This window comes from Balaenoptera acutorostrata, chromosome 2 (genome assembly GCF_949987535.1).
Source record: "Balaenoptera acutorostrata chromosome 2, mBalAcu1.1, whole genome shotgun sequence".
NCBI classification, from domain to species: domain Eukaryota; kingdom Metazoa; phylum Chordata; class Mammalia; order Artiodactyla; family Balaenopteridae; genus Balaenoptera; species Balaenoptera acutorostrata.
In genome coordinates this window covers 7,293,107-7,434,765 of record NC_080065.1, presented here as the reverse complement: position 1 = coordinate 7,434,765, position 141,659 = coordinate 7,293,107, and the positions used below count along the sequence as shown (strand labels likewise).

At 45.3% G+C, this 141,659-nt stretch overlaps 1 protein-coding gene across 2 annotated transcripts; it reads right to left on the bottom strand.

The window, feature by feature from the left end:
• Positions 1 to 64,480: 64,480 nt before the first annotated feature.
• Positions 64,481 to 123,432, bottom strand: ICE1 (interactor of little elongation complex ELL subunit 1). 2 transcript variants are annotated; one of them, XM_057540553.1, is made up of 19 exons: positions 122,916 to 123,432; positions 109,642 to 109,700; positions 108,714 to 108,748; positions 106,399 to 106,417; positions 105,525 to 105,636; positions 103,947 to 104,023; positions 102,934 to 102,971; positions 100,654 to 100,736; positions 100,397 to 100,436; positions 100,260 to 100,316; positions 93,620 to 93,706; positions 91,299 to 91,708; positions 84,321 to 89,030; positions 82,922 to 83,090; positions 80,167 to 80,327; positions 77,129 to 77,319; positions 75,153 to 75,259; positions 68,807 to 68,905; positions 64,481 to 65,507 (listed from the first exon to the last, which is right to left on the bottom strand). In XM_057540553.1, the coding sequence occupies exons 1-19, from the start codon at positions 122,997 to 122,999 to the stop codon at positions 65,326 to 65,328; spliced, it is 6,720 nt and encodes a 2,239-aa protein (XP_057396536.1). In that variant the 5' UTR covers positions 123,000 to 123,432; the 3' UTR covers positions 64,481 to 65,325. The 2 variants fall into 2 exon arrangements, with proteins under 2 accessions (XP_057396536.1, XP_057396537.1); XM_057540554.1 differs by lacking the exons at positions 100,260 to 100,316; positions 100,397 to 100,436; positions 100,654 to 100,736; ... (5 more) ...; positions 109,642 to 109,700; positions 122,916 to 123,432 and adding an exon at positions 95,029 to 95,118.
• Positions 123,433 to 141,659: the final 18,227 nt, after the last annotated feature.

Genomic DNA, 141,659 nt, shown 5'->3' with positions numbered 1-141,659 from the left:
ACTCCTCGTTTTTGTTGTGACTGTTTTTAATTATAAGCACTTCCACCAAAATGAATCACCTTTCAGAATTCCAGGCAGGGAAGCAATTTTTCCCTACTTAGCTAAACTGGACCAAAGCACATTCGGCCAAGAAATCAGGAGGCTCAGAACAAACCCATTTCCAGAGCAGTCCGTGTCCGCTGCTGTCAGTTTATGCGCTCACATCAGGGAGGGCTGGGCCCGTTCTGGGATTCTGACCAGCGTTGCCAAAATTTTCACAGAAAAAGGCTGTCAAAAGTCGAGGTGCATGTCAGTTTCAGGGATCCAAACGCCCCCTAACCTTACACAGAGTCACATGTTTACATAGAGGTCACCTCTTTGCTCCATACTTTTCCCTGTATTGTTCTGCAATTAGTTAGATCAAGGAGTAAGTGTTCTTAAGAAGCAAGGCTGTGGGTTCAAACTGGGTAGCTTGGCTTGTTCCTGAGGCCCCTGTTCCAGCCCAGACAAACCTCAGTTGGTGTGACGCTACTTGGCTAATGCCCATCGGGAGAGAAAAAGGATATGTGATTCTGGGGACTTTATAATGGCTGGGGGTCCCAAGGCAGATGCTCCAGGGAAAATCCAGGTGGAGGTGACATTCAAGAAGAGGATGAAAATGGGAGTGGGCAAGGGAGAGGTTGACACAGTGATGAGAAAAATCGTGGGATCAAGTTGTCTTTGATATTAGAACTCTGCTGTAAAAAGCCGTCCACACAGCCGTTTCATTCACCTGACAACAGTCAGGGTTGCTCATGGACACAGGCAAAACAGGTCTCGGCCAAGACACAGAAGGACTTGGTGCAGCTCCTGCCCAGGAGCTGAGCGTGTATTTCCGTGTCCTGGACAGACTGCATGGGTTGACTTTTTCTCCTACGTGCTGGTCAAAAGCACGTAGAATAACCCTGTGTATCACGTGTGTGGACTTCAATCCTCCTCGTGACCTTGGGAGGTAGGAACCATGAATATTCTCTGGGGCCAGACGAGGAGCCTCAGCTCCCAGAGGGCTTTGTCACCCAGTGACCCCACCTGTGACCCCACCAGTGACAAAACCCTTCCCACATCCCGGTCCGGGATCTTGGGCTCTCTGAACATCAGCGTACGGAGTCTGCGAGCCTGCCTCATGCCCCAGGTGCTGTTCTGAGCATCCGCATTTAGGGGCCTCTGAGGGTTTCCCAGGAACTTTCCTAGGTCCCAGGGCTAGGATTTGGCCCTGGACCCTGACTCCATCCAGGCTCTTAGCCACCCGTCTCCCCTTGTCACAGCAGCGAGATTGCTCTTTTTGAACCACACGGACCCAGACAGACACGGCTCAGAGGCAGCTCAAGCATCACATCCCAAACACAAGACAAGAAAGTAGGTCTCTCACCACTGGCTGCATTGCCACCACCTCTCTGGCCTCCCGAGTGTGCCCAGGGCAGAGCAATGGGCGTCCACACCTGCCCTGGAGGGACACTCAGCTACACCCTTGGTGGCTCCTGGTGACTCCAGCCCCCTGGCCCAGTGTCAGAGAGTCCAGGATGTGGCATGCGGCCCAGTCTAAGCTGTAGGAGCCCCTGGAAGCACCAGCCAGGGCGGCGGGAGTGAGCAGGCAGGACACCACGGCCACAGGGAAGGGCTAGAGCAGCAGCTGCCCGTGCGGCCCCAGTCAGCATGCCTCGCAAGGCACATGCCTCCACAGCACAGGTCCTGGGCATGGACGCTGCACTGTAGTTCTTTGTCTTGGGCTGAGACACTGGCCAGTGTGTCTTTGTGGGGAGAAGCAGGGCCGTTTCTCAGTAGAAAGGGGCTCTTTCCTCTCCCACATGGTGGGGGTCCTGGGGTCCTCCCGTTTGCCTGGTGTTTCTCCTTATGTTGTCTCCAGATCAGGCTGGCTGGCTTTAGCAGCAGGAGGACAAGTCCTCCAGGCCCTGTACTCGGCGGGGCTCCACGAGGGCCTCCTATGGCCACGTACTCTTAGCAGAATGAGGAGGCCATGGGGCCAAGGGGATGGGCCCACCAGGAGCCTGTGTACGTCCTTCTAGAATATCCTGCAGAGCCCAGAGCCCAGAGTTCCTCTCCCAAATGGCCCCACGTCCCTTTCCCCCAAGGCGTTCTCCTAGCTCTGTGTCCCCAGTCCAGCTCACGCCCAGTGTGAATCCCCGGCAGTGGATGCAGGAAGGGATGCATGGACAGAGCACAGACCCTGGACTAGGTGGCCCCGGGCATGAGCAAGGCCCCAGGGACTGTGAGGACCGAGGTGGGCTCGGAGCCGGGCTGCGAGCCTAGAGCCATGCTCCCCATCCTGGAGCATCTGAGAATCCTGTATTCAGACCAGCCTTCCATCCAGGTCCCTGGAAAGGCACAGTTGCCCGCGGGAGTTAAAATCTTCACTGACATCCAGCCTGGGCAAAGGGCGCTCCTCAGCAGTGCCCAGGGCCCTGAGCGCTGGCCTGTCCTGCCCACGTCCAGTAAGTCCCCCACCATGTCCTGTGAGGTTTGTAAAGCAGCCAGAGCCCCAGGTTCCCTGCCAGAATGGACATTTTCCTGTAGTTCTGTCAGAAGGAAGCTCACTCCGGAACTCCTGTTCAGGTGCCTGAGGGGACCCCGGTGTTTTGTATGGTGCAAGGGGGTGATTTTTTTTCTCTCAGAACCCAACTTCGAGGGTTAGGAAAGAGAAAGGTGCTTTTAGAGGAGAGTTTGATGCTCCCACAGAGCCAGAATCCTGACAGAAAGCAGCAGCCCAGCTCCACCTCCATCTCCCTTTACATTTACAATCCTTCATTCATGCTTCCTGCCCTGCAGGGCCCCTGGGAGCTCATGGAGAGGTGGTGAGACCACAGGGGCAGCAGCAGCGCTGGTTGGCTGTAGGGGCCATGAGGCCTCTGGCAGAGGAAAGACTGGGGGTGGGTTTTAGGGGTGTGGGGTTTGGCCGTGTACATGGATGGAAGGTGAGAAGGCCTTCCAGAGGCAGCTCTGGGTAATAAAGGGCTGAGTGCATGGAACAGGCAGGAAGTGATTGAAGACAGAGAACTTCTGATCCAGGCTGTTATGGGTAAACGTGGGATATGACTGGAAGCGTTCATGGAGGCAGATGGGGTGGGCTCTGGAGACCCCTGAAGGTTCTGGGCTCTCCAAGGCCATGGAGTGAGGGCACTGCCTGATGGGAGCGGTATTTCCTATGTAAGATGCCCTTGTCCCCATCACCTTTACAGGGTGTGGACCAGGAGGCGGGTGCTGAGATGTGAGGAGCAAGGGGGGGCCGGTGCGCACGGGGGCTGGGGACCACGGCAGCACACCCTTCACACGTGGCATTTATCGCCTCCTCACAGAAACTCCACAGCGTGTGCTTGACTCCCACACAGAGACGAGGACGCAGATGCATATAAAGGTCAAGTAATTTGCCAGGAAAAGTACAGGTAACACGCCAGGATTTGTGCTTGGGTCTGAGTCCAAAGACCATGTCCTATCCATTACTTCATAGTGAGGTATTAGAAATTCAAAACAAAACAAAACACATAAATCCATACAGCTTGGTGATGGATTAACATAGGAGGCAAAAAAAAGAGAAAAAAGAAAAGAAAAATGTCTTAAGTTTGAATAATCATTCCATGTATAAAGCCAGGGAAGTTCAGGGTGGGGATTTATTTGGGGAAAAGATCGTAAGCTGGGTATTAAGCGTGTGGGCTTCTTGACGAAACAGGAGCATCTGAGGTGGAGTGGCCAGGATGGAGTTCAGGGCTCGTCTCTACCCCTTAGGAAGGAAACCACATCGGGGCCGGGGGCTGCATGCTGGAGAGGTTAAGGGTGCAGATCTCTGCAGAGAAGCGCTGCCAAGGGCAACGACATAAGGAAAGATAAAGTTTCCGGAAAGAGGAACGGGTCCGTTGTATCGAGTGCCTCAGAGTTCAGGAAAATTTTAAAAGAATGCTCTCAATTGGTGATTTTCCTTTTCTTTGAGTAGAAAGAATCCTTGACCACCAAAAAAAAAAAAAAAAAAAAAGGTTCATTTAAAAAGGATTTGTATATCACGGAGAAAATCAACAAAGCCAAAGTTGGTTCCCAATATTATATTTGTAAATACTCCCCCTCCACGAGCGGGGCTTAGCCCCCGCCCTAACTGCCCTTCTTGAGTGTGGGCTGCACTTGGTGACTCACCTCCAAAGACAGAGGATGGACAGGGAGAAAACAGGTGTGAAGGGTCTCCTCCGTGCCCTTATCTTTGGGGAGGTCCCCATTCCACAGATGAGTCAGCAGTGGCCAAGTTTGGTGGGTGGGCTGAGGCCATGTGTGTCTTCAGGCGGGACCCCTTTACAGGAACTCACTCCTTCCCTCAGCCCTAGGTCTCTGGAGCACGTCCTCGGGCCGGGTGCCTCCAGGGACTGATGGACAGGCAGACCAACCTCACTTTCACTGAACTAAGACCAACCCAATGCATACATTCCAATAAAAACACAGATGACCAGAAAGTGACGCCTGGCTGCTGGCGGAGTTCTGACCCCTGAGAGAGTGAAACCAAATAAGTCTTGGCAGCATTCGCAGCGTGTGAAGAAATTTCACCTCTTAATGGATCTCACTACGTTTCCTCCTGTCGTGGTCCACTGCAGTGATGATAGGAAATAATAAGCGGCCCCATCACCTCCACTTGCCATCCTGTCACCAGCTTTTTTTTTTTTTTTTTTACCGATACTGGGTTCAACTCTACAAATTCCAGGGACCCTTGTACAAATGGCTTTAAAATGCCTTATCCACAACTGAGCCGCAGCCTTCCTTTCTGAGTGTCCCACATCATCTGTTCATCCTACATGTGGAGTCATAAAAAGTGCTGCCAGCCTGATTTCTCAGACCTCTGTCTCTCTGCCCAGGAAAGAGGACTTGCGGATGGATAGGTTTCCATCAGGTCCAGTAAGCTGAAGAGGAATCAGCAAACTTATCAGGGCAGAGGTCTCAAGTGGGCACGTTTGCCTGTGTCTGTGTCAAGGAAATGACACCCAGAGGACACCCCTTTCAGATGCCGTTTCTTCAGCAAGGAAGAGATCACAGCAAATGATGTTTTGAGTTCTTCCAGCTTCTCCACTTCTTTGAGGTGCGGCAGAGTCCACAAGAGACATGGCTAGAGCCCAAATCTTTAGTCCAGGGGGTCCCAGGAAGGAAGGATCTTGAGAAAGCTGAGACAGAAGATGAAGATGTTTCAATAGCCTCCATACCCACTGCAGGATTCCTCTGGAAGCAACAACTTCTAAGGTTCTAAAATAGCTCACTAGTTACACTATTCATGTAAGCAAACTTTTCCTAGACTTGTCTGATCATGAAAATCTCCTGGAAAAGTTTTTAAATTCAGAATCCGAGGCCCTCACATGAAAGATTCTGATTCAGTCTTTAATCATCACATGGAATCACATGATCACACGAGTTTGGAAATTTAAGTCTTGGTCTTTGTATTTGGAGCGATGGCTCTTATGCTGAAGACTTTGCTGAGGATTATTTTCCATATTCCGATCAATATCGAGTAGTACAAAGAGCAATAGAGGACAACACAGAATCACATCCCTTCCTATCGCCCACCGTTTGTAAAGGATGCTGCCTGACCCTAGATGCCGTGCACAGGCATCCCGGAGAACATGGGTCGAGGGGAATGCAGTGATGTAGGAATGGCCAGAGTGGAAAGGAGAGGCAGACAAAAGCATAGAAGCATCAGAAAAGGGGTTCACGGTCCCCCCAAAGGGCTGCAGGATCCCCCGCCTGCTCACCCACAGCACCAACTCTAACCCATCATCCTGCTTAATCTTCTCAGGAGATGGTCTTCTTTGTGAGGGATGGTCTAATGGGATCAGTGATTTGGAAGCCTCTTGTCTAGTAATAATTACCTGTCTCTATCTTATCCTGATTCATTCAGATATGTTTATCACACTGCTCCTCTGTGCTGAGCCAAAAACTGGGAAAAAATGGTGAACAAAACGTCCTTTGAGCTTGAGCTCATGGATCTTCTATTCCAACAGGGGAGTGTTCATTGAGCAAACCTCGATGTATAACTAAGACCATAATGAAAGCTGGGAGGGTCAGTGTACCAGAGGCCCTAACTAAGGAGGCTCCAAAATCCCAGTATGAACCTGAGGGGATGGGGTGGAGCCTTCCAGGCAAGGAAACCCCACTGGAAAGTTTTTAAGCAATAGCCATTACTTTTCAAGATTCAACACTGCACATTAGCACTAGCATTTGTGTTTGGGGTGGAGGGTCGGGTCAGGGATGGGTATGAGCCCTGTTTTACAATTCTCTTCCTTACATCACACCAACTTTGAAGCCCTCTCCCTCACCTAAGGGCATCCCAGTCTCTGGCTTCGCAGGGCTGAGGGCTCCCCAGAGACTATTCTTTCCACAATTGAATGGCCTTGGCACCCTTGTTGAAAATCAATTGGCCATAAATGTATGTGTTTATTTCTAGATTCTCAATTCTATTCCATTGGTCTGTCTATCTATCTATCTATCTATCTATCCCTTTATATATATATATGCCAGTACTTTATGCCAGTACCATGGCATTTTGATTACTGTAGCTGCATATATTGTTTTTTTAACCCTTTGGTTTTACTTAATAAACAGAATAATTTCTGAAATACTATATATTTTTCTATAACATCATGATAAGTCAACCTTGTCATGTTCAGGTTTTCCATATTTCTTTATTATCAAGAGCACCATAATAAATACACTTGTAGTTTAATGAATGAAATAACCTACAGTTATTTCTCAGAATTACTTTCTAGAAGTAGAATCACTGAGTGCAAGGGTATGCAAAATTCCCAGACTTTGAGTTGCTATTACCAAATTCCATTCCAGAAATCTCTGCCAGTTTATCCTCTTTCTAAACTAGAAGAGCCAGCTTTATTCCTATACTCCACTATCTTTTCACCCCAATCAGACTCCAAAGATAGGTATCTCTTTTCTTCCATCTTCAACTTTGTTGAATACCAACTCTCCTTCTTTTCACAGTCTTAAAATTAATTTCAAATTGGAAAGTATAACACTCCTTTTTTCCTTCTTTGGCCCAGAGATTAAAAAGGCCAGCTCCCTTTAAAAAGCCTGAAAACCCCATTCCTCATGTGATGATCCAGCAAGGACTGAACTGCATCACGATTGACTCTTGGCTATTGATTACACTGATCACAACTGAAATGATGGTTGGCATCCTGCATCCCAACTGAGCAATATCATCGGTCAGTAATAGCCTGTAGAATAGAGATTATGGATTAGTAATGAGTGGTCAAAACTATTTGGCATAAATAAAATGACCAATCTCAACTGAATTATTCTGGTACACAAGCCCTCTCAAGCCCATGGGTCAGGAATGGCACAACAGAGAGGAAGAATGTCTCATTTGACGCAGTAGACGGCCCTGCCTCTCTGCACCCCTGAGAAAAAACAGTTCTGGAAATTCCTCCTCTGTGGCTGCACATCATCAAAGCCGCGTGGGCTGCGAAGATTTACTGAGATGGAAACAGCTTCCTTTGTCAAAGAACTCAGAGCAATGATTCTGAACAGCACGCGGAGAAAAAGAAAATCAGGGCTGGGGCAGCTGCTATGCAGAACGTGAAAAACAACAAAAAGTCTTAGCTTGAAATATCTCTGATTCTGGGATGCATGTTGCAGCTCAGAGGAGGCCAACAAATTTTCCTCACCAAGGTCTTTTCACTGACTAGAAACACTTTAAAATATTCCTTTTTTTAAGCATTAAGGTACAAAATAGTAAAAGTGCCAGGAAACTTCTTATGTACTTGAGTCATGAACAACTCCAAAGAAGAAATTAACCAAGGTTGGACTGAGCATGGAGACTACACTTCTAGCAAGGCTGCCACCACTCCCCAGCCCAACATCTGCACAGACATCACCAATCAATAAGCGAGCACCTTCTGAGAGAACCAGTCCTTCTCCACAGAGCTCCAGGAAGCCAGAGCCGCCGTTCTGAGTGGACACATGAGAAGAATCCAGTTGGCCATGTCAAGGCTAGATGTTGCCCTCTCCAGGTCACACAGGATTGAATCTCTCCTTTTCTCCTTGTCCTTGTCTCTCTCTCCTCATATCCATTCCTTACAAAAGAATACATGAGAATGAGAGAGAAGATGAAGGCAGAGCTGGATATCTTAGTATATCTTCTTGTCATGATTATCCTGCTGGGTCTCCAGGTGGGGATACACTCCGTAGGTATATCTGAAGGGAAACTTTCCATCCAGAAGAAGGACCATCCATTTGAGTCACGTGGGCACTTTCACTTGAGAGGCGTTGGTTCAAGCCACCAGTACCAAGGTACCAGGGGCATCATTCAGTACCAGGGACATTTTAGAGTGCAGAGTTTCTGGAGTTTACATTTATTTCCATGCACTTTAAAGAATATCACACAAAATAGATGAGAGACTGGAAATAAGCAGAAAGTTAAAAGATGCTAGAAGCAAGTAAGATAATGAAAAGGTGCTAGACAGAGTAATAGGAGAAGTGGTCTCTGATGAGCTCAGGAAACAAGGTAGGTACAGAGAAATAGAGACACGACTTTCCATTTGTACTTTCATCTTACAAAGCACTTTAAAAATTGTCTCACACTCTCGTATCAATGCCTCAGGGGCAGGTAACATCAGCCCTCCTTGTCAGGTGAAGCAATGAGGAGAGACCCAACCTGAGGTCTGAACAAGGTCACAGAGCTCATTAGTGGCAGGTCTCTGACTCCTGTTGGCTCATCAGCTAAAAAGATAAAAGTACAAGAAAGCACCCAAATTGGAAGCAGAGCGGAAGGGAGTAGGTAGAACGGCTTGGAGCAGAGACAATATTTAAACATGGAAGGAAACAAATTGGGAAGAATCTCTGAACAGAGGGAAAAAAGACACGTTGGGATAGGAACAGGTCTTCATTCTGTAAGTTAACGACACAGCTCTGTGGATGTTAGGAAAATGACAGCTGGTGGAGGGAAACAGTTTAGAGTAAGCTGGTTGAAGACACAGAAGGCAAAGTTCAGCAGGATCACTGCGAACATGACCGGTGATGGGGAAACTTCTAACGGAACACATGGAAAACATAGCTTTACAGAGGACGACAGTGCTTTTTCAACATGGAAAACACCACCAGAGGGAAACGAAGGCAGCGGTGACTCACACATCCAGGACTTCTTTGATGAAACTTTTTAATAGTTTGTGTTAAAAGAGTCACTAGTACGTCTTATTTACCTATTTGACATTTATCCTCCAAGAACATTTTGAGCCAAGGACATGAAAGTTAATCCAAGGGCTTCCATATAGAACTATCTGACTGGCCATGACCAGCTACTTCTAGTATTTTTATTATAGGGGTTTGCATTCACAAAACATGGTGATTCATTTTCCTTGGAGAAATATCAGAAGAGGGTAGCTTTTAGTAGCCATTAATCCTTGTGACCTCATTCACTATCTCTTCAAAGCGGGCAAAAAACAGAAACAGATTTCAAATGGAAGCTCTTGTAATGAGCAGTGACAGACAGGCAATTTGGGTGTAATGATCCCTGAGTCTGTAATCAGCCACTTGGTTAAAAAGTGTCCCCTAATAAGACAGCCCTCAGAACCTAAACAAACACGTCTCACCTGGTATGGCTTTCTCTGTCCAGAAAACCCTTCTCTACCTGTAATTTCCTGGTGCTTTATCTGTCCCCTCCTTCCCACCAAGAAAAAGGCTTAGAGGTCTTGGGAATAATGAGTCTATTTATTTTCTCTGCCGCAGTGGTCCTCAAGCACAGTGATTCTGCCCCCCTGGGGACATTTAGCAAAGTCTAGAGACACTTGATTATCATGATGGAAAAGGCAGAGTGGTGCTATTTTCATCTAATGGACAGAGGCCAGGGATGCAGCTCACCATCTTACAATGCATGGCCCCTAGGACAATAATCTGGGCCACAAAGTCAATAGAGCAGAGGCTGAGAAATCATGACTAACTGAAAGATATGAATAAATCAGAGCCATCCTCTGTCACCTCTGAAACAGGAACTGGTTCACACTCAAATCCTGGGGTCTGTCTTCCTTCTCGCAGATACAGGATTCCAATACGCATGTGTGTAAACATGGGTATGTGTAGGTGCTGCCCTGTTGCTGTCTCATCTACTGATGAAGCACTGTCTTCATGTTCAAGGGGGTAACTACACAGAGATGTGAAGCATGGGTGGCTCCAGAATGTGTGAATGCAGGGGGGTGGGGGGGAGAGGGGCATGCTGCTGCAGAGAGTTAACATCATCAGAGTCACGCGTGTCAATTTTTCAGCATGAATTCCAAAGGCTGACATTCCTATCTACATCTTACATTCCAAAGTCCCAAAGTCTTGCATGACTTTATAGAAGTCAGTTACCTTCTGGATGCCTTACCCTGTCCTGACTGTCAAAGGGGAAAGTGAAGGTCATTCTTTAATTCTAGACAAGAGGCTACAGAGAAAAAAGAGTCTAGTATGAATCTAGAATAAGAATGAGTTGTGTAATTTTTTAAATTTGTGGCAAAAGCAACAAAGAAAAAAAAGCCTTTAAAAAACCTGCCTATCGCAATAGCCAAAAGGTGGAAACAACACAAGTATTCATCAAATAACTGATGGATGGATAAACAAACTCAGTAAATCCATTTAATTTGGCCATAAAAGGAATGAAGTACTAAAATATGCTACAACATGGATGAGTTTTGAAAATATTATGCTAAGTGAAAGAAACCAGACACAAAGGGTCACATGTTATGTAATTTCACTTATACAAGATGTCCAGAATAAGCAAATCTATTGAGATAGAAATATGTTAGTGATTGCCAGGGGTACAGGGTCTCCACTGAGGTTAGGCAAATGTTCTGGAACTGGATAGAGGTGATGATTGCACAACATTGTGAATGTACTAAAAGCCACTAAAATGTATACTTTCAAGTTGCTTACATTGTGAATTTCATATTATATGAATTTTATCACAATTTCAAAAAAAAATATTTTGGGGACCTTCACTGGGGAAATCTGATGCAATGAGTTTCTTTGAATGGAAAGGAAGTTAGGTATGAAAAAACATGCAGGATCTATTGACTTACGAAAAATAAAACCAAACAAACAGCAAAAATTATCAATACGCCAGGTGTTTGTGGATGGTAAATTAAATAGCTCATTCCCCTTGGCGCTGGGCTGCACGATTCTAGGACAGGATAAATGAATACACGACATTGAACATAAGTCATTCCCTGCTCATTAGTCAGGTGTATTGTTCTGCCATTCCCATGCTTAATTGTTCTATGCAGCTTCATTTCATTGTGACTCAGAGAGAGTTGAGCTTCATCAAGGTCAATGCCAGCCTTTGGCACAGGCTGCCTGTCCCTCAGGACTCTGAGCTCTTCCTCCCAAAGCATATCTCCACCACTGGCATCTATGGGTCCCCAACCCTGGAGACAAAACCTTGTCTTTAGATGGTCTCAGGGAGGAGACAGAGTGTCATGAGATGTCATCTGTGAAGTCTGCATGACACTTAGCAAAGTGAACAAGATCTGGGACGAGTGACCAGCAGCTGAGTTACCCAAACCACAGTGTGCTTCCTACAAAGGCTGGGGTCAAGCTGGGGAGCCCTGAGGCCTTGCACAGACTGAGGACAAGAAGGAAAAGACACAACCATTCTAAAGTAGGTGGTTTTAAACAAAAGAAGGTAGGGGTGGGCTAGGAAGGATTTCCGACGAGGGGTGGTGGAGCTCTGACCATCGACTTCATTGGTTCCCCCTGTGCGCAGGCTGCACCCCGACCTCAGCCCCATCCTCCTGTGGTTGGCCCTTGACCTTTGCCCACGCACTCCAACACCTCCTTTCTTTTCCATTGCCGCCAGGAAGGGCAGACTTGAGGCTTCCAGAATGTTCCAGCTACTTGTCAATCCCATGATCAAATTCATAGGGTCAGAGGCACTGCAGAGATGGAAACATCCCACCCAAGGCGTTCTTTGCAAAGGACGACAGGCGTGTCCAGACAGTCAGACTTTGAACCCAGTCGCTCCTACTCATTTCTATCCCTTAACTGCACGCAGATATATTCTTGGCATTTGGCAGTGTTAGAAGATAAACTGAAGCATCTTAAAAAACGTGACAGTTTGAGCAAAAAAGGATTCGAATCAGGCAGCATCCAATCCAGAAGAAAGAAAGGAGCTCAGAGGAGCTGTACAAAATGAAACACTTTTATAGGCACAAGGAATGGGGACAAGGAAGTTATTCTAGGCCAAAAAAAAGCAGTTTGGTTATTGCCAGGTTACTTTCCTTGAGGGGATGGCAGGGTCCATCAGGCAGAGTACTAACTAGCGCTGATCAGGGGATTCCTGATTGACTGGTTTAAGATACGTTTTCTGGGAGAGACAGAACTGTCATTAAATTGTCTTGGTTGGGGGCTTAGCATAAACAACTCCCTTTGGGGCCTGTTGTCTTGTTTTTAACAGCTGACTGGGGTATTTTCTTCCATGATTTGGAGCAGGGTTTAAAAATCACCATGGCCAATTTGAAGCTTTCTAACCATGAAGAAAAAAACAATTTCCCTTTTAAAATTGTTTTAGATACTAAAATGGGTTTTGTTTTCAATGTTCAAACAACAGCAGGAGGCTTTAATGAAACTGAAAAGAAACCGACTGATATATAAAGTTCTGAAAACTGTAAATTTCTTTCTAGGCGCCCAAGGTGTGCCCCCCATGCTTGTCTGGAGGTACATGGAGGGGATACGGAGGGCCACCCACTCCTCTGGGCTGTTCGGTGATCACACTATCACATAAACAAAGCCAAAGGCCTTCGTTTTATGAAATGCCTGGGCCTCTGTGCTCGAGAGAACACAGCGGCGGGCACTCACCTTACACACACCCTCCGCTGTCTGTTCACACCCACACGCCCATGGGAAATCCCTCCCCATGTCGTGTTATTTCCTCCTTAGGAACCTGATCTATTTGCTTTTTTTTTTTTTTAATTGTTATTTTATATTGAGGTATAGTTGATTAACAATGTTGTGTTAGTTTCAGGTGTACAGCAAAGTGGTTCAGTTATACATATACGTATACCCATTCTTTTTCAGATTCTTTTCCCATATAGGTTATTACAGAATATTGAGTAGATTTACCTGTGTTATATAGTAGGTCCTTGTTGGTTGTCTATTTTATATATAGTATACATATCTGTTAATCCCATTCTCCTAATTTATCCCTCCCTCTTTTCCCTTTGGTAACCATAAGTTTGTTTTCTACATCTATGGGTCTATTTCTGTTTTGTATATAAGTCCGTTTGTTTCATTTTTTTTAGATTCCACATATAAATGATATCATATGATATTTGTCTTTCTCTGTCTGGCTTACTTCACTTAGTATGATCATCTCTAGGTCTATCCATGTTGCTGCAAGTGGCATTATTTCATTCTTTTCTATGGCTGAGTAGTATTCCATCGTATATATACACCACATCTTCTTTATCCATTCCTCTGGACATTTAAGTTGCTTCCATATCCTGGTATTGTGAATAGTGCTGCTACGAACATTCAATTCTCTCCTGGTAGAGCCAGGGTCAAAGGAGTTCCCCCCGGTTGAGGATGGGACCATGTCAGTGCCCACAAGCAGGCCCTAGCGGGGGGCGGGGGGGGGCACAGTCACCCCCCACCAGGGCTCTCATCTCACTCGGATCTGATGGGAGGACGCATGCCGGGCAGACACGGGAAGAGAGAGGGAGGGGTTGGTGTGGAGACCAGGGTTGCTTACGGATCCCAGGCTGCTCCTCGGCCTCCAGGGAGGGAGACAGGAGGCCTGCAAGGACTTGGGGTGCGGGGGGATATTGTGGGACATTTACACATTGGAAGACTCACTCGATATGTGTGCCTGTGTGTGTGGTATGTGTGCGTGCACATATTCATATACATATAAACACAAAGATGAATATATAAAATACACAGCATGCCCGTACCAGTCAGCGAGGACTGTCATACAAAGCACCACACACGGGGAGGCTTAAACAACAGAAATGTATTCTCTCACAGTCTGGAGGCTAGAACTCCAAGATCAAGGTGTCAGCGGGGCTGAGGCTGTGAAGAAGGACCTGCCCCAGGCCTCTCCCCTGGCTTCTGGGTGTTTGCTGGCAATCTTTGCTCTTTCCTGGCTTCTAGAAGCATCACCCTGATCTCTGCCTTCATCTTCACATGGCCTTCTCCTTGTGTGCATGTCTGTGTTCAAATAAGGACACCAATCATAGGGGCACACCTGCTCCAGGGTGACCTTCTCTTAACTAAATACATCTGCAAGGTCCCTATTTGCAAATAAGGGCACATTCTGAGTTCTGGAGGTTAGGACCACAGCATATGAATTTGGAAGGAATGTAATTCAGCTCCTGACTATAAACACATATGTGAGTGCAACACGTACTCAGACATATTCAGCCCACATCCTGTCTGACTTCTTTCTAAAAAGCATATATTAATTTCCACTATGGGCACACACCTCTTCTGGGCCCTGTGCCATGTGGTGACAGGTACAAATGTCACAGGGAATGAAAAACCTGGATTAATCCAGAACACACAGCTAACTCCTGGCTTTCTTCTTCATTGTCTTATGTCTGTGAGTAAAACTGCCCACCGATCCAACCACCCATCAAGGGGTTTCTGCAACCCCAATAATTCTTTGACTCCATGGAGACAGGGGTTAGGAGAGACAACTTCTGGCATCAGAGATCCGGAACACGCACCCCAACTCTACCATTAATTAATGTAAACAGAACCACTTTCCAACTTTGTGCCTTGATTTCTTCATCTAATACGATTTATGCATTGAATGGAATTCATTCATTCCATTACACATTCAGAAAGCTCTAATACACTCACTGTGTCAGTTACTGTGCAAAACCCTGGACAGCAGAGAGAAACGAGAGGCAGCCCGGGGGCCCCAATCCTCCACTCCCCTCCGTCTCCCAGGTCCAGTCATTCTGAGCTGGCAAAGCGGGAGCAACGGGTTTCTAACAATCTTGTCCTGCAGTGAACACGGCCACAGGCATCCTGCAAACTTTGCTGCTTTAAAGGCTGCAGATATTTCTTTCTATGCAGGAATTGACAAATACAGCCCACCCCCTTCCAGGGACCTTGCAAAGAGACCAGATTCGTGGGCTGCAGAGAGGAAGGACACAAAAACCTCCAGCCCGTTGGAATCTAACGGCCACGCCTATGCTGGTTGTTCTCCCTTTGCTCCCCCATCACAAGGCCCTATGGGCTGTTTGGACAGGGCCCCCTTGTGCGCTGGCTTCCTTCTGGGTGTGGCCAGCAGGAGGCAGCAGCAGGGGATTGGAGGGAAGGAGAGAGGACAGGCTCTCTCTCCTCCACTTCCTGTTCTAGATCACATTTTCCAGCAGTGACTGGGGTCCCTTCTTCACAGCTCCTGCTCAGCTCGGATAAAACCCTTTCCTCCCTTTTATTAAAGAAAAAATTCTTCATGACACTCGTTAGAGATGGCGAGGCAGATTCACTCAGAGGGACTATGGCAATAGCTGTAGAAACTACACAACAGGGTTTTGCAGTAGCAGGGAGAGAGCTTGGGCTCAACTCTGAATATGATGAGGAAAAGTAGGAAGTTACAGCCAAGGAGGGATTCTGGCTAAACGGATCTAACAGTATTCCTGAGGAAGGCAGGCTGGGGGATCCCCCATCACCTTGGGGATGGAAAGCGGGGAGAGCCTGATCAGATAGACACCATGTTCAGACACAGAGGGTAGGGGATTCTGGATAAACCAACCTAGCAGGATTGCTACTAAAATTGGGTGATGTGAAGGTGGACACAAAAGTCCAAAGGTCACGGTGCAGTTGGGAAGAGGGCTCCTAAGTAGAATTTAGTCAAAGAGAGACACTCTGCCACCTTGGCCCTCTGGATCTGGGAAAGGAACAGTAACCTTCCATTGCTGTTTCCTTCAAACAAGGCTGCACTTCTGAGACCAGGCCTTTCCTTAAGTTCTCTTGAACCATCTGAGACCGATTCTATCTTCTGCTGAGACCCTGACGGACACAAGCCTTGAGTCCGGTCCAGAGCTGTGTGCATCACCGAGTCCTGGCAGTACCCAACACGATTTACAGTTTTGTTTCTGATGTTACCCTTCAACAGAAATCTCCCAAAGATCTCCTAACAACAGACAGAGCCCTCCTTCAAATTGGAGCCTGTGAAAGGTAGACAGACATTCCCCCTGATCTACAATGTGCTTGCAAACCTCTCAAATTAGTGGCTTGTGAATAGGAAGGATGTATCACTGTCAGTTCTGCTATAGACACAAGTCTGCCCCTCACATCAGAGAACCCCAGCTGTAGAGAACAAAGTCAGATGAAATCAGACCATGAAGACAGCTGGAAATGTGGTTCCCAGCCAGAGTGAAGGTTCTGTGCATTCTTCCTCTGATGCACGTTGATTGCTTTCAAAGGCGGCTCCTCTGTTGCACACAGCGGTGCCCACACTTCCATTCTGAGCCTCTTTTTGTCACTGAGAACAATGCAAGCACCTGAGCTCACTACAAGGAGTGACCCATCTTTTCTTGCTGAAAGGGCCCATCAGGAGACTCAGGTTAGGTAAACCAGAATTGGGGAAAATGTGAATTTAGATGCTTGCTGGTTTTCTCACACCCAAAAAGTAAAATAACATCTTTCTTCTATTAATCTCTTTCTTTACTGATTCCAGAGACCAACAGCAGTAGAACCAGAGTAAATACTTTGACTGTAGTTGTTCAAAAGCCACCTAATGGGGGCGCCTGAAGCCTGTGTTTCATAGTCTGATGGCCTGGTGCTGAACCTTGAAGTATACATTCTTAAGAGGAGCTGCCCAGGATCCAGTGTTTTTTCTTGTCTGTGTGGTCATCCCAACGCCCCTTCCATCCCTGTCACTCATGTTCCCTGGGTGGCCTGTCTCATTTTGCTGTATTTTCTGTAACTCAAAGTCAGGCATCTCCTCCTCCTGGTGACAGCTGCAGTGGTTGCCAGAACGAAACAGCACTTAGCCCCCAGCCTCCTGCAATACTGAGTGAGAACTGAGCCTGGAGAATTTATGCTGAGCATCTGAAAGACAAATCACCTTGAAAATAAAAACACGTAGAACTGTACTGAGGTTACTTCATGTTCTAGGAGTCAAATATGCAAGGCTGAACGATGAGTCTACTAAAGGAAAAAACTGTTTGTTCAAAGGAAGGCTTAAGTGAATAAAAGCCTCATGTTCTCAAGTCTAAGCACCCTGTTGGCTGGATACTATCTATCTATCCACGTGCTGGAGTTTACCCTGCATTCATGTGTATATAATGTGTATTCATACAGTCAGGAGATGAAAGCATACCAGCTAATGTTGACCATCCTCAAGGATAAGGTGATAGATCAGGGGTCAGCAAACCATGGCCCATGAACCATATCCATCCCACCTCCTGTTTTTGATTTGATTTGATTTGATTTTTAAATATTTTGGGGGTGGCTTGTATTATTAACCTATTTATTTATTTATTTATTTATTTATTTATTTACTTACTTACTTACTTACTTACTTACTTATGGCCTCACCACATGGCATGCAGGATCCTAGTTCCCCGACCAGGGATTGAGCCTGCATCCCCACAATGGAGGCACAGAGCCCTAACCACTGGACCAACTTGAAGTCCTCACCTCCTGTTTTTGTAAATAAAGTTTTATTGGAACACAGCTACTCGCCTGCGTTTATATATTGTCTATGCTGCTTTCCCACTACAGCAGTGGTATTGAGTGGTTGTAACAGTCATATCTGAGCTTCAAGGAAGAAGGGGGTGTGCAATGGGGACCAAGACTCTGCAGAGTTTCTAGGGCAGCTGGGGACATGGGAGGAGAAGCCAGGTGGTCCCATGCAGTGTTTGAGGGGGTGACCATCTCCACGCTAACTTCACAGACCATTAACAGAAAACACAATTAAGTTGGCAGGACATCCAAGGGCCATGAACATTTTAGAGCAAAGGGATTGCAGCACTGAGTAAAAGCTGTCATTTTGAACATGACCACAGTGGTGGAGAAGGAGATTGGTGAGAAAGGACCTCAGCTTGGTGGGTAGATTTAATTACTTTCTCACACGTTATGTGCAAAATTCCTGTGAAACAGATTTCTCTAATATATGGTGAAGATATCCCTATACAGATGAGTTCCAGCTCCACTGATACCAGCTGAATCCTTCCCAAAGAAAACAACCAGGAGATCTGAGAAAATATTGTTGAAATGTATTTAAAGATGTCAGAAAACTAATACAGCAATAAAAAATTTACAGAACCAAAGTTTGAGAGAAAAATCAAAAAGTTAGCCTGGCATTTGGGACCATATTACCCTAGATGCTTTTCTTCAAGCTGAAATGAGCTGCAGAACATGTAGAGATGGGCAGAGCCTTTGACAGATGCCCGGGGTGAGGGCAGGACCTAGAATTCAGGACATCCCAGGCATGGAGAGCAGCTCTGCTAAATACCTCAGCATTGAGTCGGGATGTCAAAGGGGGTAAACCTAGGAATAAGGGTGAACCAGAAGTAGATGGGATGGGGACAGGACCTGGAATTGAGGACATCCCAGGCATGGAGGGCAGCTCTGCTAAATACCTCAGCATTGAGTCGGGATGTCAAAGGGGGTAAACCTAGGAATAAGGGTGAACCAGAAGTAGGTGGAACCTTGGAAACAAACTGCAGTCAAGCTCTGAACTATGCTCATCCCTGAGAGAGACAAGGTAATCCCAGCTTTCTAACTCCCCTGGTCTAGTTACCTTCCAGAAGTAGACAAACTCCCAGTGTAGGAAGAGAGGTCATCCAGAGCCTCAAATTATCGCTATGACTTTTCAAATACAACGCCTGCACCCAGTGAAAAATTACCATTTATAGGGAGTCAAGAAAACATTATTTAAAACAAAGAGAAACAGTCGACTCATAAAGGATTCAGACACAGGCTTTAAAATGTCTTAATAGGTTTAAGGAAATAAAGGCTAGACAGAGAATTTTTGTAAAGAGCTGGAAAATATTTTGGTATAGAATTTTATAGAGAACCAGAAACTGTTTTTAAAACCCAACTGGGCATTCTAGAGCTGAAAAACTACAATGACACCATGTTAATGTATTTAACACAAAGTTATAAAAAGCTGAAGATGAAATTAGTAATCTGAAAGGTAAGTCAGAAAGAATTGTCCAGACAATGTAATAAAAACAATAGAAAGAACATAAGAGATACAGGGATGTGGTGAAATAGTCTAAACTACCTATAATTGAAGTCCCAGAAACACAAGAAAAATATAAAGAGGCAGAAGAAATAATGGCAATATGGTAATTTTACCATGGTAATAATGGTAATTTTCCAAAACTAATGAAATACACAAAGCAATATATTCAATAAGCTTTACAAACCCCAAACAGGATAAATGCAAAAACACTAAACCTAGACCCAACATAGAAAAAATATTAAAAACAAAAGAGAAAGCAGGCAGAGAAAAAAGACAAATTACTTTCAAAGTGTTATCATAAGAGTTAAAGCTGACTGTTTGCTAGAAGTGATGGAATCCTGGAGAAAATAAAATCATATCTTCAAATAACAACAACAAAAACAAGAATTTATATTCATGTTAATCCTAGAAAAATATATCTCAAAAATGAAAGTGAAATGAAAACATCTTGAGACCAAAAAGGAGAGAATTTTCAACATGAGAACCACACTAATGGAAATGCTAAGGGCAGTTCTTCAAGTAGAAGAAAAAAGACTCCAGATGAAAACTGAAAGAAGAAACAAGAGTACAAACTTAAACATGTGAATAAATCTAAGCAGAATCATCTGTACAAACTAATAATAATGTAGAATTCAAATCAAGGGCAACAGTAACACATGTGGTAGGAGGACGTTAAGTAGAGTGAAGGCATCCTAAATTTCCTGCATTGGGTGGAAATAAGTAAAAGGATTGATTTCTATTAGACTTTGTAAATCAAGGCTGCCTGTAGCATTCCCGAGGGTAATCACCGGTTTAAAAAGAGTACTCTCCTATGAAGCTAATACGGGTGGGGAATGTAATTGATTAATAAAAACTTAACCAGTCCAATAAAAAAAGCAATCTTGGGACTTTCCTGGTGGTCCAGTGGTTAAGAATCCAGCTTCCAATGCAGGGAATGCAGGTTGGATCCCTGGTCGGGGAACTAAAATCCCACATGCCACGGGCCAACTAAGCCTGCGTGCTGCAATGAAAGATCCCGCATGCTGCAGCTAAGACCAAACGCAGCCAAATAAATAAATAAATATTTTTAAAAAGGAAAATAAAAAAGGCAATCTTAAGAAGAAAAACAAGAAAGAAAATCTTCTCTTCCAGATGTCAAGACTTACTATAAAGTTATAATTAAGACACACTGGTAGTGACAGAAGGTTAAACAAAATGTTTACAAAATGGAATAACATCTTTGGGAAAACGTTTTGCACTGGCAGATAATAGAGTCACTTGCTGGATAACAAAGTGGCACTGAGAGCAAGGGAGACACGATGGACTTTTCAATAAATGAGCCCATTGGACAGCCATATGGAAAAGGTGAATTTTAACCCCTACTTCTCACAATACAATAAAATTAATTCCAGATGGTTATAGATACGCCTGTGAAATACAAAACAATAAAGATTCTGGAAAATAACATCGAAGAATATCTTCCTGACTGAGGAGTAGGAAAAGATAAAAATGAAAAGAGTGATAAAATGACATATGTTAAACTTAAGAAAGTGTATTCATCAAAGAGACATGACTAAGGAAGTAATATTATTGTATGAGCTTATTAGTGTATTATATTAGGTATGTTATTTATATCCTATCTAACTGCTGAAGACCTTGCCTCCAGCATCCCTAGAGAACAACAAGAAAAAGACAGACAATCCTATGGAAAAAAAACAGGCAAGAGATTTAAACAGGCAATTTCACAAAAGAACGTATCTAAATGGTTCATAAACACATGAAAATGCATCTAGTCTTATTAGTCATCTACAGAAATGCATATGAAATACACTACACAGAAATACACTACAGTGGAACACCATGACACACCCTCCAAAATAGGTGTGTCATGGATTGACAGTAACAAGCATGTTGCCTGGAAATGTTTGGCATCTTTTGAACAAATGCCTGCCCTATGTCTCAACCATGGTACTCTTTGGTTTGTACCCAAAGACATGTATGAGAATACTTGTGGCAGCCTTGTTCGTAATAGTCCCAAACTGGAAGCAACTCTAATATCCATCAATAGTGAATGTATAAATAAATGGTAGAATACTAATACTGATGAAACATCACAAAGCAACAAAAATGAACAAACTACAGCCACATACGACAACACGGCTGAATCTCACAAATATAAGTTGAATGAAAAACGAACAATAACAAAATAATTATACTATTGTATACGATCCCAAGCAGATAAACTCAAAACCAGGCAAAACTGATTTAAGATGTTAAAGTCACATGGTGGTTAGTTGTGATTGGGAGGCAGCATGAATGGTACTTTTGGGTGCCTGGCAATGTTGCTATATCTTGACCTAGACGTCAGTACACAGGGGTGTTCAACTGGTAACAATTCGTTGGCTGCACATTTATGATTTGTACCTTTTATGGACATGTGCTATATTTTATTTAAAAAGAGGAAATGTGTGCTTTCAAACGTCAGGCTTGAAAGCACAAGAACTTTAAAATTTGATAGCTGAAGTTGGAAATAAGTTCCTTGGGAGTCTCTAACTTACCCTTTTGACCAGATTTTGATACGTAATTCAAAATAGGTTCTGTTTACAGTACCAGTATTTGGTACTCTAAAAGACACAAAAGTTTATGGAATAAATAAATAAATGGAACTCTGAACATTTAACAACAACAAAAAAAGAATATAGCTATTCTTTGGGAGCAGAGGGCAGATCGACTCTGAAAAAACACGTCCTTTATTAAGTCATCCCCTGAGGACTGATACCGAGCAGGACCTTGCGGGGCTCTTGGGCACAAAAGCCTTTCTGTGTCCCCCCATATCTTGGTTATAGGAAATGGGCTTCATTTAGCCTCCTTGACCTTCCCTGAGTTCCAAAGAGCAGGTTCAAACAGTTGCTAATCAGAGAAGGGAGGGGATGCAGAGACAAGGGAGGAACAGTCAAAAGAAACAATAGTGTAGCCTTGGGGAAGGGTCCTGGTTCCCCCTCAAGGGATACACACAACAATATCTTTGGGCTGTTCTGCAGGTACTGAAACCCCACCAGGTGAGAGAAGTTAACTGTCTGCTGCCCACAAGCACGGAGCCCCCAGACTAGTTGGAACCAGAAGGTTGATGATGTTGACTCCCAATTACCTCACCACCAACCAATCAGAAGAATGTCCATGAGCTGATCACGCTCTGTTTGAACCATTACTATAAAACTCCTCACTATCCCCTCCAGGTCGGGACACACAGTCTTGGGGGCATTAGCCCACTGTGGCCCCCTTTGCCTGGCAAAGCAACAAAGCTATTCTTTTCTGCTTAACCCAAAACTCTGTCTCTGAGATTTAATTCAGTGTCGAGGTACAGAGGTCAGATTCGGCTTCAGAACCTTGTAGATTGCAGAGCAGGTGTGTCTTTTGGCCCAGAGACCAGGGCCTGGTAAGAGGATCCCAGGTCCCTCATAAAGTTGGACTCTTTCTCTTGACCTCTGCCAGAGAAAGGTCATCTTGAACTATGATATGGATATATGTGAGACAAAAGTACATGGAATTTGAAATCAAAACACCTACAGTTTAGACTTGATGCAGCCATTAAACTAGGTCATTTTTGTGGCATTTTAACAAAGAAGATCTAGAAGATAAAATATAGATTATTTTATTATTCTGTGAAGTAAGCATGAAACATTACAATTCCATGGCCTTTTTCATATAGATTTTAAATAAAATGTAGATGATTGTATAGTCATAACTCCCATTGGGGTTGGGAGTGAATGAACCACAGAAAACAAAGATCTGGTAAAGAATCAGGAGGGTCAAACTCTCCCTGGGAAGTTGCCCCAGACTAGGCATTTCTGAGATCTTGAGTGATTGAGGGGTCTTCAGAGAGAAAGCATAAGGAATCCCAGTACATCTTACAGCTCCAGGCTTCTCAGAACAAGTATGTAAAGCTGGTTCTGCTGGTATCTTCTGGAGAGTCAGTACTCTGAGCTTGGATATCTCTCTGTGGTCTGTCAGGAGAAGCTCTGTCCAGTTCTGTTAACATTAAAATCATCAGCAGCAGTGACTCCTGCATCAGTCCACATCCTCACCATTAACTCTGAGAGAGCCCATCTAATCTTGGATGGCATGAAACACTGTGATATTCCTGGCAAAGGCTGGTATATTAAGCCCTTTTCATCTGCTCTCACCCACCTCTAAACATTTTTGTCTTCAATCTCAACCTCTACACCTCATAGGGTCATGTGATGGATGACACCCTGACTTCAATATCACACGTGTGAGGATAGGTCCATGTGAAGGTCCTTCCAAGAATCCATAGCATAGCTTTTCCAAAAGAATTACCCCAAACAAGAGAAGTAAGGCTCCATTAAGGAGAGTTTCCAAGTTGACCAAATCAGACTAATAATAGGAACTACATCCTAGGGCTTTAGGCTTAAGTTAGATTAAATTAGAGGTAGGCAATTGAAATAGAGTATTCTCTATAAATGATAGGTATCACCACCATAATCATTGTCCTCATCACCATCAACACTGTCATCACCACCATCATCATTATTATCATCATCATCACCATCACCATCACCATCCCCATTATTGTCATCACCACCACCATCAACACCATCATCACCACCATCATCATCCTTGTTATTACCATCATCACCAGTACCACCATAATTATCATTATCATTGTCAACATCATTGTCACTACTATCACCATCACCATCATCATCTCCATTACTGTCATCACCACCACCACCATCATCACCATCATCATCATCCTTGTTATTATCATCATCACCAACCCCCACCATCATCATCACTATCATTGTCACTGCTGTCATCACCATCAACACCATCATCAACACCATCACCATCATCAACATCATTCAGGAGCTAGTAGACTGCTTCTGTCTTCTTTTTTTCCCACCTCCCACACTCCTGAATGCTCCGCTCCAGACCTGTGGATCTAAATGCACCTAACTGTGCCCCTCAGAAAGGCACTGGTAAAATGGTGTGTTCTCTCCCCCTGACCATATGAAAATGGCAGGGATACATGTCAACATCCAACTGAGCACTGCGTGAGCCAGATACACCACAGACAAGCCAGGACGCATGTCTTTGAGCTCAATGGACACAGAGCAGGAGGACTCCAGTACCAGGAGATGGTGTGACCAGATGGCTGAAAATAAAGATATTAAGAAACTGGCTGCCTGTGATCTTGAAAGTGCAATGACTCGTGGCCTCAGGGAACATTTTTGAGACGCTTTTGCCTTGCTGTTTTGAGTGAAGCTCATTGTGATGCTTGCCTGTTCCACTTATTTATAGTGAGATGAAACCCAGGTGACTTATTTGGCAGCAGGGAATGCTGCTGTTTTTAATCAAAGCAAATAAAAAGACAATCTCTTTATTGAAAAGATGTATCCTCAAGGCCTTTCAGAGATGGCAGATGTGTGCACCTTAATCTTGCATTCCTTTGAAAAAAGAACTCTCTTGAAAAGCAATCTATATGTTCTTAATTTCACAATAAAACACTTGAATAGGTCGGTCTTTCTGAATCAGGAAAAAAAATAAAAAGCTTAAGAAGTCCACTGTGACTCAGAAACCATCACACAACACAAGCCCCTGAAAGGTGGCGATGCTGGAGTAGTGTAGTACTGAGTTCAAGACCACCGAGCCTTAGGCTGCTAAGAGGCAAATTTGATTTTATAACATAAACATGAGAAGTCAAGACAATGAATAAAATGTGAGGACACAAAATGTTGCATAGAATAGCAGAGCCCAATGTGTCTGAGGAGGCTGTAAGCGTAGATTTACCTAATGTCTGAAAAGACTTCACACCCACAATTAAAGGAGAAGTGGCATGCCACCTGGTACTATCTTCCACACAGCAACAATGGAGAGTCGAAACAAGTGGATAATAATGCTTAAAAAACAATCGGAAACACATCAACCTCTATGGTTGCCCAGGGAGAAACCTGAGAAGGCAAATGTCCAGGGAATAACTCCTTCCCAGGCTGGAGCAGACAGGAGCGGCATGATTCTTCATACCAAGCAGTGGAGAGAGATGACTTGTATGGTGATGTTGTTAAGGAAAAACATTTGAGTTCTTAAAATTTTTGGGTCTCATGACTTTATAGAAGACAATGTATAGAAAACATACATTACCTCTGGATTTCTAATATGATTTTTTCAGCCAACTAGATGAGGGAAAAAAATCATCTTTCCAAGTTACTCTTTATTTTTTTTAAAACTGGTTTGTATGAGGGCAGACATAACTTTGCCCTCTCTTTAGTTGTTCTACTATTCTCAAATGACTTGTACCATAAAACCCATTAATAGCTCAAGGAAGTCTTCATTATAAAAAGAATAAGTCAGTCAAGTGAGATGAACACAGCTGAGGGGCATCAGAGCTTGGGACCTGAGCTTGAGAAGATAAGTATTTACAAGGTCTGGACTGGCTAAGAAAGTGTCTCCCCAAGACTCGAGTCTACCTTGAATCTCTTAATATGACTTTATATGAAAAAAAGGGCCTCTGCAGATGTAATTAGTTAAGATGAAGTCATTGTGGATTAGGCTGGGTTCTAACCCAATGACTGTTGTCCTAATAAAAAGAAAATAGAGACACACCCGGACAAAAGCCATGTGACGACAGGGGCAGAGACTAGAGTGATGTGTCTGCAAGCCAAGGACCGCCATGGACCCATGGCAACCGCCACAAGAGGAAGAGGCAAAGAAGGGTCCTTCCTTGGAGTCTTCAGAGGGAGGGCGGCCCTGCTGACACCTTGATCTCAGACTTCTGGCTCCCACAGCTGTGAGGGAATAAATCTCTGTTGTTCTAAGCCATCCAGTTTGTGGTGCTTTGTTGCAGCAGTCCTGGGAATCCAAGACCAGGTTCCTTAGTCTGGAGAACGGAGCCCACAGACCCAGAACCTTGCCAGGAATCCATAAATGCCAAGCATTTTAAACCAAGCATGACCCTGTGGGACTCCTGGGCACAAAAGTCTCTCTGTGTCTTCCCATTTCTTGATTACAGGAAATAAGCTTCATCCAGCCTCCATGACCTTCCCTGAGTTCCAAAGGGCAGGTCCAAACAGTTGCTAATTAGGGAAGGGAGAGGATTCTGAGACAAGGGAGGAACAATCGAAAGAAACAATAGTACAGCTTTGGGGTCCCAAGGTTGTGTGTTGGAGTTCAGGGGTCGGATTTGGCATCACACTCAAGTGTCCTCTGAAATCTGTGAAGGGCAGAAACTCCTGGAGTAGATTAAACAGTGCTGGCCTCAGGTTACCCCACTAACTGACAGACACCGTTTCCTTCCATGAGTTCTGTTCATCCTTTGAGTAGGATGTATTCCTTTAATTCTTGATCAGGCTTAGAGAAAACTCTCTTTTATCATCTAACCTGCATTTTCAAAGGCCTGGGATGTCTTTCGGTCGATAGTCAAAGGTTTTTAGCTGAGACTGTGGAATTTCTGCCTGGTGTATGTATCAGGCTGCCCCGGCCGTCCCTCCCCTTCGCTGCATCCCCTCCCTCCCCTGCCCCTTCCTGCTCTGCCTGAGCTGCACCAAGGCTCCTCCCACTGTACGTAAGTCTTCCCTGTTCTGCGCCCCTTCTATCTTGTATGCGTCTCCTTTGCCTCTTCAGAGCGTGGTGTGTCAGTTCCCTAGGGCTGCAGTAACACAGGGCCACAAACGTGGTGGCTTAAATCAGCAGAATTGTCTTCTCTCACAGCTCTGGAGGCCAGAAGTCTGAAACCAAGGAATCAGCAGGTGCCCGGAGGCTCCAGGGAAGAATGTGATTCCTCCCCCTAGTCTCTGGGGTTGCCGACCGTGCCTGGCATTCCTTGGCTTGCAGCTGCATCCTGGTGACCTCTGCCTGTCACCACATGGAGACCTCCCAGCGTGCCTCTCTGTCCCTGCCTCTCTCTCCTCATCAGGCAATGCATTAGGGCCGATCCTGTACCTATTTCTGGACCTCGCTCTCTCCTTCACAGGTTCTGGGTCCCTGGCCTCCTCTCTTTCTGGTCCATCATTTATCTCTGCGTCTCCACCAGAGGGATCTCTCCAGACAGAGATCCACTCACTGCCTCCACCTGCTGGGCCTCCACCGACTCAACAGACACGGCAGAAAGCCCGAGCCTCTGAGCCTGGTTTGTACAGTTCTCCCAGACCTGGGCCCTTCCTGCCAGCCCTCTCCCCTGTCTTACTCAACACCCAAAACTTACGTCAGCAAAGCAGGACGGCTTGGAGACCGTGGCCCCGAGTGGCATGTTTCATTTGGGACATTTACTTTTCTTTTTTCTTCCCTTTGCGCTGGGGGTAGGACACTAGCACTCTTTTCTGCTTTCTTTCCTGGTTAATTGTCACCAGTCAAGACCAAGTTCAAGGCCAATCTGCAGGAAGGCCTCTCTCCCCTCCACCCCACCCTGACCCAGGCTGGCAGGGCAGCTGCCTCTGGGCCTCCAGAGCCCAGCACACCCTGCACGGTCAGCTCTCAATGTTTGTCCTTCTGTCTGTCCCCTCCCCTCCTCGCCTTTCCCGGGAGGGCAGATGCAGCTTCTCACAGGGACTGAGCACCGGGCCTAAGGTGAGCTGAAGGACAGCCTGTTTCTCTCCGGCCCCTCCGCCCGCACGCTGGCCCCAGGGCCTGTGCACGGCCTCCTCCTTTCGACGCTGTGAGTCTCACCAAAGAGTGTTCAGCTGTTCCTGGTGGCGTCTGTTTTTTTCTTTCCAAATGAGGATTTTGATTATTGGTTACTTCCTCGCCGCACTCGGCTCTCAGCCCCTCTTCCCCTTAGAAGACACAGGTGTCCATCTCCACCCGAGGACCCACCTCTCAGGAGGTCAGAGTTCACCAGAGCCCTCGGCTTAAGGAGAAAGCAGTGGGCACAAGTGGGGCTTTAACGGGCGGATCAGGCCACAGGCTAAACAGACCCAGCTTTAGACCTCAGGGGAGCAACCATCTATATCCTGAAATGAAATAGTCATCTAGAAGGCTGACAGCTGCCGCGGTCTCTCTGGGTGACAGCTGTCCCAGACCCCCTGTGTCCCCAGCCTGAGCCAGTGTGGCCAGGGCTGCTCAGGCCCGAACAGGGCCCGGCCAGTGCGGGGCTGGGTCAGCAGCCTGAGTGGGGGTCAAACTGTTGAGACCCTTGCACACGCTCCATGAGGAGGGCGCCTCTGCCCTTGGTCGTCCCTGGGTCTGTGTCTTCCAGAGTGCTTCCCATGTGCAGGGAATTCCCTGAAGAACAGAAAAGAGAAAGAAGCCCTGGCATGTACTAATAAAAGGTAAAAGTAGCTCCCGTTATTCAAGACTCATGATGGCAGGGCAATATCATAATGGCCCGAGCGCAGGCCTGGGCTACGTTGTTAAAACCTCACAACAGAGGACTTCCCTGGTGGTCCAGTGGTTAAGAATCTGCCTTCCAGTGCAGGGGACGAGGGTTTGACCCCTGGTCAGGGAGCTAAGATCCCACATGCCGCTGGGCAACTAAGCCCTCGTGCCGCAAACTACAGAGCCCGTGCACTCGAGCCTGCATGCCACAACTAGAGAAAAGCCCACGTGCCACAGCGAAGAGCCCACGTGCCGCAGTGAAGACCTAACGCAGCCAAAAATAAACATTTTTTTTTTAATTTTATTAAAAAAAAAAAAATTCACAGCAGCCTCGCTGGGCTTGTCGGTGCCGATGAGGGAGCTGGGCCTGAGGAGGCGACGTGACCCAGGTGAGGATGCGGCGGAGCTGGGGTCGGAAGCCCAGTCTGCTGACAGCCACGCGGCTGCACCTGCGCCGCAGGTCACGGCCAGCTCCGGGGACTTCTACGTCTGCCTCATCTCCAACTTCTCTAAAAGAGCTTCCATTTCAGGGGCCAACCCCTTGCCTCTCCCCCTGCTTGGAGCATGTGCTGCACGCTTCCTCCCAGGCAAAGAGGCTGCAGCCAGAGCCATGACAGTGGATGGAGTGGATGCAGGTGACGGCCTGAGTTCCGGAGCTGCAGATCGAGGCTCCAGAACAAAGCTGGGAGCTTCCGGCTGACTGCTGACCCGGGTGCCAGTGGCCGCATCTCTCAAACTCTAAGACTCCAAACACCCGCTGGTTCAAGTGCAGGTGGCCAGGGGCAGCACATCAAGAACATGGCCGGGCAACCAGCCAACTGGACAGCTCAGCTGGTTTTGCTCCTCACAGTGGAAGCAAAGCTTCACGCTTCCCCATCGCCCCTTGGGGGACGGGGCTCCAGGCACCTCTCTGGGCCTCCGCCTCCTTGTGTGTGAAATGGAGGGACTGGATTGTGCAGCATTGAGGGAGCCTGTGGCTGTATTTGTCTCTTGACTATAAAATTTCCATCAAGACTAAAGCTGGCTTTGCCTCAAACAGCAGCAAACAAATGCAAATCGTGTGCAACGGGCCAAGCTCAGCGCCAGGCACAGCGTGAAGGACCCCATGCCTTGATCCTAACATGAGGATGGCCCTCTCCAGCGGGGGCTCAGGCTAATGCCCACGGCCCGTCAGGCCGGCTCCACTGGCTGACCACCGGACATCACAGACCCGGCCAGGCCTGGGGCAGCAAGTGACCACCGCACCGGGAATCAGGTCCCAAGCGCAACGGCCCAGGGAATATGTCTCCCTTCTCAGTTTGTCAGCTTGACCGTTAGAGGGCCACCTCGGCCCCTGACCTCGGGGAAAGCCACTTCTGATAGAAAGTCCGGCTGGATGCTGGCGCTCCGGACACTTCCCATGAGGGTCAGTTGCAGAAGGCCCTAAGAATCAGGACCAGCCAATCCCCTTGGCCCATGGCTCACCTCCTGCAGAAATGCTCTGAAGAGGAAGTGAAGGGACATGAAATTCATAGATGCCTTCTTCTCCGCAGGACCTTTATAATCATCCTTCGTTCACTCAACCAGCCTTCCTGGGCACCTACTCATGCCACACACAGAAGACCGCTGGAGAGCCAGCCCCGAGCCAGCCAGATAAAGCATCCCCCGTCGTGGACTTTCTCTTCTAGGGAGAGAGGGAAGACAGTAAGAACAGAAAGAAGTATATCGTGTGCTGGGTGGTGAAGATGGTCAGGGGAAAAGCAAAGCCAAGGAAGTTAACCTGAGGTCCAGAGAAGCATCCCACAGGAGGGGAGGGCCTGGCAGAGCAGAGGGGCAGAGTCAGCCCATGCTGCTGTCTGGGGGGAGGTGGTAGAACAGCGGAAGCAGGGGCCCAGGTGCAGGGGGAGACAGCAGGTCTGGAGGCCAGTGCGGGCAGAGTGCGGTGCAGGAGGCCCGTGTGCAGGAGGCCGGTGTGCAGGAACTGAGCCACGCGGGGGATAGTGGTGGTGGTGAAGTTGGGGAGGACACAGGCCCAAATGCTACAGAGCACTGCTGCTCAATGTAAGAACTTTTGCTTTCTCTGCAAGGAATACAGGAACCCCTGAGCCGTATTAGGGCCAGCAGGAACACGGCAAGGCTCGGCTTTAATAGACTTGCTCTGGGATGAAAACAGTGGGAGCAAGGGGAGTGGCAGGCAAGCAGGCAGGAGGTGTCTGCAAAAATCCAGGCAAGGATGACCTTGATCTGGCGGGGGAGGTGGAAGAGTGGCCAGAGTCAGGAGCCCCATGACAGGCCCAGCTCTCAAGATTTGCTGGGGGACTAGGAGGTGGAAGGGAGAAAAAGCAGCGGGAAGGATGGAGCTGCCGTACATGCGATCAGGAGAGCAGAGGGCAGGGAGCAAGGACACACACAGGCGCTCTACCTGGACGTGTCATGTCTCATATGCCCGTTAGTCTCACAAGACACTGCGTAGCTAGTTTGATGTGAAAGTCTGCAGTTCAGGATGTTGGTCTTGGCTGGAGATATAAATTGGGAACCAAGAGTGAATGTATATTTACCACCAAGAGACCCAAGTGTAGCTAGAGAGGGAAGAAGTCGAGGATAGAACCTGAGGCATACCAAGTCTTAGAGGTCGGAAGGAAAAGTAAGTTCTGCAAGGTCCGCTTCCTGGATTCAGGAGGAGAGCCAGCTGTGTGTTCCGGAAGCTGAGTGAAGGCAGCCTCGCAGAAGGAGGCAGTGGTCAGCTGGGAGCACCTGCAGCGGGAGGGCCAGGTGAGAGGGATGCCCAGAATTAACCCCTGCATGTAGCCCTGGGGTCGTCACCCGTGACCTTAACCAGAGACCACTGGAGAGGTGGGGACAAAAGCCTGATTGAGTCATTTCAAGAGCAAACACTGGGGCAGCTCCTGGAGGGAATGGTGGACTAAAAGGAAGGTCGTTTCTTAACTGTTGGAAAGAATAGCACGTTCACTTGCTGGTGGAAGGACCCAGCAGGGGAGACATTGATCACGAAGGAGAAAGGGGCTGAGAGGAGATGGGATTTAGGGCACACGTCCATGCCAAACACAGGAGGGAGACAGAGGCGTAGGCACAGCTGCTGGAAGGCAGTAGAAGAGACAGCTGGAGCTTGGAGCAGTTCTTTTCTGATCATCCCTGTTTTCTCCATGAAACTAAAGAAGCAAAGACATCAGTTAATGTCGAGGATGGAGGAAAAGGCGGTGTGTATTCAAGAGACAGGAGAAGGTATAAATGGTGATCAGGGAGCGTAGTATGAAGGCCAGGCAGCTTTCAGAGCCACTAGAGGTCAGTGCTCATGGGTTTAAGGATAGAAGCATTTGGGCAATTGTGTTTTTGTCCAAACTCAATCTGCTGCCCAGGTGAAGGGGGACTAGGGCGTCACCAAGCACATAAGATGCAGAAATAAAGGAGCAAGGCAGCCACTGTGTTAGTGACACCACCTGTGAAGTGTAACTCCTTCTTTAAGAAAAGGAATTGAGTAACTTGCCCAAGATCACTGAGCTAGTGAGGCGATGATTTGGGATTGAAATCCAGGTCTAGCTAACTTGGAAAACATTGATCTTTCCACCACTGTATTCACTCAGTACTTAATAAAGAATTTAGCATTATTTATACCTATGTCTGCTCTGAGTTTTCTGTGCCATTATACCATTAATGCCACGTTGAATTGCACTGTTTTTATTATTCAGCATTAGTTCTTTGTTTTTCCAAGTGTTTTAAATGTAATTAAGGTGTGACCTAAACACAGGAAAATCAGAATTCAGACATGTATGGCTTGATGAATATCACAAAGTAATAATTACCAATGAGTTTCTTATATCTGTGAATTGACATCTTCCATTGGTTTTGGAAAATTCTCAGCCATTATCTCTTTCAGGATTGCCCCTGGTTCATTCTTGTTTTCTCACCAATTCTAGAAATGTCACTCAGTCTCTTCTTTCTTTGCCATGTTTTTCATCATTGATTCTTTCTATGATTCAGTCTGGATGTTTTCTTTCAACTGTTCCTTAGTTCTTTGGTGGAATTCCTAACTTGGCTTTTAATTCTTGAACATATTAAGCACAGTTATTTTAAAGTCTGTGTCTGATCATTCCAATATCTGCATCTTCTGTGGTTTAGTTCCTAGTTTTTTCTATTTGTCTTTGGTCTGTCCTTATTTGTTTTCACCCCTGTTGTTTTAATCTGCATTTAGAACTTTAGGCATGAGAAATTAGAGCTCCCGTGAGGTGCTGGTTTGTGCTATCATTCTTTAGGGAAAGATTATTCTCCCTTCAGACAAGCAGTCAGGGGGCGAGGGGGCTCTAGGCTTCATTCTTTGTGAGACCTCATCTATTTCTGTTTCACCCTTATTCTTAAGTGTGACCCTGCAGGATTCCCAGCTGAAGGCCTTCTCCCTTGTGTTGGGCTCTGAGATCCAATTTTTGCTGAAAGCTCTGCAGATACTCAGACTTTTAGCCGGTACAAGGGCCTTGAGGAAAGTGGCACCTCCCTCAGGGTTTCTTCAGTGCCTCTCCTTCCATCCGGGATCCTGGACCTCAAATCCTTGCTGTCTTGGGAGCTCTGCAATGGCTATAAACAGATGGGCCTTTTCTCTTTACAGTGTGTTCAGTTTTTCCTGTTATGCTTGGTGGAAAAGTTGGTCTGCATTATCTCATCTTCCAATACTAGAAATGCAAGTCTCTTCTTAACTGCTTAAAGCATTTCACATGGATTCTTTTATATCCTCCATAGCCCATCAGTAGGGCAGATGCCTAGAAAGACACATTTCACTGGGCAGTACCCACAGATATGAAGTCAAATGGTGCAGTGCATTCATTACATTCTTTAAAGTCATCTCCTTAACAAAGTTTTCTTTTTTTTTTTTTCTTTTCCTGCCTCCTTTGGTTTCAGGAAGGGCCTAAAGAGTTAATTTTTAGGACACTGGGAAATCTCTCTCAGGATTCATCATACTGTGTTCTTAGAAATTGTCCACCTCTCATTAAAGCATTCCAAGTTATTTAATTATAAGTTTCAAGTAGTGATTGGAGCAGAATAAGGTATTTGGAACATGTACAATCTAACCTTAAACTTAATAATGTGTTCTCAGGAAAAAAAAAAAAACAAAACTTTAATTAAGAAAGCCAGATGACAGAGCAGAGAAATGTAATCAAGCAAGTCAGTCTTCGGTGGAAAGAAATGGGAGATTTATTAAGCATTTCCTCTTGAGATCCAGCCTGGAGAGTGAGGGTCAGTGATGCGTTTGAATGGAGGAGATGCTCAGGGTTGACCAGTGCACAGCCCCAGCCCTGGTCACTCTTAGGACCCCATCAAGCAGGCTGCTGGGGAGGGCAAAGAGGTGAAGAAGTGGGGTGGGGAACCACCTCTGTAGGAATGAGCAGAGATGTGCACACAGACATGGGAAAGCTGCAAGCCCTGTGCCCAGTGAATATTTCTGCTCACTCAGAAACCACACTCCCTAACACAGATTTATCTCAGGTGCCAAATTTAATCTGTCAGCACTGTGTTGAGAAAGATCCTGACGCTGAATCAAGGTCAATGACAAAGGGTCCTACTACAATGAATGGTACCAACCAGAGGCTTGGGGTGGGGAGAGCAGCAGTGCCGGTGTTGTGTATTTGCCACTTCTCTCGTTGAAGTATGTGTACAATGACAATTATCCTATACGTTCATTATTTTTTCACTTGTTCTTAAACAACCTCATGATGTAGGTAAGACAGGTATCATAAATCCCATTTTTCAGGGAAGAAAACAGCACTTTAGAATGTAACCGGATTTGACCACATAATCCACAGCTTTCTACTGAGCTTCTGTTCCTATTCAATTTTCCCATAGCTGTTAGGAAGACAGTCAGCACCTGGTGACCAGGACATCAGGTAAAAACGTGGACGATGCAGTAATATTCATAGCATTGCTCTCAGAGAACACAATAAATACTCCCTAAAGAACAGCAAACTATTCTGTCCATTCATGTTAAAAAATTTTTAAAAACATAATTAAAAGATAAAAGTTATGAATGATCATGAATTTAGACATTTTATATTGCAAATGGAATAACATAAGTATAGAACAACACGTATTTGAATTTATACACAGATTTTTTTCAGTAAATACATACTACAGTACTAAACAATCCATGGTTGGTTGAATCTGCAGGTGCAGAACTGCATATACAAAGGGCCAACTGCAAAGTTACACATGAATTTTCTATTGCAGTGGGGGTCAATGCCCCTAACCCCCTCGTTGTTCAAAGGTCAAGTGTAGTTGATGCCCCACATGTATAAGGAAATACAAAAGGGGTTGAAAACTTTCACTGCTAATTTTTGTGCATACCCAAAAATAAGGCAGGAAAAGAGCCATTTAACTAAATTAAAAATATATATTTGTGCCACATGCTAAATGCATAAAATATACTAGAATATAATCTAGTATGGGTTAGATTAATGTATAAGTAACTATAATCCAAGACAGGATATGATAGTACTTGCCATTGGAGAGACACAAGAAAACAGAATGGGAGATTATTGAGTCAGAAGATTTGGATATAATCATTCAGCGTGATTATTGAATGAATTACATTTTTATAACTATATAAAATTTACTGTCAAATTTAAGAAAGCAAAAAGAGAGAGAGGGAGAGAAAGAGGGGAGTATTTCTTTCAATCTTATAGATTGACTCTGATCCTGTGTGTTCTTTTTCCTGGACTCCTCAGGTGGGTATGAACAAACCCAGTCTATAATGTATTCACATCTACTTCCAGGAAACTTTCTAGAATTGTATATAATGAGCATCTGATAATAAATGCATCCATGCCATCTCAGGACTCATGGCATGAATTTTAATTTCTGCTTACAAATTTTCAGAGGTTAATAAAAGAGAAAATAGAGTTTCGACAAGTGAACATAGAAATCAAGAATTTGTTATAATTCCTTCCACCTTTAAATAGAAATGTTTTTAGACTATCCAACATGGACTACTACCCCTCTTATTACTTAGCTCTCCTGGAAACTAGATCTGAAAGCCCCTCTGCATCAAGTGTTCTGGCTTCTCTGGAGGCTGAACAAGTCTGCTTTAGGCAGAGGGAGGGTCTTTAGCTGCATTATCAATTTCTAAAGTATCTGACCATGGACACTCTTAGCAGTGACATCTCCTCCATCCACTTATGCCTTGGTGCTTAGGTCCTTGTAGGCAAAAGAAAAAAAGGTCACAACTTCTTTGACACTCCTCCAGTTAAGGGGCTGAGTCTGTGTCCCCTCCCCTTAAGTCAGGGCAGGCTTGTGATTGCTTCAGTCAAGCAGAATGGTGGAAGTGACCCTGTGTCTTCTGAAGCAAGGTCATAAAAGCTGTGCTGCCTCCACGTGGTCTCCTGAACCCAGCCCCATGCAGTGAGAAGCCCAAGCTTGGGGGGGAGAGGCCACGTGTGGGTGCCCCGCTCAACAGTCCCAGGTGAGCCCAGCCTTCAAGCCATCCCAGCCCAGGCAACAGATGTCTGAGTGAGGAAGCATCCAGATGGTTCCAGTCTCCAGCCTCTGGTCTGCCCAGTCATTCAAGTCTTTCCAAATGAGACCTCGGACCTCCCTCTTGTGCTCTATACAATTTTCTGACCAACAGGATTTGTGAACATAATAAAATGATTGCTGTCTTACCCCACGAAGCTTGGGGTCATTTGTTACGCAGCACTCAACCAGAACGCCCACCATTGCATCTGCCCATGTCACTCAAACTTGTCTTGAGTCCCACCTCTCAATCTATTTCTATCCTGACCTCAAATTCTCTGCCAGTCCTTATGCAAATTTTCTATCTTAACACTCACCCAGCTTTACACTAATATTCTTCTCATTGCACAATAATTTGTTGTATTTACTTCCATTTTTAAAGCCATTTTACTATCATGGGATGTTTCCATTCTTTTCCACTCGGGGTAATTAAGGATGATGCCATCATAAATATCTTTGTATGTGATTTTATGCTTGAGTTTCAGATTAGTTTTAAAGGGTACATTTTCAGAAGTTCAATTACCAGGTTAAAGAGGATTAATGACTTTAGGCTCTGGAGGCATATTGGCAAATTTATTTTCAGAGTTATAACAATTTAGAGTGACACAAATAATCTATGAGTGTGCCTGTGCCTCTGTGCCCTCTCCAGCTAAATTAAGTTTTATAATTAAGAAAAATACTAATTTGAAGCATAAAATTCACAGTTTTGTTTATCTCACAAATTTATGTAGAGGTGGAATGACAAGGGCAACTAGAATCATAAGCACATTAAAGCACGAGATACAAAAACAAACGGAATATGATTTAGAAGAAGAGAGAGAAAGCAAAAAGAATGATTGTCAAGCCTAAGTGGGAGAGAGAGAGAAAGACAGAGCAAAAAAGAGATGGAAGAAGGTAGCAGAAGGGACCCTCAGATCATGGCAAGGCCAGATACATAAAGAGAGAGAGATTAATTCCAAGCAGCTGCATGGCTCACTGTATTGAGTAGGGCTCTGAGGCTCCATCAAAGCTCATGGCGGGGGCGGGGAGGGGGGGGGGCGAGGCTTCCCTGGTGGCACAGTGGTTACGAACCCGCCTGCCAATGCAGGGGACACAGGGTCAAGCCCTGGTCTGGGAAGATCCCACATGCCGTGGAGCAACTAAGCCCGTACGCCACAACTACTGAGCCTGTGCTCTAGAGCCCACGAGCCACAACTACTGAGCCCATGAGCCACAACTACTGAAACCTGCTCACCTAGAGCCTGTGCTCCACAACAGAAGAAGCCACCGCAATGAGTACTCCCCGCTCGCCACAACTAGAGAAAGCTGCACATGGCAACAAAGAACCAAAGCAGCCAAAAATAAATAAATAAAATAAATAACTTTATTAAAAAAAAAAAAGCTCATGAGGGGTTGTTCTCTATGGGGTCTTCAGGACAGCTGTGTCCAAGAATCAGACTAAGGTATTGGAGAGACCCAGACCCAGAGTCATTAAGAGAATGAGAAAAAAAATAATCTTGATCAGTGGTGTCACTATGATAGAATGTCCACCTTGTTTATCATCCCACAGTTTCCTCAGAGAGTAACAGGAGGATAGAGCACAAGCTTTAGATAAATAGCATTAGGGGAAAAAAAATTACAAAAAATATTTGGAATGGCCAAACAGAGTCAAATACCCTTACTGTTATTTTCCGAAACAACTAACAATTCATCTTCTCTCAGGTAAATGTAGCTCCTTGAACAAAGAAATGTATAAGAATATTCAAAACATCCTTTTCAAGAGTGTGCTCCTTGAAATCCCGCTGTTTAATGGTCAGCTCGCTGTGCTGTTTTATTTTTTTTCACAGATACCAAGGGCTTACGATAAAAACATCTGGTCTGGGTGAGTTGGTTTTTGGAAGCAGCACATTACGTAAATAAATATCTGCTTAAAAATGCATCCCACAGTTGCAACTGATATCATCAGCTCCCCAGTTTTCCAAGAGCAATATGAGATAAACCACAATTAAGTCTTCTAAACAAGAAGAGAATGACAGATAAAATAATCATTTTCGCTTAAGCTCTGTTCTGGGCTGGCATCAAGGACCTTTGTAATTCAGGACACTGCAGGCTACTGGACTTGCAGAAGGAAACACCTCTTCCCCCAGACCACACTCGAGTGCTTGGCATATACATTTCACATATACAAGCAAATTAATATTTTATTTTCTGCTTAGCCGGGAAATAAGCAAATTAAACACTCTAGTTTATAGTATCAGCGAGATTTACATGTCAGGTGTGACCACTTATATTGATACACTGGCCTACGATATGCAAAGGTGATTTCCTTGTATTATCCCATGTCATTAGCACAACAATTTTGACAGAAAGCTATTAGTATCTCCATTTTTTTCAAAAACTGGTCCTAAATAAATCCAACTGCTTGCCTGCATGTGGGGAGCTCAATGCTGAGGAGAGAAATTATACAACTGCCATTTGATACAATTTCAAACCAATGTTCTTCTACTGTACCTGGGCCCTCAGAACTCACCACACCTGGACCCTCAGAACCTACCACACCTGGTCCTTCAGAACCCACCACACCTGGGCCCTTAGAACCCACCACACCTGGACCTTCAGACCTCCAACCCGTGCCTACCTCACCTCCCACCTCAGCGAGGGATTCTGTGCTGTGCCCAAGGGCTCACCAGATGCCCACTGCCCTCACGTACTGCTCCACTACACTTATCAGGGCCACCCCATGAATTCCACCACCTGCATTTCTTGGAGTGAACCTAACACAGGCCAGTGAAGAAAAAAGGGTTCTGTAGGGTCTCAGGGGGCCCGAGGACAACCTTCAACTCCCCTCTTGTTTACACTGACATTGCAAACTGAACAGAAAGGCCTCTTTCTCATGTCCAGATGCTCTTTGAAGAGATGACTGGTGTTTTCCGACTTGCTTTCTTTCCGTGTGGACTGCCACCCCATTTGGGAAACAAGGATTTATTTTCTGGGCCTTTGAAGAGAAAAGAAAGCAACACAGTGGCTCTTCACATAGTTGGGCCAGAGCCTGCAGGGATGCTTGTGGAGCAGGGACGCCAGGCCAGCCCCACGAGGGACCAGCAGTGGGTTCCATTCTCTGCAACTCCGCAAGTCTTCACAAGTGAGGACCAGAAATGCGACTGGGCAGGGAAGGGCCGGCGGGACACAGAACAGCACGGCAGAGCAGGTCCAATCCCAGGGTCCTCGTCTGGGAGCTGGCGGCCTTTGGTGATGTTCATGGTCAGGTTCCCGAGAAGCAGACCTGAGACAAGGAACAGAGTGTGTGTGATGAGGAGGAGGTGCAGGCGGGAAATGGTGTGAAGTCGAGGCTGGACCAGGAGGAAAAGCCAAGCAGGATACAGCCCCAGCCTGACCCTGGAGGGGCCGTGGGGTGTGAGTTATGCCTCAGCGCAGTTCCAGCCCGGAACAAGGATGCTGCGGTCACACTCCCTCACCCGGGCCCGGGTCACCAGCCACTCGGGTTGGGTGGCAGGACCTAAACTCTGGGCATTTCCTGTCTGTGCACGTGGAGGACGGGTCAAGGTCAGTGCCTCAAGGAAGAGCTACAGCTCCAGTGGGGAGGTGGACGCAAAGGCAGGGAGGGATCTGAGGGGATATGGGTAAAATACTCCATCGTCCTCCACAGGTAATAACTGTTTTATTGTTGAATACTTACCACTGTGTTCCAGCCACTGTTGTCAGCGCTGTATGTATGTGGATTCACTTAGAAGGATCTAACAATCCGCATTGTCCTGGTTTTGCAGATGGGCAATTTGTGCACAGAGAGGTTGATTCAGTGGCCTGAGGCCCAATTCCTTGATGGTCATATTCCTACAGGTGGCAGAGCCCTGCCCCGGGGGCCATTTTATAGGCCAGTGTCTGCACTGCCCTTGCGTAAGAGCCCGTTTCCTCCTCTGTAAAATGAAATAATAACTAGCTGGTAGGGTTATGAGAAGATCCTTCTTGATTATGACACGATGGTGAATTACCCTGACCAGGAGCAGGGAGAACCAGAAAGGGAACCAGCTGACCCAGACAGCCACAGGCCTGGTCAGTTCCAAGTAAAGTGAGCCTCTGGCACCCATGATCACTTTGATACTGTAGGGAAAGACCGTGCACGTTTAACTCCACTCTCATAAGACCTCGGTACAAGGGGACCTACCCCATCCTCTTTCATGGATCATAACCAACTAGCTCCTATGTTGCATTTAGTCATTTTTAAAAACTGCAGTTTTGTTTTCTCACCTAATGAGAATTCCAGAGGCAGGTGGTTGCTGGCCTTGGTTCAGTGGCTCAGTGATGTCAGGAACACAGTGTCTGCTATTTTCTTGGCTTTCCTTGTGGTTACAAGATGGCTGTTGCAGTTCCAGCCATCACATCCAAATTCTAGGCAGCAAGAAGGATGAGCAGAAAGGTAAAGGGAAAGTGGTAAGTGCCAGCTGAGTCTTCTGCCTTTTAAAGCTTTCCCAGAAAGCCCACCCAAGGGCATCTCATTTGTCAGAATAAAGTCACATGGCTGAAACCAAGTTCCCCTAAAACTGAGTTCCTCTGCCGAGTTTATGATTAACCTCTCTATCAAAAATTTTGTTCCCTTTCTTGTCCCAAACTTGTTCCCCTCAAGATTGAGGAGTATCAAAGTAAAGGGGGAATTAAAACCACATAGAAGCCCCTGTGTCCCTGTCCTTTGTAGTAAAAGGCTTTAGTCTCTCAGGTCTCCCCTGAGTCTCAAAGGGCTGGCTCAAGAGTTAATGATCAGGAAATGTGAAGGTGTAGAAACAAAGAGTAGCTTTTGGGCCAGGAGACAGGTAACAATTTAGACTACAGACCAGCCACATCGCAGAGTCACTGAACTCCCAGTTCCCTGAAAGATAGAGATAAGGGCCCAACACATCTTCCTAAGTTGTTTTTACAGGAAGAAGACCCACCAGATGGAAACTGCTGCTGCAAGCACAGAGACCCCAGACCGGCTAAAACCAGAAGATTGTTGATGCTCAAAACTCAACCTTGATACCAACCAGTCCAAGAACTGTGCACAAGCTGATCACACACCTGGCAGTTCCCTCCCTCACACTGCCTTTAAAAACCCCTCCCTGAAAGCCATCAGGGAGTTCGGGTCTTTTGAGCATGAGATGCCCATTCCCCTTGCCTGATGCCCTGCAATAAACATTGCACTTTCCTTCACCACAACCCGGTGTCAGTAGACCAACTTTACTGTGTGGGCAAGCGGACCCAAGTCCAGGTTCAGTAACACGGCCACCCCATGTGCAAAGGAGTCTAGAAAATACACTTCCTTAATTGGGTTCATTGCTGCTCCAAAATGAGAATCCTATGGGTGTATCAGTTTCCTATTGCTACTGTGAAAAAAATTAACACAAACTTGTTGGCTCAAAACAATACCCATTCATTCTCTTTCTGTTCTAGAGGTCAGAAGTCTGCTGTGTCTTAATGGGCTACAGACAAGGTGCAGGCAGGGCTGCAATCCTCCTGGAAGGCTAGAGGAGAAGGTTTCCTTGCCTTTCCCAGCTCGCAGAGGCTGCTTGCATTCCTGGGTCTGTGGCTTCCTTCTATCTTGAAAGCCAGCAAAACCCCGTCAAATCTCTCCTGAGGTTTTATCTGTCTGGTTCTCCCTCTTCTGCCTCCCTTTTCCACTGTTAAGGACCCTGAGATTACTTTGGTTCCATCTTGATCATTTAGTATCATCTCCTATCTCAAGATCAGTAAGGAATCAGAAATATTAATTTCCGTCTGCCATGTAAGGTAATGTACCCACAAGTTCTGGGAATTAAGATATGGACATCCTTTTTGGAGGGGAGTAATTTTTCTGCCTACCACAGTTGGAAGGGAAGAAAAAAAATAGATATCAGGTGGGGGGCCACCAGCAGCATCTACCATTTGGGTGACTATATGCAACGCTGAAGTAAAAAGTTGAATTAAATAATGCCTTTTCACTCAGTATGACAATCTCTAGGTCTATCCATGTTGCTGCAACTGGCAATATTTCGTTCTTTTTATGGCTCAGTAATACTCCATTGTATATGTGTACCACCTCTTCCTTATCCATTCATCTATTGAGGGACATTTAGGTTGCTTCCATGTCTTGGCTATTGTGAATAGTGCTTCAAAGATAAGTCAGACAAATATCATATGATATCGCTTATATGTGGAATCTAAGAAAAGGGTACAAATGAACTTATCTACAAAACAGAAATAGAGTCACAGATGTAGAAAATAAACTTATGGTTACCAGGGGGGGAAAGAAGGGAGGGGAGGGATAAATTGGGAGATTCGGACTGACATATACACACTACTGTATATAAAATAGGTAACTAATTAGGACCTACTGTGCAGCACAGGGAACTCTATGCAATACTCTGTAATGACCTATATGGGAAAAGAATCTAAAAAAGAGTGGACATGTGTATATGTATAACTGAACCACTTTGCTGTACACCTGAAACTAACACAACATTGTATATGAGCTATACCCCAATAAAAATTTTTTAAAAAGCAAACACACACTCTTTTTCCCACTTTCAACAGGATTATAATATCAAGGAATTTAAGAAACAACCCTTAAGTATCTGATTTTTAGAGTGGAATTAGGAAACCGAGGGTCAGGAAGGTTGAGCAGCCTGCCCTAGGCTGCTGAGAAGCAGAGCTGGGATTTGAGATCGGGGGTCAGGGGTCAGGGGTCAGGGGCAAGTTGGAACCAGAGCCTGAGTCTAGGTTCTCCCTTACCAGGAAGCCACATCATGTTTGCATACAAGGTGGAGAAATTTTCTGTAAGGGACCAGATATTTAGGCTTTACGGCTGTTTGGTCTCTAGCACACGACTCAAGTCTGCTGACAGCCACAGAGGGTAGTAAACGAACAGCCTGGTGGCCGAGTTCCAGCAAAACCAAAGCAGCAGGTGGACCCGGTTTGGCCCAAGGGCCTAGTTCACTGAGCCCTGGTCTAGGCAATGATATCATTGGTAGTTCGTTTTATGAAACCTCCCTGAAGCCTGAGTTAGTGCTGAGCCTTGGCTCCTGCACGTCTCTGGCCACACAGTTCTGTGAACCGATCAATACAGAACCTGGTTTTATGTGTGCTTCTGTTTGAAGACACTCGTTTCATGTATAGTTGAGTTACTAACATTGAACTCATGCCAGCGTCTCTGTAGCTCGTGACTGAGTAAAGCTCATCGAACACATGTATTTTCCCCAAAAGGAACATCACAGCCTTCTTGTCCTTAGGACCCTGGGCAGCATTTCGGCATGACGCTCGAGGGCAACTTTAAACAGTAAAGTCGTCAACGAGAAGCACAAGTATGAGAAAAATGTGTCACTAAATAGACCGTGAAAAGGACGCTTGTTTACAGGGTGAGAGACGAGACCAGGAGGCAGAGTCCCTTGGTTCCCCCTCAGCTGGGACCGTGGGTGTCAGGAACTCAAATTTCCCACTGCTCTGGGCACATCTGCCAATGACCATAAAAGCACCAAGAGTATTGATTTGGGGTTACAGATAAATGTTAGCAAGTGGGTGAATGCACAAATATGGAATCCGCAAATACTGAGGACCAGCTGTGCATGATGTTGGTAACCAGGTTACCTTCACAACGAGAGATGTCGTATTTGACGTGCTTGGTGACCGTATGATGCTGACATCACCAATGAGAACGGACCCTGGTCCTGCGGAACGGATGCCCGCCTGACCCTGAACAGCTGTAGGGAGCACCAGTACTTCTACCAGCCGAATGCCAGCTTCCCCACTAGAAAAGGGCCAGTGGGTGGCTGGTGCTGGCCAGGCCCCGCCCACAGCGTCTGTCAGCATCACCGGTGGGAATCTGCAGTTCTGCAGATCAGAGTATTATGACACGGTGCTCAGAGGAATAGCATGTAAGTAGCCATATTATCCACAGAACTGGGATACTAAAAGCCCTGCCCAGGCTGGAGCAGTGACCCATGTCCCACACGATGCCTGTGAAGCCTGGTGCTAGCACAGGGCCCGAGGTGGGGATCGGGGGAACTTCATACATGTCAACCAGACAAGTGACCAAGCTTGGGCCTCCAAGGCCTGGTGTCCTGGATAAGTGACCCACGGTTCTAGCGTGATATGGCCTCGGGCAGGCAACTTAGCCTTCCTGTGCCTCGGTTTCCTGACCTAAGTGTAGCCACCTCACCGGAGCTTTGGGAGAACCAGAGTTCTCGTCTCTTCTCATCCTGTAAAATCCCGATAAGATGAGCTATGCCTGCCCTTCTGGGTCTCTCCATCCTGCTCCATTTCACACTCAGAAACCAAACCTGGAGCATTGTGTCCAGTTATGGATCCCACATAGTAGAAGACAAACTAAAGAGATGCCATTCGTGACGATACGGATGGACCCGGAAGATATTAAGTGAAATAAGCCAGACACAGGAAAACAAATACTATATGATGTCACCGATATTGAGAACCTCATAAAGTCAAAGTCATAGAAGCAGAGAGTAGAAAGGTGGTTGCCGGGGGCTGGAGGGGAGGGGAGAATGGGGAGACATTGATCAAAGGGTACACAGTTTCAGTTATAAGACGAATAAGTCCTAGAGATCCACTGTACAGCAATAACGGCTACAGTTAGTGATACTGTATTGCATACTTAGAAACTCGCCAGGAGGGTAGATCTTACGTTAAGTGTTCTTATCACACACAAAAAAATGATATTAGGAAGTAGGAGGAGGAAGAGGGAGAGGAGGAGAAAGAGAAGGGAAAGAAAAGAGGGGCAGAGGAAACTTTGGGAGGTGATGGATATCACCTATTACACGTAGGTGGTGATGATGGTTCCATGGGTGTTTATCTCCAAATTTATCAAGTCATGTCTGTTAAATATGTACAGCTGTTTCTATGTCAATCATACCTCAATAAAGTGCTTAAAGGTACCAACTGTCCAAAGCATAGATGAGAGTGGAGGCTCTATTCTATCTCGCGTGGTTTCAAGCTTCAGAATTCTAGCTGGTTCTGGTGGACAAGGAGATGTAATGGTTGTGTGAGGTATAAACTACAGCAAAGTCAGAAAACAGATTAGAAGAGCTGCTTCTTACAGTGGAATTTGACCCCAAAACAAAAAGGCATACAACCGTGCCGCATGGTTTGGGGTGAAATTCTCTCCCAAACAGGCAATGTCCACGTGCCAGGCTCCAAGACAGTTGCTGAGAAACTTGATGTTTGTCAAAATGAGACGTGCAGGGTTTTCTTGAGGACCTTTCAGAAAGTCCCCACCAAGTGCAAGGGGCCAACCGCTCAGCGACAGGCAGCAGGATGAGCTGGTCAGTTCTAAACCCCGCCGGCTGGGCCTTTGTGGCTTTCTGTGCATCAGGTGGTAGTGCTGTGTGTGACCTTTCCCAAATGTGTGGAAATAGAACTTTGATTAACATATTTGTACGCCTCGTAGAGACCTTCACATATACAGGACAATCTGTTTGTTTGGTGAATACTTTGTACTTATTTATTTATTTATTTTTAATAAATTTATTTATGTATTTGGTTTTTTTAAATTTTTGGCTGCGTTGGGTCTTCGTTGCTGCGCGCGGGCTTTCTCTAGTTGTGGGGAGCGGGGGCTACTCTTCGTTGCGGTGTGCAGGTTTCTCATTGCCGTGGCTCCTCTTGTTGCAGAACAAGGGTGTGCAGGCTTCAGTAGTTGCAGCACGCCGGCTCAGTAGTTGTGGTGCACGGGCTTAGTCGCTCTGCGAGGCATGTGGGATCTTCCTGGGCCAGGGCTCAAACCCATGTTCCCTGCGTTGGCAGGTGGATTCTTAACCACTGCACCACCAGGGAAGCACACTTTGTACTTATTTGAAGACTATTCTGGATCCATTTCTCCCATATGTTGCAAAATAGTGAAAAGTATCTCCCTGGGAACAGTGGCAGGTCAGGCCCGGGTCAAGAGCGGCTGGAGTCAGTCCTTCCAGACCTGGACAGACCGGAGAAGGGGAGGACACCAGTGGCTCTTATCAGAAGGGCGCCTGCAGGGCCCCATGGTGGAGGGGCCGGGCTCCCCTTGCTCAGATCCTGTGGCGTCTACACTGGGCAAGGCTCATGCAGAGGGCACATTCCTCAGATTGCCATGAGGCTGAGCATGAAGGTCTGGTTCCACAGAGGGTAGAGCCCAGCCTCCTGAAGTTGGCTCAGGTGAGGCGTTCGTTGTGGACCAAACTCCTGTGCACCGTAGGACGCATCCGTAGGATGCCTTCCTCAGCCTCTCTCCGCCACTGTCTCCAGGCCCCTCAGGCCTGGCTTTGCCTGAGCCACGAAGCATCTCCTGAGCCTCCCGGGGCCCCCAGCTGCCTGCCCAGAGGAAGCCCTGCTCCAGCACCATCAGCGCTGGCCTGAGGCTGAGCGGCTCCCTGCCCTTGTCTCTGGCACTGGTACCACTTCTTGAACCTGTTAAAATGTCAAAGGCTTGGGACCTGGCTCCCGAGCAGCTGCCCCAGGAAAGTGCAGTCCCATTAACTTGGGGGAAAATTTGGTCAACATGACCCAGGACACAGGAGCACACACACCCCCTTTTTCCTCCTGCCCGGGGACTGCTTTGCCTGGAGCCATCCTGCAGAGCACAGCAGGTTCACCTGTTGAGCACCTACCTGGCCGTGGCTCTCCCTGGCACTACTTCCCTGCTGCTGTGGACTGAATGTGACCCCTGCCCCCCAAATTCATATGTGAGACGGTATTTGGAGATGGAGTCTTTTGGAGGTAATTAGGTTTTCATGAGGTCATGCGGGTGGGGTCCTGTGATGGGATTAGTGTCCTTAAAAGAGGAGACACCAGACCTTACTTCCTCTCTCTCTCTCTCTCTGTGTGTGTGTGTGTGTGTGTCACATGAGGACACACCGAGAAGACCACCATCTGCAAACCAGGAAGGACGTGGCCCTTGCCAAATCTGCAGACACCTTGATCTCCAGAACTGTGAGAAATAAAGGTCTGTTGTTTAAGCCCGCCAGTCTGCATTTGTTATGGAGCAAATGAAAATGGCAGCCCTGGTGTCTCATGCCCCAGTACAGCACCAGCACATAATCCTTTGCCCAGGCTCTGCTTTCTGGGGAATGCAGGGTTGGTTTCAATTATTCAGTTTTTAAGACAGAGATTAAGAGATCTATCTCACAGGCTTGTTATGAACATGAAATCAAACATATGGAAGGTAACATTTATTGTGCATTAACTGTAGTTGGATATTGTGCTAAGACTTTCACATTCACAATCTCTCAAACAACCTATGGGAGTCGTCCTGTTGTCACCTGTTTCCCAGACATGGAGAGTGAAGGATTCAAAGAGATATGGCCAAGGTCAAATTGTGGTGAGGTCAGGGGCTGCACAGAACTTTGTACCCAGAGGTCTGGCACAGGGATGGCATCTCCTTACCCACCACCTGCATGATCTGTAATCTGTCCAGGAGGACAGGCCAACACGTGGAAGGTGTTCACAGACAAGAACTTCCCTTTCCCTCCATCTGTCTTTACAATTATTATGGAACATTGGCTGTCTTTATTTCAAGATAGTTTTGTGACATGTGGTAATCTCCAAATGTGTGTTTCTAGCTGTGGGGAGAATCATTCCTGCAACATCTCTATAATCACTTGGACCGCATTGGGAATCGAGGTTCAGAAACAACAAAATGAATGGACTGTAGAACATACACCATTAAATTATTCTGCAAGATCCTTAAAATGCATAAGCACCCATCCTGATATTTATTCTTGGAAGCTGGTGGTTGTTTCTGAAACTACTTGCAGCATTTTGATTTGTATTATATTACCAAAAAGTTATTCAATTTTATTATATTGGGTTCTTTTTGACTTAACAATTTTACAAGCAACTTTCTGATCCCAGAAAAACAGATAAATTAAAAGTTGGCTGTGGGGATTGAGTCGCACTTGAGTTTGGAGCCCCTCACCTTGGTTCTCCATAAGGTTCACTCACAGCAGGAGGGCCACGCACTGTGTCCTGTCCACCAACTGCTTCCCTTTCGACCTTAGAGGACATTATTATCGCTCATAGGAAGCCAGCCGTGGTGGGCTTCTTGCAGATAATTTGGAACCATTATTGGGGAAATTGATACCCTACGTGGTTCCTGGGCAGTTCTTAGGCACACGCCTGGAGCACACAATCCAACTGATGTTACAGGAGAGAAGCAGGTGATGGGCCTTCAGGCCAGAGCTGAGGGGCCAAGTGCAGGGCCTGGGGGGTGGTCTTCCCCTGGCCCCCCCCAGACAGTCACCCACAGTGACAGGTAAAACTGAGCAGGAGATTGTAGAGGCAGTGAAGTGAACACACTAATGATGAGCGAGAAAGGATCCAAGGTTCCCTGTGCCTCAAGTCCAAGGCGGGGGTGTCAGGCCCCACCCGGGTCCCGTCTGTCTGTGCCTTTGATGAGGACGGAAGAAAAGAGAAGAGGCGGAGTGGGTAGGGGGGCAGGAGCATGGACCCCTCTGCCTGGTGGTCGGCGGTCGGTGTGGGGAAGCACCAGGGTCTACGGCGGAATAAGGGAAGGTCCTGGTGAGGGCAGCTCCTCCTGGCTTCCTCCGCACGCCCCGCCTTACACTCCTGCTCTGGAGCCTGTGGCCTATCCCAGTTTGGAGGCAACTGTCTTTTTAACTGTGTGCGCATGACAACCCCACACCCTCTCATACCCTGAGGATCCCAGGCTGCAGCTGGGACCCATCGTGGGATCTTAGGGTCTGTACTGCGCACCACGTACGAGACGGAGAATGCCATGGCTTTCAGAGGCAACCATGTGACCACAGAAAGGACCTTCTGATCTGGGGACACAGAAGCAAAGGGCTTAATACATCCCAAGGGGCAGGGTGGGGCGGGGCTGCCCCCTGCCTGCGCGGCGTGGTTGTGTGGGCTTGGTCCAGGTGGGATGGACAAAGCCCCCTGTCCCCTTACCCCCTTCATTCTGGGTTTCCCGTCACACGCAAGCAGCTACTCCCACGATAACTATGAGATGCTGACCTTCACCCACCTGCTGAGTTCATGCTACAGTACTCAACAATGCAGTGGCCCTCAGCAGAAAGAGGTACATTATGATTAAAAAGCCCACAAACACCAGGAGAAAAGATTGTGGTTTAACAATTTTGCATCTGACCACTATTCTTCATGGGGGAAATAATGAACAGGTACATCAGGAAGAATTATGTGGTGAGCACTGCAGCACCCCATTCCAGGGATTCTGGATTCAGAAATATGAATGCCCCTGTCCCCAAACATGCCAGCTGGAAGACACCCTCATCGATCACTTCAGGAATGTTTCCTTCCAAATAAATGACATTTCACGTTGGGCCACCTGCTTCCTCTGACTCAGGATGCTGGGCTGGGGCGGAGGGAAATACAGCTGGTGTGTTAGTCTGGGTTCTCCAGAGACACAGAGAATAGGACATATATGTCAGGGAATGTGGCTTGGTGTCTCTGGCGGACCGTGATATGATGAATGGATGGACAGACAGACAGATAAGTATGATTATAAATATAATCTCTCTATACATATCTCTGGATATATAGATATATGTAGAGATATCTATATAAAATATCTGTATATCTACATATATCTATATATAATCTATACCTCTAGCTATAGATATATAGAGACAGAGAGAGGGATTTATTTTAAGGAATTGTCTCACATGATTCTGGGGGCCAGAAAGTCTGAAGACCATGGAGCAGGCTGGGAATTCAGGTAAGAGTTGCCATGGCCGTCTCGAGTCTGAATTCCCCAGGGCTGCAGGCTGGAATGTAAGGCAGGGTTTCTGTGTTGCCATCTTGAGGCAGAATAGCTTCTTCTTTGGGAAACTTCAGTCTTTGCTCTTGGGGCTTCAACTGATTGGATGAGGCCCACCCACACTATTAAGGGTAATCTCCTTTATTTAAAGTCAATTAATTGTAGATGTTAATCACATCTGGAAAGTACCTTCACAGCAAGAGGTATACCGGTGTTTGACCAAAGAAACAGCACAGCCTAGCCAAGCTGACACCTAAAGTAAACAACCCCAGCTGGCGTCTATTCCTTTCTTTCTGGAACTCCATCAGAATGAACAGTCATCTTTTCCCAGAGAGCAACCATGCTGCTGGGTCAGCTACCTCGCTCTCCATGGACCAGAGAGAGCCGTGGTGGTAGGAGATCACAGAGGGAGGAGCAGGGTTTCTTTCTTTCCCTCTAGAAATTTCCTTGTGAAGGCAACTTTAGGTTTCAGGTCTGCTCTCTCAGCCAGAGGGTGGCAAAATGATCCAAGTTCACACAAGGAAAACATTTTTTGAATATAATTTACACACATTGACATGCTCAGATATCAAGTAGACTATTCCATGAGGTTCTATGAATATTACGAAGGCACAGAGCACTTTCACCAGCACACATCTGCTGCCTCACCTTCCCAGTCCCTCCCTCCCACCCAGAAACCGTGGGTCTCTTGCTTATTCTAGACATTTGTACCTATTGAATTATACAGTATGTGCTTTTGTGTTTGGCTTATTCCAGTCATCCTATTATTCTGAGAGTTACACCTATTACATGCTTATCAGTCATCTATTCCTTTTTTAAAAATTTTCACTGAGTACTAATCAACTGTATGAACAAGCAGAGCTTATCCATTCTGTTGATCAACAGTCCAGGTTTGATGGTTATAAAAGTCTTATAAGAGGTTTTGCATGGACATACATACACATTTATTTTGCACACACAACAGGAGTGGAATTACTAGGTCATAGAAGTAGATTTAACACTTCGAGAAACTGACACTTTGCCAAAATGGGTGTACTGTTTCACAGTCCCGCCAAGATCCCGTGCAGGGTCTGGCTGCCCCAGAGCTGTTCCAGATTTGCTGTGGTCAACCTTGTGCATTTTACACATTCTAGTGGAGCATGTGGTAACACCTCATTGGGTTTTTAATGTACATTTTCTTGGTGATTAATGAAGTTGAACAGTTTTTCATGTGTTTATCAACCACTTATATACCTTCTTCTGTGAAGTGCCTGTGTGCCTTTGCCTCTTAAAATTGGGCTGTCTCCTTGTTATTGAATTTCAGGAGTTCTTTATATATTCTGGATACAAATACTTTGTTTTATGAACATATTCTCACAGTCTGTGACTTGCTTTCTTATTTTATTGATAATGTTTTATGATGAAGAATTTTTGTGTATTTGATGAAATCTAATTTATCATTTTTGATTTTATGATCACACCTTTTGTCTCACAAGAAATGTTTTCTTACCTCAAGATCACAAATACATTCTTCTATGTTTTTTGTTTTGTTTTATTTTAGGCTTTACATTTAGGTCTATAATTCATCTCAAATAGGTTTTGCTTGGAGTGAATTAGTGACTGATGTTGTTTTTTTGTTTTTTGTTTGTTTGTTTGTTTGTTCTATTGGACCTCACACAAGCACATTTCAGACCCTGATTTACAAGGTGTTAATATTAGCAACAATAAAATCTTTCCCCAATTTGGCTATTAACACAAGTTTTGACAACTGGCTTTAATACACCTGGGAGCATTAGGTGACCTCACAAGATCCAACTCCTCTTCTTGCATTTTTACGCTTCTCTGCATGGGACCCCTCTGACTTACCAACCGTATTTATTTATCACTGTCATACTCCTGCTGTCAAAAGAGCACTTCTTTTCACTCCTCCTGTGTGTAGTATAGCATGTGTGACAGTCTCCAGATGGTATTACCTCCCTTGATTTTTTTCTCTCTCTACTTTTTTAAATTATGAAATTTACTATTCACAGATACATATGTACAATTCCAAGAATACACATTCACATTGATAAGGTCTTTTAAATTTATACAAATTTGTACATTTTTGGTGCTCTTCATTGCTTCCTACAGATTTGGGGTTGAATCTGATATAATTTTTCTTTATCCTGAAGAAATTATTTTGGTATTTCTTGTAGAGAAGTTCTGATTGGGAGAAATTCTCTTAACTTTCACCTCTAAAACTGGATTTATTTTGCCTCCAATTTTTTAAATTAACCTTTTCATTTTGGGAAAATAGTAGATTCACATGCAATGGTAAGAAATACAGAGAGATTTCATACATCCTTTACTCAGTTTCCTCCAATGATAATATCTTTCAAAACTATAGTACAATATTATAACCAAGATATCAGCACTAATGCAATCAAGATACAGACTATTCTGTCACTATAAGGATCTCTTGTGTTGCTGTTTTTAGTAACTTCTTTCTCCTCTCTGCCTCCATCAGTGACCCTTGGTAACCACTATTCTGTCTCCCCAGTTTATAATTTTGCCATTTCAAGAATGAAATTGTTGGACGGAACAGTTTGAGATTGCTTTATCTTTTTTTTTAAGGCTATTTTTGTAAGATATGGAATTCTAGGTTGACATTTGTTTGTGTATGAGTGGGATATGTGTGTGTGTGTGTGTGTGTGTGTGTGTGTGTTAGTGTGTGTGTGTCCTTTGTATTTTTCCAGATTGTTGTTTCCTGAGCTTTTTGGATTTGTGGGTTGATGTCTTCCATCAATTTTAGACCATTCTCAGCAAATATCTAATTAAATATTTCTTCTTGTTCTCTTTTTTCCTTCTTGGGGTCCAATTACAGATATGTTGGACCATTTGATATTGTCCCATAAATTAAGACACTCTTATCTATTCTGTTGTTTGGGGGTTTTCTTGTTTGTTTGTTTACTTATTTGTGGTTTGCTTTTTTCCCCTCAATTCACCTGTCCTCAAGTTCACTCATTATTTCCTCTGCTGAGTCATTCTGTTATTAAAACCAATAAAATATTTATTTCTGATACTCTATTTCTCATTTCTAGAATTTCTACTTGATTCATTTTTGCAGTTTCTTTGTGTCTGCTGAAATTCACCATCTCCTTATCCATACTGCACACTTTTTCTAATAGATCATTTAGCATATTTCTAGTTATTTTAAAGCTCCTGTCAAATAATTCCAACATCTGGGCCACCTACAGTTCTACTTCTATTAACTGTTTTCTTTCTTCATCATGAGATGTTAGAACAATAAAGTCTAAAGTAAATAATATTTCCCTTTAGTAAAGAGTTTTTGCTTGTGTCAGGTCACTGGTTTGGAGTGACGGAGTAAATTTGTTCTATAGTTAAACTGGGTCTGAGCTTTTGGGCAAGTTTAGTTTGTTTCAGTTCACTACTATCTACAGATATTTTGAGAGTGGGCTCAGAATTTTCCCTTCTGCAATGCTCTAGGTGTGAACGCTACCAAGATTCCCCAAATTTATTCATGCTTTCCACCAGTTTTCCACGCCATGATAGATCTCTCTCTGATTTACAACTCAACTGACAGCTTTGTACATTGTTGGAGAGTTCCCTTTGCTTTCTGGTCCAGCCACAGGCTTTTGGACATTTGTGAAGACTCTGTTCTGCCTGGAATGCCTTGGAGGGATTCCTTTCAGCTTTCCTGCCCCACCTGTAGCTATTGTCAGTGGAAAACCTGAAGTGTTTGGGGGAGTGGAGGATTCTCTCAGGTCTCTTGCTTATGCCCAGACCTTGGCAGCTGAAAATCCAGGATGCCTTTGGCTGACTTATCTCAGTTCCCCCCTCCTTTTGTAGCTGCATCTTCAGCTCTCTGACTGGTTTAGAAAGACTGTGACTTTGTGGCGTATACATCTTGTTTGGGTTATTGAGAGCAACGGTCTCTTGTCATTTTCTACCTTCTAACCAAAGAGACTTCTTCCACATCTCTTACCTTCTGTTTTCTCTCATTTCATCTCTCTGAGTTGTTTTCTGGGTAATTTTATTCAGAGCAATCTTATAACAATATCTCATCATTTGTAACTCATCTGCTTTTATCATGTCCTTTGGCTTTGTACTTGGAATACACGTGTGTGTATGTATTATCTTTTTGTTTTTAGAAGTTCTATTTTGTTCTTCATCAAATCTGCTGCCTCATAAATTTTCATAATCTCTTTTTCTTTTGTCATACTTTCATATTCCCCTCTTATTTCTTTAAACATATTAAAGACAATAATTTTATGTATTCTAAACCTGATAAATAAAATATATACAAACTCCATAAATCTGACTTCAAACAGAGTTTGTGGTTTCTGGAAATTCTCACTCGTGGAGTGGGTTTTTTTCTCATCTGTTTAATAATTTTGTTGGCATGAGTATGAATTCATGCTCCTTGGAACTTTACCTGTGGGGAGTCTTCAAAAATGGGGTTTAAAAAGAACTTTTCTCTAATAAGGATACGCATTTGCCTTTTCCAGGTGCTTTAGTACTACTGAATTGGAAGCACTGTCAACTAATTTGGAAGGATTGAGGCCACATTCCTGCCCACGTTCCCATGAGTACAGGCCTTTGGGTAGAAATTCTCATGCAAGATACTGGTTTGTGTGTGTGTGTGTGTGTGTGTGTGTGTGTGTGTGTGGTTCTTCCTGTTCCTCCCATAGCTAGGATGGTGGGGGGGGGGGGGGAGGAGGGCAGGTTTCAATTCCTGCCTTCTCCTTCTGTGGATTTTTCCTTGGCTTGATCTCCTGGGTTTATGGGGTGGGATCGTCAGTGATGTGACCACGTTATTCTGGCCCCAGGCCTTGTCTCCTTTGACCTTCCTCATGACCCATAAACCTCAATCTCATTTACCAACCGAGACTGGTTTCCTCCCACCAGGTGCCATCCAGGCTGATGCCCCAGTGATCCCTCCACCCATGGATTTCTTCCCTGCCCTTTATGACCTTCAGGAGATTCCCTTATTTTCTGCTGGCTCAAATGGGCATTATATTTTAAATATTTGATTCAACATTTTTAGTTGTGCTATTTGTCTGCAATTCTGCAGGATTCCCTCTTTATCTTCTATTTTAGCCCTGCTCTCCTGACAATAAATGGGTCTGTTTGCAGTTTCCAGGGGCCCTCAGGAGCCATATTTTGAAAGCACACTTCAGGATTTGGATAAGTGTGGGGAGATGTGTGTCCTTCTCGGATAAGGTAGCTACACACTCATCTGGATATCCACCATGCAGACCTTCCAAAAGGGAAAGCTGCTCCTTCCTCAAGCCACTGGCCCATTCTGACTTTAAAAATATCATGTGAAAGTGATTCTCATATTAGTCTTTATTTTGGTAACTGTAAACGTTGACATGAATGTAGATATTGCTAAGTTGAAAAGTAAATGTATCATTACTACAAACTTACTTTTACTGTTTTAAATCTCATACAAGCCCTTATGATTTAAAGAACAGTGCTTAACACTTATTTCTAATTTTAAGTTAATTGTTTGGCAGAAATATATACTTTTACATAATGACTAGACATTGTCTGGTGTTAATTGCTCTTGCAGACTTTTGTGAGTAAAAGGTTGAATAAGTCTGTGCAAGCTTAATAATTTAGAAGGGAAGTATGTAATCAAAGCTGTAATTACACAGAAATGTTGTGAGATAGTCTGGGGTAAAATCTATCTGATAGAGTAGAAGTAACTGTGAAGTCTTAAAATGTGCTGTTTTCCCTTTCTGCAGAGAAGAAACCTCACATGTGGATACACACAATGGGGCAGTGAGCCAGCGGCATGGACGCTGAAAACCAGGTGGGTTCTAGGCTAAAGCCAGAGACCTAGTTTGCATCCTACCTCTGCTGCTGCCAGCTCTGTCCCGCCAGGGCCCTGGCACCATGGGTCGGGTGAGGTGGGTCGTGGTGAAGTCACTGCAGAGACCCCTGTGGGGACGATGCCTGTGTCCTGGGCTGGGGAGCAGGGGGCTGACGGTGCTCTTGCTGCCGCTCAGCTAACTGTCCTGCTCTACCGGCCAGGCTACACCAGCATCCATCTTCTTCCGGGGGATGCCAAGATGAGGCAGGAGATAGATGGGCCCCAGGCTGAGCCGCTAGAGTCTGTCCCCTGGGGACAGATACTCTAAGGTGAACATAACAGCAGGAGGATAATAGGAGGAGCTGAGCCCTGCCCAGATAAAAGATAAAGACCACATATTCCTCATTCTCGAAGTCAAGGAGACCTTCCCGACTACACACGTGCAGAAAGACTCCTTGAAGGTCAAAAGGGAAGGGGCACCACCCCATAGTAGGTGATGTCAGCCTTCCCATAGGCCTCTGTGCTGGAATCCATCTTGGCTAAGAGAGCACACGCACACAGGGGAGGACCCTGAGCTAAACCACATACGGACTCAGAACCAGGCAAAGCAAGATGACTGGCCAGAGTAAACGCAGAAGAAATGTCCCATAAATGTGATTCAAACTACCACGAGGGCACGACTCTCCGAGCCCACCCGTGTGAGTCTATTCACAGGTACTCTTTTCCTCCTAATAAACACTTCACTTGTTTCACTACTTTCCATTTCTATGTGGAAATTCATTTCTACACAGCTGACGGGCCAGGGCCTTGTCACCAGCCACTGTCTCTAGTGGCCTAGTGGCCAGGATCCAGCCCTCTCACTGCTGCGGCCTGACTTCAATCTCCGGCTGGGGAACCGAAACCCTGCTTCAAGCCGCTGCAGGCCGAGGCCACCCACTATCAAAGAGACAACGAAGTGGCCTTAAACCAAGTCTGACCTTTCTGCCACCTTTGTCACGTGTACTCAGTCTAACACGGTGAAACACATGATCTGGGACGCAGGAAACATGCTTCACCCCTGGACACTGGAGACCTCACGGGTTGCTAGAAGCAGCCTCAGGCTCCTACAGTTCTGCTTAGTGCTCTTCACAAGCCCACATCCACGGATGCTGAGGTCACCATGCCTGCCTGAGCCTACGGAGACGGCAGTGCCTGACCCTCAAGCAGGCTCCCAGGAAGTCAGAGATACAGTATTCCTCTGTTTTAAAAAATAGTAGTTTGTCTTGACAAACTACCAAGTAAAACTTTTAAAAAGTTAATCAAATAAAATTAGTGGCACATAATTGCTTCAATAGTTAACAAAGAATATTGTGATATCCATGTATGAACTTGAACACTGAAAGCAAATTCCCTCTCCCCACCCCCGCAAAAAAACCACCCAGATACAACAACCACAAGAAAACAATAAAGGCACATGCAAGTGATCAGAATAATGGCATTCCAGTGGTGAGCAATTACTAATGGTGTCAACTAACAAATCAGCAGGATCCTACTGGAATTACTGACTGAAACAAAGAGATGTCTCCAAGGCTGAATGTCTCCTGAGCTCAGATTCTCATTATCTGCATGGGCAGTTTTAGGGGCATTGTCTGTATTTTCTATAGAAAAAAGTTTTGAGCCCCGCAAAATTTCTTGGGTGACTCATAAACATATCATTTATGGTATACCTGGCTTGTTTCTGCTATGCTGAGACAAAAGACAAGTCCCAGGGGTGCAAAGAGCCAAGTGAAGTCACAAAAGAATATAGACATTCCAGACTCAGCCTCCGTCTGAGAACCCACGTCAGTAATCCCAGGTGAGTTGCACTGCGGTCAGGTTAAAAGGGAAGGGTGCACTTTCTCATTGTTTTCTCAAAACTTCTGTGCTGGAGGCCCCTTCCCAGGCCCCTCAGAAGCATTGCCACCAGCAGCGGATGCAGCCTTTGCCTCCGTGGAAGTTTCCTCCTTACAAGACACCAGGAGCACATTTGGGTTCCTGTGAAATCTACCTTGATGTCCTTCTGTTTCTTTTCTCTCCTAAACCCGTGTTTCTGTGTCTGGGCAGAGGAGGTCCTTGGGATGGGTGGAGGGTCCTGTGCTCAGGACCAAGAGGCCGCTGCCGGGAAGGTCAGGCAGCTGTCGGCCCCCAGCTTGGAGGGGAGCAAGGGAACCGATAAGATCAATGTGTTTTCCATTGAAAACACTTGCATGGGATTAAAGAGAAAAAAATAAAAATAAAAATCAACTTGAGGAGCCAGCACAAGGGTTTTCTTCTTTTAAGATTTCTTTCTCCCTCTCCTTTCTCTCCACTTGGTTAGATTGTGGAATCTGAGTGGAAAGGAATGCCAGGGAAGGACAAAATGCAAAGCTCAACCTGTGAATTAAAACAAATCATTCATGGTAACATTTCCTTTTTCTTAAGTGCTTTAAAAATGGGATGCACAGTTAAAGAAAGCCAGAAAAAAAGAACGTGAACTTACAGTTTCAGAAATTGTATTTACCTTACTTTAGTTTTTCCAATGCCAGTATTTCTATTTAGAAATTAAAGTTATGCATTGCAAAATTGCATCAAAATCCAGAAAACTCATTTCCCCATCACTAAACAAATAGGTTTATAAACAGAAAGACACATTAAAAATATTATTCCGGATGATTGCCAAGGTGATAGGAGCTAAATTTCAGTCCCTTTAAAAATACAAATAGGAAAGGTCAAGAGTGAATGCTTTTAAAATTCTATTTTCTGCTCCACTGCTGATTTAACAGACAGATTTTCAATATGCAAATAAAGGCTGGTCCTCAGTTACAGACATTCCGAGAGGTTAGACCCTGAGTCACCCTTTTCCTCCTTCCCTGAAGGCGGCTCTCCAGTTCAACTCAGGTTCCTTGAGTCTCAGGCAGGAAGAGTAGCTATAAACTGACCTGCAGGAGGCGCTACTCACATTTCATACAGCACTTCTTCAGCACTTTAAGGTGGGATATGGGTTGTGTTTGGTTTTCTTGGGCTCTCCCTCGGCCGATGACACAGCTTCAGGGCAGATATCATAACTCTGGAGAACGGCTGTCACCACAACAGAACCCACGTCTGCTTTTCTAGATGCTTCCACACTAACAAGGCTCCGGAGGAAGCAAGCACCCTACACTGGCAGGTTCTCCCCAACATCCCCAGGGTGATGGGAAAGCAGAAGCTTGAGACGAGTCCTGCCAGCCTTTGGATCGTTGATGGGAGCGTCCCAAAATGACGGCAGCTCGGGATCAGAGGCCCCTTGACCTTCCTCTGCCTGGTCAGGGATAGGGGCTGGCAGGGGTCTCCACTAAAGCAAAAAATAACCCTGCAGGCTAAATGCCTCTTTGCGAAAACTCTATCCTCTTTCTCTGGGAACTTATTTTTTTCCCCAAAGGTGAAGCAATGGTTGGAAAACATATAGGGATATAGGCCAGGAGACCTTTCTCCTGCAGAAAGGCACCGACACTAACCCCCAGTCTTCCTATGAAGGATGTTTCTGGAGTCACGTGTGGGTTGCCCTAACACCTGCAAATGTGACTGTTGTCTTCTATTAAAAAGTCCTGATTACCCGCTGGCGGCTGATGGGCGGCCTAGGTGGGGCTTTGCCCAACGCACGTGGGGCACGTTCCCGGCTGCTGAGACACTCGTTGGGCGAGGTGCCCTGGGCAGGGCAGAGGACCTGGCCCTCGAGTTTTGGGCCTTATCTTGTCGGTTGCCTCCCAGCCCCAGGCCCCTCCTGAGTCCACGTGACCAAGGTGCCTTCAGTACAGCGGGAGCAGAGCAGTAAAGGGCAGACAGCACCTCAGGGTCCCTGGTGACACAAGGGCACCTCACCATGAATGCACTGACTGCCCTAAACCCCAATCCCTGAAACATCACAAGGTGTTTTTTCCTTCAAGAACCGTCACAAAACTTTAAATGTGACCGTTACTCAAAACTCTGTATGGTTACCTCCTTTCAGGTTTTGCTGTGTTTTTATTAAGGACGTTTTTAAGAATCTAACTGATGCTGCTGGCTTGGACTTTGTTCATGAAACAAACATCCACGGAGTTAGGCGCTGAGGTGCTCAGGCCGCCTGGGGTGAAAGCTGGGCGGAGACCCGACAGCACTGCCCGCCGACCCTTCCCCCGGAGCTGCAGGCTCAGGAAAGGCAGTGGAGAGCAGAGCCGAGAGGAGGGCACGCGGGGTTCTCCTCCCGCTGGGGGACAAGAGGACAGCAGCCCCGAAGCTCTCCCTTCCCCACGCCTTCCACCCTTGGGGACAACTTCCCGAGTGGAAATGCACTCAGGAGACAGGGCAGGCACCTGAGTTTGTTGTTAACCTCGGGGGCCATCAGAAGGAGCGGAGCAGGGGCTTCCCTGGTGGCGCGGTGGTTAAGAATCCGCCTGCCAATGCAGGGCACACGGGTTCGAGCCCTGGCCCGGGAAGACGCCACATGCCGCGGAGCAACTAAGCCCGTGTGGCACAACTACTGAGCCTGCACTCTAGAGCCCGCAAGCCACAACTACTGAGCCCGCGTGCCACAACTACTGAGCCCGTGTGCCACAACTACTGAAGCCCATATGCCTAAAGCCCGTGCTCCGCAACAAGAGAAGCCACCGCAGTGAGAAGTCCATGCACCACAACGAAGAGTAGCCCCGCTCGCCGCAACTAGAGAAAACCTGCACGCAGCTACGAAGACCCAACGCAGCCAAAAATATATTAATTAAAAAAAAAAAAAAAAAAGGGGGCAGAGCAGGTGTGGCCCGTGACGTTCTGGCTCCTCCAGCCAGAGCTGGGCCCGGGGTCTCTGGAAGGAAGCCCAGAGCCTGGTCACAGAGCTGCCTGGGGAAGCAGGGCCTGCGGGACGGGGCAGAGGGGGACAGACATTCCAGTGTGTGGACTGTTTTAATGTTTAATTCACTACATGCATATAAAACTAGCATGAAAACATTAAATAAACTAAACATACTGGATTACAATTTAAGCTATTAAAGTGGATACTTAATAGTACAAATTTACATATAAAAGCGTGGCAATCAAGAGGGGGCCTTCTGTGAATGCAAAGGGCGGGGTGGGGTTGAGGTTCACTTCTTCTGTCCCCATTCTCTTCCTCTTTGGAGTTTTTTCAGTTGAACACTCACAGTTTAGGGTGAGATTATCTCAGAGCAGCAATCAATGGCTATTTGTTAGGAAAAAATAATACTCTTAAAGACGACATAAAAAATGAAAAAGAAAAAATGGCGGGGACTAGATTCAGTTCCAGATGGTGGAAGGCAGTTAACATGCTCCCCTCCTCTTCCTCCTAAATCTCCACCGAAATGGACCAGGAGGGGGACAAGGGGGGAGGCTGCCTGGAGAGCGGACATCTGACCTGAAGGCAGTGCGGCTGGGCGAGCAGAGGTGGCAGGCGCCCAGGGCAGGATCCCCGGCTGCAGGGAGCACGCCTCTCCCTAGAGGCTGGTACACACCCGACAACCCAGTTTGGCACCCAGTGGGTCCGGGGTGAGGCCGTGCCCTTTGAGAACCACTGGTCTGGGGATCAGCCCGCCAGGCATCCCCTCTCCCGTCCCCCAGGGCACAGCCCCGGACAGGTGCAAGGCAGCAACGCCTTTCCCAGCAGGACAGCAGAGGCCCCTAAGGCAGGAAGCCCTGATCCTAAAGCCCTTCACAAACGCCCAAAGTCCCTCGTAAAAGCAAGCAGCTGCTTCCCTTTTTATAAAACTGAATCAACCATCTCTCACCACCACTCTTCACTCACAATTCTTTGTCTACATCATTAGAACTGTTCAGCTGTGCTGAGCAAACTGATTGCAATACAGTGACGGCTCTTTAATTCATAAAAATAATCCGAGCATACGAAGACAGAAATGTCACGCTATAAAAGTAGGTCTTCCTTAAAATTCTCTTTAGAGGCAAGAAAAGGAACCTCATGTTTGTTTCACAGTCACAACAAGCACACTGAATTTCTCTGAGAAAGTGTCAGGCAAATTAAGGAAAAAAGAGAGGAAAGTGTTTAGCTTAATGGCTCTGTCTTACTTTCCAAACTCCCCTAAACTCCTAGAACACTCTTCAGGGAGACCTCTGTGGCATCGCTGGCCCTGGTCAGGCAGGTTGATTAGACTCCCATTCATGCATCTCTGTACTACGGTTCTAGGAATGCTATTTGTAAAGAACTGAGCACGTTCCAGGTGGGCAGGTGACTTAATCAGGCCCGTGTCACAGAACCTCCCACCCACTATCACTATCACCCACCCGCCACTTGTTTATTCATTTATTTATTTTTGGTCAGAGCATTTTGTTTTAGGATCGCTAGAAAATATCCAGGAAAGAATCTGACCAAGCTGGAAAAGCATTTGCTTCTATTTGGGGGGGGGGTGGGGGGGTATTACTGTGCTCTTGAATTCCATCAGCCTTACAAGCTACCCTTTCCACACATCTTCTCCCACTTACTTCTGGAGATAAGGGGCCTGGGCAGTAAAACTAACTCCGTTCGAAGCCTGCAGCATGAACGGAGAGCTGTCCTCCGGAGCGCGCCGGCTGCAGACAGGAGGGGCCCTTTGCGCCCTGGACCCTGCTGTTCACGGTGGGACCACAGCGCCCTCTAGCGGCACCACGCTGCTCCTTCCACTCCCGGCGCAAACCCTTCAGGTTTCCATCAATACCGTAAATTTGTCAGTTACGCTGTCACATCCTCTCTTAAAAAGCAAAGTAAGCAATGTGACCAAGTATTCTCAGGGGGGTGGGGGGGGATTACAGCCTGAAGTGTCACCTCCAGGCTGATTTGTGCTCGGAAGGAAAAGCTGGGGCCTCCCTAGGAGGTGCATGGGGACAAGACGTCCCTTAAGGTCACTGGCCACGCTGCTCTACGCCCTCCTCACGGCTACCGCCCGCTCCTCAGGCCCCCGAGTCACGTGAGCGGCTGCAGGCACAGAGGGCCAGGCCGGGGCCAGGCTGCCTGCCGCGTGCAGGACCCAGCCAGGACGCCAGCCTAAAGCCCCACCCAACTACAGGTTCAAATGTTTACGTACCTTTTTGCGTGTGTGTGTGTGTGTGTGTGTGTGTGTGTGTGTGTGTTTGATAAAACTCTACAACCATGTTCTTCCCGGGGACCAGAAATAAATTTAAGCACAGCTTAAAATTGTTTCACCCTCTGAGAGTGACGCAGCACGGCAGGCAAGCTCAGGCCTGTGTGTTATCAGGAGCGGGTGCTGACACGTAAGCGCCACGCATCCTCGTGGGCAAGCAACGGCAGCCGGCAGCCAACGGCAGGGGCCACCTACCCTCCACCCATTAAGAACACCTCAAACTGTTGAGGTTAAAAAAACGTTTTGAATCCTATGACAAATCTATTCACTAGGCAAATGTACCCCCAAACTGCGTGTGCAGACCTGCTCTCTCTCCCTTACCCCCTTTCACTCTGCAACCCTCCCCAAGCCCGTCGTTTGTGGGAAATGCTCACCTGTCTCACCGCCACCCACAGGAAGCAGAATCCAACCACCGGCCACCCCCTTCCTCACCGACCTCGCAGCCTCAAGCAGCTCCGGGGCCAGCTGCCTGCCTTCTTGCCTCCCTGACTCGGGCAAAGTAGCAGGAGCCAAGGTGCTTGGCCACTACCTCCTGCCTCCCCGGCGTTTCTCCCTCCTCCCTCCCCCACGCATCTTCAAATTACACGACATGCCAAGTGAGGGAGGCCATCTTCCTCCCCAGGTGACCGTGCGCTTTAAATAACCTCCAAACTCAATCAGCTTCCTAGCTTGTGTCCCCACCTTGCCCAAACTCGACTTCCACCTGTAAAGGCTCCCTGCCACCTCCACTTGGATGTCTCACGTCCCACACACACGCCTAGGACGTGTGACTCCCACCACCAATCCCGGAGCTCCTGTCCCCAAGCCCAGGTGCCATGGGAACCCTGATTCCTCCTATCTGCCCACCACCCCCAGTTCACGAACTCAGCATTGATCCCACCTCCAAGACCCGTGTGGCATCCATCCACCCCGATGGTCTGCACAGCCACCAGCATCAACCCCCAGCCTCCTGACACGTCTGCTTCCCGCTCCGCGTCACACAACAGCCCCGTGAACCGTGACACCTGCTCAAATCTCCCTAGGAGTGTGACCGAGCCCAGGGCTGCCCAGGTCCCAGTGACTGGCAGTTACCTGTGTCACTGAACCAAGGACGCTCGCCCCCTTACACAGTATGTTCTGGCCACACCGGCCTCCTGCCCACACACGGCAGGCTCTTCCCCTCTCGGAGCCGGCGCACCTGTCTGGGAGGGACGCGTTCCAGGGTTCCCTCCTTTCAAGGTGGGCGCCCTTCTCTCGGGTCCTAGCTCACATGTTACTTCCTCGGAGGGACCCTCCTTGACTAACAGAAAGAGAGGAGTCTCCCTGCTATTCTTCTGCAGATCGCCCCATCTCCCTCACCACACTTAGCCCCAAATCTGGACTGTGGATTTATTGGGGTGACTGTGCAGGGTTCTCTCTACCAACAGATCACAGGCCTGTGAGAACCTGGCCCTGACTTTCTTCACCAGCTCCTCCCAGCAAGGCCCTGGCACAGAGCACAGGCCCAAGAGACAGAGGCAGAAAGAGGGAACACCCAACAAAAAGCATCTAAAGGGCAAGGCAGAGTCGTTTACAAATCTCAGTTTGTTACAATTACTTAAAAAACAGGAGGAAGAAGCAACAAAATACTTGTCAAGTGTGATTTTTAAAGGGTAGCAACTGTACCTAAACAAAGACATCCAATACTGAGGGCCAACCAGCGCTTACATGGTATCCGCTCTCACCAAGAGCACCTGGGAGAGCACTCAAACCCGATCACACCCGGGCAATCGACCACGCCTCCGTCCAGGAGGGAGGTCCCTCTGGCAGGCCGCCTCCTCTGTCTTTGGTGGACACTGACTATTTGCTTCATCTTTGGTTGGAGCAGAAGTAAGGCCAAGTGTCACTCTTTACTGATCAGGACAATCGTGTGCATGGCTTACTTTTATTTTTTATTATAAAAAACACATACAAGAGTTTTAAGAAATGATGAATATAAGACAAATCAGGACCACGGTGAGTTATTAAACCCATTTCCTATGTACAAATACTAAAATTCCGAAAGTGGAACATCATCAAATGTGAGACACATTATAGGCTGTCCATATATACACGGCACACGCAGAGACCTGCCCACACTCGGCTGCGTCTGTATGTACACGGCGAGGTACAAACACCCGCGGCGACCTCTATCCTCAGCTCTCCTTTTCCTGATTCATAGTTAAATATCTGCAAGGAACTTTAGAGATCTGAAGAAATGCATTAAGTTCTAAAGGCTCTCCCTGTTCATTTACTCTGATCAGCTGCACTCTATCCCTTGAGAGGAACTCTGTAGCCCACCTCCAGCTAAGACAGTGGAAGAGTCTTCGAGTAGCACTGCTTTGGCCTCCTCATCTTTTCCTAGTCAGTCATTTGGGCACAAAGTCCAAAATTGGCTCAGGAACCAAATCAATGTTTTTACATTAAATTCATTACAAAATGCCACTCAATTTTTAAAAGCGACTAAAAGGACACTTTCTGCAGCAAAAAAGGGCTAAGTTCAAGTTTCTGTTGTTTGACCAAGACACAACAAATTACAATCCATGTCATGTGATCACAGCAGCCATAAGTGAAATGTGTGCGGTTTAGGGAAAGCAGCCCCTGCTTCCTCCTCCACCCCCAGCACTTGCATCTCCCTGACGTCTCTCTCTGGAACCCCGGTCTGCACCCTGGAAGCTGACGATCTGTCTCCACTCGGGCAGCGGGAAGGCACTTCTCCGGGCACGGCACGGGGCCGTCAGCCACGCTCCTCCGTACACAGGGTGCTGACCTCCTCCAGGGAGCTGAGCACCGCGGAGGGGATGCGGCGAGAGGTCTCCGTGCGCCAGGCTTCCAGGATCTTGGAGATCTCCGCTGGGTTGCTGGGACTCAAGTCACACAGGGCGTACACGGCTGCCAGCTGGATACCCCACGGTATGTCTGAAAAGAATTTCCACATCAGTCATCACACAAGAAAATCTTCGTTATGCAAAACGTTCATGCTGTTGATCTAATAAAATACTATTCAACAAATACTTTCTTCCAGCAATGAAAAGTAAATATTAAAAAAAAAAAAAAAACACAATGAAAAAGTTCATTTAAATCCCTTCTGCAAATGGAAAACAAAAACAAAGCCAAACGCTGCACAGCTCTCTACAGGTTCCTGGCGCTGCCTGTACCCAGAGAACAGCGAGCCAGAGTAGGGATACAGGACCTGAAGCACCTGCCCTCTCATGATCAGTACTGAGCTTTCCAAAGTGGTCCTGAAGGATCACACTCTCATGTTTAACTTTTAGTAAAATGTGGATCCCAAAGCATCTGTCAAATAAATGACTCCATTATACCCCCTGGAAGTGTTTATAAGTGGACTTTGGAAATGAAAAACATGATGAAATGAGAGCAAGTGAAAAACTAATTTTTAGTATGTAGTATAGCATATACTATACTCTTACACACTAGATTATAGTATATGACTATTGATCATGGCATTTAATTGTAGACTATATAGTTAGGTTAGAGATTACAGTGTATTAGAGTTCTCATTAAGTATAAGTTTATTTAGGAGTTATTTAATTCAAATTTAATTTAGTTCAATTTTAGTTAAATTCACTTCAATCATTTAGTTAAAAAATTTAGGAGTTATTTCATTAAAACTTATTATTAACTATATACTGTTAGTGATGCAATGCCCAATAGGGCAAACTACTACTATTTAAAAATAAATATCACAAAACACACACATTCAAATGTTAATGCTGTAGATGTAGACAGTACTACAGCAGCTTTAAAATTACATTTCCCGGGCTTCCCTGGTGGTGCAGTGGTTAACAATCTGCCTGCTGATGCAGGGGACACGGGTTCGATCCCTGGTCTGGGAAGATCCCACATGCTGCAGAGCCACTAAGCCCATGAGCCACAACTACTGAGCCTGTGTTCTAGAGCCCGCGAGTCACAACTACTGAGCCCGCAAGACACAGCTACTGAAGCCCGTGTACCTAGACACGGAAGAAAACCTACACGTTAAGATCATCTCGGATGTAAATTTCAGATGTCACCGTGTGTTTCCGATGGAAACTGTATAACTGCATTACTCCTTTTGTTTTAATTTTTTTTTATTGGAGTAAAATCACTTTACAATGTTGTGTTAGTTTCTGCTGTACAATGAAGTGAGTCAGCTATATGTATACATGTATCCCTCCCTCCTGGACCTCCCTCCCACCCCCTCATTACACCCATCTAGGTCATCACAGAGCACCGAGCTGAGCTTCCTGTGCTTTATAGAGTGTTCCTACTAGCTATTTTATACACGGTAGTGTATGTATGTCATTCCTAATCTCCCAATTTGTCCCACCCTCTCCTTCCCCCCATGTCCACATGTCCATTCTCTACGTCTGCGTCTCTATTCCTGCCCTGCAAATAGGTTCATCTGTACCATTTTTCTGGATTCTGCATATATGCATTAATATATGACATTTGTTTTTCTCCTTCTGACTTACTTCACTCTGTATGACAGACTCTAGGTCCATCTACATCTCTACAAATGACCCATTTTCGTTCGTTTTCATGGCTAATATTCCATTGTATACATATACATGTACCACATCTTCTTTATCCATTCGTCTGTCGTTGGACATTTACGTTGTTCCATGTCCTGGCTATTGTAAATAGTGCTGCAATGAACACTGGGGTGCATGTGTCTTTTTGAACTATGGTTTTCTCTCTGGGTATAAGCTCAGTAGTGGGATTGCTGGGTCGTATGGTAGTTCTATTTTTAGTTTTTTAAGGAACCTCCATATTGTTTCTCCATAGTGGCTGTATCAATTTACATTCCCACCAACAATGCAAGAGGGTTCCCTTTTCTCCACACCCTCTCTAGCATTTACTGTTTGTAGATTTTTTGATGATGGCCACTCTGATCAGTGTGAGGTGATGCCTCATTGCAGTTTTGATTTGCATTTCTCTAATGATTAGTGATGTTGAGCATCCTTTCACATGCCCCTTGGTCATCTGTATGTCCTCCTTGGAGAGATGTCTATTTAGGTCTTCCGCCCGTTTTTTGATTGGGTTGTTTGTTTTTTTGATATTGAGCTGCATGAGCTGTTTGTACATTTTGGAGATTAATCTTTTGTCTGTTGCTTCATTTGCAAATATTTTCTCCCATTCTGAGGGTTGTCTTTTTGTCTTATTTATGGTTTCCTTTGCTGTGCAAAAGTTTTTAAGTTTAATTAGGTCCCATTTGTTTATTTTTGTTCTTATTTTCATTACTCCAGGGGGTGGGTCAAAAAAGATCTTGCTGTGGTTTATGTTTATGTCAAAGAGTGTTTTTCCTCTAACAGTTTTATAGTGTCCGGTCTTACATTTAGAACAAAAAATTTTACAAGTTGTATGGAAACACAAAAGACTGTGAACAGCCAAAGCAATCTTGAGAAAAAAATGGAGCTGGAGGAATCAGGCTCCCCAACTTCAGACTATGCAACAAAGCTACAGTAATCAAGACAGTATGGTACTGGCACAAAAACAGAAATATAGATCAATGGTACAGGATAGAAAGCCCAGAGATAAATCCACACACATATGGTCACCTTATTTCTGAAAAAGGATGCATTACTCCTCGATTGCATAACATTCAAATAAAAATGAGACTCATCGCTTCAAAGGGTTACTTTTGAGTTTTAATCTCTTCCCACAAAGGAATAAGAACATAAAATTACATGCTCTGAGGTATACAAATGAAAAGGAAACCACTACTATGAAGAGCGGCTCACAAAAAGCCTCCAGTTTCCAAGCTCTCTGGGGATGCTAAGTACTCAGTGATACCCAGGCCACACTGGGGTCACTGCTTCACACGTGTGACCGCACTTGGTCATCACGACACAACTTCAGCCGGGCCTCTGCGGGCAGCTGAGGTTGAGTCACTGGTCGGAGGTCACAGGGCAGCATGAAGATAGTACCGACAGTTTCTGAGACAGAACGTCAGCACCAGGACGACAAGAGAGTTTCCTCTTACTTAGGGATGCGCTGCCCAACAGGGAGAGTGTCTACCACTGAAACAACAGGAAACCCACACACGTTCAAATGCCAGTGCTGAGAACGCGGGCAGAGTGTGGCTTCATGATCAACCTCCTCACCCCCAAGCACTGAGAGATGCACAGAGCACGGCACGTAGTAAGAACTCAAAACAGATTTAGTAAGAGGAATGCAAATGATTTTAAAATAATTATAATCAACAAAAGTTTTACCTTCATCCTGGGCATGCTGTATAAACATACCAATAACGGCACTAATATTTTTCACAGCTGATGGAAACCCTTCCTTCAAACCCAACTGGCCTAAACGACCTAGGGAAAAGCAAAAAAAAAAACACCAAAATGTAAACAATCTGTGGTTAAATGTTAACTTTTCATAAGAATTTAAAACTTATGTTTTTTTTCGTTTAACACGTACATTAAGCTTCAGGATCCTGAACTGAAGTTAGATGGGTACCTATTCTTAAATGAAAACAAATTAAACAGTAAAGCATCAGGACTCAATACAGCACCATCCGTCCTGGGGTGGGGGGCTGTTTTGACTGAATGATTCGTCATCTCTTCTGTTACTCACACATACAGATGATACACAGATACACAATGTGTCGCTTTCCCAGTTATCATATAATAAATGGGGTTTAGCAGAATGAATGGTTTTAGCAGGCTCAGAGTGAAATGACTAACTTCTATGGGTTAACGGACTAAATATAAGACACAGTTTGCTGTTACAACGTAGTTGTCTAACACAACCTCCGTTCTCACGTAGAGCAGCAGCTCCCAAGTGCGCTCTACTAAACCCCCGGGGTCCTCAAGGTCAAAACTGTGCTTTCCCAATGACACTAAGAAGTGATGTGCTTTCCTTCCAGTGCTGAGACGTAGCCTGACAGTGCAAAGGCAGTGGCCATCAAACTAGTGGACCCTCAGCACCAGTCAGGGCAGTGACATGGAGGTCACTCTCCATGGCCAGGAGCTCACAGTCGGAAAAGCTGACTCACTCAGAATGTCCTTCGTGAACCGGTAACAATGATTCATATGAAATCTAGACCCCTAAGCACACGCTCTGCGATCTTCCGCGGATGGGACGGGAAGGGCACGTGAAGCACACCCCTGGCACCTCGGCATCTCAACTCTCTCCAGGAAAAGCACCTGTGCAGCTGCTTCAGCTGGGAGGGGAACTGGGTGCTTTCTCCACCCACTTTTCACTGAAAGAACCACTGACAAACTATGGCTATTTAGACCGAGACAGACATTTTCTCAAAAATGAGTAAAGTGAACCTGTCACTGCAAGGAAATTTATCATTGTTGTCAATGATAAAATTTGAGCTCTTAAGCAAAATTAGAATTTTGGAAAAACTTCCATCGCCTACCCTAAGCTTGACAGCTTCAAATACTCCAGATTTCTCTGATGAGATCAGTGATGATATTAATGTCTGCTTTCTTGATATTGTTGACATTCGGAAGATGTGTACAAATCAGTATTTTCCAAGTGATGTTACAAAATCATGAATGGGCAAAAGATCCCTTCAACAAGGCAGGTGGACCCAGGCACTTTGGTGCAACAGAGAAGCAAAGTTCACGGATGAGGTTTCAGATCTCCCACTGCAACTAGCCTTTAAGAAACCATCGCCTGCTGAGTTCCACTGCAGTGTCAAAGAAGAATATCCACAATTACTTGAGCGGGCTATTAAAATACTCCTTTAATCAACTACACATCTGTATGAGACTGGACTTTCTCCAAATACTTCAACCAAACCAACATACAGCCAGAGACTGAATGCAGAGCAGCTATGGGAAACCAGCTCTCCTATGAATCTAGACAGTGAAGAGGTTTGCAGCAAGATAATGTTCCGTTCTGCTCACTCTTATTTTTGTTTGTTTTGGAAATAGTTTTTCATTAAAAATATCATTTATATTAACATTAGTTTCTTACTATTAATTTTAAGTGAATAGTAAACATTTTTTTAGACTCCTAGTTTTAATTTCTAGTACAATAATTGACACATAAAACCTGGAGTGACAAAACCTCTCTGGGGGTCTCACTAGGGGACTAAACAGGACAACACTCCTCGCCTAGTCCCCACCCATCCGGACCCTCCTTTATTCCAATGGTCTTGTGGAAACCAGCTTGCTTCAAAGCAGAAGCCTCTGCGCCTCCCTCACGGCCAGGCCTCATGTCCTTTTGCCCCTGCTGTTACACAGAAGGAGGGTTCTGGGACACACCTTGGATGCCGTCTTACCCAAGTCCTCTTCGTGTGCTCTTACGACAACATTATCCTGTATGCTCACTGTTCTGTGTCCATGTTCTCTCTCAATAGTACAAACAGCCCACAGGCTTAGATGTGACCCAGCCCATCAGCCTCATCTCTGTGTTGAATATGGAGAAACTGAGGCACGGGACACTAAAGGGACTTTATTACTTTGTATCCCCTATAGGAACTAGCTTAGCGCTAGTTACACGCACCCTGAATGTGGTGATAGACAGCAGACATTCAGTAAATTCCTACTGATCAATGACTCCCCAGTTAATTCCTAGTCCAGGATGAAACTGTAAACATATGGATAATCCCTTAGGAAGTCTTTCACAGGCTGAAAAGTAATATACTTCAGAGATCAGAAATTTCTAGGTACTGAGCACTCTTCGATATGTCCTTGCAATTAGATCAAAGTTCTAATAACTGCATGTCACCAGACCTGTCCTATGAGACAATCTATCGGGAGCATTCAATGCATGACTATTAGCAGAGAAGGGGACAGTGTGCGTGCCTAGCACAGCTATGGGACCATTTGGCCATGGGATATGCATGTGTTTCCAGATAATACATGACTGCATTATAATGGCTCCCTTTCTTTTAATTAAAAATACTTAATGAAGTGGGTTTTATAAAGCTTTATTTAAGTTAACGGAGCAAATCAGAGATAAAATAAGAGGAGATCATGAGTCTGAGGTATATGGTTTGGGGGAAAAGGCTTACATATATGATGACCTGACGAAGATGATGGACAAATTTGCTAAATAAGACGGGAAGAAAAGTCCCTCTACAGAAGGAGGTGAGTGAGTCCAGGGCAGTTCAGCCAACATATTAAAATTCAAGTAAGAAATGTGGAGTCAGTCTCAATGTCAAAGACAACACTCCCCACTCACGGAAGCCTGAGGAGGAGAGCTTGCCGGCCTTAGGGAAGGTGAGACCCAGTCTACAGGGCAGGGATCAGAGCAAGATAGTTACCCAGGGTTTTCAATCAAGATTTCAGATGCAGGTATGTTAAGGAAAGGATGAGTTAAGACAACTGCAAAGAAAAGCTGAAAGACAAGGTGAGACACTGGACAGAAATCAACCAAGCACTGGCTATTGCGGCCTGACGTGCAAAAACCTGACGTGAGAAACAGTGTTACCCTAGCTTCTAGGCTCTGCTAACACCAGGTGGGCCATTTCAGAATTTAAAGCTCTCTGGGGCACGAAACGGGGTATTCTATACCTTTATACTCCGCTGCGACTAGTGGCAGGCAGACTGCCGTCCCCACTCTGCTCCCTTCCCACCCAGGGACCTCAGACAGGGGCTCACCACCTCCCTACCTCCTGCCCCCCAAAGAGGCCCTGACTCCGCCAGGACACGAGCAGCCTGGAGCAGGCTCTCCCGCTCCTGCGCGTGCCCAGGGGTCCAGAGCAATCCAAATGTTCCACAAAACGCTCTTTAATCCATCACTGTTAAGGTAGGCTAGAGAAACCCCATTTAATAATCACATGTAACCATTTCAATTGCTAACAGCGGTGTTCATACCCCAATCCAACGTTAGATAACACTGAACCATTTTGCCAGATAGCCTGTTTTTATTTCCTATGGGGTAAAAATCCAATTAGGAATTACAAATTTGGAGTTAAGAATACAGACAATTCCTTTATTTTATGAATGCCTACTGTGTGACTTCATTTATTATTAAGAAATCACAGCCAACCAAGTTAATCATTTGCTTAATTCTTTAGTAAATGTCAGCTTCAGAAACTGCAAGAAGCTTCTCCAGCAGTTTCTTCTTAGAAACGGTTCAAACTCCAACTCAGACGGGTGTGTGGGAAGGAAAGCACACACCCACCCCTAAAGCCACCTCTCAGGATTCCGCCCAGTCGAGAGAGCAGGCCTCACCTGCTTCCACCCTCCCCCTCGGCCCACCCCTGCTCGCTGGGACCCCAGCCCCTGCTTTGCTCGGGGGTGGTGGGGGGGGTGCCTTCAGCGCCAACAGACTCCCAGCAAAGCTCAGCCCCGGCTCTCCGGGAACAGCGCAGTGGCCCCTCTCGCCCTCCCCACACCAGGCTTTTCACTCACACGAGCTCGACCTGCCCTGGTCCACCTGCGGACCTCAGCAGGGTTTGCCAGTCCTGAGTCTGCTCTCATTTTTGACATTACACTTCCTTTCTAATTAGCCATCCTCTCAACTAAATTTATTTACTTACATATTATAATTTTATTATACAGTATTGTTAATTATATATTAATTATACATTATTCCTATGACACACATCATTGTATTATATCACTCCTAATTATGTAAATATACATATACTACTCTAAATAATATGTATTATCAAATGTTATAAATTGGTTTCTCAAAAGCTGTATTTTAAAGATTTAAAGAATAAATTAGTCTGAGTTTGACTAAAACTACCAGTCAGGTTTTCTCCCTACAATTATATATCCTTGTTTTTAGATAAACTATGACCATATTCTTCTTAATTCACAAATGAGTTACTTTTTAAGGTATATATTCGAAAGTATTTCTATAATCTTGTGCGGGTTTGTCTGGAACCTGAGAATCTGTAATTTTAAAAAAGCTTTTCAGGCAGTCTGGACAATCAACCAAAGCTGATAAAAGCTAACTGAGGAGGAGAATGACATGTGAGGCCGACCCTCCATCACACATGCTTCCCAGAGCAGGTGGGGTCGACCACCAGAAACACAGCCTCCCACTCCCACTTCCCTTCCTGTTACAATCAGTAAGTACACAAAGAAACAACCACTGCAATGATAACAGCAAAAATCACACCATATTTTATAAGTGTGACTTCAAAAGTGTATTCTTCAGCAAATTCCACAGATTCTTCATCTAGGTCAACATGTAAGCATTTATAGACCTAACACCTTTCCTAATTTCTTAAATTCTCAAAAAGCTTTCTCAATTTGGAATGAATTAGTTCAAAGTATAAACACATTCTTTCTTGCATCCATAAGAGGAGCTGCTACCAAAATCAGGATTTCCAGACACACACATGCCACCAGCTGACGGCTGAAAATGAGGTCACTGGCCCTTCTGTGTCCTTGCTGCTCCCGCTTGGCACGGACAGTGGTCCTCAGGGCACTGGACCTGAGGCGTTCAGGGAAGCCCCCCACTGGGCAGCTTAGTCATCTCCACTTCCACACTTTCACGCTTTCATGTTCTGTATCTTAACTCCAAGTGTATGTTAGGTTACTTCCAGTGAAAACTGTTAGATGTCCACCTTGAAACCAGGTTTTTGTCAAGACCCAGTTTATATATTTATTTACCACAATGTTCCTATGCTTGCATGTAAAATGTGCACAGTGCAGGAATGCAGATACAGTAATAAAATTAGTCAGGGATATTGTATTTCTTACTGTGGTCCATTTATTAAGACTGACTTACGTGATTTAAAAATTCTCAAACCTATTTCAAATGGTTTTAGCTTGGAGTTTTAATTAATTAAACGCCAAAGAAACTTAAAAGTCATGATAACTATCTCCAAGGATCTAAAGGGCCCTGACACAGAAGTAGGCTGAACCTTGTTTTGTCAGCCCTCAAGCAATCAATACATGGCAGATAGAGGAGTCACTTCAAAGTAAAGAGAGTCTTCTAACAATGAACAGACCTCATCACTGATAATGATGCCTGGACTGGAGAGCAGTTTGTCAGAGATGGGGCAAAAAAAGAAAAAATAAGTAAAAATAAAAAATAAAGATTTGTGGGTGAAAGGGAGGCGCAGAACTAAATGGCCACTGAGGTCCTCTTTAGATCTGAGATTAAAAAGAATCTGTATTTCACTTAAAGTATTTTTAAACAATGATTTTAATTTCTGTTTATTCAGCCTACAATTTACAGAAACAAAATAAAACTAGTTCCCAATTATAGAAGTACATAGTTATCCTTATTGAGCGAGTATGAAAAAAAACATCTGGGGTGCAAGCAGGGATTAAGTATCTACTTATTTTAAAAATCAAATTAACGGTAATTTATAGCAATTTATGTATCCTGGAGTGTATATGCAAGTGTGTGCATGTGTGTATATTAAAATTAATATCTGAGAATCAAGAGTTCAATTATAAATAAAATGTACTAACATGAAAAATCTTAAATCTGAAAAAGGTGAATAAAATGTTAATTTACAAAGGAAGAGTATGAGTAATGAAAATTAATTTAGTGCAAAAGTACCTACTCTGGTGGCTGTAAAGTCAGTTACTATAGTGAAGTTTCAGTCAAAATATATTATTACACACTTATTCTCTCACCAAGATATCATCAATAACAAGAATAAATTTAATACAACAGACAACTCACCAATGAGCCTCAGTATTGACGCTATGATAATATCAGGAGTGTATGCAATGTTTGCATGTCCTTTTCTGTATTTTATCCACTTATCCATTACAGGCCACAGCTCCTTACTACAAAATAACAACAACAAATATATACATGTATGTATGTATATGAAAGTATGCTCACCCACCATCGTTCAAACATTAAGAAGAACTTATCTTAAAAATGGTCCATAGGAGACAATTAGTGAAGAGGAGGAACTTTTAAAGATGTAGCATTTTTGGCTAACATGAGAACAGACAAGGAAAGCTCACAAACTTTCCAGCTATTCAGGATCTCTGTGCTTACAGTGGCTTTAAAAAGGCTGCAAACACCCATGCTTGCATCTTTATTCTGTTTAACCCTTTTCACAAGGCTTCAGCGTAGAGATGCTGAACAATGCCCCCAAGTCACAGAACTGGAAGCAGCAGAGTCTGGATCCTCACGTGGACCATCCAGATGTAAGGTGGCACCTGCGTTCTAGAAGCCTAGTTTCCCGGGGTGAAGCAAGGACAAACAGGCTATATTTTGTACAAAGAACTAAACCAGAGGAAATGAACCACACTTTACATGGATTAAAGAAACTAGATCTACTGACTGAAAACAGTGGCAGTTCCTCTTTGCTCTCTCTTTTCAAAAATGTATTAACTTCTTACATAGTATTTATAATATTAGAAAAGTTAAATACAGACAAAAGAAAGGAAAATGTACATTAAAAACACATTCTCAGATAACTATCACTCTTTTAATTTGGGGCTTTTCCTCCCCCAGACTTCTATGCTTGCATGTATGTAAACACCACAGTCAAAGTGACTGCAGTGCTTAGGGATCAGGGTCTGGAATCGCCCAGGCAGAGATCCTGATACCCAGCTCTGTCCATACCGCCAGCGGGGGCCTTGGACAAAGCACTTGTGACTGGCGCCACCCTTGGTGGTCTCATCTGTCACTGGGGACAGAAGGGCCCCTGCCTCCTGGGCTTCCAGGAAGATGAGGCCCAGGGTAGCCACTCACACATCACTACCCAGACAGCACTGAACAGACTGTCCTGGCACTTTCTTAGTAACAGACCGAAAAACACTTTCGTGTCAGTATATAAAAATCCATGTATAGCTATTTATTCTAATATGGCTGTATCTCATTATATAGACATTCCATAATTCAATTACCTATTATTTGACATTCAGGTGTATAATCTTTCCCGAGTGTTAAGAAGGGAAAACAAGAGAACAGATTTCCACAGAATATATTCCTCAGGTGTCTCAAAGATACAGACTATTATTAATCCTTTGGTGAATCCTTTTCAATGTGATAAACCCCTTTAAACCAGCCTTTCTCAGTCAGGGTTTTAAGAAAATTACGGGTTGTAATTAACTGCAGAACAGTTATTTGACTACTTTCTCCATTCTCCAAACATGCTGCATAGGTAGATGAACAGAGAAAAGTTAATTCATTACATAAAATGGACGCCTGAGCGTTAACAGGCCCAGTTCTCTCCTGAAACCCCAGTGAGAAGAGCTGCTGACCCAGAATTTTGAGTATTTCTGTTCCTGTGGGTTTTTCCATAGTATCTGTACACTAAGATAATGACCATCACATTTCAATCTACACGTATTCGCTGAGCACCTCTCCTGTGTGGGCGCTGCCCTCTCTACGTGCCGGGGGAGGCCAGGGAAACCAAAGTCCCCCTGCATGAGGTTCATTTTCCTTTAGTAATAAGAGAATACAGTGAAAAGTAGTGAAAGGTACCATAAAAAAAATAAAGCGAGGGGATGTGGCAGTGACACTGGCATTTAAGAGTAGTTTTATTAACTCTTACTCAAATCAAATCAAAATGTGCTTTGTAAATGTTTCAGCTGCCTTAAACAGCAAAAATGGTTCAAACCACAATTCAGCAATCACTGAACAGACTACCTGACAATTCAAATAACCCAACTTAAGTTAGCAGAATAGCCCTGTACCTTATAATGTTGTCATGTGTCCAAATCCACTTCTGATGGCAGCAGAGCAGATCAATGGCACATATGTACTCCCAAGTGTTATCACTTAGGTCTTCACCAAATCTTTCACTGGACTGAAATTCTGTTTTTGGACATAACTGTATGGTCAAAAGCAGCTTTGAAACCATGAAGCCAACATCTGCAGGAGCATTCTAGCAAATAAGGTAAAAAAAAGAAAATTTAGAGTTTCAAATACAACATATCTCATGTGGGTGATCTCAAAGAGTATTAACAAGCATCAGATGAATAATCATTTAGTTTTCAAGGACACCTTTTGAAAGTTATTTTGAATAAAGAACTATGTTTATCTTAGTCATAACATCTGTCCTAAAATGACTATACAATGGTGGTTGACAGGCCAGATAAAAAAGCTCCAAGCAGAATGCAGAATCCAGTCAGGTAGGAAAGATACTGCAATCCAGATAGGAATGCAAATTTTCATTAACTGAAATCAGAGAATTAAAGTTTTATTAAAAAACAATTTTTAATTTTTAAAATATTCTTCAATAAATTCATTCTGTCATCTTTCTGACCCTAGATATCGGTCTGCTTTTTCCAGAAATTCGTAAAATTGAATCAGATTGTACTAGACTCTTCTGTCTGGCTTCTTTTACACCTATGCATGCTTTTTTGATATTTTTCCACGTTCTTGCACATATAGGTAGCTTGAACACCCCTTTTTACTGCCGAGTAGGAATCCACTGTATGGATATACCACAGTTTGTCCATTCACCTATTGATAGAAATCTGGGTTACTTCCAGCTTTAGGCTGTAATTAATAATGCTGCTTTGGACATTCATGTACAAGCCTTTTTGTGGACATAAATTTGACTTTCCTTGGGTACATACGCAGCAGTGGATTTATAATTTTTTTCTTTTTTTATTGGGTTTTGTTATTAGAAATGAACAAGGGGCTTTCAATCTCCTCTTACACCTGAAAAAGACTGGAATTAGTTGGTTCTTTAAAGATTAAATTCAGATGAAATCTATACACGCTTCTTGTATACTAAATTTTTAGTCACCTTTTCAACCTTTTAAAATGGAAAACAACTGGTTTATTCCAGTGTTTTACCCCTAAAGCCAATTTTGACCATTTTTATGTTGCTAAGGAACCATCCTCGGTTCCCGAACCTGCTATGAAGCTGTAGGCGGCAGTCTTCTCATTCTTCACCCTCCATCTCTACTCACACTGCCTCTCTCATTCTGAAATCTTGAACATTTTTGCTTTTCTCTTTTTACATTAATCTGAACTGAGTTACCTGATTTATTCGTATTTTTTAAAGGCAATTTTTTTTTTGTTCTCTACTTCATTACTATTACACCTTTTAAACTATATTTTTTTTCTGGATTCCTTCTCAAATTTTTAATTTTTAAGATGATTATCAGGGAACTTTATTTATTACTTGTTTAATAATGAAGACATTTAAACTATTTCAATGAGTGTAAGTTTTCCAAAAATGAGAGGTCTTCGGTATGAAGGGTTTTCCTTTCATACCAAATACTGTGATTTTACTTCTGAGTTTCTATTTGTTCACAGATTGTCCAGGACTGTGTATCTCGATCTCCAGGGAATTTTTATAGAATCTTTTAATTCTTTGTCTAATTTTACCGAGTCATTGCCAGAGAATTGAGTGTAGACTCTTTACTTTTTAAAAATTCAGGTCAAATGCATGACTGGTTTTTGCAAATGTCACAGACATATGAAAAAATACAGTCTTCACTCAAGTTTACTTTTTATATTGTTGAATTCCACTACCTCTTTACTTATTTTTGTGCTTCACACCTATTGAGTTCTGTAGGATAGAATTTGGAAGTCTTGTACTATAATGGTATTTCCCCCCCCCCAAGTATTCCTCTTTTTTTTTTAATAGCTTTGACTTTATATTTTTATTTGATACAGGCTAAACACACTTATTATATGATACAGGCTAAACACACTTATTAAAATTCTACCTTCTTCATTAATCATGTTTTATCATCCAAACATATCCGGCTTCATCCTCAACAGGACGAAGGAGAAGGCCCCAGTGCACAAGCAGGCAGACCGAGCAGGGACAGGAGTGGCCCTGCAGGTAACCGCGGAGGGTGGAAATGCGTGTATGATGCTCTTCTCACTGCTAAGGGACTGGAGTCTGATGGTACCTCACACCAATACACTCTGGCTTGTCTAGGTGGATTGATGAAGAGATAATTACAGACTTGCTTTTTAAAATTCCCTAACTTTTTATCTGCCAATAGCCCTTTCCTTTTCTTTTTATAATAAAAGTCTAATGAAGAGTAACATCATAAAGTACTAAAAAGGAAAGCAAAATGACATACAAAAGTCGACTACATGCATAAGCCAGAATTTTTTTAAAAGAGGACAGTAATACAGTCATTAAAAAGGGCAGAACAATGTGAAAGTCAACCCCTCACTGACTTCAATACCTCTTCTTAAAGATTACCACTAGCAATTCAGCAACCAGCGATTCTCATTAGAGAAAATCTATGAAGAAAAGAACACCAATCTAGATACTATATTAACATATCAGTCACTAAAGAAAATAAGATAATGAAAGAAAATATGGAACACAATACTTAGAACAAACACAAATTCCCTCAACTGGAAAGAAAAACAGAGAATATTAGATTCAGAAAAAATCGTAACAGGAAGGAATTGAGATACCAATTTTTTCACCTAAGTACCTACTATAGAAGCAAATGATGTGCACCTCCTCCGAGCCCTCACATATATATGCGCATGTATAGATTTCATCAGCCATAAATTAGTACACAAAAGAAACTCTGTTCAATTAACACAGCACACAGGTCTACAACTTCTCCCAAAGTGTCTCATGCATACTTAATGAACAAAATGCATAAGCTTAGACTAAAATGATATTTTAAAGGATCTAATATGAAGAATAATATCTCTGAAATGCTCACAAACTAATACAAAACCAAATAATAACATTTATATAAGACCTACAAGTACAGTATTACAAAAAAAGAAACCTCACCTTCTCCCAATTGAGGAAAGCTCGCAAACAGTTCAAAACTTCTCCTTTAGCGCGTTGCCTGGCTACCAACTGCATTGCCTTATTAATCACCGATTGAGAGATAAATATATCATGCCACATGTTTGCAATGAACAAAGTCAATTTTTCAGACTCTGGAAAATCTATGAGAAAAAAACAAGATAATAAACCTTTATGTCTGATTAAGTGAATAAATGACAAACTAAGAATATATTTGAATAATTTCCCCTTGTGCACAGCAGGGCCACCTAAAGCTAAAGGGAGGAAGCCTGACGAGGCCCCAGCCTCAGTTATTTCAACTCTGCTTCTCCATCTCTCCCACCCATCACTCCCCTCCCCCCACCCCCCCAGCCAACCTTTCTTTCCCTTTGGCCAACTTTCTTTAATAGAATTTGAAACACAGTGCATGAGTATACACCACTGTAGAAAAGAGCAATAAACTCCAAAACAAGGAGAGAAGGCAAACCTCATCTCGCAGGTTCCAGACCCTGCACCCAGAACCCGCCCATTTGGTGCGTGTCCTTTCAGGCCATGTTTTATGCATTTACAAGACAGAACTCACTTGAAGAACACCTAAGGCTTTTGGTATGAAGGGATGTTTTTTTATAAGTTATGACTGATAATCCATTTCTTATGAATACCTTCTCCAACGCCACGGCTTGTCTTTTCTGTCTGTCTAATCAAGTTAATCGAGGCACAGCTTACACACAATAAAATACACTCTTTAAGCAGACAGTCTGAAGGATTTTGACAAATGAACACACCCATGTAACCCCCACTACAACCCACAGATGGAACATTTCCATCATCCCAAATTCCCATGGTCTGACCCTTTCAGTGAATCACTTTGCCCCAATACAGACAAGCCTGATCTGCTTACTGTCACTCTGCACACGGGCCTTTTCTCAAATGTTTATGAAGAGATTCGTAAAGCGTGTGCCCTTTTCTGTCTGGCATCCCCCTCTCAGCAAAATCCATGTTGCCGCACGCATCACTAGCCCTTTCCTCGTTTGTCTGAGTAGTATTCCAACTGCTTGATATACCACACTGGTTTTTCATTCAACTCCTGATGGACCTTTGTTTCCAACCATGGGCTATTATGAATTAAGATGCTCTGAATACCTGTGAACTGTATATGGATATGTGGATATGTCTCTATTTCTGTTGAGTAAGTACCCGAGAGTGACATATCTGTGTCATATGATAAACTGTTTAATTTTATAAAAAACTGTCGAAGTGTTTCGCAACTGGTTGTATCAGTCAACACGAAGATTCGTATCTTGTTTGGCATGACGCCGCATCTTTTTCGTTTTCTCTGTTCTATTTTATCTAACACTGCAGGGTGTATAGAGAGAGGGTAACTCAAAGCATAAACTCACTGCACTATTTTGATCTGTTACTTTAGAAACCTTGTGCTTATCTGATTATACTTCCTCCTGTCTCAGGACCCCACATGCTGTTCCCTCTGCCTGGAATTCTCTCCCTCACTTTTATCTTCACATCTAAGTTCAAAAGGCACTCCGAGGAGCAAAGCTTCCCTGACCCCTGAGACTCTCTCAAACCCACCTTCCACAGCACAAGTCATTCATTCAACAGATACTTAACGAGAGCATACAACACATTCTTCTGGGGTGAGGATGTAGTAGGAACAAGACAAACAAAATCCCTGTCCTTACAGAGTACGTGACCTAGTAGAGGAAAGAGACAGCAAATGAAAAGGTAACAGCGTAACCATAGCAAAGCAGAGGGAAAAGCTTCCCGACAGAGAACCTGTTACAAAGACCCAGAGGTGAGAGCGGGCTGGGTGTGTCTGAGGAAGAACCAGAAATCCCACGTGGGCTCTGCAGAGACCCTGTCGCCCTGCTTCCTGCTGCCCTTCACTGATAAAACCTGACGTGTGCGCCCCACTGGAAGGCTGTATCTATACCTGGGTTTGGTCACCATCAAAAGCCTTAACACTTATGTGCACCCCGTAACTATTTGTTAAATAAGTCAGTGACTGAAAAAATAAATGAAGTGGGCAACAAACACAGCAGCCTCACTCACAACTCTGCAAGTGACAGATTCAATTATCCTGATATTTAAGCCCCATAAACACTATGGTAGTAAAAGATTATCAATCTTTGCAATCTAGATAAGACTCTCTGATGTAGCATTAAATTCCATTTGTGTATCACTTTGCTATATTAAAATGTTTCCACTGATGATCTGATATGAAGAAGGAGTCCTATTTGCTCCATTAATAGACTTAAGAAATAGTAGTAAAAGGAAAAGAGAATCAAAGGACAGCCCTCCTTTCCATTTCTCCCTGAAACTTTTCTTTCCATGAGCTTATGAATGAATCCATCTTAGCGTTTCTGCCCTTTCCAGCTAGTAACAGAGCAGAGCGGTTTGTCACTTTAAAATGATTCCATTATCTTGTGTCAACTATATCTGACTCTAAAGTAGCTGCACAAGGAATAAAACCGATACACACTAATGAGAGATACACTTTCATACACAAGTGGAAATGTATATACTGACCGAAGTAAGCTTAAGTCACACAAATTCTCCCACTGAAAACCAGGTATAGCTGGGTCTATAGCTAAGGCTCTTCATGCCTTCTGGCAAATGCACAAGACAGCATGATTTTAAAAGATACACAGCAATACCTTAGCTGAAAATACAGATGCACATATAAGCAGATAAAAAAGCAACAACCCGTGTTCAATACAAGAATGTCGCCATCTAAACATACCTTCCTTAAGTAGGCTGTAGCAAAACAAGCGAGCTCTTTCCAAGTCTCCCAGCTGCCGACAAATACCCACATACACTCTGCAGAGGGCGTGGATGTAATTGTGCTCCACAGACATCTTCTGAGTTTTCAGTTCTGAGAGAATAGAGTGAAGCAAGCACTCTGCTAAAGGCTGAATTGGAAAAAACAAAAAACAAAAACGAAAAGGCAATGTACACTGATACTAATCTTCAGCCTACTAAAGACCAGCTAAAAGTTACAAAATTAAGTACCTTTTGGAAAGTTGGAAAGATAAAACATGCCCTGTCTCAGACAGTAGAGGACAACACCCACCGTGGTAACTTGCTTTAGCAGGGAAAGCTGTGAGGCTCGGGGAGGAGAGAGCCCACGCCTGTCGGCGGCCGGGGGTCAGTGGGGCTGCAGGGGCCACGCGGCGAGTCCCAGGACACCTGGATGCCTACTGTCACTACCACCACTCCTACAAATGACCACTTTTTGGTTTTTACTAAAATAATCTGTATGTGTGTATTAAATCCACTCGAATTCTACTCCCATTCTTGTTTTCTGAACTCCAACGTGCTCTACACATTTATCCTGTTTAGATCTTAAAATACTGGGTAATGTTTTCCTCGCCCAGGAAAAGGAGCATTAAATAATTTGATACATTCAGTCATTTGAAAATAAACATCTTTCCAAAGTTACCTGTACTGCTTTGTGCTTTCTGAAATGCAATCTAAGAAAAATAAATATTTATACCATTGTGATTCCAAGGATGTACAGATAACCGATAAAGCATAATCCATGGGACACTGGAAATCATCCACCCAGTATCAACATAAATATGTAGAAAATAAAAACCGAGGAAAGTCCTAATAAACCATGTAGGTAAATCTGCATAATCCTCCCCCAGCCCCCTTCCCGAAACTAAGCATCTGTTCCTGTTTGATTTCTGACCTACATCAAGGGGGGGAGGGTGCAAAACCCACACACTACCTTTCTGACTCTCAAAATTCTCAAGTGTGTATATAATACCATTCACAGAAAAGAAAGGCTCTATTACATAGCAATTTGATGCTTTGAAGCAAATCATTTCAAGCTTTTAAGCATGCCAGAATCAATGGGAAATACGCAATTTAAGTCCTGACAGGACTTTTTTTTTTTTTCCTTTAAAATTTTAAGGTATTTGGTGAATACAAATTATCAAATCTCCAGCGCCTTATCACTTCTCAAATGTACAAAATGCTGGCTAGAAATAAAGTATAGGCGCTAACGTTTACACGGGTGACTGCCCGTCTCTGAGAATGAACTTCTGTTCGGGCCGGCTCCCCTCTCGCTGACAGGGGGCGGCCCGTGTCTGAGGACATGCGATTCCTAACGCCCCCAGAGCAAAGAAGCCACATACCTTTCTTGTTGTGCTAAATTCATAAACAACTTCTTTCTCTTGATCTCTCATCACAGGCTTTTTGGAGATGTTTCCCACATACACATGACTACGAATAACAGGCAACAGGTCAAAGGACGACTCCGCGATCTTCTTCAGGGCCTCCGCTACGGCGCCGTCGTAGGACTCCACGGTCTCCGTGGGGCTCAGGGGTGACTGTGAGACTGCACCGACGGCCAGAAGACGCCGCCCCTCCTCCTCTGCCCTCACGGCTGCAGCCTGGGAGGGGTTCCGTTGGGGGCTCCGGCTGACGCCCTCCGAGGGCGGCTCTGGCTCCGGGGACCCGCTGTCCAGGCGCAACCTCTTAGCGCTCCTCGGTGTACCCGCTGACGGCGCCCTTTTCCCGCCCGAATCCTGCGGAGGCCCCAGATCTCTCGACTTGTCCCGCTTACAGTCACCACCAGAGCTGCCCCCTGCTTTCACAAAGGCGGTTGAGCTTGAAGTGATGGCTTTGAAGCCCCTGATGGCGCTGGCGGGCCCCGGCAGGTTCTTGGGGTCGGCCGGCGGGCCTCGCGTGAGCTGGATGTTCCCTTTGAGGATGCTGAGGGTGCGGGCCCTGGCGGACAGCTCTGGGTACATGGTGTCCAGGATCTTCACGGAATTCTCCTGGGGCGCTGCCACCGCCGGATGGGCAGAGGCGAACGGGGGCAGGCGGCCGGGCACGGGGACGGCGTGCTTTGGGGTCGCAGCACAAAACTGCAAAGGCGATGACAAGGCCCTGTCACTGGCCAGGGCGGTGGACGGGGATGGGGACGCTTGTGGAGGAGAGGAGTGCCCTGGCTCCTCCGGCAAGGGGGACACCACAGGAGACACCACAGGAGACACCACAGGAGACACCGGGATCTCACACGGCGGAGAGATCGGGCCGCGGGGAGAGACGGGTGAGGAGGGGCTGGAACTCGACATCGGCGGAGAGGCTGGCTGTGAAGTCCTTGGAGGCGTGGCTATGAGAGGAGCCAGCAGCGGGGGCAGGGGGGGGCCCACCTCCTGCCGGATCTTACTCAGCGTGTCCGCACAGCAGTCCGCAGGAGTGGACGTGTCGGCGCTGGCTAGGATGGTCTGCGTTTGACTCCTCTGAGTTTTTCCGTTCCCTCTTTCTCCGGAAAATGACGGAGAAACTTCACTCTGAGTCGTCTCCACTCTGCTCGACGCTAACGTCTTTACCAGTTTGTGTGTTTGATCTCTGTTTGAAATCTTTGCTCGACTCTTATTTTTGCTCAGCGGCTCTAGCTTCGAATTACAGTAAGTGTGATCCGAAGGCACAGTCTGCGTCTCAAAGTTTTGATCATATATCTCAGCGCTAATCCTCACGCTGGGTTTAACGGGTCTATTCCGCAAACGACTTTTATCAAAGTTAGCACTCTGACCGCTGCTTGAGATATCGCCCTGGGTTCCGGCCACACTACTGCCACACTGGGGCTCCTGAGAAGGAAGGCCAGGGCGACCGGTCTCTGGGGACTTCTCCTCGGAAGGAACGGGAATGAAGCCAGCTGCCAGCCCTTCTGGGTCCGGGGAAACGGGGGCATCTTCAGGAGCGTCACACAGGATAACCTGGTCCACGTCTGGCATGAGCGCTACCCCATTGATGATGGTCCAGTTGTCCCCTTTCTCAATGACTAGATTCTGATCGTTATTTATCAGCACGTTTATAACCTCGGAGGTCACCGTAGAGATCTGACACTGAAACGCCACGTCTCCCGGCCCCACTCCCGGGGCAGCGCACAGGGGCGAGGGCTCCGGGGGTTCTGACGAGACCCCTTCCTTACCATCCACTGGCCTGGTCGCATCCAAGTTACCCCCAGACCTGCTGTGCGTGTTTTCATGGTCAGGCCCACCACCAGTGGGAGAACCGCCCCGAGCGCCCGAGCCAGCCGGCGTCAGGGGCGCAGAGGAGCCGGCTGTTTCCCGAGGCAGCACTTGCTCTTCCTCATGCTCTGCTGTCACGCCGTCAGGTGCATCCTGCCCACCCGCGTCCTCGCGGTCGGCCTGCAGCTCCTGGCGGACCCTGGTGAGCGCCCCGGGCAGCATCTCCAAGGAGCGCTGGGCCAGCTGCCTTGTGCCCCTTGAAGGGCAGCCGTCGTCTTCCGAGGAGCCGGTGCACCCCTCAGAGGCTTCTAGTGCCTCCTCTTCACACACGTGCTTTCTGTACTTTTCTCCTGAGGGTTCCCTTTGCTTTAATTCCCTGTTCATCCCTTCATTTAGGGTTCCTTTGCTAGAACATTCTGAAACAGAGTCCCCCGAACTATACCCTCCTAACTGACAACTTTCAAGAAACATCACGACCTCGGACGCGGAAAGCCCGGCTGTCTCGGAGAGCGCACCGAGGGTGCAGTCCCGCAGAGCCGCGGCCAGGCGCCCCACCTCCACGGAAGGCCTGGTCTCGGCCACGCCGGCGCCGGCGGCCCCCAGGCCCCTGCCGGAGGCCCCGACCGCGCTCTGCTGGCCGTCCTCCAGCCCGGCCTCGGGGTCGTTCTCTCCCTCGCTGCCGCTCGGCGCCTCGCTCTCTTCTACCTCAGTGTCGCCTCCGCCTGCCTCGCGGATGCCCATGTAGCAGTGCAGGGCACCAGGGGGGCTACTCTGCAGCACAGCACGCTTCTCCTCACCTTTGCTGCCAAACGCTGGCGAAAGAGCGGTCTCTGCGGTGTCTAGGGCTGCAGGAGAAGCCCCCCCAGGAGTGTGAGAGGGCAGTTGCAGATGCTCCTTTGGGCCGTGCTCTACAACAGACGGGTCCCGTGTCACGGCCAGGGCCTCCCCAGAGGCTCCGACGGTGTCTCCAGCAGGAAAACCTCTTGACAGCATCACCTCCGTGGCTGGAAGTTTATCCACATCCAGCCTGGATGTGTCCACATCTGTGGCAGGAAGACACGGGCTCTGCTTCTGCACCTCTTCCTGCACTGTGGCTTCCATCACGACGTCTTGGTTTGGGACCAGGATGTCGCCAGAAGAGAAAGATAATGTACTATCTGTGGGATAACAGGAACTTTCTACTGGTAAAGAACCCCCTGGAGAATCAAAGTCTGATTTTCTCCAGGGGGAGGAAACTCGCGGGGCAGCGCTCTCTGTAGCAGCCGCCCCCCTGCTTCTCGGTGCTGTGTGCGCTCTCTCCTCACATCTTGCTCCAGAGGGCGTCCGACCAGCCCCATTATCAACGTCTGTCACTAAGGGGGGCTCCCTCCTAGCCAGTCTCGAGGGCTCCCATCGTGCGCCCTGCATGGTTTCGGGCCGTGCCTGCTTGGTGATAACTGACACCTGGTTAGGCAACAAGGATGCAGGCGCCCTGAACCCCGCAGGGCTGTTATCCTCTCCAGCACGTTCAGGCGTGGACGCTGAGCCTCGGCTTTCTGAGGACGCCGCCGCCTCTTGATCACGTTCAGGTTGAGGTCCCAGCCTTTCTTCACCACTTCGCCGTAACAGATCACTGTGGTGCCACGAAGTGCTTTTACCAAAGCCAAAGCCACTCCTGATCAAGCCAGACTGAGGCCCTGCCAACGACGTGAAATCTGACCGACTCGGCGTGAGCTCGACCCTCGGACCTGGCCTTTCACCCGGCCCGCCTCTGGCGGCTCCCGAGAATCCTGACTGCAGGAGTGAGCAGATATCGTTCATGCCCTTCACAAGGGTCGTACACCCCACCTCGCTGCCCCTCTGACCGTTAGAATCAGACGCCTCCGACACTGGGCTCAGAGCGCGTAAGCTGTTCTCCAGGTGGCCTTCTCCTATGGGACGCTCCGGGGGCTCAGAATGCACATCTGTCACGGTGAACATGGCAGCCTGTTCCAAACGACGCAGCTCGAGAGGGCCTGCTTCAGTAGGAAGAGATGTTTCAGCGTCACCCTCCAGCCCAGGGGGAGAGCGGGGGTGACCGCAGAGAGACGAGGCCACAGGGGAAGACGACTCCTCCCCCAGACCGAGCGCCGCGGCAGCCAGCGCGGCCCCTGCTGCTCCTGGGGCAGAGGGGTCTCCTGAAACGAACCCTGGCATCGCTTCTCTTTCCTTCTCCAATTCTCCAGACAGTCCCTGAAAATGACCAGAAGTGGACAGGCGACCTGATGCCGAAGTGACCCCATCAGTCAGTGTCCGCTTGGCCACCTCCGATTTGGGTGATCCTATCACTCCGGACACTGGGGTTTTTCCTTCAGGTGCGCTGGGCTCATTCGATGGCCACGGGCCCAGGGGAGGCTGACACGAGGCTGACGTCCCAAGCGCCATGCCCTCCTCTAGAGCCAGGCTGCTCGACAGCGTCTCAACACGCTCGCTGCCCGTGGCTTTAGGACGTGTCTTCTCCGTCTGCACTGACCCATCCATCTCCCGAACCTCTCTTTGTCTTCCTGCCTCATCCAAAACACCTTTTTCTCCCTCGCTCACGGACTCAGATGACACCGTCCAGTGTCTCTCATGAGCAGAGGGGAACGCGGCTGCAGGTTCTCTCAGGTTTGCTGTAAATGTCCCAAACCCAACCGCTGTCACCTCATTGACTTCCAATGTATTTAGAGCTTGGGTGGCTTCGTGTGGTTGGAGCTTTTCCTCCCATGTTCCAGTTCCTTTACTTTTTCCGGATGAGCTAAAACAGTCCAGCGATTCAGGTGTATCATCTTCTGAAACAGGCTCCGAATTTCTATGTTGGGCCGAGTCATGATCACTGGAATCCGTACACTCTCCGAAGTAGATTTCCTTAAATATAAATGAATTATATTAATTAGTTAGTAAAATACTACTGCAGTCAACTAAACGCAGCTACCAACTAAATGCATTAAAAAAGTGTGTGCTTCCTGAAGAATCTGAGCAAAGGGTAGTCCACTCTCTGGACTCTATCAATGGATGGGTAGGTTTCAACGAGCACAGCACTGCTTCACCTTCTTTCCTTAAAGAAGCTGCCTCTCCCCAGCATTTCCTGCACTCACACTGCTTCTCCCCAAACGGAGAAGCTTCCCAGTTCTACTCCACATGCAGCCTAGGGTTACGTCTGTTCTCCTAACTTCGAAGCAGGCCTCCTCTCAACTCTGACGTCCCCATGTTCTGGCCCAAAAGGCTTCCGCCTCTAGCTGCCCAGCCCCGCCTGCCTTCCCCGGCGAGCCGCGGGCTCTGGCCCAGTGCAGCTCGCCCCAGCGCCAGCCCGGCCATCGCTCTGGGTGTCACCCTGCAGACCCCTCTGGCCACACCTCATGCCTGTGCTGTACCCCGACACCTCTGCCTCCTCCACGGCCCCTGACTCCGGGTCTGCTCCGGAAGCCCCCCGTGACTCCCCACCAGCCCCTCCCGTCTTGAGTGACCCGCAGCTACCACACGGCCCCCAGGAGAGCCGGTTCAGCCACCCGTGCCCCCTGGCCTGCGAGGCCCAGGGACTGACGAAGGGTCACCACCGTTGACATGAACTTGCTCCCACTGGAGAAATCCTTTCCTCCCTCGGATGCTAGGGCACCATCACCCCCTGGTTTTCCTCCACTGTCCTGACCATTTTCAACCTCTCTCCTCCTCTTCTGTTTGGCCGTGTCGGCACTGACAGCTCCCCAGGACTGTCGGGACCCGACCCTCTTCTACACACGCATTCCGGCTGGATGGCAGCACGCAGCCCCGGGCCTCTGCTGGCCCCCAGGCTGAGGCACCCCAGCACCTGCGTCCACCTAGCCTGGCTCTGAGCGCCACGCCCATGGACGGGGGTGCACCTCGCACACGCCGCACCTGGAAATCCCGCGCACACCTAGCACTTAACATTCCTAACATTACCTCCCCACCCAAAGAGGTTCTTCTTCTCTGTTGCTTCCAGCATCCTCGACCCCCACTCGCCTAACAATCGCACCGCAAATCTCTCGAGACGTGCTGCTCGCTCAACCTCGGGACCTTTTCCAAAGCGGTTGACTCAAATGCTACTACTGTTCAGCTGTCAAGAACTGAGGAAACTGCTGATTAAATGACTTCCCGACTACAGTCCTGCCTCCTTCCCGACTCTCCCCTCCCCCTCCCCATTCATACTGTGACTAAACGAAAACCTTCAAGTGGAACTGGACCATTAGCTCCACTTCTTTGGATCCACCGGGGACTTCCCTTTGCCTTCAGGATACAATGGAGAGTCCTTAGGACACACATGGACCCGGGGACCCGGTCTGGGTGACTGCTCCCCAGAGTCAGGTTCGCCCCGAGTCCTACACCTCTGTGTAAAGAGCTCCTCCACCTGACACAACGCACCCTCCACACGCTGGGCCGGGACGCCCGCTCGCTGGAGACGCTCCCGCCGCCCTCCGCCCGGCTTCCTTCCGGCGTGAGCTCCGTGTCCAGGCCCCTCCGGCAGCATGCTTCCCAACAGCGCGGACTCCACCACGGCCCCGTTATGGGGGCGACCGCCTCACAAGACCCCACCGGGGTGACCCCGGCCCATGTCACCTCAGCCTTCCCAATGTCTAGCACCGGCTCCAGAACGTAACAGACGTGCATTATGGTTTCCCGAATGAAGGATGTGACTCAAGGAGTCATTTATCTGTTCCTTAAGCCAAAAAGCATACAAATCTGCTCTGTCAAGACTAACTTCCTAAGAAATTACAATAAACCATTCTGCAAACACACAAAAAGATGGTGAATTCATTGCATGAAGGTGGGGAATTCAGCAACCTAACTGACCTGCATGCTCTATACATGGACTTCCCATCTCTGAAAAACTCCATGTCTATAAACACTTGTTTAATTCATTCATTCCATATCTGTTATGAGTCAGGCACTAAAGATAAGAGTAAGCAATTAAGACACAGGAGGCCTACAGTACACTGTAGATGAAAACAATAAAAATGCACCCCTAGTACAAAATGAAAAAAGCCGTATGTGCACGTGGACCCAAGGGCACCGGCCCGCCTTGTTAAATCCTCACGTTCCTCCCTGACACGACCTGGTCTGAGCTCCCGTAGCAGGATGGACAACGTGGCCACCAGGTAATGCAAAGTGTCAACTTACAGGTGAGAGTGAGGACGGAAATGCACCCAGGTGTGGGGCGGACAGCAGAGGGGGTGAGGGCACCGGGGACAGAAGAGGCGGCAGGAGCTTGAAGAAGTCGACGGCAGCCTGAAGATCTTCATCAAAAGAATGATCGCGATCAGAAAAGTCAGCGCGGTCAGCCTCACTCCCCTGCGCCAGAGCCTCAGGGTTCCGGTCCTCTTGAGAGACACCATCGTCACGGCAAGCTGCTCCGCCCGGCCTCTCTCCCCCCGCGCCGCCACACGCGGAGAAGTCGCCCTCTACCTCCATGGACAGCTCTGCCAGGCACGTCCGCACGGCCGAGGGCCTGAGAGCGCTGCCCCCTGCTGGAGGGGACACACCACCTTCCCTGGGCTCGAAGGCTCTGGGGTTTTCTTTGGCAGGTTTTTCTGTGGGGAAAAAATATATATAAAGAAAACCTCTTAAAAAAGCCTTATTTTAACAGTTCAAAATGCTTGCATTAAATCCAAGTAGAAACATTTTTAAAAGGCAACGAATCCCTTCCTAAAGAATATCCTGTAAGACTTGAACATATTCCACAGAAGTATGCTTCCCTCACAACAAGCAACCGAGAAGACAGGCAGGTGGATGGTGAGATGCCCGTGTCCCATTAGCAGCAGGGTGTCCGTGCCAAGGCGCCCATCCGCCGCCATGGTAACGGGCCTTGACGATGCCCTCATTCTCTTGGGAAATCAGCAGGACTGGGGAGAAACAGCTTCTGCATACAAGGTGATAGGAAACACTATCTTCCCTGTCTAAAATCAACCTATATTAGGCTACTCCACGACCATATTTGTATAATATTCTAGCTAAGGAACCTGACTAGGTCACGTAAATACTTTGCATTATAACGCAACAAGAAAACTACTAGAAAACGCTAGTTCTCTTTGGATTTGGATTTTGGTATACTGCAGTAATGCTAATTGTTAGTAAAAATATTGTGTCCTAGGAGATAACTAGAAATAACCATTTGTCCTATTTGAAAGCTGTAAAAATACATTTTGGGACTTCCCTGGTGGTCCAGTGGGTAAGACTCCATGCTCCAAATGCAGGGGGCCCGGGTTTGATCCCTGGTTGGGAAACTAGATCCCGCATGCATGCCGATTCCCACATGCCGCAACTAAGACCCGGCACAGCCGAATTAAATAAGTAAATAAATATTTAAAAAAAAAATACATTTTGCAGAAGGCCTCAGGGCTCCTTGGAGCAGTGTTTGATAACAGGGCTGGGGAGGGGAAAATACGAGCTGAGCCTTAAACAGCTCGCAGTACCAGAAGTAAAGAAGTACTCAAAACAGGACGGGACATGCCTAAAAGACCCAGGAGCCAAACTAAAGATGGTCCCAATAACCAAATCTGGAGCAATTTGAATAAGATAATGAAAGTACTGTATTATAACATACAGAATAAAATAAATATCTGTGAGACTACACTGACAGAAATAGTGAATAAACAAGTCAGTGGTGAAAAGTGACGGCTCTTCCTTACTGAAGAATTCCAATTAATACACGTAGGAGGAATGAGGGAAATACAAAAACCATTAGAGTAGTAATCGTAGCAGACACGATCCATCAAGAGATGCTAAAATCAGTGGGCTACAGTTGGAGAGAAACAGAATATTTGCAGTGTCAAAGCATCTTCCTCAAGATAATCAATGAGTAAGGAAGCAACAGAAACTTTACATGGAGGAACCTGGCCACCACCACCTGAAACAAGTAATCAAGGTTAACATCCCCAGGGACAGTGCAGACCCACACCCCCTCTCCCCTGGCACACTACTGGGGGACTCTCGCCAAAAATACACAGCTTCGCTCTCAGACAAGAAAATATCCCACAAACCAAAAGATTCGTATTCTACCAGATGATTCGTATTCTCCAAAAGGGTCAGAGATGTGAGACAAAGAAAGACCGTTAACTGTCAGACTGCAGGCAATTAAAGGAAGAATGACTGCTAAATGCAACATGGGGTCCTGGGATGGGAGGCGACAAAAGTGGGAAAACGGTGAAACTCGGTCTTCCGCGTACACCTGCCATATACATCTCCCCCCATGTGTCTTCCAGTTTCCATGAATACTCCCTGACGAAAGGTGCTATTACAAAATAAAAAGCCAGATGCATTCACTGAGACTAGAAGTCACCCTGGAGGGAATGGAGTTCTGTATGACTTTAAGTACCCATCCTAGTTTATTTCACTCTTCCAATGTGAGATTCAGGAGATATTAAAAACTGAAGGCATATAATGACCACAGTAAACATTTCTACTGCATGTATGAAATGTACTTCTGGAAGCTTCTCTCTCACCTGGGACAAATCTGCTGCTTTCACCAGGTAGTCTGTGTGTTGTGTTTATACAGAGCCAGAGTTCCTTCAGAAGTAGTTTTACTTTTCCTGTGAAAGAAAGTAAAGTATTAAAGTCATGTCATTTGGCTCATTCTACACAAGGCCAAAACACAGTCCTGTAAAACCGGGATTTACTAGGGAATTAGAAAACCAGGCAACTTAAAACATCTTCCCCAAATTCAATCACTGCACACAGTTCAGTCAGCTACTCATACAAAGGTCTACTGATAGGCTGAATACAAGCTCGGGTTTTTTTTGGAAGGTGGGGTGCAAACAGGGGTAGGACCCAAAAAACCATATCTACTTGTTGTTAAAGGCCTTTATCACCGTTATGAATGCACAGTATAAATAAATCTTTGGTCTATGTACTTTCTACAGACAGTGATATGAGACTGGGGTCAGGGGTGGGGGGAAGCATAGATATAATGACCGATATAAGAGATTATGGCTCTATGTAGTCTACAAAGAACAAAGAACAGTATCCCCTCAGTTCCATGAGGTTACCGGAAAAGCCATCAGAGTTGACCATGCTGTAATTAACTTAGGGGCTTCATGGATCTTGGAAAAAAATTTAATGGCCTTAAGGGGAAATGGGAGGAGACAAAAATGTGTGTGTATAAACATGAATAGGGAGAGAGAATCACACATGAGCAGAAGCATATGCTTCTATAAGGAAAGTGAAAACTGGAATTTTCATAAATATTTTTCAAAGGGGTCTGATTTCCTAAAATGGTTAAGAATCACTGGTTCAAGTTGAAAAGCAAAGGGCAACTATAACAAAGACAGGCCTAATGAAAGTCATATAACATTAAGAATATTATGCTATGGTTTTAAAGTCAATTTAACATTAAGAACACAAATTCCCAAAAATGTTCCAAAGCAAAAAATATTCATAAAAATATAAACATGAACAGTTTGTGTCAAATACGCATAAAAAGACAACCCACACTAGTTAAAATTTAACTGAAAATAGCATTAAGTATTAGGTAATTTCAGTCCACCCTTAAGTTCTGTTATAGTTCACTGGAAGTTCTTAAACTGAATCATTTATTGAAAATACTGAAATCTTTAATCCAGTTCTAGAGAGGCTAAAAAGACCAACCTTTTAAACCAAAATTTCTACAAGGAATCACAAATTTTGGAAGAGGTCAGCCCTATTTAAGTTGGCAAACTACATCACTCTAAAAAATGAAGTCCATAGTAAGAGGACCAGGACAAATGGGGCACAAAAACAGAGAAGTTTGAAAAGCTGGACATTTCCAACCTCTCCTGAGCCAAATCAGCCACTGTCACTGTGTGTGAGGTACATCCATTTTTGAGTTTCAAAATTCTGTGATCAAGTAGTTTATCTACATTGTGATTTAACCTACCCAAAAGCCTGCTTCCAAATACTGTAATCCCCTTTGCTTAAATGACCTGACCAGGATCCCTGCTTATTACGTATACCCAAAGCAGCAAACAAGGAACCTTAAAAAAAAAGAAAAAAAGTTACTTTTCTATGCTTACGGAGACTATTAACCAGAGCTAGGCCTATTTCAGCTGAGCACGCATTCATTACTTCCAGTCTAACATAAAAGAACTATCCATTCCCAGCAAAGCAGAAAATGATCTTCATTGTGGCATCGTTAGTTGTGAAAACCTCCTTCAGCTGAACTGCACACCTTCCCCTTATCCTTTAAAATGCCTCCTTTATCAAAATCCAGGCATCTCTGAATACAGTATTTCTGGACTTTACTACTCCACTGATTTGTCAGTTTCCACGTGAATAGCACGCTTCTTTAAACACGATGGTTTTATCAGTATGTTTTAATATCTGTGCAGGCATGAATGTGGCTCAGAATTTTCCTTTTCAAAAATTAAATTATTATTCCAAACAGCTATTCTTTCCGATAAGCCTTCACCATCTGGTTTTAGAGTGTATATTTATAAATACATGTGGGGAAAATGCACATCTTTATGCCTTGAGTCTTTCGATCCAGGAACATAGCATTTATCCATGTGTTCAGATGGTTTAGTTTTCCTTCACGGAGGCAGGCATGCTGCTTTCAGGTCTTTCCCCGGACATCTCAGGTTGGCTGCCACCTGAGATCGGGTTGTTCTTATTCCACCCGTTTTGATAGGCTAATGATGGCCCATTGTGCGTGTTCACTGTATATACCAGCACTTTCCCCAGCTGCTACACTTCTGTTTTCCTTTTGCCACATAGATAGTCACATCATTTAAAATGAGGACAACCTGACTCTTCTTTATTAGCACTCACAGCTCCGACTCTTTTGTGTCTGCCTGGCTGCATGGCTTAGGGTCCCCAGCACACACAGAAGGGATGGAACGAAATGACTATGCTCTTAGGGTTTCACCTTTCTCAAGTTCAAAATGTTTTTTTCTGTTATTACCTCACCAACTTTCTTTTTTAAATGAGGAATGGGTACTGAATTGAGATGATCCTATCACTTTCCTCTTAACCAGTCGTTGTGGTATTCCTGAGATAAATCCTTAAGTCATAACTTGTCCATATTCTAAATTACTAATAGATTTGAGTTCTTAAAATTTTATTTAGTACTTCTGTAGCTTTATTCCTAAGTAACAGAGTTCTGAGTCTTGAAGATATGTATGCATGTTATTCTTAATTGATCTTGGTACAGGGTTATGCTAGTCTAAGAGAATGAAACAGGAAGCATTCTACATTATTTAAGTTCTAAAACCAAACAATAATAAAGACATCAGTTTTCCACTTCAGGCTTGCTCACCTGCAAGCCACCTAGATCTTCCATGGTGCTGGATATTTACCTATTTTTAAAAATTTCTTCTGGGTTATTTTTCTGTTCAGGATTGCAACACCTAGTCTGTGTCAATTTGAGTATGTTTTCCTACAAAATGGTCCATTTTATGAACATGATAAAATCTGAATATAAATTTGTAAATTAAAAATAATTCTCCAAATGTATTTTTATAGCTTTCTCAGTCCTCGTGTGATTCGGTTTTTGTTTCTTCTTTTCTTGAGCAGATTTGCCAAAGAGCTGTCAGTTTCACGAGCATTGCAAAGATCCAGTTATTAGTTTTAATGGTCCCAAATCAAATGCCTTGTTTCCTATTTCATTAATTTATGTCTCCATCTTCATCAATTCCTTCCTTCTATTTTCCTTAGGTTTCTGCTGTATTTTCCTACCTTCTTAGTCATTCATTTTCTGTAATTCTTGCTTCATTTTCTGTAATTCTTGCTTTCTAACATAATCGCTTAAGACCACAAACCACTCACTGAATACTATATTGACTATATCTCAAAGATTTTAATAAATACTGCCCTGCTTTTGTTTATTTCCAAAACAGTTTAGTATTTCAGTTTTTATTTTTTCTGTTATCCAAGAGGGGTTTGTTTGTATTTATTATGTGTGTTCAGCTATCAGTTTTTCAGGGCGGAGGTAGGAGAGATTTTTATTAATAAACTATGAAATATCAGTATCTTAATATCTCATATTAGATCGTAGCTTTTCGTTGTCTAGTAAATAGTCAGCTTTTATATATGTTTGAGAAGTATTTTAAAGAATTCAAAGTTTGTGGTTTAAGAGTTATATGTAAATCATCCATCTTGCAAATATGATTCCAATTCTATCTCCTGTTTAAATTCTTGCTTTTACTCTGTATTTCTGAGAAACACACTGAAGTCTCCTATGAAAACAGATTTGGTTATTCCCCCTAGAATATCCAAGCATTTTACTTGACATAGTTTTATGCTCAAAGGTCATAAGAGCAGTATCTTCTTGATGAATTGTACCTTTAATCTATCTAAATATTTCCTTTTAATCCATGTAAATTCATTTCTAGGTGTGAATTATTTCTTTGCCTTGTGTTACTGCTTTCAAGTTAGCATTTGCTTGGAATTTCTTTATCCATCCTCCTATATTCAATCTTTCTGCTTCATTTCATTTTAAATGTATTTCCTTTGAACAAGTCAGAGATGGAGATCATACATAAAAATCATGCTCTACAGCTGGGAGGCTTTTCTAATACAAATATTTTATCAGTGTCCTGCTCTGGGAAGTTTCTTTCTATAGAATTTCTTGATCACATTCTCTCCTTACAGCTCTGTTCTCCCCTCTGGGAAGTCCTAGATGACTATTAACAACACCTGGCTGGCTCTATGCTCCAGAGTCTTAGGTTTTCCCTAATACCTTTTATTTCCTTATCTTTTTACACCAGATTCTCACAGATGTCCACAATTAAATCTCCTGGTTCATTATAGCAATCTTCTATTTGTCCACTCAACAATCCAGCCTTTCGAGTGGGTTTATTTCTACAACGTATTTTTAATATTTGAGAACCCCAACTCAGATTTCACATCAGCAGACTACGGATATGTTCTTAGATGTTCTCTAAAGACACTATTTCAATTGTTATCATTTTCTTCTTGTTCATGATTTAACACAGTTTCCTCAGGGACTAGTTTCTCTTGAGCTCGGTGCCTTTCTTTCCTGTCACTGCTTTTTCTCAGTGACGTCTCTCACAGCCAGAGTACATTTCTACAGGCTCCATTTTTAGTCCTATTCATACTCTGGCAATAAATGCAGGTCCTCATCTCATGAACCTACAGGACCCTGTCTTCAGAAGGAGGAAGCAGAGTGAATACGGTTGTGAGGACTTACATGGCGTATACAAATATCTCATTTTCTGGGAACAGGAGGGGCTATCCTTCAAAGCAGCCATAATTAACCCAATTTTCTGACATCCACACCCACTCCGGGTCTTCCCATGTCCTAACAAACACTTTAGAGAACTAAACTTCGGGCCACAGCCTGTGGACTATTGCCAGGAACAGTTTCTGAAGCCAGAAGGCTGCAGGCTTTTCGCCCCTTAATCAGTCACCTGGCAAATTGCTAATGCACTGCTCCTTCTCCCATGCCCACTCCTGTGATTTGGGGAGCACAGACTTCTGCAGTGAAAACCTGCTTTTTGAGGGCTGCTGTTTTTCTCTGTAATTTGGGGTTTCCTCACCAACTGACACCACCTGCTTTACACCTTCCTCATTAATTTCTAGCACTTTTTAACTATTCTTTTCTTTTCTTCTTAATCTTCTGCCATTTTTATTGGAATCTGAAAGGAAGGCAGACCAACAAAGCCCCCAGGCAGTCTTCTCAAAAGTGAAGCCGACCCAGTGCTCTTTCTGCCTAACTCGTAAGGTTTTTTCAGAAGTCAGGTGTGAACAAAGAAAAGTGTTAAAGATATACTTAAGAATTAGGAATTAAGCCCATCAAGGTCCACAGCTGAATAATCAGCAGATTCCTAAAGACTTCATTTATTTACTTGTTTGGAAAAAGTAAAATAAACAGTATCCCTTCCCTCACAGTGAGGATAGATAAAAAAAATAAAAAAAAATAAAAAAAAGATTTTACTTGAGAAAGTAACTAGTTCTTTGAAGGAACAAGAGAATGTAAGGCTAGAGAGCAACTACAGAAGGGGGTGACGGCTGTGTTTTAAATAGTGAGGCCTGAGGACAGCAGAACCCTACAAGAAAGATGCTTAAACTCCACACCTGACTGTCAGCTGGGAAAGCCCAGTGCTGCCGAGTCCTGCTTCTCTCAGCAGCACCTGTTACTCAAAGTCTCACTTTCCACACCTCAGAGGAGGAAGAAAAGTCAAAAGCACATGGAATTATGCATCAGTGATAGTGATAAACAGACTCAGGGCCTGGGCAACTGCAAAGTATCAACTGTTAGTCTTAAGCCTTGATCTATGGATTAAAAAAAAAAAAAAATTAAAGGAAGGAAAAAAGGTAAAGGAGACTTCTGAAGAGACACTATATACTTGCACAAAACAGTGTAAGTGGTTTTAATAATTTCCACTTGGAGAAAACATGAGTGACATGAAAATACCATTATTTACTTTGAAAATACCATTATTTATTTATTTGCCTTTTTAAATTTATCTCTACCAAAATAGTACAAGATAGGCAGAGAAGAAATTCATAATCTCTTTTTTACAACTAGGAATGAAAACACAAAGAAGGGAAGTCAATGGCCAAGGGTCAAACAGTAAGTAGAAAGACTGACATGAAACTCCAGCGTCCCCACTTCTCATGTTACACCTCCCCGTCCACGAGGTAGCAAGCTCAGTGTGCCGGGGGCGCTGGGGACGTCCCTGTCCTGTGAGCACCACGGCACTCCTCTGTGTAACTTCCGGCCTTCCCTAAACCCTTCTGTCTTCCAACAATACACCCCACGGCTTTGACTCCACAGTTTCCCTGCCTGACTTTAACCATTTTTATATATTTGGCACCTATGAAATCTAATACATTAACTTGATAAATTGTAATCTAATGAGGAAACTATACTCATTTATTGAAAAGTGTGGAAAGTATAGCTCTCCCAGTTTTCTTTCCCAAGGAATACTGCTTTTTGACTCTTTCATTCACTGTATTATTCTATCAGACAGCAAGGTGATAACATACACAGATCTAATGAAGACAGGAAATAGGAGATGGCTTCTTCTAACAAAAAACATGTACAAGCCCAGGAATTCCCACAATTATAGGTAAGAGTAACAAGCAACCTCCCAAACCACTAAAAGAAATGCAAAGAGATTGAAACTAAATTTGTAGTATACTCACTTTTATCGATGCTTCCATAAGAATCACTTGAAATTTGTGTTCCAATATGTCTCAACTCTAAAATGTGGGGAAAAAACAGTTAGAAAATACTGTGTGTCAAAACAGAATTCTTAAGTAAGCATTAACTGAATACTCACCCTTTTCATTTTTCTGTTTAGAAAATTCATCAAGCTTTTCCTGTGAAAACAAAACACGAGCAGTGTTTGCAGTGGATAAAGGAGTGCTAGTTCTAGACGGGATGTAAGAGGGGGCAACCCAGGGGCACTGCTGACTGCCCTCAGCTGGGGGCCTCACGTGTGACTCCTCATGACGAGGACCCACGGGGCTTACAGAGGACCCAAGGAGTCCCGCAGGGAAGATCTGAACATGCGTGGGCACTGCTGTTATCTATTACCTGTGTCTTCCTAAATTCCTTTTCAAGTATTTTCTTTTCATTCCTTAGTTGCTTGAAGTCCTGAGTTTGCTTGACAGCAGCCTCTTTATTTAAAGAGTGCAGTGAAATAAGAGAGAAAAGTAATTTACCACATTTATAATCACCATTAATGAAATTCTCAAAATAACCTATTGAGAGCTTTGCTCGTTTCTTAAAATTTGAAACAAATTCTGTAAAAAGTTACTGTTCTTTCAGTATTGTAGCAGAATCAGGGATAAATGCAGGAACACTTTTGTCTAAACTATTATCTACAAAACTGAAGACTTGGCATCCAGGCCCTAAGACTCCCTTCCAATCCTGAAACAAGCCAACCGCGACCCTTTGGTCAGGCAACACGCCAGTGTACACGATCTTCAGAGGGAGAGGCTGTGGTCCCCTTGTTCAACAATCAGGAACATTCAAGTTTTAGAGACTGAGAACTGTGATCTTATCAAGCAATAGTTAAGACCATTTTCTTCATTTGGGGGAAGAGACAATCTTCTCAATGTTTACTATATTTTTACTCCTTCCTGCCTGGAGTTCCCTTGCATCAAGCCAAGTCATCCTAAGTCCCAATATCTTTACATAGATCTACTTTTAAGGTATTTTTATAGCTCTCCTGTGGATCTAGAGCAAATTCTTAACTCGAGTTTTTGGTTCTGAAGCACTGAATGGTTCAAATATACTATTAACCTGAGCAGTATTGACTTTATCTGAATATGTTCATACACAATTGCTGTGAAAAGTAAAATCCTATAAACACCACAGTAACAATCCTCTCCTGATTCCTCTAACAAACTTGAGTATTTCTTTACCTGATTATTATGCCCTGTCACTTACTAGAAAAATATTTTTGTCACATGGGAAATACACTTCCGCTTCAAAGGAAGTTTGCTGCAAAAGCTTCATATAGTCTCACAGGCATTTTAGATCCCTTTAAAAATTTTCCTTAAATAGACACATCTCCACACACTAGCGAGAGAAGGTAATACTGAGAAAGAACACAGTGATGTTGTACTTACTGCCACACTCAATGTTTGTGCAACAACCAAATCAGAGGAAAACTTGTTAGCAAAATATTTAGAACCTAAGTCTGAAAAACTGGGCTCAATTAAGGCAAGTTAATGACTGGAAATATATTCAGCAACTTCTATTCAAATTCTCACTTCACACTTGAAATGAAAATAAACTGTTCTCCGACAGACTTGCGGTTGCCAATGGGGGCTGGGGGAAGGATGGAGTAGGAGTTTGGGGTTAGCAGATGCAAACTATCATATACAGAATGGATACCAACAAGGTCCTCCTGTCTAGCACAGGGAAACTCTATTCAATATCCTGTAGTAAACCATAATGGAAAAGAATATTAAAAAAAAGAATGTTTATATATGTATAACTGAATCACTCTGTACAGCAGAAATTAACTCAACATTGTAAATCAACTATACTTCAATTAAAAAAAAAAAAAAAAAAACCCCGTTCTCTGAAGCAGAGGACAGAGCAGGCCCATGAGCCCCACAGCTACAAGGGCAGCCCCAGCCTGCGCCGGAGAGAAAGGAGGAAGGGACCAGGGGTGGGCTGGCAGGTCACACTTGTCTCTACTTGATGTTATTTCCATGTCACAACCACCCAATGAAGGAGGAGAAAACAGAAGAAAAGATCTCGGATTCAATTCCTGAAAGGGCTCTTAGCTGCCACAGGAGGGCTGAGCAGACCCTCGTGTGGCCCTCTGCCTGCTCAGTGTAGACAGAAGGCCCTGACCAAACTTGGGGTGCCGGCGGGGGTGGGGGAGTGGGCAGGGACACAGCGGAAATTCCCAGTGTAGGGAATCTCACAGAAATCTCTCCATCATGAGTGTGTCACAACCATCCAAATACATCAAGTTTCTCAGTACAAAAAGTAGTATCCTTTTCTACTAACCATTTATTTCATTAGTAAAAAATGAGAGGGCCCCATGAGATTCAACTTTCAAAATTTAAGTCCTTTTCTTGATCGCTGCTTTTTACAGTAAAAGTATGGGCTGTTATTATTTTGAGTGAACACTTCAAGGATATGCCACATTCCATCTCCATGTCTATCCAGTAACTGAGAGAAGTACAGTATTCAACCTTCTTCCTAATGGTACCCTTAATGCACTCATCCAGGGATGCACCATCAAAACCCAGGACTCAACTACCTGACCAAGTACCACAGCCTTGTACAGTTACCAATCATTCATACAAAGACGATGACTTCCATTAGCTGGACGACAAGAGTACCAATTACCTTCCAGCTTCTTCACCTTGGCTTCTAGTTTCTTCTTCCTGATAATATAATTGTATAAATTAAAATGGTTAAAAAAAAGTAACTTCACAATTTGTGATATACATGATTTTTTAAATTATTGAGATTTACATAATAAAGAAAATGTTAGTCACAAGCATAACACATCAATCATTAAAAATACCAGCAATTGTTTTGAAGGTAAACTTCAGAAAGAATAGTATGCTGTTTACTGTGTAATATCTGTAAAATGGATTTTTAAAACTCTGCATTTTTGTGGCATATCATGCCTGTGTGGCTCATCTCTGAGCCAAGCTGATGTGTCCAGGTGGCATCGTGGACTCAGTCCAGCACCTGACTAGGTGAGGTTACTTTCAGGAGCACGTTATGGAGCACAGGAGCATAGGTAGACAATATCCATACCACCATTTTACAGGAGGCAGTGGCTAGAAAACTGAACTTGTTTTAGGATAGATTTCTGAGTCAGAGAAGGTAGGAAACCCTTTGAGAAAGTCTCTGAATTACTGTGACATCGCATCTACATTAAGCTACTGTATGTGTAGCTCAGGAGTTTTGTAAACAACGTGAATATAGTATTAAACTTCAAAACAATCAACTGACTTCTTTGGAAGAGCCCCCTTCATTAATGGAACACAGACACCCATTCCAGATGATATCTATTAAAGGAATGGTACAAAGAAGTGAGACGGTAATCATGTTTTCTCTATGAATACAAAATACAGACAAACAAGCATGCACGCATATAGACATAAAAACTTTTATGGAGTTCTTTGTGCAGGCCTTTAACATAAGATGGTTTATTTACTCCTATTAATCCTTCAACATAGGTATAATTTCCATTTTACAGATATGGAAACCAAGGTTGTGAGACTAGTTCAAGATCACCTGGTTAATTATGGTCAACATACCCAAAGACGGGGAAAAGAGAAACACTACTGATTTAAGCATTACACATTTTCAGTATTGACAACACTATTTCCACAGTAATTACTTACTGAGCATCAGTTTTCAAGCATTCTTCTTTCACACGAGCATATTCCTGATGAGTATCCTGATACAACTTCAGAGAACTCTAAAAAAGAAATAAATGTGTGTGTGTGTGTGTATATATATATATCTATATATATATATCAACAACTTGAAAGTCACTGACCACCAGTGATAAGGATTTTGACCCTGATAAGCTAAATTATTATCACTTAATAGTATGAAATTAACCAAATGAATACATATGATTAGGCAGGAAACCAAAGTACAATTCATTGAACATTTTAACGGATATAACCAGATCCTTAACAGAGGTAATATGATAAACAGTCTAATCAAACAGAGCTATAAAACTTAAAATATACTAATTTTAAAATAACCCCAAATCTTCGTAATATCGAATAACTAATATTTTTGTTGCAGCCAATTAAAATTCAACAAAACCTAAAGCAATTTTAGAGGTAATAAATGTAAGCTATTATTACTACTATGCAAAAATATAAAATAAAACATTATACTTAATGATAATTTGGGAAAATATGTTAACACCAATCAATATGTATACGCTACGGGCACTACGGAATGGGAAAGAAACTTACTGAGCCTGATAACACAGTACAATATAATGTGTAGAGCTCTTCAGTCGCCAAAGCTCTGAGAGACGGGCTTTATGACCCCTTTTTACAGATGAGGGATCGGAGGATCCAGACACTGAGTAATTCTCTGAACGTCACAGTGAAAGAGTGACTATTTAGGTTTATTATTCAGCTGTGATTCCAATGTTCATGTTTCCTCTCAGGTATGGCTGATGACATTACTTTGTAGTCAGAGGTAGACAAAATTCAACATCTTGATTGTTTCTGTTTAACTTTCACCGCATAGTTAAATATGTAATAAAGACTTTCTATAGTAATAGGAAAATCGACCACTGTTAAAGTATGTAAACCTCAGAGAGGTGCATGGCATCCTAAAATGAAACAATTTGAAGACTGGGAGACACAAATACTATCAGATCGAGGAGCCAGGAATCATTCCAGCTTGGCTACGACTTGTCTAATGCTCACCACCTAACTTCACTGGCTTCAGAGTTTTTTTTAATTTGTAAAAGCCATGAATTCTCTTCTAAGGCTCCAGTAAAACAAAATTTATATTAAAAAATAAGTTTATAGCATTTAAAATAGTTTTACTTAGTGCGACTGGGTTTTGAAATGGAAAACATAATTTCTGTAATTTAAGTTTGAACTTTTGCATGTTACTTTACACTTACAGCAAGAAAAATGGAAAAGGCAAGCAATGCAGGGCACATAAAGTCATAAAAATTCATAGCTAAAATGGTTCCTCTACTGAACCTCTCAAAAATCATAAGCAACTAATACAGCATTACATTAATTACTAATAATTACTGTAAGGACCAAGCCATCAATCAACTAGTTTAATGTTCTCTAAGTATAGCAATACACTTCGAGTCTTGACTATCATTTATTTCCTTTGTTAAGACATAAAATGTCCCCTTATCCCAATTATAGTAAATAAGTAGATCTTAATTTACTGACGACAGCTTTTTGTAGGAAAATTACTTTAGGTACCTTTTTCTCTTCTAACTCTGCTTTTAAAGATCCCAGTTCTTCCTGACACTTCTGCAGAGGAGAAATTTTTTGAAGCATCTGTTCCACTTGGTGATGCAGAGTAATATTCTCTCTAAAAATGGACAACACACTAACGTTATTATGCAAAAGTATCTACAGTGAATTATTAAATAAATCTACTGGTTTCGATTTTATTTCTAACTAAAAACAAAGAATCTCTCTTTTTAAATGCATTCTATTTGTACCAAAATGATTTATGTATCACTTTTTATTTCTGACATGAGTCTATTTCTAATAAAAGTACATCCGAAACCATATGAGAAGCAAGCGCAATAGGCTCTCAATCTGCTGGAGAATACAAGAACGCTTGGATGATCTGCCAGGTGATCCGGCTCTTCAATCCTGAGTTCATCACCACTGACTTCAGTTCAATGATAGGCAAACTGTGTGAGTCATTTTATAACCATATTTTGCCTTCTTCTAATTGATAAATGTAATCAGAGTATAAAGCATTACTAAATTCTAAGTAAGACTACTTTAAATTGATTAAAATATACATGATAAACAACCACATTAAACTGTCCAATTCACAGAGACAACAATAACTGATAGCAATAAACTTCATCTCAGTGGCCACAAGATCAGTAAAATTTACTGGAAAATCAGACACTAGGCTGTAATTTAAGACCTCGGTAAGAAATTCATTTGGACAATTTAACAGTAAGGAAAATGTGAATCTTCTTTTATTATGAGCATCAAAGAACCAGTCTACATAATGGGTCAATTCTATGTGGCACTTTGTTGAATCTGTGTAAAAATCTAGTCCGATAAGTGTCTACCCCAAATACACTAAGAAAACAGGTAGCTAGCTTACCTTCTTGCAAACTGCAGCTGTAAAACTTGTTAAAGAAAACTGTGACAATTTTATCTACTGACGATAAAACAATTTCATCTTGTCTGAAGATAAAACTCACCTTAAAACTTCAATAATCTGTGTTCAATATACATACAGGCAAGATCATAATTCTTAGAAAACAACATTCAAAGTTCCATCTACAACATATGATAAAGCTTTTTACTGAGTTAACTCCTATTAATTATAACATGTGCCGTAAGTCAAAATATGTACTTCTCTAAATTAAAAAAGATTCCTGATTAACTATACGATTAATATTAAATTCCAAGAATAAAGACAAAGCAATAAGCAACTAATGAAAACTACCTTGAATCCTGTATATATCAGAATACCCAAACATCCTGTCCTTCTTTTCTCAGAGTCCGGAGCACAACTCCAGCAAACAAGAGTTACGTACTCACTAAAACCACATATATATGTGTGTATATATATATTTAATGAATATAAATATTGAATGAATTAAATATATATATGTATTTAACGAGCAATGAGAAAAGAAATACAGGGAGAACATAAAATCTAGAAAACCTTTCACTTTTACAGTCTGCACAATTTGGTAACTTCATTTCCCATCATTGCTGCCAGTAAAATGTTCTAAGACAGCAAAAAGTCATTCCTTTAAGTTTCACCGCCTGTCAAATCCTACTCTCATATCACAATATAGAAATGTCTGTTGGTCACAACACATCTGTACCCTCCTCTATTAGAATGTAAACTTCTGAAGATTAAGGAGTTTCATCCTAAATTACTGCAGTCTTTGCAAGAAAGAAAAATTCAAAAAATATCTGATGAAAATAAAATATACTCTCTGCCCTGTACAAAGAGGAACTAATAAACAACAAAACAGTCAGAATGACACAAAAGAGTAAAGAATCGAGTCACACAAGAAGCCATATTAAACCTGCAACACTGGCACCTCAGGTTGTAGAGCAAACAACTGCATACTTGAGGTACAATGAATACATATTGTGAGCAAATGCCAGATGTGTTTTTAAAAAAATCTGTATTTACCTATAGTTGAGGCTGAAGCAGATTAGCACACTGCAGAAGGGAAATTCAAGAATAATCAAAAAGTTTTATCAATTTTTAATAAATTACTAATAATTTTGATTTTAAAATTTTATAAATTTTAGAAAAGTAAATCAATAATTTCCCTGCTAGATTACATTTGTAATTACCTCAAAAAGTTCATACCATTTCCTCCAAAAACGATACAATGAACACATATTTTCCTAATACTGGAATTAACTGTCTATTTCCCTATTTAGCTAATTAGAAGTGTTTATAATAACTGTTTCTGTACAGCTTTCAAAATCAAAGATATTACTCTTGCAATAACATACATTTATAGTTAAACTGATAGCTTCAATAAAGCACACGAGGAAATTTTCAAAGACCTATTTTTTTGAATGTAAAACTTGAGATACTAAAAATAAATCGAAATGCTATGCCTTGATTTTATTACTCTAATCACACAAATTAGATACAATGGTACCAACACAAACAAACAACTGGTGATGACATAGAAGTTTAGGAATGCCAGAAATAATACTGAAACAGGCCTCAGGTTACTGCCAGAGTTGAACAGCAGTATTTGCTCCAATACTGAAGCTAAGGCTGCGGGTCACACGTATGCGTGTTTACTGTCACAGGAGACACTTAATTCAGGTAAGTATCACCACAAGATGTGGGAGGAATGATTGTGCACACTACTTCCGCCCTGCCAAGAAAATACAGAGGCCTGCAGGTGCTCTAAACGGCTACTGGACAAAACGGTGACGCAGAGACCAAGGACTGTCCTGGGGATACAAACTTACACTATGATTTGGGATATATTCATTAATTCTCTACAAGTCACAGAACTAATTAACAAAAGTTAATTTTCCAACATTCTGAATATTCCTACAGCGCACTCCTTATAGAAATCCCAAAATATTCTCACAGCATCATGTTCAGCTTCACATTATTCCTAAACCTAAGGGGCACTGGTCATGTCCTCAGTACAAATGAAAAAGACCTACTCTTTAAAAAGCTTACGAAACCTTAAGAAAATCAAAATCAATGACAAAAACAAAACACATTCTATAACAAGGAGGCCAGCAGCCTTGACCATTAAACGTGTGTTACGAGTAGAAGACAGCTGCTCACTGCGCTTGTCAGGGGCACTTCCTACTTGGAGCCTGTAAGCACCGCTTTCCAAAGAGTAACTATGAAAATTCTCACATTTCTTTACATTCTTAAAAATTCCAAGGAAAAAGCCAGTAAAAGGATATCATCACATTTCTTCTGATATTCTGTCAACAAATTACTGTAACAAAGAAAAGAGTTATGTTACTTTTTCAATCTAGAAATCACACTATGTTAAAATCATGTTTCCAAATGTATAAGGCACCTTTCTGCCTAGGTTTCCTGTAACAAATTTATGTTTAATTAATTAAACATATGCACACACATACACATATCACCTTAAATTCCTTAAAAGCACTGCAGTGATATATGAGTTTTTAAGTTAAAATTCCTATGATCTAAGTAATATCTTTGCCTATAAATTCTTGTGACTTTCACAGGATTAAAAAAACAATCTCACACCAGGAAATTTACTACAAAGAAATCTGATGCCCAGTCCTAAAGCTAATAAGGCTTTAAAGACAGAAAACAGCTTTAAAAAAAACTTTCCCGTTTAGCAAAAATCATGGTCTAACGCCTGAGCCTCGTTGTAAAGGTCTGAGCACTGGTACTTCCCCAGCGGTCCAGCCTGAGCCTCGTTGTAAAGGTCTGAGCACTGGTACTTCCCCAGCGGTCCAGCCTGAGCCTCGTTGTAAAGGTCTGAGCACTGGTACTTCCCCAGCGGTCCAGCCTGAGCCTCGTTGTAAAGGTCTGAGCACTGGTACTTCCCCAGCGGCCCAGCCTGAGCCTCGCTGTAAAGGTCTGAGCACTGGTACTTCCCCAGCGGCCCAGCCTGAGCCTCGTTGTAAAGGTCTGAGCACTGGTAACTCCCCAGCGGCCCAGCGGTTAGGACCCCGCGCTCTCGCTGCCGAGGGACGGCCCTGAGGAGGTTCCATTATAACCCACACCACACAGGCACCAGGTGAGCAGCCCCAGCTCCACTCTCAGCCCGAGGGGGCCTAACACCACCACCACCTGCTCCAGCCTGTATGTCAGGTTCACGAAGTTCGGCCAAACAGAGGAAAACATACTCACTCTGTATTAATAATTTTTTGCTTCAGGGTAATTAATGCTTCAACATATTCATTTAAATTCTGAAAGAAAAAAAAGCTACAGTTAGCTATTTGCTTTTATAATATAAGCTACTTTATTAATTTTTCTGTAACATTTATTATAAAATACAAACATACTGTTCACTGTATTATATAAACAGAAATAGGTAAATCTATTATTTATGTTGAGTATAAACCCACAGAGGTATTGTGTGACCTTGAGCCCATGCTGCATTTCTCTGAATCTCTTTACCTGAATGATGTCACTCTAACAGCAAGGCAGCTGTACTGATGCTCTGACTGTGCGTGCTTTTTCACTGCGAGAGCTCAATAAATATCCATTACTTTAGTTCACTGATTACTACTAACCATCAGTCTACACTTCACTCCACATTATTTCTGAAAGGACTTAATCCAAAAATACACGTAAATTATTAAAAACAGCAAAAAAATAAAAATAACATGGGAAAAGCAAATAGGAATATTAAAATGGGGCCAAGATTCAGTGAAACTTCTTTTTATAAGGATCTATGTTACACTTTAGGACAAACTACAAATGTGGCTCTAAATTACTGCTCTCAACTTGACAGTAAAAAACATTAGTTACACTGTTCAAAATGTTCCTAAGATTTAAAACTGAACAGATTTTCTTTTAAGTGACTTTTTCCTTTAATGTCTCCTTTTTTTCACTGATAAACACTTCAGAAATAAGAATTTATTTTTCATTAATTATCCCCAAAACATCTTTTTCTATCTAGGTAATCTAACTAATTTTGAGAATTACAGAACTATTTCCCTCCATGCTAATATGTGCATTTTCTTTGCAGTCATACATGTAACATATTTACTAAAGTAAAAAATCTATACATTAAAATACATGAAGTAAAAAGTATATGTTACCTCATCATAACACGTGTCAAAAATCACTGTTACTTTTTGTATATATCCTTTCAGAAGTGTCACTATATATTTAAAATACGTTTGGATGTACGCAATTCACCAATTCTCCACTGAAGGCCAGTTAGGTCCTTTTCAGTCTTTACTAACAACAGGCAATGTATCTCCTTGCCCAGTTCTCTGGGAGACACTTCCAGTTTCCCCTAGGATAAAGTCCAAATAGGCTCCCTGCATTACTGACAGCTGGGAGCTTTGGTAATCTCACAGACATATTTTTCATTTATATTTCTTTATGCGTGATACTGAGAAATCTTCCTTATCTCCTCTGGCCATTCATCATTTTTCTTTTAGTAAGAAAAACGGCCCCTTATATCATTTGCTCATTGGTGTGGTTGCACTTGTCTTATGAGCTGCAATATATGAGGAACAGTAACATCTGGTCCAAAAGTTACAAATATATACTTGTGTATGTTTCTCAATTGATCATTAACATACAACTACATATGAATACAGTAGTTTTAAATATTCACATAGTTGAATCTGTCATTTTTCTTAAATTTTGGTTTCCTAATATATTTAGAAGGCTCTACCCCACCTAAGATGCTAAATCATAAGGAGTCTTCCATATGTTATTCTAGTACTTTTATGCCCTTTTTTCTTATTTCTATCTTTATTCTAGAATTGATTCTTGTGTACAGTAGAGACTCTGAACATTATAAATCAAAGGGCAATGAATGGACTATTCAATAACTTTAGTGTATTTGGCTTTCCACATTTAAAAAAAATCTTTCATTATGTAAAAAATAAATTCTACACGGCAGATTTCTAGGCAGAGAGGGTAAATAATGCATCTGCTTTTACTCCCTCCCTAAAACCAGCTAAAACTAAAGTCAAGGGATTTCTTTTCCCCAAAGGCCAAACCCACAAGGATGAGAAGTGGATAAAAGACAAATGAACACAGGAAAGCAGACTTGAGAATACTGATTTAGCAGACCCAGGAGAGGCAGGTGGCGGGGCAAGGGGGGCAAACCACTCAATTCTCAGTTTACACTGCAAAACTTCAACAAGCACGGAGGGGCCAGGGTCCTCAGGAAGGCTGGGCGGGGGTCACTAAGACGAGAACTAGTTGCAAGCTTCCTGGTAAGCATGAACCCTCAAATCCCCACTCCGCTCTGCTACCAGGAAACTGCCCCTCCCCCATCCAGCGGGAGGAGGTCTGCTTTTTGAAGAAGCCTCTGCCTGGAACACTGTGAACACCTGGGGCAGGTGGAATGCACCAAACACAGAGGGACCAGGTACATCTAAGCACACTGCGCTGATACTGACCGCCTGCTTCTCCCCATTAAGCTCCCAGACAGTGGCAGCCAATCCTTTTGCCCTCCAGGCAGGAGTCTAGAAGCAGTTTCTCTGAGGAAATCTAACCAGCCTGGAGACAAGATCTAAAGTAGCAACATGAGATATTCTTCAATCAATAAGTGGCCCACCCAGACCTATTGCAATGAAGCTCAGGGTCCGAAAGCCCACAACACTCAGCATTCTGCAGCCATCACTGTATTAGCTACCGCTCTTAATATGAACAAACAATCGAAGATTTCCAAACATCAGACAGAAACCTGTAACATGAAAGAGAGACCAAAACAAAACGAACCAAAGCAACTTGGAGTAGACAAAAACTGAGAAACCTTTAAAGGTACTAATTAACATGACCTGAGATAAATGATGTTATATTCATAAAACAAGAACAAGCAGCTATTTTTAAAAGGAATACTCAGAGTTCTTGGAAGTTTTTCAAAAAGTTTTTAAAAATTAAAAACACCCACGAGGATGGCTGAAATCAAAATGACAGACAATAACAAGTGCTGGTGAGGATGTAGAGCAACTGGAGCCCCCACAGCATTGCTGGTGGAACAGGAAATGTGCAGCTGCTGTGGAAATAATCTGACACTCCTCAAAATGCTAAACAGTTAATTCGATGATGTAGCAATTCCATTCCTAAGTATATGCCCAGGAGAACTGAAAACATGCCCATGCCACATTTGTACACTCTTATTTAAAGGAGCATTTATTCACACTAGCCAAAAAGTGGAAATAAACTAAATGGCAACTGATAAATGGATGAACCATCATCACCTGATGAATGAATAAATAAAATGTGGTACAGCCATGCAATGTGAATATTTGACAATGAACAGGAATGAATGGCACATGCTACAATGTGAATGAACCTTGAAAACCTGCTCAGTGAAAGAAGCTCGTCGCAAAAAGCTACACGCCGTATGATTCCATTCATATGAATTGTCCATAATAAGCAAATCCAGAGAGACAGAAAGTAGCCTAGTGATAGCCAGGGACTTGCGGGCTGGGGAAGGGGGATGACTGCTGATGCTTAAGAGGTTTCTTGGCGGGGGCACAGGTCAGGGTAAACATGTTTTACAAGTGGCGACCAGGTTGTGTTAACTGTGAATAGGCTAAAAACCACCTAACTGTACATATTAAAAGGATGAACTTTATGGTAAGTGAATTATACTTCAATAAAACTGTTATAACTAAATTAAAAACCAGGAAGCATGGGCTTCCCTGGTGGCGCAGTGGTTGAGAATCTGCCTGCCAATGCAGGGGACACGGGTTCGAGCCCTGGTCTGGGAAGATCCCACATGCCGCGGAGCGGCTGGGCCCATGAGCCACAATTACTGAGCCTGCGCGTCTGGAGCCTGTGCTCCGCAACAAGAGAGGCCGCGATAGTGAGAGGCCCGCGCACCGTGATGAAGAGTGGCCCCCGCTTGCCACAACTAGAGAAAGCCCTCGCACAGAAACGAAGACCCAACACAGCCATTAATAAAATAAATAAAATAAACACAGAATAATCATTAAAAAAAAAAAAAAAAAAAAAACCAGGAAGCAAAATAAAAGACTCAGAAGATTTGATGATAAAGCTGAAAAAATGTCCTCCAAAATTTAAACACAAACAAAACACAGACGTAGGAAAGAATGAAGAAGAAATAAAAATCAGAGTGTCAGTGCAAGAAGTATCACATGCCCAACAAGAGTTCCAGTGAGAGAAGAACGGAAAAGATGGAGAGATCATTAAAGAAATACTGATATTCAAGAAGAAAGAACCAAGAACTGAAGCCAGAAGTTTCTAAATTGAAAGGGCCCAGCACATGGGTACAAATTGGATCCAAACCATGAAACGTGAGCACAAAATTTCAGAGCATCAGAGACAAAACAAAGATCCTATGAGAATCATGACAGAAAAAAAATCAAAATGAAACAAGTCATGTACAAAGAACCTGGAATCAGAATGGCTTTAGACCTCAACAATCCTCTAGAGACCTAGAAAGCAAGTCTTCAAAATTTTGAGGGAAAATGAATTCCAAGGTAAAATTCTGCAGAAGCTATCAGCCAGTCATGATGGCAAAACAGACATTCTCAAACCTGGAGTCTCCACAAACTCACTTCCCAGACATCCTTGCTCAGGGAGGTGCCGAAGGATGTGTAAACGCTCCACCCAAATCCTGGAGTAAACTGAGAGAGGACGAGGTGGGCGCAGGACAGAGGTAAAGAGAATCCAGGAAGGCAGCTGCACACCAGACTGGAGCAGCTCTAAAGGCCCAGAAGGGGATTTTTTTCCCTTAAGAACAAAACGACAGAATTATCTGGTGGAATGAAGGCATCAAGATGATATTTCTACCCAACTGGCAGAGAACTGCTAGCGCCATGTAGCGTCATCACGCATTTAAATGGATTCTTTTTTAAATAACCTCCTTCTTTTCCCATTCTCTTTCGAGTTCTTTGCTAGCCAATCTCATCTTCCCAGCCTTGCTTCCAGATGCCATTCTGTAATGTCAAGAACTGTGCCAGAGACGTTCCAGAAACCTCAGGCTCTACAGTTAGACACAGCTGGATTCAAATTCCTGTTCCACCACTTCCTGGAAGGGTGCCTTGGGCAAACTGACTTAACTTATCCCTGCCTCAGTACTATTTCCAATGTTATAGATAAGGAGACTGAAACACTGGTTTGGGTGTGTGTTTGGGGGGTGGGGGGTTACCTAACTGGCTTCCTATCAGGGTTAAACAGAATGAGCCATATAAAGCGTTTAACTTGGTCTCTGACACATAGTGAACACTCATTAACATTTTCAAGATGAAAACACTGAATTAAGGAAATAGTCATTCAGCCGGGAAACAAGAAAACACACAGGTAAGGAAAAATCATCGTTAAGTTACTCCATAGTTTGGCTCTGAATAACAAATAGTCATAATGATGTCAACTCCAAATAGTGACCTAAGGGAAATCACAGCTGCACTGAGAGGACTTTTTCTGGGGGGCAGGGGGCAGGAGGGAATGCTCAGGGGTGCTGGGGTACAGGGCAGAAAGACAGCTCAATCTTCACCTTCCGAAGTCAGAAATCAAACAATACGCCTAAAACTGAAAAACAAGAAGCAGCAATATACATCTATTATCTAACCAGATGAAACACACGGAGTGCAAACAAAAGTGGTGTCTCTCGAGAACGGGGGCAGGCTGGCTGGGGGCTAACAAATTCTGTTCATCTAGCTGTCTCTCTAAACTATGCTCATGTATAACTCTGATTTTAAAGACTTAAAATCACAAAACACAGCATTACACAGGAAAACAAAACACAAACTGAGAGAGGACCACTTCTTAGTTTCCTACTGCACTCCAGTCCCTAACTTTTTTCCTATGGCCTGGCTGAGTGGCAGCTTGAATCTGGTCTGTTACTGCAGTGCCCTAATAAAACATTCTTTGGTTTTTCTCCAATCTGATTCAAAGGTCACTTAGGTTGGTTGCAATCAAGGTCTCTAACTAATGGATCTCAGAACTGTGAATGCTGAGCGGGCTGTGTCTAGGTGGAAGGCAGTAGGGCCCTTCTGACTCACGTTCACTGAACGGGTACACACACCGTGTGCCCTCGCTACTGCTGTCCAGCCTCTAGGGAAGGACGCGGGGTCCAGGGTGTTGTTCTTCCTCTCCAGGAAAGGGGAAGGTGTCCTGGCGTCTCTGATTACGGCTTCTCTCCCCGCAGTCTTGTCCTCTCCTTCTGGAACTTCTATTATAACATCTACTGGAAAGCTCAGATTTATCCCCAGTTCTCTCCTCTCTGCTGTCATAACTCCCACCTTCTGTTTTTCTCTGCCTTCGGGCCCAGCTCCTCAAGCTCTATCACGCTCACCCACTCACGTGTTCACTAGCACAGCCCCCAGAGCAGCCCTCGCCCCTGCCCCCCATGCCACTCAGATGCGCTCCCCATACCACCACCACCCCCCCCCGTAGCACACTGTTCATTTCAGCCATACAACAGCCTCCTGAACGCCACCGTGAGCGTGGAGCACCGAGGAAAAGAAAAGAGAGGCAGTGCACTCTGTGCTCCCATCTCCCCCCCCTTCTCGGGGAAGCGGGATCAACGTGGTGGCTAAGCACACAGGGTGAGGAGAGGGGGCCTTGGCACGGAGCACGCAGTGGGCCTGGGGGCTGAGAAGTGGACAGAGGAGACGGCAGTATAGTTAGGAAAGCGGTTTTACTGAACCACTAAGTACAATACATAGACACAGAGCAAACAAGGAAATATACAGATGATAATGGAATAACTAAATTGCCTGAGTCGACCTCAGATTATACTAACATTTGGAGATGGGAGATTCTTAGCTGTGGGGCTGCCCTTTGCACGGACAGGCCTGCCAGCTTCCCTAGCTTCTACTAACGATGTGGCCAGAGCACTGCCTCATCCCCAAGGGGTGGTGCAGACAAGAGTTCACAGGGCAGGCCTGAGACTGCTGTCCTTAGAAAGGCCTGCTCGAGACGTGGGCCCTTCACTGGCGTCTGGGAACCTGGATTTCTGGAGGGTTCCCATCATTCCCCAAACTGACAAGAGTGGCGCCCTGTACCTCAACTGTGCAATGTGGCCGATGCTGAAACCTGCTTTCCTTCTGGGAGTCTGGAGTTTTGGTACGTGCTAGACAGGGGGTGCCCACGCGACCAGCCCCTAGCAGTCTTTGGGCTCTGCGTCTCTAATAAGAGTCCCTGGTAGACGATACGTCACACGTGTCACAACACACTGCTAGAGGAATTCATGAGTCAAGTCACTCACCTGGTTTCCTCTGCACGTCACCCCACTCGCCTTTCCTTTGTATCCTTTCACTACAATCCTTTCACTCCACGCCCTGGAGCAGTCCCTCTAGGGAATCACTGAACCTGGTGTGGTCTTGAGATCACTAATACAGTGTAACCACCAAAAATGTCTCCAGACCTGGCCAAATGTTCCGCAGAGAATACAAGGCTGTACTCAAACTTCCCTGAACATGAAAGACAGAGAAAGACTAAAGGAAAAAGGCTGAAGAGACGTGACGATGACATACAACACATCTTCCTTATAGGACCTTGAACCAGAAAGGGAAGAGCTACACCTGGGCCTAACCTAAGCACAATCGGATGGGTCTGTGGGCTGGAGAGAAGTGCTGCACCCTGCACCGAGGCTTACACCCTGACTGGAGAGCTGTGGCTCATTCTGCTGACAAGTGCTCAGGGCTCGAGGAAACACTCCGTGGAGAGCGCAGGGGAGGGAAAGTGTACGTGTGTGCACACCCATGATGGAGTGACTGCAACCATCTTGACAACCTGTGAATGGGGTGAAGAGAATACCAGAGCTCTTTGCACTATTCTGGTAACTTTCCTATGAGTCCTCAATTATTTCAAAACAAATTCTTTTTTAAGACCACACTAATCTCCTTGATTGCTCTGCTGTGGGTGATCTGCTAACTGGTCAGCCTGAATCCTCTCTGATAAGCCAGATTTCCTCCTCCTGTTTGCTAACTTTTTATTAACTGCTCTTACTTAAAACTGAGAGTCTAGGTCGAGCTGCGTCAGAGCTGAGTGTGCCTCTGAATGGTGAGACGGGACCCCGGGTGATGCCCTCCGGCACAGTGGTAAGAGCCCACCCCCCACCCCCCCGCACCTGCACGCACCCACCAGGACGAGCTGAGAGGCTCCGGCGCCCGGGAAGGCAGGCTCCGGCCTCGCTGGCCTCGCTTTCCTCGCCTCACCTTCTGCCTTGTGCTTACTCCATCACAAACTCCGCCCCCCCTCCCAGTCTTCGCATGGGATGCACCCTCTGTCCACACTCTCCCTCCATCTCTTCCCCCTTGTTTAGTCAGGAGTCATCCTTCCGGCCTAGACCCCCTTCCGCTACACAGCCTTCAGCTGTCCCTCCTGGACGCTCCCAGGGTGCCTAGACCCCCTTCCGCTACACAGCCTTCAGCTGTCCCTCCTGGACGCTCCCAGGGTGCCTAGACCCCCTTCCGCTACACAGCCTTCAGCTGTCCCTCCTGGACGCTCCCAGGGTGCCTACCCTGAACGCCCCCCCAAACAGCACAGGTGACCCCTGACCTACATGTAGCTGACCTGTGCAGGCCCACTTTTCCTCAAATATTTTTCAATAAGTACGTGTACTTATTACACTACAGTTAAACGGTGGTTGCTTTTTCACTCATCCGTAACCTTAACCACAACACAAGCTCCATGCCTCTTCTGTTCATGGTTGTATTCCAACACGTGCCACGGCATCACAGACGCGGTGACGCTCGAAAAGTGTTCACTGAATGAATGAATTACAATTTCGTGAGCACTCTTTATAACCACTTACAAATCAGCATGTCTAGGGACAGGTAGGTTTCAAGTTCCAAACGATGAAGTTCCAACCACTGGCGATTATCAGTGGGAGTCCAACAAAAGTTTATATAAATAATTCGCTCAAACCTGCTCCAAGGACAACCAGACACCATTTATTCTGACTCTATCCTAGTTACATGAGCTAAACAGTATAACTATGTGCTTCAAACTCCCATCTGGATTCCCAAGAGAGTTAAACTGTTTCACTCGGCAATGACTGAAACTAGTGAAATAAAAGGGCCTCTCCTTCACCAGAATTAAAGGGACTTATGCCAGCTTGACTTAAAACCACTCAAGACTTGTTTAATTGTACACAATATCACCAGAGTAAGGATCCACCTTGGCTTAGGATTCCCAAAGCTCGGCAACCCATATTCACGCTGGGCTACAGATCAGTGATAAACCATTATAACCAATAAGGATGAGCAAACAGATAAGGTGATGTGAGAGACCAGAAAAAGAGAGACTAGTGGGTATCTCCGCACCCACTAAAGAAAAAGAGGGCAGGGAACTCCCTGGCCGTCCGGTGGTTAAGACTCTGCACTGTCACTGCTGAGGGCTCGGGTTCAATCCCTGGTCAGGGAACTAAGATCCCGCAAGCTGTGGGCACAGCCAAAAAGAAAAGAGAAAGAGGGCAGGGAGGAGTGAGACAGGAAGGAAGACTTGCAGCGCACCCAAGCACTGCTCCACTGGGCACAGGGCCAGCCAGCCTCCCACGGAGGTTCAGAACGAAGCCACAGCACTGACGCCAGGGCTCCTGCAGGCAACACGCTTGTAATGTGCTCCTGTATGTTCTGCAACGTCCAGAAGTCTCAGTGTGTTAAAGCTATACAGCAGGATGCCTTCTCTACGTACAGAGCCTCTTTCGTTTCTCCCTGGTACAATTTTAGTTGAAATACAGAACTTGCTGTAACACTATGTAACCCTGCAGAAACTTCTTTTCTACCGGTGACCGATCATGGACCTACTACCTGGCAAATGCCATCGCCTGTTCTCTGCCCTCCATCTTTCTCATCCTGATTTCCTGTAGGCTTCCTGTGTAGCTCTGTTTCTCCTTGCTTCACCACTCCATGCGCACCTTAGTCATGAGCCCGCTGGGTTTCTGTTAAGAGACAGAACAAACACACTTCTCCATTCTCCTATCCCCACCCCTCTCCAAATAAAATTGTTACAGTGAACTCAGTGCCCATCTGGCCCAGCTGCTTCACTATTTCCCTGGAAGTATATCACAGCACCTTGGAGGCACCTCGCACTACAAACAAATGTGAAAACAGCTGAAAACCCCCTATGCTGACGTCATTCCAAAGCTTCGCTCCTACATTTCCAACGTCTCTCCCATCTTGGTGTCTGCTTTTTCCTACCTCTACCATAGTTCTCAGAGTCACTCAGGATTTAAATCTCTGGACCTTCTACTTTCCTGACTTGAGATCTGTCCACTCTTTGCAGTTTCTCATACTCAGAACCTTTTTCTTCTCTATTTCCAGTCCCAAGACCCTTAAATTAAGCCACCCTTTTATTACCACTAGCATGCATCAGTGAAATCATTTACCTCCTCAATCCAGCATGCACACCACCACCGGTTATTTTTACTACAAACACTGCTCTTGTGCAGTAACCATGCAAAACCCTTCACTGTTCATGATGCGAACGGAATTAAGCACAAAACTTTAAAGTGGTTACCATTCAGGTAGTCCTCCATAATCTGCCAGGAACCTATTTTTCCAGCCTTACTTTGCAATATTAAAGACTTGTTCCACGGACTCCACTCACAACTAACCATTCTCTTCCCCTAAAAAAGCATTCCAGGCAACAGAAAACCCCAATGCAATGGAGTACTGCAATCTAGGAGAGAGGTCTGCAAACTAAGGCCCTTGGCCTGTTCTTGCAAATCAGGGTTCCATGGGCCATAACCACACCCACTCCCGCAGTGTTATCTGTGGCCATCTTTACACTAGGCAGGCAGAGCCGAGTATCTGTGACCGAGACCACAACACCTCAATATTTACGATGCTGCCCCTTACGGAAAAGGCCTGCAGACCCCGGGACTTAGGGACTTCACAGGACAACTCCTACTGCTGTTTTGAGAGCCAGCAGCAGGAACGTGGCACGGGAGGGAGGAAGGCGGCGCCAGGAGGCTACTGCAAAAACCCCCGGGGCCAGAGATTACAGCAGTTCACACAAGGGCGGAAGCAGTGGGGAGGGTGAGAAATGGGTGGCTAACAAAGCAGCCAACAGAATCAGCTGATGGACTGGATGCAGGCTGTTAGAGAAAAGTGAGGAACCACGGATGACATCTAGTTTCTGGCCTAAGCTACCAGAAGGATACAGTTGCTACTTGGACCAAGATGGGGACTACTACGGGTAGACCAGGTTTTTGAAGGAAAATCAGATCCACAACTGGACAACATAATTTACACCAGTCGTTCTCCTGCACAAAAGCCTCCCAGGACTCACTACCCTTTCAGAGTAAGAACCCAAATCCTTACAATGGTCTCTAAGGGCTCCCACAGTCAGGCTCTCTTCTCTCTGACTTCATCAAACTCCCTGATTGCTACAGGCTGTTTGTGTCCCCCACAAAATTCATATGTTGAAATATAATCCCCAATATGATAGCCATTTGGAGACTGGTCCTTTGCTAGGTGAATAGGTCGTAAGGGCAGAGCCTCCATGGACGGAATTAGTGTACTTATAAATGAGACCCCAGAGAGCTCTGAGCTCTCTCCCCGCTTCTGCCATGTGAGGACACAGCAAGAACGCATGAAGCAGGCATCGTGCTCTCACCAGATACCAAATCTGCCAGTCCCTTGATCTTGGACTTCCCAGCCACCATAACTATGAGAAATAAATTCCCGTCGCTGACGAGCCACGCACGTTATGGGACTTCATTAGAGCAGCCCCAAGCAGACGAAGACACCAACGTGCACTCCACCCTGCCCACAGCACCTCCCTGCTCTCCCTGAGCACACCAGTCAAGCTCCTGCGTCAGGTGTCTGACATTTCTATTGTCTGGGATGCTTTTCTTCAAAGACATCAACAGAGTTTATTCTCACCACCTCTGCTCAAATACAACCTCTGTGAGGACGCCCTATTTAAATTCCACTAGCCCCTGGCCCCTTCCTCACCCTTTTGTTCCCCTCCCTTCTCTGCTCACTTTATCTCCAGCACATTTATTACCTTCTCACATAACTTGTTTAATCTATCTCCTCCCCCCACCTCCTAGAATGGAAGCTCCAAGAGATGGAGAATATTTGCTTTTTCCCCCCACTGTGTAACTGCACTGCCTAAAACACAACAGGTGATCAATAAATATTTGTTGAGTAACTAAACCGGCCCAAAGAATAAATATAACTCGCGAAAGAGTCAAGAGAACTTCACTCACATTCCTGGGTTTTGAGGGAAAAAAACGAAAGCACGTTCTAAGTGCCTACGTGAGGCAGCTCAGCTCAGGCAATGATTTTACTAGTAGCTCTCCCTCTATTTCAGAGTGCCAGCACATGACTTTCTTTTCTCCCTCCCCTACTCTCAGCCCTTAAATGTTTGGGATCAGTTCATAGATGATGCAGTTTAAAATAAAAACAAAACAAAACCCTAAGCTTATCTAGCCTACATTCCTTTCTGGTTTCATCAGTGCTCTCCGCTCTGCGCTACACTCACACCACCCAGACTTCGTTCTGCTCCTCAAAGACACCTTGGTCCTTTTCACATCAATCACCGCTCGCCCGTTAAGCCCTCTACCTAGAAAGCTCCTCTCACACCTCTGCCAGTCTGCGTCTTCTCATCATTCAGATGTCCGAACGCCACCACCTCAAAAACACCCTGCCTGCTGCCACCCCAGCCAAGAGGCCAAACCTCCACTCCAACTCCTCCTTTATTTTCCTAACACTTAAAACCTTCTAAAGTCTTACTTGCATACATGTATCTTATTTATGACGGCAGATCTCACCTACTTTGTTCACCACTATGTCCGTGGTGCCTAAAACACTAAGTAAAATAGGTGATAATTTAGTTACATGTCAATACCGTAGTAGACAATTCCGCTTTACCACTGAAGACACTGATAGCCAGAAGAGAGACTCCTGATATCAGATAGCTGGGAGAGTCTACTGGAAACGACTACTTGGGACTATTTCCACGACTCCGTGAGACCTGGGGCCAGACACTAGCATCTCTTCTGTCACGGTAGCGCACAGACCGCGCTACAGTTAGGAACCTCCAGGATCTGCGTGCCTTTAATCGATGAACGACCCTCTCGGCCAATCCGCAGGCCGCATAAGAACCTGCCCCCAGGCAAGAAACATTTTGAGGACGGACCAACACAATAAAAAAAACCTTATCCTGGGAAAGGTAGCTTCCCTTGTCATTTTGACCAACCCTCATCTACCTACAAGTCAGCCCTGGGGAACCCTGTGACTGCATAATGGCAGCAGGGGGCCCTCCAGAACTCGCTCTCCACCCACTGCATCCCAGTAAATGAATACTGGATCCTAAACCTAAATAACGCAAAGGAAGCCGTTCCCAAAACAACTGCAGGAGAAGGGCAGCGGGGAGGGAGGCTTCCGCCCGGGAGTGGGAGCAGCGCGCGGAGACTTCACGCGCGCGGCCCGACCCGCAGACGGAGGCCTGGACGGCCGGCCCAGCCCCTCCGCACCCTCGGCCCGGGGGACACGCCGTACCTGCTGCAGGGAAGCGCAGCCCTGACAGCGCGAGAGGTCCGCCGCCGTCCCGGGCGCCGCCGAGTGGGTCTCGCCCGGCATCATGGTGCCGCCGCCGGGCCCGGTGAGCCCGCGCGCCTCAGGGACCCGCGACCTCGGCCCTGTCCTGCCTCTGCTGACGCCGCCGGGGCCGCCGCCTGCCAGGCCGCTTCCCGCCGGGTCCGGGCGGGTCCATCCGTGCACAGAGGTCCCCGTGGAGCTGACGAACCACTCTCCCAGCCAGAGCTGCCTCGGGCACTAGAAAGAAACGCTACCCGGCGCGGCCCCCGAGCGCGACGCAGTCCGGCCAGGACCCCGCCCCGCCCTGGCTCGCTCCTCCCCTCGCCGCGGCGCGGGGCTGCCTGAAGCGCTGCCTGAGCAAAATAGGGAGGGGAGCCGCGCCGATACGGTGGGGAAGACGGGCGCGAAGGAAACGTCGAGGAGAGAAGAGACATCGCAGGGGCACTTCTTCCACGGTGTAGGGTTTACTCGTTCATTGCCGGCTTGCTGTGTGGCACACTTCACATAGACACCTAAAACCTTCAACGAGGGGGAGGTGACCTGAGCATGACGTCACTCCAGGCGCCTCATGGTCCTGAAGGACCCCGCACCCGGACGGGCCAGTGCGCGATTCTTAACTGGAGGGACGGGCGCTGTCCGAGTCCGGCCGGGTCCAGGAGGAGACGGCAGGACTACAGCTCCCAACGCCCCGCGCGGCGGTCGGACGCCGAGTGGTTCCTCCGGCCGCGCCCGGTGCGCTTTGGCGCCTTGCCTTGTTTGTCGTCGCCGCTGACCAGTCCTTCCTCCGGGAGCGTCTTTCTTCCCCGCAGCTCCCCCCGCCTGCTGTGTCCACTTGCCGTCCTCGGCCTCATTCCAGACCCATCCCCGCCGCGTCCCTGAAGCCTCGGCTGTGGGCGCCGCCACCCACTAGGTGCCAAGCACAGCGCCTGGCCGAATCCTCGGCGACCCTGCCACTAATTGGTAGCTACTACCAAGTCTTATTTTTAAAATCTCTTGGAAAGGGAAAAAAGAAAAGAAATCCTCACCTGACCGCAGTTCCTGGATACATTCAGGTCCCGATCTTCTTGTTTGAACCGAAGTTTTTACCATCTGCATTCCAATACCCACTGCCACCAGAATCTCTTTTTGATAATCACAGCTTGCTGCCATCGGTACCTTGCTCGGAAGCCTCCCGTGGCTTCCCGACGTCTGGTTAGAAAGTCCAAATTCTTAACATTCAGTACAAGCTTTGTATGTGTTAAGGAGACGTCCAGACCTTACCCGCTCCTTCCTAAATCTTCAGGATGGAAATTGCAACTGAAAACACCCCTTCCAAGAAAGCATTCTGGGTTCCTCTCCAAATAACGCACCCCTGCCCTTGCTTACACGCTCTGTGGCTGACGATTGCTGTGAAGTGGAGGGACAAGGTATCCATCCAGCAGATCCCTAGATTACCTGTAGTGGGCACTTAAGACACACCTGTACTTGTCTGAAGAGGTGCTGTGGGATGCGAAGAAAGCAAGAGTAGGGTTAAAAGTGAAAGGAGAAGTAAGCAGATGGACAGCGGGGAAGCAGGTGTACCTTGGAAGAGAAAGGGGAAAGGAGGCCCTTGCGGTCCTGGTGACTTTCCATTTCTGGTTTCCGATCCCAGACAACTGGTCTTAAGAGTAACTTCCTTTTCATTTAAGGTTTCCCAAATGAGTGTTTTTTCCAGAGTCCCCTTCGTGGAGGAGGCACCAGCTTACCCTCCAGCGTTATCTCCCTCTGCGCTGCACCCAGGCACACAGCGCACCTCCCCTTGCTGGAACTGGGAACCCTCACTACTGCCTTCCTGCCTTTGGGCCCCTGCCCTTGTCTTCCCCCAGCTCGACAGGCTGTCGTCCTCCTGTTCCAGGCCCCACGTTTTACCTCCACGACTGCAGGTAACACCTACGTCCCTTTTTGTCCCTTAGCACTGAGCAATTTTTTTTTTTTTAATAACACCACATTTTGACTTGTACGGTGGTGATTTTGATGTCTTAGAGGTTCTTCCTTTTAAACGCTGCAAAGCGCTGTACACTGTAGGTGCTCCATGGATGTCAGAGTGAGTCAAATTTGCTGCAGCTAATTGAAGGTGAAAGAGAATAAGCACTTCCATTCGAAAGTGGAAGTGCATTTGTTTCAACTTCTGCCTTTCTCATAAGATATTTAAAGAAAAAAAAAAGTCTGGGGCTTCCCTGGTGGCGCAGTGGTTGAGAATCTGCCTGCCAATGCAGGGGACACGGGTTCGAGCCCTGGTCTGGGAAGATCCCACATGCCGCGGAGCAACTAGGCCCGTGAGCCACAACTGCTGAGCCTGCGCGTCTGGAGCCTGTGCTCCGCAACAAGAGAGGCCGCGACAGTGAGAGGCCCGCGCACCGCGATGAAGAGTGGCCCCCACTTGCCGCAACTAGAGGAAGCCCTTGCACAGAAACGAAGACCCAACACAGCCATAAATAAAATAATTAATTAATTAATTAATTTAAAAAAAAAAAGACAGGGTAAATGCTTAAACCTTTCCCTTAAAAAAAAAAAAAAAAAGTCTGGTTTGTGTAATGTAGGGTGGGCAAACTTTCCATAAAGGGCCCCATAGTAAAATATTTTAGGCTTTTGGGGCCATAAATATGCAGGTCTCTACTGCACATCTGTGTCATCTTTTGTTTTTGAAAAACCTTCTAAAGATGTAAAAATCATTCTTACCTGGCAGGCTGTACAAAAACAAGTGTCATTATAGTTCATGATGGCAATTGATGTTGGCCACTAGTTAAGGAATGCTGAAAATAACATTTTTCCTCTTTCCCACATGAAGGGCCACACCTCTTTTGTCATTGTGATGGAAACAAGCAAGCAAACGTCTACACTGCAGAAAGTGGTGAGCAATGGCTTTGGAACCAAACGCCTACCCTTAAAGTCTCTAGCAAGTGACCTATTTGAGCTGGTATTTCCTTACAGAGGACTAGCTATAATTTAAGTGTAAAATGACAAGGACAGGGCCAAGTCCATAGGATCTTCTATACAGAGGGTAGGTATTAGCAATTCATTGATGGTGTTATGCACTTTGGAAAATAGAGAAATAATATCCCCACCCTACTCATTAAAAAAAAAAAAGTTTGGTTTTGTTTGGTGTTTTAGCTTTTTTTTTTGGTCAAAATTCCAAGGAAAGCTGTGTTTTTCTGTCAGACTGTCCTAAGACCTGGAGGGATGTCTAGATTCTGACTCTGATTTGGTGGACCCCTTGCCTGTAGAGTCCAGTTAGTTACTTAGAGGAGAAATAACTATAAAAGTCTGAGTTCTTGCCCTACACCCTCAACATCATCTCCCAGATACTTGGTAACTTCTCACAATTAAAGCTTTAGAGTATAACATAATTAAAAAGTTAATTAAATTGATGATTTAATTTATTAACATATGATTCCACTGAAATGGCTAATAGATTTTGTCTAGAAGTCAAGGCTTTTATCACAGGAACTCAAAATGGAAAGTTGTTTGTTGTTCGAATGTTCTTGTATTTTGTTTTATGAAGAGCTATTCTTTCATCTGTTGCATTTACCCAAAAGAAAAATAAACTATGTTTCGTCTTTCTTTTAAAACCCTGAGAGATGTCTTATGGAGTAGCTGCAACTCTAGCTGTCTACAGCTCAGTGATATTATCTGATGGAGTTGTATTAGTTTCCACATCTGTGATGTAATGCTAACATAAGCCCACAAGATGTCTGTCTTTCCCTGTCTGTGGTTTAGGCCCAAATGGAATTTCCAGCCATATTTATTTATGATATAGCCCTTTCTTACGGGAGTAGAAATGCCGTCTTCTGGGGCATCCTGTGTGGAGGTATTTTGTAGGAGCCACCTTGCCGTCTGCCCAGTCGAGTCCACCGTGTTTGGTTCTAGCGTGACTTTGCCTCGGTGTTTCTTACTACCCTAGGCGATGGTGGGGTTTTGATCATCCCCCAGGGATCGGCGGCAGGCCCTGTGACTTTGCTTACAGCCCAGCTCTTAAGTTCGGGGGGTAAGCATGTTACTTCTTCCTGGAAGATCGAGTTCACTCAGAAACCAGAAGAACCCATTTTTGTTTTAAAACAAGCATAATTTGGAATAGAATGCAAAACTGATACGATTGTTAAAGCTGAAGCACAATTTTAAAGGACTTTCATGGTTGCTAAAGCCCTCTCCGGGGGAGTGTGGGGTATTTTGTGAACATCTGGCAGCTGTAGCTCCTTGTCACGTGAGACAGTTCCTGCGGTCTCAGGGATTTGCTTCCTAAAAGTTCCTACACTACAGTCCCAGTAACTTCTGGCGCCTTCCGGCCCCACGATCATCTATACAGTTTGTGAGGCCAAGTGTAAGACGAAATTGCCAGACCCCTTGTTCAAAACTTCTGAAGAATCTTAAGATGCAACAGCAAAGCACCAAACAAGCACAGAGCCCTTGTGAGTGTGGCTCACTCTTTGACAAAACAAGTAGCACACTGAGGAAGTGGCCCCGCCAGCCACCCTCTTTCTAACCAGACTTGCTCCCAGCCCTGCTCACCCTGGGTGGTCCCACCCCCTCCCAAACCAGAGGTACAGGGCTGTGTCATCACTACTTTCAGACTCAGCCTGCCAAATGGTCACATCTAACGCCCCCCTCCCTGTCCTCAGAAACACCAGCATCTGGCCAATCCAAAGGTACCACTGGTTGACTTCTCACTTCACCAAACTCTCTTATCCTGGGTCTCCCATCTCTCCTTTCTGTCTGTCTAGGCCCTTGATGATTCTGGTTACACATAACCTCACCCTCCCGTGCTGTATATCAGGGGTCCCCAACACCCGGGCTGCGGACCGCTACTGGTCCCGTTAAGAGCTGGGCCGCACAGCAGGAGGCGAGCAGCGGGCGAGCGAGCGGAGCTTCGTCTGCCGCTCCCCCTCGCTCCCCATCGCTCCCCATGGCTCCCCGTCGCTTCCCGTCGCTCCCCGTCGCTCCCCCTCGCTCCCCATCGCTCCCCATGGCTCCCCGTCGCTTCCCGTCGCTCCCCGTCGCTCCCCATGGCTCCCCATGGCTCCCCGTCGCTCCCCCTCGCTCGCATCACCGCCTGAACCGTCCCCCGCCCCCCCACCCCACCCCCATCCGTGGAAAAACTCTCTTCCACAAAACCGGTTCCTGGTGCCAAAAAGGTTGGGGACCGCTGTTGTACAGCACTCCTCTCTCCGATGGCTGTGGTCATAAGACTCCAGGGAGCCCTAGGATAACTGCAGCGTGACCCCAGGAAAATTCTGAGGGACTCCTAAAGACAAAATATTTCCTAACTGTTGAATAAAAAAAATTATTCACAGCACTTGACAAAGAACAGTAAGGAAGCCTTACAGAGCACCATCATGATAGCTGTAGGGACCACTGCGATGGGGTTTTGAGGTAGGGGTTTGGGCTCAACTCCAAATACCACCAGGAAGAGTGGGAATTTATAGCCGTGGAGCAGGGTGGGGGGCAGTGGAAGGAGCATTTCTAAAAGGAAACATCAGGCATGAGAGGGTGGAGGGCAGGAGTTCTGGCTACACCATGCTAACAGGATTCTCGCTGAGGGCAGGCCGGGTGATCAGGCCTCCTTTGGGGTCGGTGGAGGATAAGGAAGAGGGTTAGAAATCTGGGGAGATCCGGTATCCAGAGTGGAAGATTCTGGTTCAAGTGACTTAGCAAGACCCTTGCTAACATCACACAAAGCATAGATGAACTCAGAAGCCCGGAAGTCAGGCCCACATTGAGAAGACAGTTCCGAGGAGTCCTGTCGAGGGACTGACAGCTCAGGCGCAGCTGCTGGCCCGCGGCTCTGCTCCCCCAGCCCCGCTGGGCCTCCTCCACTTGTCACATAAAGTGAAGCCTTCTCTCCCAGAGGAGGCTTGGGGACCTCTTCCATTCTCAGAGCCACGGCTCAGCCGGAGTCTGGGTGAAGGCCTGCCGAGGGCGCTGTGCTCTTAGAAAACCCACCAGGGCATTTATCAGAATAACCTTCGCTGCTGCCACCTCAAGGCCGAGAGTGGGTCCCAGCCCAGGGTGACAGCAAGGCTGGATTCTGCAGGTGAGAGGGGGTGGAGAGGCCACCAGAGGCCACCCGTGGACGCCTTCTGATCCCGGATCCTTTCAGGCAGATCGGAAGGAAGGGTCTCTAACAGGCGTTGTCCGAGGATGGCGGTGCTCCTTTTGAGACAGGCTTTCTTTTTCCACTTCATGGGAATCAAAGCTGCTGGGGAGACGGAGCTTCACGAGGGCCGGGGGAAGCTGTCCTGCCTGTTGGACATCCTGCCTGGGTCCTCCCGCCCAAACCCCTCGCCAGGCCCTGCGCACCTGCGCTGCCGGCTCAGTCCTCACCTGGGGAGTCCTGCCGCCACCTCGGTAGGTCCAGCAGGTACTTAAAACCCTCTGCCCACCTCTAGCCATGATATTCTCTGGGCTGCAAGTCATTCTTTGTTCTACTATTTTTTGGAGACAGTGACTCTTCCACTTCCTTTTAGTCCCTTCCCTTGGGCATTGCCTTCCCTCCCGTCCCACCCACCCCCTTCAGAGTCTGTGCCCTGAGCTGAGGTTTGGTTCCCGCAGCCTCTGCTGGCTTGTCCTGTATCCTTGAGCTCTTGGAAGACCAACTCTGGAAATGATCTGTTTCTATGATGCCTCTGATACCCGTAATTCCCATGCTCTTAGCATCCCTTCTTGTCATCATTTAAAGGGAACCATCTTTGCTAATTTAAGCAGAACATCTCCTAAACTGACTTTTTTTTTTTTTTTTTTGCCTGTGTTGGGTCTTCGTTGCTGCGCGCGGGCTTTCTCTAGCTGCAGCGAGCGGGGGCTACTCTTCGTTGCGGTGTGCGGGCTTCTCATTGCGGTGGCTTCTCTTGTTGTGGAGCACGGGCTCTAGGCGCGCGGGCTTCAGTAGTTGTGGCACGTGGGCTCAGTAGTTGTGGCTTGTGGGCTCTAGAGTGCAGGCTCAGTAGTTGTGACGCACGGGCTTAGTTGCCCCGCGGCGTGTGGGATCTTCCCGGACCAGGGCTTGAACCCGTGCCCCTTGCATTGGGAGGCAGATTCTTAACCACTGCGCCACCAGGGAAGTCCTCTAAACTGACATTTGTGTTGAACGGCACTTCGCCATCATCTTTCCATGGTTATTAAATATGAGGTCTGGTGAACCCCATTCGAGGTTTGACACAAAACTGCCCGTTGATGTCCTCAGCCGCCTCCCAGGAAGTGTTTTCATGCACCCGTGAGCTTGGCTGTAGGCGAGGGTCCCATCTGGAATCTGCGAGAAGGACTTGAAGGCAGTGGCTGTGCAGCAGGCGGGTCTGTGAGCGGTGCCGGCCATCAGCATCCGCACTGCGGATTCTCCCTCCTCGTCAGTGTTTCGCATCCTCATGCTGCTGCTCTCCGGGACCGGATAATTTCGGATAACTGTGGAGCCTTCCTGCGCATATTAGGGCATTAAACAGCACCCCTCCAGGCTGCACACCGGATGCCAGTAGCCCCTCACCCCCCCAGCCCCAGTGTGACAGTCAAAACGCTCTTCTGACCTTGCTCAGTGTCCTCGGGGTTGGGGGGACGGTGTTTGAGAGCCACTGCTCTACATCATGGTAGTTGCGTCTTTAATTTTCTTGGTGGCTGGAAGGGAAAACAGGGAGGCGAGGGAGAGATTTTTTGAAGATGGGGGACCCACATCTCAGCATGGAGTCCTCATCTTGCACAACTTTCAGCATCATTTGTCGCAGCTGTCCGTCACCCTCTCCTCCTTCATCTGGGTCTTCACTGGGGTCCCGGCACCCTCTCTCTGAGGGTGCTCCTGCTAAGTCTCTCTTACTGGGCCCACTGGCTCACCTCGAAGGGTGTCAGTGCAGGTGGCCCCGCTGCTGCCCTCCTCCCCTCCTCCCTCCAGGTTCACTACCTGTACAGCGGCCTTCAGCCACCCGGCTTTAAGTACCGTCTGACTCCGTCCAGCCTGGGCCTCTGGCCTGAGCTCTAGAAGAGCACGTCACCCGCCTGTGTGCTCTCTCACCGCCTCCTGACTGTCTCCACCTGGTTAACTGCCACGGGTTCTCCCGCTTGCAGTCCCAAAGCCGAGGAGGACCCTTCTCTCCTCTCCTCCATCAGCCCATGTCCAGCTCGCGGGCAGCTGGGCAGCCTGCAGTCAAAGCACGTGAAGCTCCCAGGCTCCCATGACACCTACCACCCTCCCCCACGTCTGTCCCCATAACACTCATCCTAATGATGCTTTCGCACAGAAGTCGTATCAGATTCTTCTTTGGACCAGGAAAGAGCGAAGTCACAGCTGTCCTTGGAAGCTCTGCTGCCTCTGTGTTCTCACGCCCTCTCTCTCTCCCCTACTCACCCTGACCTGGCTCCTGGCCTTCAGGCTGCATCGTGGCGGCAGACACCTCTGACCCCAGGGTCTTCACAAGGCTCTTCCTTCCCCCAACATCTGTTGGCCTCCCTCCCCCGCCTCAGTCACGTCTCTGCTCCAGGGCCACCTGACCACAGGGCCTGCCTGACACGCCTGTCCAGAGCAGCCGTGTTGTCCATCCTCCTTCCTCTTCACTGAGCTCTCGTCACCATCCAGCATCATCTGTCTGTTTGCTGACGGCTTCCCTCCGCAAGAATGGGCGCTTCATGGAGGAGAAGCACTTTTTATCATTCTGTGTCCCCAGTACCTAGAGCACACCTCACACGTGGCAGTTATTCAACAGATCTCATTGTGGAAAGAATCAATGAGTAATTAATGAATATCTGGATAAAAAATATAGTTTAGTGAGGATAGCAACTAAGAGCTCCACAGTCGTGCACCTTGATACTCACCCAAATGAGCTGAAAACATACATCTCCACAAAAACCTGCACACAGATGTTTATAACAGCTTTCTTCATAATTGCCAAAACCTGAAAGCAATTCAGATGATCTTCAGTAGGTGAATGGATAAAAAAACTGGTACATCCAGTCAATGGAACACTATTCAGCACTAAAAAGAAATGTGCTCTCAAGCCATGAAAGACATGGAGGAACCTTAATTGCACATCACTAAGTGGAAGAAGCCAATGTAAAAAGCTACATCCTGTATGATTCCAACTCTATGACTTTCTGGAAAAGGCAAAACTGATGACAGTAAAAAGATTGTGGCTGCCAGGGATTGGGGGGAGGGAGAGGTGAGTAGGTGAAGCACAGAGGATTTTTAGAGCAGTGAAAACACTACTCTGGGGACTTCCCTGATGGCACAGTGGTTAAGACTCCGCGCTCCCAATGCAGGGAGCCTGAGTGCCATCCCTGGTCGGGGAACTAGATCCCACATGCATGCCGCAACTAAGAGTTCACATGCCACAACTAAGGAGCCCGCCTGCAGCAACTAAGACCTGAAACAGCCAAATTAATTAATTACTTAATTAATTATTTTTTAAAAAAAGAAAATGTTACTCTGTGTGATATGCTAATGATGGATACATGTCTTACGTTTGTCCAAACCCATAGAATGTTCAACACCAAGAGTGACCACTACTGTAAACTATGGACTTTGGGTGATTATGATGTGTCAGTGTGGCTTCATCAGTTATAACAAATGTACCACGTGGAAGGGGCTATTGATAACGGGGAGAGGCTGTGGGGGGGGGGGACAGGGACTATATATGTGCTTACCACTCTATGGTTTTGCTGAGAACCTAAAACTGTTCTAAAAATTAAATTCTAATTTAAAAAAAGAACACAAAGTTGTAGGCAGTGGGAATAACAATAGAAAGTCTCCAAGTCAGGAGGAAATTTGGCATGTTAAAGCATCATAAATCAGCTCAGGGACTCGGGAGTGTAGTGAGCAAGGGGCCAGCGGTGTTAATTAACTGAGGTGAGGAGGGGGACACGGACCAGATCCTACAGGGTCCTGTAAGCCAGGCTAGAAATGCTTTCGATTTTAAGTGCAATGGGCAGTCATTAAAGGTTTTAAGAAATGGAATGGCCTGATCTGATTTGCATTAAAAACTTCTCATTCTGGCTGTCATACGGAAATAGACTAGGAGACCGGGTGTCTTACCTGAGTTGGGTAAAAGCATCAGCTTCGGGCAGGAAATCAAGGATGTGTTTCTCCAAAGATGTGCGTAACTTAAGAAGAGTTGTTTATGGATTTCACAAGGAAAGATCACATGATAGAATTATCTGGGCCCCCGAATGACAAAAAGGTTTTGAAAAGTAATGTTTTGAGTTTCTTACTGGCCTTAAGAAGCCATGATTCTCAAAACTTCTTTGTTTCTGAAATTGGAGGTCCAGACTGCGAGTTGGGATGGTTTTATTCTAAGATCATGAGAATATAGCACATTCTGTAAATTATCCTGGCAGGAAAGGATTGCCAAGGAGGAAAAAACAAAATGGCTTTCATTTAGAATAAATGTCTAGCGATTGTTTGAATTTTAGATAAAATGATACCAAACATCTTTGGCCATAAATTTTCTTTTGGCCTCATTCTCCAGCCCTGACATATAGAAAAATGGTGCTAAAATTTAACAATACATTCCAGATATGTGGTGTGGAGACAATCATTCAACATATTCTAAAGTGAAAAATATATATCTTAGCTTAATGTTCTTCATTAAAAAAATAGGAAAGTATGAACCCCAAATGCCTCTTGAATATATCCTATTGAATTCGCTGTTATATTTTGAATTCCTATTTAAAAAAAAGTACCTTTTCTATCCAGTAAGGAACCTTACAGCTTCTGAGGAAAATAAATTAAATATCTGCTTAAGCATAGGTTGAAATTTCCTTGAAAATTCAGAAGTAAGATCTGAGAAGTGCTGTTGTGAAGACAGATCACATCCCATCTTTTAACTCTGGAAGTAGGAGTTGCAGGCTGTCAAGTCCATCTTGGTTTTCGAGAACTAGGACATCCAGTTTATGTGGAAGGAAAGAGGAAAGGGGAAAGGGTAATGATGCTTCCTTTTTCTTTGCAAAAGTATAAACAATCATGGGAATTTCAAGTAGACAAAGTGATTCAACGCTCTGCTAAAGCTGGGTAGCCATATCACTTAGAAATGATTCAGTTGTAAGAAACAGGAAATTTAACCTCATTTGACTTTTAAAAGAATGTGTTGACTCATGTTAACTAGTCTCATCCAGGGGTCAGCAAATCTGACCTTTTAACTCTGTTTCAGGGATCAGACAGGCCCTCCCTGCCCAGCCACATGGTAGGATGGGTCCTCTGGGTTCCCATCCACTAGGAGAGAAGTACCTGCTCCTACAAGCAAAATCCTGGCTAACTTACATCAGTTGCTCATACCCAAACCAGCCTCTGGGCTGGGAGAAGCTGAGGTCTGGATCACGTGTCCTGCTGGACAGCCAGGAGCACAGGCCGCCTCCCACCCCGTGGCATACGGGCGGGGCCGGATACCAAAACGGAGGCAGGCGCTTCTTCCACTCAAGATAGAAGACTGGATGCTGGGCGTCCCTCCAGCACAAGTGGCGTTTCCAGGGGACTCTGTGACTGCACTGTCCACTGTGGTTTCCAGTGGTTCCCTTTATTCCTAAGGTGACCAATAGTAGCAACGACTTCAGGAGGAGGAAACCAGACGTGGGAGGGTGATGATGACGGCAGAGTTTTTTCATTTGTTCATTCACTGGACGTATTTTATGGGCCACCACCCTCCTCCATGGCAGGCCCTGTGCACTGTGCTGGGATGAGGAGATGCAAGCTCATCATACCTCACCCCCAGGAGCTCACTTCTGGATCAAGTAACCGAGACTTAGGAGGTAAGAGTTCCTGTCATTGAAACCATGCAAGAAGAAGAAGGAAGCCTTGCAAAAGCCTAATGGTCAGATAACATTGGGAAATTGAGTTACACCTGGATATTTATTTAAAGAGCTTTGTGGGAGTTCCCTGATGGCCTAATGGTTAGCGTCCCAGGCTTTCACTGCCGTGGCCCAGGTTTAATCCCTGGTTTGGAAACTTAGATCCTACAAGCCGCGTAGCAAAAAAAAAAAAAAAAAACCCAAACCAAAACAACAACAACAACCAAAAAAAACCCCCAAAAAATAAATAAATAAAGAGCTTTATATCAATATCATATAAAAATCAAGGGCTTGGCCCTATACAAACAATTATTTTAAAAGGATGAGCAAAAATGCTTGCTCAGCACTTCTTTAGTTAACTGCTTAACAATGATTAGTTGTTGAGATTAAGTAGCTATAAACCAGGACACCAAAACTTAAATCATGGCAATTACATCAAATTGTAGACAAAGTAGAGATAGTAGAAAAGAAAACAACAAACTTCTCCAGTGGTACTGAATTTGCAGATCTTTATCTTTGAAAGAAAAACGATACATACGGTAAGTAAATTCAAAGCAAGGCAATGGATTGCGTAAAATTAACGTAGACACTATGCTGTTGTTTAAACATGACTTCATGTGGTAGAGAGAGGTGATTGGCAATCACATCCCTTTACCGTCTCTCTGGCGTGTCTTTTTCAGATTTAAGGTCTAGAAAGCAAACATGACTGTGCTCATATGTCTTTGCAGTTAGACTGATGGATGTGAACTAGCTTCTGCCAATTAGATGCACTCACAAGTATTTCGGAAGAAATAAGCAAGGGGGAGGTCATGTTTCTGCTGCTGTGACTGTGTAAGGTTTGTTTTTGATTTTTTTTTCCAGCAGTATTCCAGGATGCCGACACTAGTTTCTTAGGTGTTGAGAGCCCTTTGCGGCAGTGATGGCTGGAACTGCTTTGCACAGCTAGGAAAAGAGGTCCCTGGAGACACCAGGTTGACACTGACTCCCTGACCATGGGCCTTCCCCACTTGGCCCAGGTAGACACTCCTGGTCAATTCTGGCCTGCAGAGCACTGGGCCATTCCTGCAGAGCACTGGGCCATTCCTGCAGGTACAGCCTGGGACCACTTTTCCAACTCAGTGTCCAATGATTCCGTGGATACTTTGTTTTAAATCCCTTTATACTTAAAGTGGTTGGAGTGTTTTTTATTTCTTGCAATTTAATTCTTAACTCCTATGGAATTTGGCAACAAAAGCAGTTGTAGGCAACAGACCCTCAGAGACTGAGACTGTGAGATGATCTGTCTGTCTCGATGGAATTCGAGGGCAGTAAGGATTCAATCACCATGAGAAAATTAGAAACTGGGCATTTATGGCACAGAATAGGAAAAGCTGTAACCGAGCAGGACCCTAAGGGGCCTTCCCCCAATCCTCTGCTTTAGCTCCTCTCTGAAGTACCCAGATAATAGTATTTGATGCAGATTTCCTGAGTTGTTTTGCAGATGTGAAAAACGCCCACCAAATGGAAGATGTTAACGACTTGATGACCATGAGCACATAGCCCCAGGCCTCCTGGAGCCTAAGGACGGGTCATGTGAACCCCTGTGACACCACCCTCTTCCCTCACCATCAGCCCATCAGAGAACTGTGCACGATCGGATCACCTACCCTGAGACCCCCTCCCCCTCACCTGGCTTTTAAAAAGACTTTGCCGAAACCCTTCGGAGAGCTCGAGGCTTTTTAGGGCATAAGCCACCTCATCTCCTTGCAAAGCCTTGCAATAAACCTTTCTCTGCTCCAAACTCCAACGTTTCAGTTTGTTTGGCCTCACTGTGCGGCGGGCGCACGAACTCGTGTTAACAAAGCTGCCTAAATCGTCACCTGAAGTTTGCAGGAATAAAGAGCCTGTTAAAGCAAGACACTGGTGGGCGAGTGGCTGCTACAACCTCATGGCGAGAATGAGGAACATAAGGAGGGTGGGTGGGCTGGCTGCTTGTCGCTAAGCTGAAGATTTCGAAGAAAGGGTCAAGCCCAAGGGTTTACACTCTGCTTAAGGCACAGTCGCACAAGGAGCTCCTAAGTCTGACGTGTGTTGCTCCTTCTCTAGTAGCTGCCGACGTGGCCAAAATTATCATAGGACCCAATCGCGCACATTGCTGAGTTGCAATGTCAGCTGAATTCAAAGCCTGGCCAGGTCTCCTTTGAAATACAGGGGACTGTTTGGTTGAGCTGGAACCAGAGAATTGTAGCGGGGAGATTCCCTTGCTAACGGAACTTCCTCCTTCTTTGTCTGATGAGGTCAGTCTTATCTGCATCTGACAGAGTTTCCTTGAAAGGAATGCTAGTTCTCTCCTAGCCCGTTCCTACCTCCCCCATCGCCCCTAGACCTGTAATTAGAATCAGATCCCCACATGCCTTAGAAGCAAAGTATAGAATCTGACTCAGGAAGAGAAGGCATACTCATCAAAATAATTATAATTTGTTTATACAGTCAGCCCTCTGTATCCATGGGTTTCACATGCACAGATTCAACCAACTGTGAATCAAAAATATTTGAAAAAAACAAAATCCCAGAAAGTTCCACAAAGCGAAACTTGAATTTGCCACTCACTGGCAGCTACGTACATAGCATTTACATTGTATTTACAAGTATTTACGTAGAATTCACATTGTATTTACAACCATTTACATAGTATTTGCATCGTATTAGGTATTAATCTAGAGATGACTTAAAGTATGCTGGAAGATGTCTGTAGGTTATATGGCAAATACTACACCATTTTACATAAGAAACTTGAGCATCCACAGATTTTGGTGTCCTTAGAGGGGTCCTGGAACCAATCCCCCTTGGATACCTAGGAAGGACTGTATTTAATTACATGAGAAGAAGCCTGGGTAATACGTTTTGGAATGGATTAGAAACACACTAAATAAACTAGAGTAAAAGGAATATAACTTTAGTTTGGGCAAACTGTATCAGATATTCTAGACTCTTAACCTTTGATCTGCCTCGGTATTTTCATTCTCTATAACAATTGACTCATAGGGAATTTGATTATCTTACCACTCTACAGGGCACCATATTGGTTGAATTTATTGATGGCATCGTGCTTATTGAGCTTCGTGAGCCAGAAATATCCTATCACGTGTAAGAGCAGGCAAGATAAAACTATGAAAAGTTTCATAGGCCACCACAACCAGTGAATTTTTTGCAGGTCCAGATATATCCCGACATGGGAGAGGACAGTTTATTGGTCTTTGAGACCTTACCACTGAGAAAGAAGCTCAAGGCTTCGTCAGACACCAGACTTTTTTTTTTTTTTTTTTTTTTTTTTGAGGCAGAATGCACCACATTTGGATGTGCAGCCCTGACCCATTTACTGAGTAACCTGGAAGACAACCAACTTTAGAGGAAGTTGAAGCAAGAGAAGGCAAGGCGCTCTGACACCTGGCTTCCCAGCAGATGCAGAGGGACAGACCAGATGTGTCATGGAACCTATTGCAGGCCCTCTTAGGGGAACTGGTGAAGCTCTTACACTTTAGGCACAAAAAGTAATGCCTTTTATGGAAATAAGTATAACTTTTTTTTTTTTTTTTTTTTGCTAAAATGGCTCTCCTCTACTGAGCCCTGGAAGAGATTGCCTAACCAAGGGACATTGTGTGTCCTTATGAGCTAACTGACTGGGTCATGAAGTGTGGCTTCCATAATAGCACCTGGTCAAAGGGAAGTGACATCGGTGAGCCCGAGCATCAGCAGGTCTTGAAGGTCAATTAAAATCGCTTGAACAAGAGGCTCCCCCTCTTGGCGTCCCCACTAACGCTTCACCGCTCCTTTCCTGACGGGCTTCATGGAAAGGTCCTATGCCCAGCTGTCAAAGGAGGGAAACATTAAGTCTAGCTCACAGAGGGTCCTGCGTAGTATGCTGGTAACAGGCCAGGATAGATTTCTGCAGAATTACAGCTCTTCTCGGGTTTGTCCCCGTAGCTGAGTAGTGAAAGAAGTTTCTCCCTAGGGCAGAAATCGAGCAGTCCATGTAATGTCTCATTTTTATTGGAAGGAGCTATGGCCGGAGGTGCAGACCTTAACTGATCCATGGGAAGTTGATGGAGTTTGGTTGCTTAGGGACTTGGAAGGAATAAGGTTGGAGGGTTGGTGGCAAGGGGTCTGGAGCAGAGGCACAGACGCAGAGTATAAGGGAATCTATTTCCTACAGGTGCTCTCCGAAGGGCACCAGTCTCAGAGACATTTGCAGCAACTAGGTGGACCAGATGGTCTACCTGTGACAGTCAGTCAGCCTTTCCCCACATCACCTTGGCTTTCGACAAGCAAGATGGCCATGGTGAAGATGAAGGTGGGACAACTGCCTGGGCTTTCCCTCACAAAGCTGATCTGTCAGCTTGCCATGGGCTCAGCCTGCCAAGAGCTAACAGTACCAAGTGTCAGATATGGTGTCATTCCATGGGGAGTGAGAAATAAAATATTGTCTGCCATAGCAGTGAACAGAGGATGTAACAGCCATCAGAGATTGCAGCCACCCCATACGGCTGAGGGAACTCAGGATGGACACAAGGAATGCCGGCCGGCCATCTAGCCATCGTCAGACTGCAGCCACCCCAGCGGTGCAGCTTGAGGAAACTCAGGATGAGAAAGCACAGGATACTGGCCCCAGATAGCTGAGGTGCATAGCAAAGGAATGATTTCAGTGAGCCCAAACTCTTGCATCTTCTCATACATAGAAAAGCGCTAAATTCCTTAACTTGAGATATCTGGTTTTCTTTAATTAACAATAATCTTTTGATGTTCCAACTACCTGCCCTTTGTTGCAAAACTTCTGTAGATCCTAGCTCCCCTCTCACCTCCTTGGAGCAGTCTCTCAGAGTTGAGATTCTGTCTCCCAGGCTTGAAGTCCTATGAATGTCCGCCGAATAAAACATAACACTCTCAACTTTTAGGTGGTTCATTTCTTTTTACAGTCGACAGGGGTCAGACGAACACCCAGAGGAAGGTAATTACATCGGACCCTTCCATTTTGACAGGGACCGTGATTTGTCCTCTCTGGAATAGACACTTTGGGTATGAAAAGCTTCTGCCTACACTACCATTGAAGGAGTGCTATTCATTATCATGGTGGCATATCTACCCTTGCTTCTGACCAAAGTACACATTTTATGGAAAGAGTAGTGTGGCGAAGACATATGCCTCTGGATTCTGCAGTCTTTCTTTTTTCCCCAACATCCAGAGGCAGCTGGAGGTTCAAAATATTGGAATGATCTATTGGGTACCCAGACAAGACATCCATCAGGAGACATCACATGAGGGTGGGTGATGTCCTATAGAATGCAGTATATGCTTTGAAATGGTGACCAATATTTGGTGCTATTTCCCCAGTGGCTGAAATACATGGACCCCAGACCCTTGGAAGTAGGGTTGGCTCCTTTTGTTATCACCCCTAGTGACCAGCACACAAAATTTGCTTCCATGTCCTCAACTTTGAGGTTTACTTGTCTAAAGGCTTTAGTTCCCAGGTAAGAGATGCTGAAACCCAGGTTATCCTCAGGGACAGCTCTTAGAACTTCCCAACCAGGGGCAAAGGCTAATGGAAGATTCAATCATCCAACAGAGACAGGACCCTAAAGGGCTCAAGTCTGCTAAGAATAAAGGTTCAATTTACCAGGTAAATAGCGGAATTATTTTCTGAGTGGAGAAAAGGAAGTAATTTGTAAGTAATCACATAAATATAAATAATATCTTGGGGGCTTCCCTGGTGGCGCAGTGGTTGGGGGTCTGCCTGCTAATGCAGGGGACACGGGTTCGAGCCCTGGTCTGGGAAGATCCCACGTGCCGCGGAGCAGCTGGGCCCGTGAGCCACAATTGCTGAGCCTGCGCGTCTGGAGCCTGTGCCCCGCGACGGGAGGGGCCGCGATAGAGAAAGGCCCGCGCACCGCGATGAAGAGTGGCCCCCGCTTGCCGCAACTGGAGAAAGCCCTCGCACAAACCGAAGACCCAACACAGCCAAAAATAAATAAATAAATAAATAAATAAATAAGAAAATCCTTTAAAAAAATAAAAAAATAAAAAAAAAAAAATAATATCTATGGCTTTGTGGTCCTTGTGGGAGTGAGGACCACAGTAACTACAGAAGTTTCTTTCCTATTCTGTAAAGATAGCTTAGCCAAGTTCCTTTTTCCATTCTTTACTTTTCTCTTTTTATTTTACACATGGTGTGTTGGCCATGGTTAGCTTCTTAATTTAGTCTTTAGGTTGCAGAAGGTGATATTGTGGCTTCAGAGGAAATGGTCCGATGATGGACACGCTGATGGACGAGACTTGGGATCTCTCCCCTTTTGCGGAGAAGGTGGAGTTACTTTTTATTTGTATGAAGAATAAACCTATTATGTTGGGCAGGAGCTTTGTTGCCCTTCTAGTGGTTTGGAAGATTCAGTGTGGGTTGATCCTGTGGCACATTTGGAGTGGCAGCTCTCAATGTCCATTCCAAACTCCTGATGTGTCTTCCCAGAGGGCCAAGGTTGAGACGGTGTTTCTCTTATTCCTTTCCAGTTTCAGTCTGGATGGGAATTAACTTCTGAGAAGCAGATACCCTCCCAGGACAGTTGCCAGACAGAAGGGCAGCCGTGCTTACCTTGCTGCCACCTCGGCCATTTCAGCTGATTCGTAGAACAGAGATGTCGGGCTCCTGTAGCCTGGTCCACTGTCTAGGTCCTCACTTCCTGCACCTCCAGGGACAGTTTTCTGGTACCTGGAACACAGCGAAGGCTGTGTGTTCCTGAAGCCACCGGTTCCACCATGATTCTCCACCTTCCTCTTTATAGAGGAAGTACAGCCAGAAAGGACTTCCGGAATTATTCCCCGAGCCCAGTGGGTGTACAGACTCCTCCTCCTTTTGACCCTGTTGGAAGCACACAATCCCTTGCACTAAATTCCCTTCTGTTTAAAATACCT

Bases quoted from the DNA above. Each gene is read 5' to 3' on its own strand.
- ICE1 (XM_057540553.1), bottom strand. From the start codon at position 122,999: ATGATGCCGGGCGAGACCCACTCGGCGGCGCCCGGGACGGCGGCGGAC. The intron at 100,437-100,653 runs GTAATAGATAAC...TTGTTTTCACAG, and splicing joins AGGAATTTAGGAAGACACAG to GAAAAGCTTGATGAATTTTC. The intron at 89,031-91,298 runs GTAAGTTGACAC...TTTATATTTAAG, and splicing joins TTCCGTCCTCACTCTCACCT to GAAATCTACTTCGGAGAGTG.